Source organism: Furipterus horrens, unplaced genomic scaffold, assembly GCF_987537825.1.
Source record: "Furipterus horrens unplaced genomic scaffold, mFurHor1.1.pri manual_scaffold_3, whole genome shotgun sequence".
Lineage (NCBI taxonomy): Eukaryota > Metazoa > Chordata > Mammalia > Chiroptera > Furipteridae > Furipterus > Furipterus horrens.
Genome location: NW_028327173.1, coordinates 139,241,372 through 139,380,563, shown reverse-complemented (window position 1 = coordinate 139,380,563; position 139,192 = coordinate 139,241,372). Strand labels below are relative to the sequence as shown.

The window sequence follows — 139,192 nt, the reverse complement described above, 5'->3', positions numbered from 1 at the left end:
TTCGAGCCGAGCCATTCGCAGACTGTCTTCTCTTCCCTCATCTTGATATTCTCCCGAGACATTGCTTTCTGTGCATCTAGTTCCCAGAAAGGATACAGATATAAGAATTCCAGATATTTGGGTACATGGGAGACCCATCAGAGAAACAAGAAACGCATAATAGAGGGTGTCTGATGGACAAGGAGATTACGGTGCACTCCTTTCACTTAATACGGTGGTGCTTTTTGTGGTGGCAGGAAGATGCCACAAAGGCGCAGTAGGCGCTAAGGAAATAACACATGATCTTTGCCGTCTAAAGCTAAGTCTAGCGAGGCAGACAAATAAAGTCAATAGCTGTGTATGTACAGTGGGATAACGTTAATTTCTGTGATAGAAATATTTGTCGAGTGATTTGGGGCTATCTAAATCAGTTTAGAAGCGGCGCTCAGGGAAAACTTACAGGAAATTATACTTTGAATTGACTTTTTCTGCTTACTTACCGTTATAAAAATTTAATTAAACTGCAGAGCTTGTGATACGGTTTAACGGATTTTGATAAATGCATACATCCATGTAAATACCACCCCAATCAAGATGTAAATCTGTGCTCCTTTACACCAATACCCCACCCCCTCCCGCCACCTCAGAGGCAACCAGATGAATTGCCTTTGGTCTAGACATTTATAATAGGAGGAAGGGGAGGAAAGGCAATTTCATGGAGGGAAAAGTGTGCAAAGGAATGGACATTTGAGAAATCCTTTTTTTTTAAAATGCGGTGTTAAAATCCAGGAAAGAAAGTGAGAAGAGATATGCCACAGTTTTGTCCTTTCTTAATTTAGAGCCCCAAACCCTAAATTTGCTTTTTTGTAATTAATGCCTCTATCTTAAAAAATCCATGGATAGGTGGCAAGAAGGAAAAAGATGTGTTGGGGAGGAAACATTTAATCTTTAAGATATAGATTTACATATATTTTTGGTATGAAATACAATTTTTTAGAAAAAGAACTCTTGTTTTCACTTTTTATAAATCTTGTTCATATAACTAGTAAACAGGAACTAAAATTTTATTTAACTAGGAAAGGTCTTGTAACTGTTTCTTACTGCAAAATAGTCATAGATGAGAACATTGAGAAAAATTAGATTCATGCAACCCCAAGAAGTGAACAAATTCTGCTGAATAGGAGTTAGGCCCTCTGACCACGGCCTGCATTTTCATTTTTACAAGACCACAAAGTTTGTGAGAAATCTGTAAGCTTGTGTATAATTAATTGTGCCCTTTAAGTTTCATCATGTAAATGTAAAACATGACCACTGACCTTACACAATTTTAAGCAAGCTAAACCCTCTATTTAGATAGGCAAAGAAAGGCATTCATGGCAGATATGCTTGGTTCAGGGGTGAGTCATCGAGAAGCCTCACAATGTTATTCCAAGGAGAGGTGAACATGTATGATACAACTGCCCAGGGTGAAGAAGATAATAGGATTGTGGGAAAAAAACGGGTCACATATTAACCTGACAAGCTCAGGGGAGGCCTGCAAGGCAGCCTTACAAACTCAGAGACTTAAAGTTACCACAAAAGATGGTCTAAAATTAAAATTTATTAACTAAAAGCAGTTCGTGGTGGGTAGTCATGTTCTAAGCTAGTATCCAGTATTTTTCCCTAACAAAAGTCAATCTTTACCTTAACTAAGCCTGTCTATTGTCTTTTTGCATCTAGGATAAGATGCCTTTGGAATATCAGGATAACTTGTTCCCAAACCCCTTGGGTACAAGCTAAGGCCACAAACTCCCTCATTGTTAATGTTATCATGTTAATTGTTGACTATGTATCTATCATTTTACCTTTTATCCAATTCCAGAGGTTTCCCTGTTTTGCTTTCCCTGTGTCCCTAATCTATCACCAATGGACTTCATGTAACCCCCTTATGGCTCCTTCTTTGATTCTAATGTATGAAAGAAGATGCTAAAAAAATAAATAAATACATAAGATGCTAAACCGCCATTCTTCAGAGCATTTCTCAATCCATTGAAATATTGCTTTCTGGCAATTGTCAGTTTGGTTCAAATAAACTCACCAAAAATTCTCTCCAGGTTTGAATATTTCTTACCTTGACAGAATCTTCTCTGGCTTGACAAGAGCTGCCTCTCTCAGTACTTTCTTGGTGTTCAGTCCTCAGTCTCTGTACACCAGACAATACCCTTCATGCACCCCCAAAACTATAAGACTTTGTTTGAACTGACTGCTCTGCCTGCAAGAATTAAGAATTGGATCTCTGTACCCCATTTGTCTACCGAGGCATTTCCCTGGAGGAAATCTCCAAGGTGATGAGCATGGTAATCTCTTTAGACCTACAGACAGACACCATAATTCTTGAGGAAAGGTGAAGGTGTCTGATTGTTACTGTAGACAGGAAGGGAGTACCAGGGAATAACTGTATAAGAACCGCCCCCCCCCCCTACATCACCATTACCACCATCAAAACAAACCCCATCCTCCTTGCTTCTTTTCCCCTTGTCCATCCCTTCTCTTATTCCTCAGGACAGCCTCTGCTACTCCTTCTGTCACACTTTGCCTCTTCTGCCACATGTCCTCCCCCACTCTTCTCTGACACTCTTCCTGCCACCCCTCCCCTATGCACTTGTCACTCTCACTAATTTTTTGGTCATTCTACCACGCATACATACCTAAAATAATCCTAATGCAATCAATATATCTGTCAAATTCTACCTCCATTCTGATCACTCCTTTTCATTGCCCTTATTGTGCTTTCATATTGTTTTGTAAACGTTGACTAATAGAATCAATGCATCAGCATAGCATTATCTTTTTTGTTCTATCAATTAAACTGTGAATTACTAAGTGGCTGTTTATCCTTTAATTAATAGACCTTTTATAATCCTGGCTGGTTTGGCTCAGTGGATTGAGCGTCGGCCTGCGAGCCAAGTGTCGCTGGTTCGATCTTCCAGTCAGGGCACATCAGAGAAGGAAAACTCTGACTCCAAAAAACCTCCGCTGCCTTGCGGCATACCTCTTCAGGGGAAAGGCTAAGGGAGTAAACCCCGACAGAAAATCCGGAGCCGGAGTCCCGAAGGCGGTTTGACGTTGTAGTCAACACCGGCAACTCCTGCGGCGCACCTGAAGCCAAGCTGTATTGACTCCGTCTTTCCCTTGGACCCTTCAGCTGCGAAGAGAGGGGGGGTCTGCTGCATGGGCAACAGCAGACCCTCCATATCACCCTGCCCAGGCTCTGTAGCTTCAGCTTCACTGGAGAGGACACTCCAGCGTCATCGCAAGATGTCGATTCAACACGGGAGGAGACAGATACCGTGTCACTCCCGAGTCGGACTGCACAGCCATTCTCGGCGGTGCAGATAGACTCTTAAGAAGCTACACCATCGTCTCTCGAGACGGACGGCTGCCGAATAGACCTTTTATATTAGGGCAGTCCATTTTTATGTGATCCCCACCCCCACACTAATTCATATGTTGAAGCCTTAATCCCCAATGTGATAGTCTTTGGAGGTGGGGTCATTGAGAGGGTGGAATGTTCATGAATGGGATTACATCCCTTATAAGAAAAGATGTGAAATTTTCTCTTGGCCATGTGAGATACAAAAGGCTGCTGTCTATACCCCAGGAAGCAGGCTCTCATCAGACACTGAATCTGCTGGCACCTTGGATCTTCACCTTCCAGTTTCCAAAACTGTGAGAAATGAATGTTTGGTTTAAGCCACCAGGTCCCTGGTATTTTTATTATAGCAGCCTGAACTGACCAAGGCAAGCAGTTTTAGGTATACAGCAAAACTGAGTGGAAAGCACAGAGAGTTCCTGCATGTTCTCTCTCCTACCTCCCTTCCACACAGCCGCCCTACCATCAACATCTGCACTAGTCTCATATATTTGTTACAGTGAATGAACCAACATTGACAAATCATCATCGACTAAAGTCCAGAGTTTATATTATGGTTTATTCTTTGTGTTGTGCATTCCATGAGTTTTGACAAAATGTATAAAGATGTATATCCATTACTATAAGTCTCATACAGGATAGTTTCACTGCCTTAAAAATCCTCTGTGCTCTCCCAATACATTCCTTTCTCCCCTCTACCCTCACTCCCTACTAACACTGATCTTATTGTCTCTATAGTTTCGCTTTTTTCCAGAATGTCACATATTTGGAATCATATAGTATGTAGCCTTTACAAATTGGCTTCTTTTACTTAGTAATATGCATTTCAAGTTTTTTCATATCATTTTGTGACTTGACATCTTTTCTTACTCCTGAATAATATTCCATTGTATGGATGTTTCACAGTTTATTTATCTATTCACTTATTGAAGGACATCTTTATTGTTGTAGGTTTTGGCAATTATAAAGCTCCTATAAACATTAATGGGCAGGGTTTTGTGTGGACACAAGTTTTCAACTCATTTGGATAAGCACCTACGAAAGTAATTCTTGGATTGTATGGTAATATTATTTTTAGTTTTGAAAGAAACTACCAAAATGTCTTCCATAGTGGCACAGGTATTTCTAAACTTCATCTTGTATGGTTAAAACACCGTTGCTGTTTTATAATGTAATTTATACATGTGGCATATTTTTTAAAAGTACATAAAAATATGAAGAATACAAATCACCCACAGATAAACAGTTTTTGCCATATTTTATTTTTTCATACATAAATAATAAATTTCTAAAAATACAAATAGTTAAATACAATGTCTTTTTAAGGTATCTGATTTTTGATGCCTACCTTCCCTCCAGAAAGTAGTGACATGCTACAAGAATATCCTTCTCACTACAACCTTGTTAGCATTAAATATTAATTAATATTTTCTAATTCGGGGGTGAAACAATCTCTCCTTGTTTTAATGAGTATTTATTTCTTATTAATGAAGAAGCATTTTCACATCTAGCCTATTACATTGTTTATTCTCTGTATTGCTTGTTTACCTCCTTTCCAAGGGCAGGCCTTTCTATAGTGTTTCTCTTTAAACTCTTCATTCCCCAGTATGAATTATTCCCAATAATTAAAAAATGTGTGGATGGAGGAAGGGTTGAAGGGTGTTACTCAATATTCATCAACACTAGCTGATTTCTTAAAGATTAAGAGTCAACATTCAAACCTAAAATCAAAAGCCATTAATTAATATCTCCAAACCACATCTGTATGATCACAAAGAGGCCATGCAAAATTAAGTTTCATGGTCGGTAAAAAGCTGTTCACTTGTTGCCTGAGAATAGAATTACAATAAATATTTCATGGTCATTCAGTGAGAAGAATAAAGGCTTCTGGAAGTTGAGTAGAGGACTGCTGCAAAAACCCTCATGCAATCAAACCAGTGGCCTAAGAATATCAGCAGTCAACCATCTCTACAGTCCTTGCTCTACCAGCTGAGCTATTGAAGGGCATAAAAGCTAATACTTAGTGTATATATTTTGTATATAGTTACAGATAGTGAGAGGGCTGGTTTCTTTGTATTAGAGCCTTGAACTCAGATTGGAGCTCAAAAAACTTCCAGAATATATGCACTCCTATGTTAAGTGCATCATTATTTATAATAGCCAAGATCTAGAAAGAGCTCAAGTGCCCATCAGTAGATGAATAGATAAAAAAGTTATGGTACCTTATATGACGGAATACTATGCTGCTGTAAAAAAAGGGGGGTGGTGGTGGATTTTACCTTTTGCAACAGCATGGATGGACCTGAAGAGTATTATGCTAAGTGAAATAAGCCAGTCAGTGAAAGACATATACCATAAGATCTCACTTATATGTGAAATCTAATGAACAAAATAAACGGATGAAAATAGAAACAGAGGTATGGATACATGGAACAGACTGACAGTTTTCAGAGGGGAGGGGGGGACAGGAGACTGGGTGAAAGCAGGTGAAGGGATTAGCCAAAGAACATGTATGCATAACCCATAGACACAGACAATAGTGTGGTGACGGACAGAGGGAAGGGGGTTGAGGGCTGGGTGGAAGTGAGCAAAGTGGGGATGGGGAATGGGGACATCTGTTATAGTGTTAACAATGAAAATAAAGTTAAAAAATTAAATTTCCAGAGTAAAAACTATAGTAAATCAAATCCTGGAAGCAACCTGGGGCACAGGACATGCAGTCTGAGGAAGTAAGGATGGAAACAGAGCAGAAACCACCCAGCTTGGATCATCATATCTGTGTAGCTTCTGGACAAGGCTGCCCCAGAGTAATCTTTGAACCAGGTCTTGCTCCAGGAGCACAGGAAGAACTGGGATGCCAGGCTGCAAAGCAGGAAAGTGCTTAGGACTCCACGCTCCCGTGGCCACCCGGGGGTCATGGCTATCAGTTGGCCTAAGTTAATTTGATCTCTTTTGCAGAGTTGTAACTCCACCAAACCGCAGAGTCCTCTCACAGATATCTGAGTAATCTAGTTTCTTTCCTATTTACTGAAGGGCACAAACACCTCCCTTCTTTACCAAGATCAAAAGAGCCTCGGTTCTATGATCGTCCATCCTAAATCCCCAGGACCTGATTTCAATGGAAAGATCACACAGTGCTTCCTTTCTCCAAGACTGTTTGAACTCGTGGACCAGAACAGACACTATTCTCTTTGTAAATTTGGGGAGAAACAAGCAACCACCTAAGGTTCCAGCAAGATTTGAATTTGCGTTCCCTGACTTACAAGATCAATGCCCACCCCAGACAGAACTATTGAACACTCCACGAGTTGCTGCAGAAAATTGAATCCATTTATTTTTAAAACTTCATTCAAACAGCATCGATGTAAAAGTACAATTTAGCAAATTATTAAAAATTAAAAGAAATTTGTTTTGAAAGAAGTACTGCTTTATACATGAGAAAGAAATGTTCTTGACCAAGCCCATACTGCAATGTAAGTCACTGGAAGGGTAGCACCTGCAGAACAGTCTTCAGCCTCAGGCCTGATAAGTCGCTGAACTCAGGCAACACCAGCACTGGGAGCGAAGTCTTGGAGTAAACAGACAGAGAGCGGGTGACTTACAGATGAGGAGGATGCGGATACATGGTATCAGTGTCATTGTCACCAGTCAGCTTGAACTCATAAACATGCTCCAGCTGTAGAAGACTGAGATTGGGGTTGTTTTATGTTTTGTCTTGTTTTGTTTTGTTTTTATAGGTAGGCGGCTTTTTCCAAGCACAGGAGGTATTTCTCGGGCCCTCAGAATCTGGGGGCCAAGACAGTGAGCGCGTGAAGGCATCCAAGACCTCCCTTCGGCTTTTCAGCAGAGTCAGGGTCAGTCATAGCCAATCTGGGTTTGAGATTGCTCCACGTTTCCTGAAGCAGAAACTGACTAGAAGGGGACTGACCTTTCCTTGGTCTTTTAACGCACTTTGCTAACAACTCAGAGTCTGGGGTATAGCTTCCTCTCTCTGGGCCTCTGGGTTCTTCTAAATGCCCAACTTGAAGTCCAGAACAAACAGAGTGGGAACACATAGGTGACTTGGGAAGGGATCATTCCTCTTCCCCTTTTCTCTCCTTGGGTCTCAGTCCTCCCAGGAGTCTGGTGCCTAAGTCAGGGAGACTTAGCCATTCATTCAACAGCTCTTTACGGAGTTTATCTCCTGTGGCAGGGCAGACAATGTGACCAAGGCAAATAAGCCACAGCCCAAGAGTTTTGTTCCCCAAGCAGAAGGGACTGCAGGGTAAAGAAAATGCCCACGCTTCTCATTCCACCCCCCACCCACTGAGTGATAGAGAAGTGGGCCAGTGAAGGCTTCTAGAGAAGAGGGTGTTGGAAGCTGGCAGCTCTTCTTTGATGCTATCTTCTGGGGGCCTAGAAGGGTGCTCTATATCTAGACCTACAACACAAAGTTCACTCAATAAAGCTAGGGGGGAAAAAACAGCAAAAGCATTATGAGCTAGCAGAGCAAAATGGGCTAAGGCAGTGGTTCTAGGATCTGACTTCAGCAGGGACATAGTACAGTTATCTTCCCCTGTGGCTCTAGTGGATAACCTTTGCCTTTGATGAAGTCAATAGCTCTTATCTTCCCTTGGTGGTCTAACACCAAGCCGCCCATGATGGTTCTGGTCCTAACCCTGTAAGCACCCAGACGCTATCAGAAGGATCCAAAACAGACCTGCAACTCAGCCTGAATCCTTATTGAAGATTTCTAGCTCTGGAACGCTGTGCCTTAGGTTCCTTCAAATCCACATGTTGATGCTGTTGAGAACTGGAGAAAAATTATTGGGTTTAAGAGAAGAATAAAAAAATAGTCATTCCACACCATAATTAAAATGACAAAGGTTAAAGAGAATTTAGGACTTCCTGCCTAGATGGAGGCTTAGACAGACATGCTGCATCTCCCTCCATAGCTAGGAAGGAATGCAGCTGCCTCAAAACTGCAGACAATCAGAAGTTTCAGAAAACTGAGCTGCATGGAAGTCCAACAAGCAGAGATATAAAGAAGAGATGCTCATCCAGACAGGTGGGAGGGGCGGAGCCAGGGTGGAGAGGACACGGTGTGGTGGCAGCAGTGGCAGCAGCAACGGCTGCGGCAGGCTGGCCGGAAAGCCCAGTCACACATTTTGAAGGGTCTGGAGGGACACCTGGGGAGCGATCCCAGCACCAGACCAGACCAGACTGCGTAGCTCACGGTCCCAGCACTGGGGAAAATAGAGCCTCACTGCTTCTGACTGTGTGAACCAGTGGGGTTTGGGGTGGAGGAGGAAATTGCTGGCCTCTCAGTGAAGTCCCCTTGTTTAAAGGGCCCTCACGGTCCTAGAGCACCCGACGACCCACCCACTCTGGGAACAACAGCCAGAGCAGCATCTAGAGAGGCGCCAGTCCCACACAAAGTGGGAGAGGTGCCTGGAAGGGGGGCGACTGCTGCGCAAGAGGCATTGTTCCCCCTCAGACCCCTCCCCCACATAGAGCGCCACAACGTAGTGAAACACGTCGCCCCATATTGACGAATACCTAAGGCTCCGCCCCTTACAACGAATGTAACAGGAACGACAGCTCTACCTAAGACACAGAGGCAAACAAACACAGGAGCCTTCATAATGAGGAGACAAAGAGGTATGGAATACAAAGGGGGAATGGATAAAGGTTCCAGTGGGAGAACTAAGCAATGAGGAGATAGCCAACCTAACAGATGTAGAGTTCAAAACGCTTGTGATGAAGATGCTCACAGGCTTGACAGATATGCTTAAATATGGCAAACTCATAAGGGAAGAAGTTAAGGCTATGCTAAATGAAACAAAGAAAAGTTCACACAAAACCAATGGTGAAGGGAAGGAAACCAGGGTTCACATCAATGATTTGGAACATAAGGAAGAAAAAAATAGTCAACCAGTATAAAATGAGGAAACAAGAATTGAAAAAAAATGAGGAGAGGCTTACAAACCTCTGGGACAACTTTAAACATGTCAACATCCGAACTATAGGGGTGCCAGAAGGAGAAGAGGAAGAGAAAGAAACTGAAAACTTATGTGAGAAAATAATAAAGAAAAAATCCCCAAATTTGGTGAAGAAAATAGACATTCAAGTCCAGGAAGCACAGAGAGTTCTAAACAAGCTAGACCCAAAGAGGATCACACCAAGACACATCATCATTAAAATATCAAAGGTGAAAGATAAAGAAAGAATCTTAAAAGCAGCAAGAGAAAAGCAGTTACCTACAAAGGGGTGCCTATAAGACTATCAGGTGATTTCTCAAAGAAACTTTGCAGACAAGAAGAGGCTGGCAAGAAGTATTCAAGGTGATGAAAAGCAAGGACTTACAACCAAGATTACTCTATCCAGCAAAGCTATCATTTAGAATGGAAGGGCAGATAAAGTGCTTCCCAGACAAGATGAAGTTAAAGGAGCTCATCATCAACAAGCTATTATTATATGAAATGTCAAAGGGACTCACTTAAGAAAAAGAAGATCAACATTATGAACATTAAAATGACAACAAACTCACAACTGTAAACAACTGAAACTAAAATATAAAAAGAAAATCCATCTAAGCAAATCAGAATAGAAACAGAGTAATAAGTATGGGGATCATTTGGAGGGGTATCAGCTGGGAGGGGGAAGGGAGAGAAAGGGGGAAATGGTGCAGGGATTAAGAAGCATAATCGGTTGATACAAAATAGATAGGGGGAAGTTAAGAATAATATAGGAAAGGGTTAAGCCAAAGAACTTATATGCACAACCCATGGACATGGATTAAGGGGGGTGGGATTGCTGAAGAGAGGTGGGTACTGGGCAGAGGGGAGCAAATGGGGAAAAATTTGGACTACTGTAACAACATAATCAATAAAATATACTCTAAAAAGAGAGAGAATTTACTTCCCATAACATGGTGTTCAATAAATTTTTATTGAATTACATTGAGTCCAAAGTAATTTTTAACAATAAAGTAATTTTGAAACAATAGGTGGTTTAACAAGCTTTATTACCAAAATATGGGGGTGATTCTTTTGAGAAATGTTATGAACTGTTATGTAAATTATTCTCTTTGGCTAGTGCCTGGACTAACTTCAGTTTTTATGTTCTATGAAATTAGGTAGTTTTTAAAGCAATATGTCATTCACTCTCTGGGCAACTCTTCTAGAATACTGCAGGAAATTTTTGCTTCCCTCTCAAATCACTGGTCATTCCTTCCACTCAATTAGCTCCCACTCAGAAATCTTTTGTGATGGAAATATTTATCATGTGTTTGTCTGTGTTACTAATAGAATTAGTGCCCACTGAAGTTTTATGGCCATCTCTGCATGCTAATGCTCAGTTTGCCAATTTTGCAGCATTTTTTTGATGTTGATGTGCTGTCCATACCTTGGTCAATATTTTTAAAAACATTGTCTTTATGTATAGAAACACACTTCAACATGGAATTAATTCTTGTTTAATGAAATATTGCCTCTGAAAACTCTCACAAGAGAATGTTAAAAAGAATAAATCAATTTTCATATGCTCTCCAATGTCATTTGTAAACTACCTTATAATTCCCATTCCCGCTTGAGGTTAGGAACCATTTCCTGTTTATCTTAGCATATATTAGTATCTGCTTACAGACTTTTGTTAAAGAGATGAATGAATAAATGAATAAATATTTGTCCAACATTTCCAAAGGCACCAAAATAGGAATTCCCATTCCCTTTTTTTCTTTTTGTTTTTTGCTGTTGGAATTTTACTGTTTTTCTTTCATAAAAATATATTTTATTGATTATGCTATTACAGTTCTCCCAATTTTTACCCCTTTGCCCCACTCCACTCAGTACACCCCATTCCCTCTGGCAAAGACCCTTCCTTAGTTTATGTCCATGGTCATGCACATAAGTTCCTCATCTACTCCATTTCCTATACTGTTCTGAACATCCCCCTGTCTATTCAGTACCTACCAATTTGTACTTCTTAATCACTGCACATTTTCCCCCATTCTCCACCTTTCCCCTACCAGCTGATAACCCTCCAAATGATCTCCATACCTATCATTCTGTTTCTGTTCTACATTTTTGCTTAGTTTGTTTTTTAGATTCAATTGTTTATAGTTGTGAATGTATTGCCATTTTAATGTTCATAGTTTTGATCTTCTTTTTCTTAAATAAGTGCCTTTAACATTTTATATAATTATGGCTTGGTGAGGATGAACTCCTTTAGCTTTACCTTGTCTGGCAAGCACTTTGTCTGCCCTTCTGTTCTAAATGATAGCTTTGCTAGATAGAGTAATCTAGGTTGTAGATCCTTACTTTTCATCACTTTGAGTACTTCTTGCTAGTCCCTTCTTGCTTGCAAACTGTCTTTTGAGAAATCAGCTGACAGTCTTATGGGAACCCCTTTGTAGGTAACTCTGCTTTTCTCTTGCTGTTTTTAAGATTCTCTCTTTATCTTCAGCCTTTGGCATTTTAATTGTGGTGTATCTTGGTATGGTCCTCTTTGTGTCCATCTTGTTTGGGACTCTGTGCTTCCTGGACTTGTATGTCTATTTCCTTAACCAAATTAGGGAAGTTTTCTTTCATAATTTTTAAAATAAGTTTTCAATTTCTTGTTCTTTCTCTTCTCCTTCTGGCACCCCTTTGATTTGAATGTGGGTATGCTTGAAGTTGTTACAGAGGCTCCTTACCCTATCCTCTTTTTTTTTTAATTCTTTTTTCTTTTTGTTGTTCTGATTGAATAGTTTTTTTATTCCTTATGTTCCAAATCTTTGATTTGGTTCTCAGCTTCATCCATTCCACTGTTGAGTCCCTGGAAATTTTTCTTTATGTCATTTAATGTAACCTTCATTTTTGCCTGGGTCTTTTTCAATGAGTTCCTTGAGCATCCTAATAACCAGTGTTTTCAACTTTGCATCTGATAGATTGCTCACCTCCATTTTATTTAGTTCTTTTTCAGGAGTTTTGATCTGTTCTTTCATTTGGGCCATGTTTCTTTGTCTCCTCACTTTGTCAGCCTCCCTGTGTTTGTTTCTATGTACTAGGTAGAGCTACTTTGACTCCATCTTAGTAACATGGCATATTGTAAAGAAGCTCACCCATAACTTGGATGGGGCAGAGCCTTAGGTAATCACCAGGGAAGGGCAGAGCACCCCATGTGAACCAGGTTGATGGAGTCTCAGATATGGTGTCAAAGCTCTGTAGCTCTGTGTGGAGGAGGGCTCAGAAAAGGGCAATGGCTTCTGCCTGGTCTCTGGAATTTTGTCTGGGAGGAAGCTGTCCCTCAGCACTCGTCCTGATTCTAGATACTTCAGTTTCTCCCCATATGTCACCCTGCCCTTCCAGCTGCTGCCCCAGTGCTGGAGGCCAGAGGGAGTGAGTCTGTATAAATCCTAAGTCCATTGTGGTGCCTTTAAGAGGAAATGTTTGAGAATCCTGAAGTTTCTTCCACTGCCCCAACTCCCACCAGCTTTCATAGCCAAAATTTTTGGGGACTTATCTTCCTGGCACTGGAACCCTGAGCTGGATGATCTGGTGTGGGGCTGGGATCCCTCCCGGGCTGGGATCCCTCCCTCCTGAGATATCCCTCCCAATTTTTATCTACTACATGTGGATATGGGACTGCCCATTCCACACCTCTGCACCTTCACCCCTCTAACCTGTCTGGATGAATGTGACTTCTTTAATTCCTTGATTGTCAGATTTCCATGCAGCTCAATTTTCTGATGATTTTGGGTGATAGTTGTTTTGCAATTTAGTTGTAATTTTTGCTTTGGTTGTGCAAGAAGGCAAGCCATGTTTATCCACACCTCCATCCCAAACTCTCCCCCATTCCCTTTCAAATATCCAATGAGGTAGATAAAATGTACCACAAAGTCTGATTCTTGGTCGTTGGTTGCCACAGTTGGCATTCTTAACTCTTTGGTATTAAAGGTCCTCAATCCAATCTCAATTTTATTAAAAATAAAAGAAGATTGATGAAAACGGATATTAGAATGTAAAAAGGTTGATAAATTAAAGGAACACAATCCAGTAATAAAATGAGTGATGTTTTAAATCTATCTTTTAAATAAAGTGCTAATTAGAAAAACACCTTAAATGTTATTATTCATGAAATTTCTCTTTGAACTGCTTTTCCAAAGACATCTTAGATTACTGTGGAAAAGTGAATAAATCACTTATTAAATTTGTTTTGCTTCTTTCCCACCAGATAGTAAATGTAATTTTTTTTGGAAAATGAATACAAAAATATACAGATAATCTGTATATTTTATTATAAGGAATTCTTTTTTAACTTATTATTTTCTGAGAGAGAGAAACATTTATTTGTTGTTCTACTTATTTAGGCATTCTTTGGTTCATTCTGGTATGTGCCCTGCTTGGGGGATTGAACTTGCAATGTTGGCATATTGGGGCAATGCTCTAACAAACCGAGATACCCAGCCAGGGCTTAATTCTTGATTTTCATAAACAATTGGAGGACTCTACTGAGAATTTTAATCAGTTTTTAACTTTTGGTGAAAGTCACATATAGATAGATCCCTCAAATACATGTAAGTTCAACAGGTAAAATTTACATACCAGTGAGGCTTATAATTTTCAGAAGCCCATCCTTAGGTTAATATTTTGAACCAGATTTCCCAGCTTTGAATTTCATCATCTCACAGATTGGAGGGTCTTATATGTAATGGTGGTATTGATTGTGATATATCAATACTATGAAAGAGGATAGGCTTGATGACTCTGGAGTTTCATAATAGTCCCAGAACTCAGTCATTTGGTGATATCCATGATGTTACTAGGAAAGAGAATGACAACGGAGAAGACTTGGACATAAGCCTAGTTATTATATCCCTTCACTTTCACCTCATTATTTTTTTTTTGTATAAATTCTTGCCAAGTAAAAGATCCCCCCAAAAGCCTGCTACCACCTTCCTAAACATATCCTTCAAAGCTTCCTTGACTCGCTCATTGCGCAAGGCATAGATGAATGGATTCAGCAGTGGTGTCACAAATGTTGTTACCAATGTCACTGCCCAATTAGTATCTACAGAGCCACTCTGTGAGGGCCGTACATAGAGAAAAATGGCACTTCCATAGAAGAGGGTCACCACCATCAAGTGGGAGGTACAGGTAGAAAAGGCCTTCTGACGGCCTGAAGCAGAGGAAATGCGCAGGACAGCCAGGACTATGTGGCCATAGGACACAGCAGTAATCATCAGTGAGGACACAATAACAAGTGAGGCCAGGACAAAGTCTGTTTCTTCCAGCTTCTTGGTATTGGTGCATGCCAAACGGAGCAGTGGGCCACTATCACAGAAGAAGTGCTGCACCACAGCATCTTGTTCACAGAAAGGAAGCAAGGCCACAGCCACTGTGGGGCCAAGTACAGGGAGCAGTCCCCCCATCCAGCAGGCCAAGGCCACCCGCAAGCACACAGTACCATTCATGAACAAGGGGTAGTGCAGAGGGTGACATATGGCCAGGTAGCGATCCACAGACATGACGGCCAGCAGTAAGAATTCAGAGGCCCCAAGAAAGAAGTAGAAATAGAATTGGGTAATACATGCAGCAAAGGAAATAGTGTGTTGCCTTGAGAGAAAATTGCTCAACATCTTGGGAATGATGACTGAAGTGAGCAGGATCTCTATGCAGGACAGGTTACCCAGGAAGAAGTACATGGGAGTCTGCAGGCGAGTATCAGCTCCTACCACCCCAACAATCAACATATTGCCTGTTAGAGTCAGCAAGTAGACAAGAAGGAAGACAGAGAACAATTCTTCTTTTGTGCTGTTGAGATTTGGGACACCTGCCAGAATGAACTCTGTCACACCACTGCTCTGGTTCCCACCAGGAGCCATTATCTTTCCCACCTGTGCAACAACATGAACATAATCCTGGTGAGGACAAGTCTTCTCCAGAACAATCCTTGAAACTTATTTTATCATAATATGGCACACATATCCCTACTTTCTCCAATCACTGATCCTGTTAAGATTTGAAAGACCTGAGGTCCTCATTTAATTGATTTTAGGGCTGGTGAAGATTTTCCATAAAGGGTAGTTAAAACTTACATATGAAAGTACCAGAACATCCTTCTTCACATCTCCTATTCTCAGATTTTAAATAATTACATTTCATTATTATAATAACATAATTGAGCATCTGAATTGAGCAAAATAATCAGAAAAACTATTTTGTGAAGAATATGATTCCCATTCAACCAAGATCAGAGCTTGAACCAGATTGCCAAGTTTTGAATTCCAGCATCTCTTCTTACTAGCTGAGTAGCTTTGAAAAAGTTGTGAGGAGCAAGTGAAATAATAGTACAACGTGTTTAAAAGAGCTTCCAGAACTTAACTGACAAGTGATGTGATAGAGAAAACCCTGGACGTAAGTTAGGACACCAGGTTCTGTTTGGCTTGCCACTATCCTTGGAAGACTATGAGTGCATCCAGCTTGTTTGTCCTTCAATTGCTCAGCTATAGAATAGGTCATAGGAACCTAGGCTATTAGTACATCTTGTATGAAATTACTCTTTTCATGAAGAATGACCCTGGCAACCCAAGGGTCTAACTAAACTCAGCTTGTCATAAAGTGCTTGCCTATCTAAAGAAAGTTATGCCATTTTAAAAAGAAGTAAGAAGAATAAACTATATTGATTCAGTCAGGTATCCACACCTATATATTTAGTGTCAGTTTCAAGCTAAGTGTTCTGTGGAATGTTAAGATGAGTTTCTTAAGCTTTTCAATCCATAATACCAATCCAAGGCCCTTTCACATACTTGGCTCTATTAAATAAACTTTCCAGAAATAGAATTATGAATTTCTTACTATTTAATCAGAAATAAAGTCCTTACTATTCAATTTGAGCCCTTCCAGCTCTGGAGACCACCAGTTATAATGGTGGCACTGGCCCAGAGTGAGTCTGCCTTAGGCCAGCTGGTTGTGTGTGGATTCTTGTCTTTATGCAGGAAAGACGTCACAACACAAGTCCAGGTGATTTTGAGAATATGTTTATTAAAGCTGGAGACAGTGAAACAAAGGAAAGGCTTAGGATAGAAGAAGTAACAGAAGAAAGCCTAGGTGGTACTCTGCTTTGCCTCACATCAAAATGTTATAGGAAAGAAGTGAGCCATTATGGGCTGCATTGAGTCACAGAGAAGTAAAAGTCACAGTGACAGAACTGAGTCAAGGCACGGCTGCTGTCAGCTCACTGAAAAGTCAGAGAAAAGGGGGTCCTGGAAAGAGGTTCAGGGGATTAACCCAAGATGAGTTGCCGCTGCCCACTGTTTCCCTGGTTGCAAGTCTCACCAGGATCATTAGAGCTTAGGAGAAGGACAGCAGAGTCACATGCCTTGGAAAGAAAGAAGGAAGAAAGAGGTGAGCCTGCTCCAAAGGGAACCCTGTGCCAGCATCCTTTGTCTTAAGAGTTTTAATCCCTCTTTTGTGAGCAGGAACCTAGGGGAGGTCTCAGGGGAGGGTCTCAGCAGAATATTTATCAGTTTTCCAGGTGTGTTCTTTAACATGTTGATGTATCAAAATTAGCACAGAGAGGGACCGGGTCATTTTCTGATCAGCTTTACTTCTATCTTGGATTTGTTTGGCTCTAATTGGTTCCTTTGTTATTTATTCCCCTGACTTCAACCCCCTTAGGTTTGGCTGGCACTAATGTCACTGATTGGGTCTCTGTTCTATTTACTCTCTGGTTAGGGAGGAGAGGTGCACATCATTTGCTCTCAAGTGTCCTTGGTTAGGGAAGATAAGATCTTGCAATTTACTAGCTGGCTGTAAATTGCTCAAAGTGGCCCCATTTGTCTAACCATCTGCCTCAGTTTCCCTTTTCTTACTTGTCAAAAATCCTTCTCACATCTAACTATTTAGCCTCAATAACCAAATCAGTGAAATCTGAAACTTTATTTTAAAAATGCTCCAGTTATTAGGCAATACTGAACCCTTTAGCCATGCAGAGCATGAGAATTTACCTTAAGGCATTGGTTCTCTGTCAGCCTTATTGCTCTCTAGCACACCCCAGCAGTCTCTGTCTCAGCAAACATAAAAATTAACGTGTCACAGGTGGGATGTCACAGGTAAGCACAGGGTCTAAGGGGACATGTAAAGAAGGAAACAAAATGACACTTGGGGAAAGTATTCTGGAGAAAGGTGATGCCCAAACCAAATACTAGTGAGTATGGATGGTTTTCTTTGCTGAAAAGTTTTTGCACAGCAAAGGAAATCATCAACAAAATAAAAATACAGTCCGCTGAAGAGGAGAACATATATGCAAATGATGCATCTGATAAGCGGTTAATATCTAAATAAGAACTTACACAACTCAATACCAAAACAACAACAATAACAACAATCCAGTTAAAAAGTGGGCAAAGGACATGAATAGACACTTTTCCAAAGAGGGCATACAGTTGGCCCATAGACTTATGAAAAGATGCATCACTAGTCATCAGAGACATGCAAATTAAAACCACAATGAGATATTACCTCACACCTGTCAGAAGGGCTGTCATCAATAAATCAACAAGAAAGTGTTGGCAAGGTTGTGGAGAAGAGGGAACCCTTGTGCAGTGTTGGTAAAAATGCAGACTGGTGCAGCCACTGGGGAATGCAGTATGGAGTTACCTCAGAAAATTAAAAATGGAACTACCTTATGACCCATCAGTTCCACTTCTGGGAATATATCTGAAGAAACCTGAAACAGTAATTTGGAAGAATATACACATCTATGTTCAATGAAGCATTTTGTACAATAGCCAAGATCTGGAAGGAGCCTAAGTGCCCATCAGCAGATGAGTAGATAATAAAGCTGTGGTACATTCATACAATGACTCTTGGTAGTGAACACACAATAAAATATATAGAATTCTACACCTAAAACCTATGTAATTTTATTAACCAATGTCACCCTGATAAATTCAGTAAGAAAAAAAAAGGGGGAGAACAATTTAAATGAGCCCCAACAGAACAATAAACCCTATTTGCAGGGGAAAATTGTATCATGTTAGAAAATGGGTAAAGTTTTGAGACACTCTGTGTGAAAATCCTAAGGTTGCAGTACAGACCACCTAGTTTTAAAAACAGCCCAGAAAACAAGCTGCTATGTGCAGAAAAAAAGATAGTACAGCAATATTCTGCAGTTTGCATTACCAAAGTCCTAGCTCTTGAGAAAGCTGGAAAATTAATTAGAAAACAGATGATAGGAAAAGTTAGAAACAAAGAATACTCTTCTTACAAAGAGTAAGAAGCAACATGGCTCAAATACTAAGTTCAACTAGCTGTATGACCTGGGAAGATTTAACTTTTTGATATTCAGTGATTTCACTATAACTTTAATAAAATCACTTTATTACCTTAAAAATGAGTATGGATTTGAAAGAAGAGAAGGTTTTTAGTGGAAAAGGACAGCATGTGAACATAGTACATTTAAGCAGAAGCACAGAATATGAGGCAGAGAGAAATGAGAGGGAACTGGTCACTTCAAAGAGGACTCTTTCCTGCTCTCTGTGAAAATACTTTCATTGAACTGAACCTAACTATATATTAAGTGAAAGGAAAATGAGTCTCAACCCCAAATGCAGTAGGAATTTCTACTACTTGCTCCTGAATGATCTTGATGTCTCCATGAGGGTGGAGATCACCCTGCAAGAATCCTCTTTCCCTTTTTATGACTCAGTGTCTTGCTCCATCCTGGAGTCTTTCCCGTACCTTGTACTGTGAGGCCGACAATAGCCTGGAATCCTGGGAATTCCTGAGGATGGGCAAAACACTTGGGAAAACAGGCAGCAGTTGGATAATCTGCTTCTTCTCTTGTGCTTTCCTCCTGGGTATAATGCCTGAGATATTGTTCTTCTGCCTTGTAAACAGGGAATTTTTTAATCTAAGGAGGCTGTGTTATGCTGCCTCTTTTTCTGGCCAAGTTCTACTCAGCTATCATGGCCCACACTTCTCTGTAGAAAATTATGTCTTCTGCAATGTGATCATTGCTTTAGACTTGAACAGGCATGCTTCAGGTGCAGGACAATGATCTCACAATGCTCCAAGGCACTATAAGGGTAACAAGGGGCTGAAAGGGTACATATTGAGGGGTTAAACCATTCATCTATCTATGAAAAATCTTAATGCACTTACCTGTAGTTCCTTTTGTCTCTAATTGTTGAAAAAATGTTCTATTTAAAGCCAAGTCTTCACATTTTGTTGTTCTAGGTACAAATTGTTGGTTTTCCTGTTTTAATCCCCATATTCCCTGGATCCCGGAATTAGCCCAAGTGCAGAGAAGGAGAACACTGAAGAAGTCATTGGCTTCTAACTAATCTCTTTATTGAAGAGTATGATATATAACTTTATTTTCCAGTGAAGGTGCTCCAAAATGCGGATTGGTTGATCCAGACACCAGAAGCACAGCTAGCAGCAGAGACTGCTAGAGAAAATAGGGAGGAGATAAAACCCTAAGAGAGTAAGAAAGACAAAGAGAGAAAATAATACTTAAAAGACCCAGGAGAGCTTTTCAATTCAAAGGAAAATTTCCAGATTGCAGGCCAAATAAATTTGAAAAGGAGGCTAACCCTTCATTCAACAAGGAATGACTGGGAATGTTCCTGCCTTCATCTATCAACTACCCCAAGCAAGGCCCCTATAAAAGTACTGGGACAATAAAGTGGGAATGAGAGAAATATGGCATTTGGCCAGCTACAGAAGTTCCACAGTAATCATCCAACTTTCTACTGCATGGCACTCAGAGGAAATATTTATTTCCCAAGTAATATAGACATGGTGTCTTCTCCCTGAAGACTTAGAATGATATTGGGAATACAGTAGTCCCTCTCTATATCATGGTTCACTTACCACAGCCTCACTGTATCACGGGATTTTAAAAACTATTATATTTAATTCTTTATTGCAGATTTTTCACTTTATCGCAGGATTTTGTAATAATGTATATACATATGTTGTTAAAGTCACGTAGGTTTAAGAGTGTAGAATATGTTTAAGAACATAAGTAGTGTTTATAAAAGTGTGGAAAAGGTTAATAAGGGAGTGGGAAAGGTTAATAAGAGACTGGGAATGGTTTATAAGTCTGTGGGAATGGTTTATAAAGCCTTAAAATACATATAAATAATAAAATAAATGTAAGGTTCCTACTTCATAGATTTTCACCTTTCACAGGGGTGGAGGGGCAGTCTAGAACATAATACCTGCAATAAGTGAGGGAATACTGTATCTTCCCTGTCTTGTAGGTTGGGAAGTAATAACAGCCTCAGGAGTATAATAAGATAGGGGAAGATACCCAGCCTCAACTCTTGTTTTTTCTCCTTATCACAGCCTTGTACTATGTCCTCTAGTAATAGCATATACCATCCGGCACACCCAAAAGTTTATTTAGAATTATGAACCATTGTTTACATTTTTCCATTTGTGTTCACTGTATGCCCCTGACTAAAAACTTGACTAACTCTTATTCAAACTCAATTTACTCTGGTTCATACAAGTTCTTCTGACTGGCTTCCTCTGCCCACTCTATAACCTAACTGTGGCATGTTCTGCTGACCTCAGTCTCAACACTTAATTCATTGTATTAACTTTGTGTTTTCATCTGTATCCTTTGCCAGACTCTGAACTCCTAGAGCAGAAATTATGTTTTGATTTCTGTATTTACAGCACAAAGCACAGTGCCTGGCACACATTAGATGCTTCATAAATTACCGTATTTTTTGCTCCATAAGATGCACTTTTTCCCCCCAAAAAAGTCAGGGTGGGGGGGGTAGGTCTGTGCATCTTATGGAGCAAATATTGCGTCACAGACTGATGTGTATTACCTGACCTGTCAGTGATGGTGACAGCTGTTAGAAGAGGAAGCAGTGGGCCCATGTGAAATCCCTGTGGATGCTTAAATGTTCCACTTTACTGCTGAATCTCAGGACGTCTGGTCAGTATGAAGATAGCAAAGAAAGTGATATCAGTAATTGTGAGCAACTGGGTTTCATAAATTCTGACACTAGAAACGATGAGTTCCTGGGGCTCCCAGAAAACTAGAAGAGTACTTGGACCTTAAAATCTCTCCTCATTTGTTAATGACAGTGATGATGGTTCTTAATACTGCTGTTGACTGCTGTTCACTTTACATGGCTGAAATACTATTCTGTCATATTTTATTAAATATTTTAGTACACCATTTGGTTCAGAATATTTTTTTTCTTGTTTTCCTCCTCTAAACTTAGGCGCGTCTTATGGTCAGGCTTGTCTTATAGTGTGAAAAATATGGTATGTGCTCTAAAACGCTCTGAACCCTAGACACAAGGAACAGCTACTCTTGTGAAATGAACACCAGTTAAATCTTGAGCTGAGGGGAAGAGTACACAGGTTTCCCTGGAACTCAGGCTGAATTCCATCCTTTCAAGACATACTTTCTTTTTAGAGAAAAGAAAATGGTTAAATGGAAGCATGGGTGAGGCATGAGAAATGTCATTACTTCAGGTTATGAGGAAGAAGTGGAAGTGAAGACTGGTAGTATTAGCTGAGTTAAGATGAAAAAACTAAACCAGTGAAGACTGGTAGAATTAACTGAGCTAAGATGAAAAAACTAAACCAGAGCTGGCGGAAGAAGGGGCCTAAGCAAAAAAAAAAAAGAGCCATAGCCCTGGCTGCTGTGGCTCAGTGGATTGAGCATTGGCCTGTGAGCTAAGTGTCACTGGTTTGATTCTCAGTCAAGGCACATGACTAGGTTGCACATCAGGTCCCCAGTTGGGGGCGCGAATGAGAGGCAACCATACAGTGATGTTTCTCTCCCTCTCTTTCTCCTTTCCCCTCTCTCTAAAAATAAATAAACAAAAAATTATTTTTAAAAAGAGAGAGAAGCATGAGTTCTGTGAACTAGTAAATCACACTTAAGTCAAACATGATTTTGAACTTTAAAGCAACATGCACCAAAGCAGTTCTAAGAAGGCTGTTCATAGAAGTAAATGCCTACTTCAAGAAACAAAAACATCTCAAGAAAACAACCTAACTTTACACTTCAAGGGACTAGAAAAATAACAAATGAAACCCAAAGTTAATAAAAGAAAGCAAATGACAGAGAATAGAGCAGAAATAAATAGAATAGACAACAAAAAGACAAAATAATCAATGACACTAAGACCTGGTTCTTTGAAAAGATACACAAGATCGACAGACCTTTAATGATATTCACCAATGAAGAGGACTTAAACAAGTAAAATCAGAACTAAATGAGACATTACAACTGATACCACAGAAATACAAAAGATCATAAGAGGCTACTATGAACATTTACACTCCAAAAAATTGGAAAACCTAGAAAGCATAAAGAAATTTTGAGAAACATACAGCCTACCGCCTATCAAGAGTGAATCCTGATGATATAAAAAATCTGAACAGACCAATTACTAGTAAGGAGATCAAATCAGCAATCAAAAACTCCTAACCAACAAAATACCAGGACCCAGATGGCTTCATTGGCGAATTATACCAAATATTCTAAGAATAATTAATACCAACTCTTCACAAACTCTTCCAAAAAACTGAAAGGAAGGGAACTCTTTCAAGTTTGTTTACTAGGCTAGCATTACCCTGAGATCAAAACCAGACAAGGATATCACAAGAAAACAAAATTACAGGCCAATATCCCCATGAGCATAGATGTAAAAATCCTCAACAAAATATTAGTCAACCAAATTCAAGAATACACTTAAATTAGAATTTGTTTTAGGAATGCAGAAATGGTACAACATCCTTAAATCTGTCAATGTAACATACCACATTAATAACATAAAAGACAAAAATCATGAGATCATCTCAACAGATGAAAAGAAAAAAGCACTTGACAAAATTCAACATCCATTATGATAAAAACTCTCAACAATGAGGTATAGAGGGAATGCACTTCAAGATATCAAAGGCCATAATTGGAAGGCCAACATCTAATGTCATACTCACTGACAAAAGTTTTCATCTAATATCAGGAAAAGACAAGGCTGGCACTCTCATAACTTTTATTCAACATAGTATTAGAAGTCCTAGCCAGAGTGATTAGGCAAGAAAAATAAATAAAAAGCATCCAAATTGGAAAGGAAGAAGTAAGATTGTCACTATCTGCAGATGACATGATAATATATATAGAAGGCTCTAAAGGTTCAATTAAAAAAAAAACTGTTGGAGATAATAAGCAAATTCAATAAAGCCGCAGGATACAAAATTAATACACAAAAATCAGTTGTATTTTATACATTAATAACAAACTATCAGGAAAAAAATTAAGAAAACTATTCCATTTATAATTACAACAAAAATATAAAATACCCAGGAATAAATTTAACCAAGGAGATAAAAGACATGTATATTGAAAACGATAAGATATTTAATTTAAAAATTTGAAGGATGCATAAATAAATGAAAAGATATTTCATGCTCATAAATTGGAAGAAATAATATTGTTAAAATTCCATACTACTAGAGCAATATATAGATTCCATGCAATTTCTTTTAAAATTCCAATGACATTTTTTTACAGAAATAGATCAACAATCTTGAAATGAATATGAAGGCATAGAAGACCCTGAGTAGCCAAAGTAATCTTAAAAAATAGGAACAAAGCCAGAGACATCACAGTTTCTAATTTTAAACTACATTACAAAGCTACCGTAATTAAAATAGTATATTGGAATAAAAACAGACAGAAAGACCAAAGAGACAGAATTAAGAGCCCAGGAAATAACTCCAAAACATGCATGGGCAATTAATGACAGAGAAGCCAAAAATATACAATGGGGAAAAAATAGTCTCTTCAACAAACGGTGTTGTGAAAATTAGACAGCCACATACAAAAGAATAAAACTGGATTCCTGTCTTACATCATGCACAAAAATGAACTCAAAGTGGATTAGACACTTGAAGTAAAACCTGAAATCATAAAACTGATAGAAGAAAACAGGTGGTAAACTCTTTGACACAGGTCTTGGCAATAATTTTTAAAGCAACAAAAGCAAAAATTAATAAGTGAGACTATATCAAACTAAAAAGCTTCTGCACAGCAAAGAAAACCATCAACAAAATGAAAAGGCATAGCAACAAGAAAAATAAAGTACCTAGGAATAAACTTAACCAAGGAGGTAAAAGACTGTACTCAGAAAACTACATAACACTGAAGAAAGAAATTAAGGAAGATACAAATTAATGGAAGCATATACCATGCTCATGGATGGGAAAAATCAACATCATTAAAATGTCCATACTACCCAAAGCAATTTATAGATTCAATGCAATCCCTATTAAAATACCAAAGACATTTTCACAGACCTACAACAAATACTTCAAAAATTTATATGGAACCAAAAAAGAGCCTGAATAGCCACAGCAATTTTGAGGAAGAACACAGTAGGAGGAATCACAATACCTGATATCAAACTATACTACAAGGCCACAGTAATCAAAACAGTCTTGTACTGGCATAAGAACAGACATATAGATTAATGAAACAGAATAGAAAGCCCAGAAATAAACCCAGGTCTGTGTGGTCAACTAATATTTGACAAAGGGGGAAGGAACATCAAATGGAGTGAAAAGAGCCTCTTTGCAAATGGTGTTGGGAGAACTGGACAGGGATGTGCAAAAAAATGAAACTAGACCACCAACTTACACCATACACCAGAATAAACTCAAAACGGATCAAAGACTTAAATGTAAGCCATGACACCATAAAAGTCCTAGAGGAAAAAATAGGCAGGAAATTTTCAGATATCCCACTTGGCAACATTTTCACTGACATATCTCCTAAGGGAAGGGAAATAAAGGAAAGAATAAACAAACAGGACTACATCAAACTAAAGAGTTTCTGCTCAGCTAAAGAAAACATCAGCAAGATGAAAAGGAAACCAACCATATGGGAAAATATATTTGCCAATGATATCTCAGACAAGAAATTGATCTCCAAAATATATAAAGAACCCATACGACTCAACACCAAGAAGACAGACAGCCCAATTAAAAGATGGGCAAAGGACCTGAACAAACACTTCTCTAAAGAGGACATACAGAGGGTCCATAGACATATGAAAGAATGCTCAACATCACTAGCCATCAGAGAGATGCAAATAAAAACCACAATGAGATACCACCTCACACCAGTCAGAATGGCCATCATCAACAAATCAACAAACAACTTGTGCTGGCAAAGATGCGGAGAAATGGGAATCCTGGTGCATTGCTGGTGGGAATGCAGACTGGTGTAGCCACTATGGAAAACAGTATGGAATTTCCTCAAAAAACTAAAAATGGAACTGCCTTTTGAACCAGCAATCCCATTGCTAGGATTATATCTGAAAAATCCTGAAACACCAGTTTAAAAGAACCTATGCACCTCTATGTTCATAGCAGCACTATTTACAATAGCCAAGTGCTGGAAACAACCTAAGTGCCCATCTGTAGATGAGTGGATCAAAAAATTGTGGTACATTTTACACAATGGAGTACCATGTAGCAGAAAGAAAGAGGGAACTTCTACCATTTGCAACAACATGGATGGAACTAGAGAGAATTATGCTTAGCGAAATAAGCCAGGCAACAAAAGAAAAATACCTTATGCTGTCGCCTATTACAGGAAACTAATGAACAACACAAACAAATGAGCAAAATTGAACCAGAGGGCATAAGCCTATGATCTCAATACCTGAGTGATTGTACATATAGGCCTCACTTAATCCTGCTGCAGCGCTGCCTCCTGAGACTCAACGTTTTGGCTGAACTAAGTGGCTGAGTTGGTAAAGTATGGGGTGGTCTGTGGACTTCACTTTACAAAACCGGTTTCTCTTTTTTATCCTAATGGCTTAGACAGAAAGGGCCCAGAGGTTGAGAGGGGAGAAACCTAAAATATTTCCCTCAGCCCAAACTAAATATAATGGGCAAAGGGGTTTTGGACAGGTGAGATGTGCCTGGCACACCTTCCTCCAAAGAAGCCCTTTTTTTCCCTAATGTGGGACATTGAAAAATTAATCCCTGCCTTCTGTTATCTAGTGGTTATAGATTGAATGATGTCTTTTAAACCTGTTGCCAAATCTGTTGCCCCCAGAATACAACAAGAATGCCAGCCTGTTAAATCAAGCACGCTGTTGTCCAGGGACAGCCAACTGACTTGGAGTCTGCATGATCCTTCCCCATGTGGGAAGGCCACCCTCCCCTCCACACACCCCCACTTTTATTAGGGATTTCTGGACCCAAAGGTAGGTAGGACAACGACCATGTCTGGCTCGAAACAGCTAGAGGAGCTCGAGACCTTCGTCCATTGTCCTTTATAAGATTATAAAGGGTCTTAAGTCTGAGAGGGAGAGATTGTTATTTTTTATTGTTAAAATAATTAATTAATCATTTATTTACTAAAAAAGAAGAAGAAGAATATATGAAAGGGTGAAGCGGGAGAGCTTGTATGTACAACCCATAGGTATGGACTTTGGGGGGTATTGCTGGGGGAGGGGGTGTGCTGGGTGGAGGGGAGCAAAGGGGAAAAAATTGGAACTATTGTAAAAATATAATCAATAAAATATACTTAAAAAAATGAAAAGGCAACCTACTGAATGGGAGAAAATTTTTGCAAATTATATAGTTGATAAGAGGCTAATATTCAAAATGCAAAAAGAATTCATAAAACTCAATATCAAAAAGACAAACCATCTGCTTAAAAAGTGGGCAGCAGATCTGAGGAAACAAATTTCCGAAGAAGACATACAAACGGCAACAGGTACATGAAAAGATGCTCTATAGCCTTAATCATCTGGAGAATGCTAATCAAAACCAAAATGAGATATTACTTCATACCTGTTAGAATGACTGTTATCAAAAAGACTAGAAATAGCAAGTGTTCGCAAGGATGTGGAGAAAAGTGAACCCTTGTATACTGTTGGTAGGAGTGTAAATTGGTGCAGCCACTATTAAGAAAACAGTATTGGAAAGGTTCCTCAAAAAATTAAATATAGAACTACCATATGGTCCAGCAATTCCACTTTGGGGTATTTGCCTGAAGAAAACAAAAACCTAACTAAAAAAAAAAACATATGCACCCCATATTCATTGCAGCGTTATTTACAATAGCCAAGATATAGAAACAACCTAAGTGTCCATCTATATACATATATGAATATTATTTATATATAAATATATGAATATTATTTAGCCATAAAAACATAAAATCTTGCCATTTGCAACAATATGAATAGAACTTGAGGGAATTATGAATATTATTTATATATAAATATATGAATATTATTTAGCCATAAAAACATAAAATCTTGCCATTTGCAACAATATGAATAGAACTTGAGGGAATTATGTTAAGTGAAACAAGTCAGACAGAGAAAGACAATTATTATATAATCTCTCCTATAAAAAAATCTACTATACTAATAAATAAATGATATAGCTCATAGATACAGAAAACTGATTTGTGGTTATCAGATGCAGGGTTTGGGATGTGTGTGTGAAGAAATGGGTGAACTGATTTTGTTTATAGTTAAAACTTTTTTTAAATAAAGTTTTTTTTTAAATTTTGTTTGAACTATAAAGATTAAGGCTACAGAAGAAAGAGCTGAAATCAAAGTCAGGTGATTTTAAAAAATTACATAGCTACTTGTCAAGGTGAAAATTGTTTGGGTATTCAGCTTATTATACTTCGAAATAGGTCATAGGAATATCCTAGTTTTGCGTAAAATAAAGCATGTAAAAAGAAACATTTTATTTATTTTTTAAATATAAAACATACATGACTCAAAAATAAAAATATAACAAGTTAAGATTTAAAAGTCCTAGTCCCCCCATCACCATCCATACCACATCTTGCCTAATTAACCATTTCATTATTTTATTGTGCATCTTTCCAGCTATTTTTCGTATATATTAACAAATGTCAAATAAATGTTATTTACTTACCTGTAACTTTCTTATGCTGTTCTGCACCTTGTTTTAGGATACCTTAGAAAACTTTTCTTGTCTGTATCTGGAGAACAGAAAGAAAATATTTAAACTAAGGAGACTACTTGCTTGACAAATCTGTTGAATGAATGGATTGTAACATTCTCAAATTATACTTCAGCTTTAATCATTGTTGGATATCTCTTTACAGCTTTTCTCATTAGTAAAAATCTTATGTTGGTAGCAATGGCATCCAATATTTAATTATCAATTTGTAAGTAAAACAAGTTACAGCAAAAAAGGGTGATATTTAAAATTTGATTCTAAATTGAGTGGGGTTAGCTTGAATAGGAATTGGTAAATCATTGAACTATGCATTGATTATGCTGTGACTCATTATACTATTTTATGTTTAATACGTTTGAAATTTTCAATAATGGAAAAAGCCTCAAAAATATGTAGTGACAATCAGGTTTCTATTTATATCCTAAGTTCTTAGAAATATATCATTTCTTCAGTATAATTTAATGAATGTCTGAATAGTTCCTTAAAGATGGCCACTCTAATTACACAACATTAGCTATCCAGCCGCTGGAAAATGTCAAACACCATGTGGGCTGCATTGAGAGCCAGAAAATGTAAAACTATAATGAACTTCTGACTCCAAGAGGAATTCAACCCACTCAGCAACATCCCGCTTTCTGATCCTAAAAGAGTGGAGGCAATATAGAAACACATACAAACACACAGAATCACAGTTCAAAATAAGAAACAGGATTAAAACAATCAATTGAATGCAAAAGCCCATCTTTTTCATTATGCCAAATTCCTTAAAATGAAATTTTTAAAATCCTTTTTCCCTTTTTAGGTTCTGAAAGGGAAAACAACATAAAAAATGAGACGGAGTGCCATTACTAAATATTTACATAAAAGGATCTTCAGGGAAAAAAAAAAGCAAGTAGAATTGAATTAAGAAGAACAGAGAAATAACAGTGCAAATCTAAAATAGAAACAGGAGGTTTCTACTCCATAGCCTTTAATTCATACATTTTGGCTGACATGATTTTATACACTTAAAAAAATTTCTTACCGAATGACACAATCGGGTCCATATACAGTTCTAACAATCACAAAATTGCTATACATGTGTTAGTTTTTGCAACATGTGATTTTTGAAATTAAGAAGAAATGAAATTTACCCTTTTTAAAAGTATATCTTATCAATTATGTTGTTACAGTAGTCCCAGTTTTTTTCCCTTTTTTCCCCTCTGCCCAGTACCCCCCTTCCCTCCAGCAACCACCCCCCTCTTAGTCCATGTCCATGGGTTGTGCATATAAGTTCTTTGGCTTCACCCTTTCCTATATTATTCTTAACTTCCCCCTGTCTATTTTGTACCAACCAATTATGCTTCTTAATCACTGCACCATTTTCCAATTTCTCCCCTTTTCCTCTTCCAGCTGATAACCCTCCAAATGATCCCCATACCTATGATTCTGTTCCTATTCCAGTTTGCTTATTTGGATTTTGTTTTTAGTTTTTAGATTCCGTTGTTTACAGTTGTGAGTTTGTTGTCATTTTAATGTTCATAATGTTGATCTTCTTTTTCTTAAGTAAGTCCCTTTGACATTTCATATAATAATGGCTTGGTGATGATGAACTCTTTTAGCTTTACCTTGTCTGGGACGCACTTTATCTGCCCTTCCATTCTAAATGATAGCTTTGCTGGATAGAGTAATCTTGGTTGGAGGTCCTTGCTTTTCAACACTTTGAATACCTCTTGCCAGCCCTTTCTTGCCTGCAAAGTTTCTTTTGAGAAATCACCTGATAGTCTTATAGGCACCCCTTTGTAGGTAACTCTCTGCTTTTCTCTTGCTGCTTTTAAGATTCTTTCTTTATCTTTCACCTTTGACATTTTAATAATGATGTGTCTTGGTGTGGTCCTCTTTGGGTCTAGCTTGTTTGGAACTCTCTGTGCTTCCTGGACTTGTATGTCTATTTCCTTTGCCAAATTTGGGGAGTTTTCCTTCATTATTTTTTCACATAAGCTTTTACTTCCTTGCTCTTCCTCTATTCCTCTGGCACCCTCATAATTTGGATGTTGACATGTTTAAAGTTGTCCCAGAGGTTCCTAAGCCTCTCCTCATTTTTTTTTTTTCAGTTCTTGTTTCCTCGTTCTGTACTGGTTGACTGTTTATTTCTTCCTTATGTTCCAAATCATTGATTTGAACCACGGTTTCCTTCCCTTCACTACTGGTTTTGTGTGGATTTTTCTTCGTTTCATTTAGCATAGCCTTCACTTCTTCCCTTATTTGTTGCCATACTTAAGCATATCTGTCAAGTCTGTGAGCATCTTTATCGACAGTGTTTTGAACTCTCCATCTGTTAGGTTAGCTATCTCCTTATCTGTTAGGTTGGCTATCTCCTCGTCGCTTAGTTCTCCCACTGGAACCTTGATCCATCCCCTTTTGGGGCCCATACATCTCTGTCTCCTCATTTGGGCAGGCTCCTGTGCTTGTTTGTCTCTGTGTTGTAGGTAGAGCTATCACACCTGTTACGTTATAACGGGCAGAGCCTTAGGTATTCATCAGTACAGGGCGAACTGTTTCACCATGTTGTGGTGCTGTATATTGGGGAGGGGTCTGAGAGGGAACAGTACTTGCCCCTTTTCCAGGCACTTCTCCCACTTCCATATGGGACTGGTGCCTCTCTAGCTGTTGCCCTGGCCTTCATTCCCAGAGTGGGTGGGTCTGTGGATGTTCTAGGACCATTCTTGGACTCTGCTGAGAGCCTGACAGTTTCTTTTTCTGCCTCAACCCCCACTGGTTTGCACAGTCAGAAGCAATGAGGCTTGATTTTCCCAGTACTGAGACTGTGAGCTTCGCGGTCTGGTCTGGTGCTGGGAGCGCTCCCCAGGTGTCCTTCCTGACTTTTTAAAATGTGTGACTGTGCTTTCTGCCAGTCTGCTATTGCTGCCGCCACCACCACACCGCATCCTCTCTGCTCTGGTTCCACCCCTCCTACCTATCTGGATGAGTATTTCTTCTTTATATCTTTGTTTGTTGGACTTCCATGCAGCCTGATTTTCTGGAACTTCTGGTTGTCTCTGGTTCTGAGGTGTAGTTGTATTGCTTGTTAGCTGTGGAGGGAGATGCAGCACGTCTGTCTAGGCCTCCATCTTGGCCAGAAGACTGAAATTTACCTTTTAATGTAAAACCTGTACTTGACTTTGATGCAAACTCAATTATGAGTCAAGCTTGATATAAGCATATATAAATTTCATTTTCAATGGAAATTAGATGGTTTTTGTCCCTGCTATTTATCCTAGTTAAGCAGAATAAGTCTACTCACACATGTAAGATATTGATGTTACAAAAAATATTGTTGAGTTTCCTTTAAATGTGAAAAACTAGAACTTACTGAGGGGCAGATCAGTACATCCCATCTTGTATGTGGGATCAGACAGTGGCTCTAAGTCAAACTCAAACTCAGCAAAGAATTTAGAGAAAGGGTCCCTCATCCAAACACTTGTTTAGAAAGGGAAGAAAAATAGTTTGATTTTTTTCCACAGTTCATCCAGGTTGTTTTCAATAAATGATGATATTCTTAATTTCAAATCCAAGCAGCAGTGGGAACATTTCAAGATTTCCTTTACAACACGATTTCCCCAAAGATTTAGTTTTCTTTTAAATTTAAGAATCTTATTACATGAAATCAAAACATTTCTTTGGGGACTTTCAGAGTTGTTTCTGACCCATGGGATAAAAAGTATCTGCCAAGCAGGCTTCTTCTTCCTCTTCTCCTTCCTCTTCTTTTTCTTCTTTTCTGCAGTCATCTTTATTTTTGAATCATAAGCAGATTCTGACCTAGTAATTTCTGGAAATTGCTAGTTCAGTTCATCTTTTTGTTCAAACCCTACTAAGTTAAAATTCTACTAAGCTACAAGATTTAATTATGTAACAGGAGATTTACATGCTCTTTGTCCAGATTGTCACACATTTTTAAAAAAAATTCTCAAATGGACTGATATTTTGTTAATGAAGTTAACCATTTTTTAGCATTACCCAGAACTTTCTACATTTCTTCCTCAGAGCTTTGGACACTAGAACCCCTCTAGAAAAAAAAAAAAAAAAAAAAAAAAAAAAAAAAAAAACAGTATGTTCTGAAATGTCATATTTTAGTTATTTTTGACAAAAGGCCAAGCCTCATCTGGCAACACCATGGAAGGGACACCATTACAGATACCAAGGAACTGGCCCCAAGATATACCTTTTGATTGTAAATATGAAGGCAAAACATTACTTTTTAATGTATAAACTTTAATTTATTTTTTAAGGTCTGATTTTATTGCTGAAAGTAATTTTTAAAAATAATTTTATTTATATATAAGAGAAGAGAGAGAGAGAAATGTCTATGGGAGAGAGATGGGTTGCCTCCGTAGTCACCCCACCAAGTTTGGACCCTAACCTGCCATCCAGGTGTGTGCCCAGACCTGAATTGACCCTGAGACCTTTTGCTTTGCCAGGCCTCGACCAACTAACTGAGCAACACCTCTCAGGGCTCTTTTCTTTCTGTAGATACAATTTTTCTTCCTAATTAGTGAAGGAAATATGATGACAGAAGGCATCTTGGGTATAAAAAAAAAAAGCCCTCATGCATGCAGAATCCTATCCCTTTTATTTCTGTCGTTTTTCTCATTTAGATCATCTAGTAATTTCATAAGAATGTGTAGGAAGTAAATTTCTGAGACCTTGTTTTGGGTCAATCTCTTTCTTTTTTTTTTTTTTTTTTTTTTTTTTTCAGATTTAATGTGTTTTATTGATTAAATTATTACATTTGTGCCAATTTCCCTTCCCTCTGCTCCCCTCCACCCGGTGGCCCCCCTCCCTCCAGTTGTCCCCCCCTTTTAGATTATGTCCATTAGTTGTGCATACAGTTCCTCCCAACCTCTCTCCGTCTATTCCATTCCCTCCTACCTTGATCCCCAATTCCTATATCATCTCCCTCCCTTTCCCCATTCCCCCTCCCTGTTGACCTCCCCCCAATATGCTTCCCGTACCCACAGTTCCTCTTCCACTCTCGTTGCCTATTTAGTTTGCCTTTGTTTCATCTCCCTAGCTTCTGTTTTTTTTTTTAAACCAGTCCCTTTAACATCTCATATAACAGTGGTTTGGATCTAATGAACTCTTTCAGTTTTATTTTGTCCTGGAAACACTTTCTCTGTCCTTCTATTCTGAATGTCAATTTCGCTGGATAGAGTATTCGTGGTTGTAGGTTTTGGATTTTCATTACTTTGAATATTTCTTGCCAGTCTCTTCTTGCCTGTAGGGTTTCCCTTGAGAAGTCAGCTGATAGTCTAATTGGGACCCCTTTGTACATAATTCTTTTCTTCTCTCTTGCTGCTTTTAAGATTCTCTCTTTATCTTTAATTTTTGACATTTTGATTATAATGTGTCTTGGAGTGGTTCTCCCTGGGTCCAGTCTCTTGGGAACTCTCCTTGCTTCCTGGACCTGCAAGTCTATTCCCTTCCCCAAGTCTGGGAAGTTCTCCTCTATTATATTTTCACTCAATTTTTCAAGTTCTAGTTCATCTTCCTCATTCTCTGGCAAACCAATGATTCTTATGTTGGGCCTTTTATAGCTGTCCCAGAGGTTTCTGATCCTTTCCTTGTTGCTTCCCATTTCCTCTCGCTGCATTGGTTGACTGCTTGTTCCTTCTCCATATTCCAGTTTGTTGAAATGAACTCTGGATTTTATTTCCTTTCTTTCTGTCTCGTATGTGGTTTTGTTCCTTTCGTTATGAAAGTTTTTCGCTTCTTTCATATCTTTTTCCTGCTCTTTTGTGAATTCTGTAAGCCACCTGCTAACAATGGCCCAGAACTGAGCCTCTGACAGGTTTCTTATCTGTTCATCTGTCAGGTTCTCTATCTGCTGTCTGGTGAGCTGTGTCACCGGGATTTCTATAGTTGTCTGCCTCATTTTGACAGATGCTTTTTGTTTTCTTGGGCTGGCTGTCGGGGGCAGTGCCTGTGTACGCGTCACAAATCAGCGACCGCCGGCGCCTGCCTGTCCGCGACCTATTTCGCAGCCCTGTGGTGCTTTCTTTGGGGGCGGGGGTCCAAGATGGATTCACACAGTTATTCAGCTAGGAGACCGGGATCCGTCCTCCCGCCCCCCTGGGCCTCACTGTTCAAGGCGATGCGGCGGCCGCTCTCCCCAGCTCCGGAGTCACGCACCGCCAGGGGCTTGCGCAGCCCAGATTTCTCGCCGCCCGCCGCTCCGGGTGCAACCGCAAACAGCACTGTCCTCTTTAACTCTTACCTGCCCAAATGGCACCGCTGGTTTATAACTTCATATGTTGGACTTCCGTGTAGTTTTATTTTCTGGAATTTCTAGTTATCCTTTGTTTTGAAGTAGTTGTATTCCTCTATAGTTGTAGAGGGAGACCTAGCGTGTCCGTCTAAGCCTCCATCTTGGCCGGAAGAAAAAAGGGGTCAATCTCTTTCATAGTTTTTTTTTTTTTTTAACCAAAAAATGTAATTTTTGAAACCTTAAGTTTATCAGACCTTTTAGAAAGTCTGAAAATGTATTCTAAACTACTACTTAACTCATAGTTTGGTTATAGAATTCTATGTTAGACAATAGTTTCCTTTAATATTTGGAAGCATTTTCTTCCTTGTCTTCCAGTTTTTAGAGTTATTAAGAAGTCCTAAGCTTTTTGAAAAACTTGAAGTCAATGGAGTCCAAAGCCAGCCTCAGAATCACCTGGAGAATTAAAAATATCCGTATATCTTAGCACGCACACTTCAAACATCCTGATTAAACAGGTCCCATTCAACAGCCTATTTCAGGTGATCCAAACGTGCTTTGGGGGTACCGGATTAGGGCTTTCACGGTACCGATGTATGATCCTCTTCTCTTCCTTCAGCTGTTCCTGCTTCAAGGACGCGCACCTGACCTGGCCAGTCTCGGCACTGGCCCAGCAGTGAAAGGGCGTTGCCCGTCTCCGACCTGTTCTTGGAAGCCGGACCCCAACCCCTAACTCCTGCGTCACAGTCACCAAATTCTGTGTTACCTTGGACCCTGGCAACCCCACTGTGGAGAGCGGAGCCCAGTAGCGCAGCAGAGGGGCAGGGCCCGCGAGGGGCTCGCTTTCCTTCAGGGACAGTTGGGAGCTCCGGGAGGGCGTTGCTTTCCCACCTTTGAGACAGGCGCGGGCCTGACAAATCTGGTACCGCCCTGGGCGCACTTTCTTCTCCTCCGTTGACCTAAGTCAGCCTTCTTCTTTTCCTCCTAATTGTCCTCGTTTCCATTGTTGTGGCACTCCGGTGTCTCAGCTGTATCTGAAAAGCGCAGGAAGCCTTGGTTTTGACCGTCTTTCTGGCAGGAGCTAGACGCCACCCCCGCCGCAAATCAGGACTCCCATAGGTTTGGTAGCAGAGGCTCTGGGACGTGAGGGCGGTCAGGGTTAGTTGAAGAATGTGCGGACAGTGCCTCCTATGACCCTCTGAGTGTCGTTATTCTCTGCCAAGTTGGTGTTTGTGAAGCTGAGTGGGTGGTCGCGGCAGGAGGCCGGCAGTTGCAGCCGGTTCAGGTCTGGAGAGACAGTGTGACTCCAGCCACCCACTGATTGAGCACCTCGCAGAAAAGATGAGCTGCCGGACCAGTCAGCCCCAGTGGTAGGGCCTTGGGCACCTGTCAGGGCAGAGCTAGTGAGCATTTGCGTGATTCCCACAATTCTGTCCTTCCCCCCTGCCACAAACTACCTTTTTACCTGTAGTTGGTTTGGAGTGCAAGTTTCCCGCTCTTCCTTCGATGTAGTTGACTTCACCATACAATCTGTGTAAGATCTTGGGCTCCAGTTTACTGTCCTTTCTCCAGGTTGCTTTTTGTTTTGTTTTGTTTTTTCCCTTTTAGGATTCCCTCAGCAGCAGGAAGTCTTCTTCTATGTCTTGAGGACAAGTTTTCCTGCACCTTCCTCAGGCAGGCTTTGCTTCTCCTTTCCCAGAAGTGTCCTTGCCTGCGTTCTAGGGATGCAAGGACTTGCTGCCCCTCCCCCTAGTGACTTAAGGCTTTTTCTTGGTGGGAGAGAAGGGTCTGGGGGCTTTGAGTTTGCCCCCCAGCAGCATGTGTTTACCTGGTGCTCACCTGAACCTCCAAAGAATGCTCCAGGTTCCTACCATGGCCTCTATCTTTAGAAACACAGACAAGCCAGTGGAGGCCAATGGAAATGAGCTGCTGAGGGCAAACTGCCCTTGTACCTGGGCCTCCACCTATTCCAAATTGACATGCTAGCCTGCCCTTGGCCTTTAAGAATTCCCTAACTTTTAGCTGATTTCCTCTTACTGGCTTTTATACCAACCACCTCTTTTTTCTGAGCTCTGCCAAAGGTGAAACAGTTTGGGTGTTCATCTCTCTTTAGAGGAACCTGCCCCTCTCTTGATCGAGTTTATTTGGTTCTCTGAGACCTCACCTTTCTGACAGGCTGGTTATGATATATTAAATTAATTGATATTTCTTGTTCGTCTGGGGTGATGTTTTTGTCTCTTTATATTTCAGCCTCATAATTCATTTTTTAAAGTTATTTTTTAATTAAGTTTAGTCCATGACAGAAATCCCTCTCCATGTGTAGACGTGAAGCCATTTGAACCATTTTAAGTAAGACTCAGGATTCAGGAAATATTTGTGGGGGACCACTTCTTGTGGTTTCAGGAATTGTAGCCCAAGCCATGAGCCAGGCAGCATCCCCCCATCCCCTGCCAGGGAAACCTTGAAGTCTTATCGGAAAACCAAAAGGCTTTGCAGCAGACAGGACCAAAGGACACTCAGGGGTTTCCATGAGAATTGGATTTAAAGAATGTTTATTATGCTTTGGAGCTTGCTCTGCTTTCCTTATCTCTTAGTTAACTATAAACAATCTCTAGCACGGAATGTATGAAAGCTTGCACCTAATGCCAGTGTGGCGTCAAGATGTTTAATGGACCCTGACACAGCTTGGTCTCTGTGCCCTCTATATTGATATCTGTAATCTATAACTGTCAACTGTAATCAAGGAACCTAAAAGCTAATTGATGATTTATGAATTTTGATCTTATATCTTCTATGCATACCTTTCTCAATAAAAGGCATGAGGAACAGAGGTCTTGTGCTTTCTCCACTGGAGGGTATAGCCACCTCCTTTCCCCCCCCAGAAAAAATACAGTGTCCTGGATAAATTTGCTCTGCCATGGTCCAGATATCTCTGCTGGACAGAGAAGTTTCCAATCGAGCTGGGGTGTTGGAGGCAGGTCAGCCTCCAATACTACGTTGTGTAACAGCACCAGACAACTTCTCTATCGTGTTTGGGCACAGGACTCCAGTTTTCACTGTCAAGCATCATTAAAATCACTGCTCAGAAGACTAGTGGAGAGAGGAGAGGGGGGCATGTTTCATGGCTAGTGATGAATGAGGCATTTCCTTGTACACAACCAGAAGAGTCTAAAGTGTGAACTAGAGATTTCTCATGTCCACAATGAGAATCCCACCCCTCGCCAAACAATTTTTGGAGAAAAGAATCCACTTTCATTGATTCTCAAGTTAACTTTCCTTTCTCCTCCTTCCAATGTGGTTTCTCTCTCTTCTTGAGTCCAGCATCTTACTTGCTCACATGTTGCTAGGACCTCAGCTCCAACATTCTTACCAGGGCTTATACTGGGCTGCTTGTTTCTGCCAATTAGAATGAGCCCTGGTGCCATCCTAAGCTAGACAGGTCTCAGCAGACTAGAGAAATGAGACTCAAGCTTCAGTCTCCTGGATATGAAACCTGCCTTTGTCAGAACTCTGAAAAGTGGTGGAATTCTAAAAATGTGGGGATATCTTGTTGGGTGCCCTGAGATCTCTTCTTTATAGCCAAGCTCCTAGAAGGAGTTAGATACAGCCTCCCTCATGCTCTTTAAGCTGCCACCATCTGGTACCTGCAGTACAATCTCTGAGGAAAGTTCTGGTCACAGTCTTCAAGGACCCTCAATGGTCAGGGTTTCTTTTTTGGTCCTTGTAATATATGACTGTTGCGGCACTTCTCTAACTCTTCCACAGACTTCTGTGCCTCTCCCTCTTCTTTAAATATTGGTGATCTCTGGGGTTTTGTCTTTTTCACTTTCTCCATGTTCTCTCTGGAAAATCTCACCCTAACAGGTTAAAATACAACCGACCCTGCCTTAAGTCTGCAGATAAAATGCAAGATGCCCAGTTAAATTTCAGATCAACAATCAATAAATTTTCAACATTAAGTCCTGTGAAATATTGATCTGGAATTTTCATTTAACTGGGTGTCCTGTATCTTTATTTGCTAAATCTAGCAACTCAGACCCCATCCATGTCTTTTACCCCCACCAGTGCTGATGACTTTCAAACCACTATTTCCAGAGCCCCCCCAACCTGAATTCCAGGCCCACAGAATGAATCTCTGTGGACATCACCTGCTGCTTCCTCTGACACTGCAAACTCAACTTGTCCCAAGGTGAATATGCCACCCTTCCCACAAACCTGCTGCTCTTATGTGTTCCCCATCTTCATGAATGGGAGCAACAGTGGCTATACCAGGTCCTCTTCCCAGATTCTCCCCTCTTCCACTTCTCACCTGGTGGCGTACGTACTTTGTTGTACTAATCCAATCCTTTCCATCCCCAGCCCTAAAGGGCTCATCAATTCTCGCCTGGTCCATAGTTCTCTGTGCTTCCAGCCTGACCCTCAGCCCACTTTTTCACGCGGGGGGGGGGGGGGGGAGTAGAAAAACTTGTGAACAGGTGGATTGGATTTGGTTGCTTTCTGGTTCTAACTCAAAAACCCAACTTTGAAGTATCTCCATGTGCCAAGAAACAAATCTGTACAACACCTTGGGTGAGAATGAAACCAGCAACCTGAGGATTCTTATGGAAAACAAACTACACAGTCCCCTGCCCTACCAGCTGAACCTGCAAAGGGTGCCTTGCAGGTTTTATGAAAATTTTTGTTCACCACAGACAGGAACATTTTTGGAAAAGATGCTTGGAAAGGCCTTCACCTCGAACCCCTTAGAGAGGTATCGATACTAGTGTCCCTTCAATCACCAGCCACCCAAATTGGCAAGAAACAACATTGTTCAAAGAAAGTGGAGATTTGAAGAGCTCTGACAGTTGTGAGAAAAGGTCCAGGAGAGGCCAAACTCTGGAAGCTCATGGCTATAGTCACCACTGAGTAAACAGTATACTCATAAAGGGCCTTTCACTGCAACAATCATCCCTTGTCAAAAGTCTTCACCTAGTGCTGCTTCCTCTCTCTCTCTCTTGCTTATTGTTCTGACTTGGTGAAAATGACTGAAGAGACAATTTTTGTCTCTGAAGGAGTGGAAGAGCTATATGCCCAGGTCAGCCTGGTTAAGAGCCCAGCCAGCCCCACGGCACCCCGCCCCTATACCGCAAGGCTTCTGGGTCACTCAGCAGTCCGCTGGAGGTGTCTTTTTGCAGATGGTACAAGTTTAACGTGCCTCTAAGTAGTGATTGAGATGGCAACTTGGGCTTCTGCAGGAAGAGGGTAATGGTGGCGGGATTTGTCTATGTATTTGACCCAGAAGGCCTTTTGCAAACTTTCCAGGAGTTAAACCCCCAGATAATGGCTTCCTGAAGCAGAAAGTACCCACATTAACAATGACCTGACAGAGCTGCTGCATTAATTACTTTTAAGAGCATCCACTAGTCCTGCCAGTGGCAGTTTCTCTGGGGCCCTCAGTAATGTCTTCTCTACGGGCTCAAAAGGGGGAGAGGCGGGGAGCACGCAGAGGCACTCTACACCCTCCAAGACCCACACGCCAAAGCCCTCTGAGCTCTAAAGTTGCCTGGACATGTGTTCCTCCAATGCTGTGTTCTCTTCCTGTTTTTCTTCAGCCTTAAAATGCTATTCACCCAGGATTTGATCTTGTCCTTTTCACCTTCGACATGAGCATTATTGACCTTAACCCCCTGGGACAGAAATGGCTCACTTCTTGAAGGAGACAGCTCTGCCTGAGTGCTCCATACCCCACTCTCCGTTTTTTAGACTCTTTGGCCTTGCTCTTGCTTTTATTAGTTCTCAAATATACTTTGCTGGTCCATGAGGTCTCACATCCTGAGGACCATATCCGACCCACGGTCCCCACATATCATGCCTGACAGTATTGAAAGACCTTCAGAATTTGCATAGATCTTCAATGGAAATTTCTCAATTTCTACAACCAGCCAAATCTGAGGAAAAGGCAAACTCTTCATTGAGCATATAAGCTTTTTGTCTCTTGGCATCAACAATATTTCTGCCTTCATCTGTTCTGACCCAAACCAAGAAGCTGACAAAAGTATGTGCAAAGAAAATGACAGACGTAGTGGAAATGAATGGAGTGGAGGTGAATGTGGAAAAACACAATATTGCCAACTTTTTTTCTGCTCATCACTCTTGTAGAATAATATACATATTAAGTGATAAAGCCATGGTATAGTCTTTATGATGACTCACAAGGGTTCTCGAGAAATCTTCCCCTTGCTTCTGGGGTGCACAGCAATCACTACTGCAGAGATATGCTGAGATGGGAGAAAATTGCATGGACAAATCTGATCTTTGTTTCCTGCTAGTTCTGGACTTTGTATCCACTAGTGATGCCATATACAGTGACACACAAAATCAACACTCCTCTGGTTTCTGTTTATTTCTGTTCTGCTCACCTGATCACAGAGTACTACCCCTGTTATAAATCTCAACTGATTCCAGTGTATTGACTCTATTTGAAGACCTCCCATATTTTCTACACTGCCCTCTCCCCCAGACTGAATTAAAACATCCCAGGATTGCTTTTAGTTTTAGAGTTGCATGGAATGTTCTATTTATCTCTGTTGCTGTTTTCAGCACATTGGATTGTGTTTGTGTCCATCTCTGTGTCCCCTATAGACAAAAGAATACTTCACAGCAACCTATATTTAATATCTACATCCCTGGCAAAATACCAGTGATATATTAGGTGCTTATTATATAGTTTGTGCACAAAACATATTTGAATGTCAATCCTATAGAACAGAAGCTCTTTTGAGTCAACACCACCTTGGTTCATGAGCTGAGAAGAGGATGCAGAACTTACTAGGCCCTTTCCTACATCATAAGACATGACCTCCAATGGAAGGTGTTTTCATTCTGTAGTGGATAGAAGGAGTGTAGATAAGTGTCAGAGGCTTTTAAAGTTGGAGTATGAGAGGTGTCAGACTATACCTGCCTCTGTTCATAATTCTAAGAGCACATTTCTTAGTAGTTAAGAAAAAAGCTCTAAACATAGTGGTTGATGCCAGAGACCAGTTCATGCAGAGATAAAATTCTACAATGTCCAAAAAAAAAAAAAAAAAAAAAGACTAAGAGTCCATCACTGGTGGAGGAAAGCAGAGGATGCACAGAAGTGGAGAGGAGGCAGGGACTGGATGGTTGGGTCTGCGCACAAGGCAGGAGAGCACCTGGAATTGTTTTCCACTGAAGGTTGTGTGTGTGGCACGTGGGAAGAAGCATGTTCACTTGCAACAGCACACTCATAGGGTGACAGCACACAGGGTTTTCCTGGCTTTGTCCTGTGCTGCTGAGGATGTGCAAAAGTAGCGGGCACTTCCTTCAAGGGAAATTGAACTGCTTAGCAACCGGAGGATGTGGAGAACCTGTGGTGCTCTCAGATAAGCTATGGAAGGGCACATGGCAACTGCCCCAGGGCATGACTTTTTCTGGAAGGGAGGTAGACACACTGGAGTACCCTAGGCCCAACATGCCTGTGGTGGTTGGAGCCCACTTTAAAGAAAGTTGCACAAACACCAGGGTTTGGGACTGGCTCCACATCTGGCGGGGGGGCAATTTTCCAGATGCCAGGCCCAGGGCTGTCACCTGTTGTCTCATTTCCCGTCGCCGTACCCCTTTCACAGAAAGGGAAATGAAGGCCAATGCTCATGGCCAGAAAGGGAGTAAGAAGGTGAACAGAAGAAGGCATTGGTGAAAGGCTGCTTATATCAGTTCCAGGAGTGCTTGCAGAGCAAAAGCAAAGGGGAGGACCCATTTGAATGGGCACCAGGTGGGAGCTGCAATGTCAGTGGAGGCGCCTCAGAAAGCACTGCACCTAAGCACCTATTGATTATTTTCTTTTTTTATTTTTAGAGAGAGGGGAAGGGAAAGAGAAAGAGAGGGACAGAAACATCATATGGGAGAGGTACATTGATTGGTTGCCTCTCGTACGCCCCCAACTGGGGACCTGGTTCGCAACCCAGGCCTGTGCCCTGACTGGGGGGAATCAAACTGATGATCTTTTGGTTCACAGGCTGGTGCTCAATCCACTGAGCCACACCAGCCAGGGCTCTGGGGCCTTTCAGGTTACGTGGTGACCTTCAGAAAGCTGTCTGCTGTCTGGGTGAATGACTAGATGGGTGGATGTTGCCTGTCTGGATGTATGGATAGAACAATGGCTGGCTGACTGGATGAATGATGAATGACTAGATGGATAGATGGATGGATGATGAGTCAGTGAGCCCCGTAGAGCAGACCTGGCGGAGGAACCCTGAACCCTAGGGAGAACACCACCAGGATCTCAGTCCTGGCTGCATTTACTGACCACTGATTGTTTGCTAACAGCCCCCTCCCTTGTGCTGTGCTGAACTAACTGCATTCTTTCCTGGATTTATCCCAGGAATGAGGAAGCGCAGCAGCTCTCGGTATGAGAACCCAGCGACCTAAGCCCTTTGCTCAAGGACACAGAACTGGTTCAAACCAGGATCCCTCCTCGGGCAGTCTGAGACAGTGTCATCTAGCCCTCTCTTCCCCTGGTTCTAATGTTCCCCTCCTGCTTCCCACCACACCCTGCTGTCCATCATGACCTAGGCTCTCTCTCCAGGTACAGGGAGTCTTATTGGAAAGTGATGGAGAAGAAATATCAGGCCAAGTGGGCAGACGGCACCAAAAGGCACCCAGTCTTCCTGGCAGTCTGGGAACTTGCCTTCCCTCCTCTGTCCACCCACCTGATTCCTTTGGGCAGAGGCAGCCTTGGGCAGAGGCTGCTTATCCCTGAAGTAGCTCAAAGTTCTGTGCTTCTTGGAAAGACACTTGAGAAAAATGGAAAGGGGCAAGAACAGCGGTGTCTAACAACTACCACTTACCCTTGCTCCATGTTTTACAAAGCTCTTAGATCACACCTGGTGTATGCTGTTCACCCCAAGAGTACTCACCCACCAACAGAGGCAGGGCAAGCAACACCCAAGAGACCTACTTTTGAGTGAGCATGTCACCAACCCCAATAGGTTCCTCCTGAAAATCACCTGTTTCCCTGAGGCTCTGGAGTCTGCTTGGGTCCACAAGGACAGGCCACTGCTGTTGAAGGGGTTTGGAATAGGTATCCCCTCATGATGTGACACTTTGATTAATGAATTATTTTGAGCTGATGGCAATCCAAACCCTGCAAGTTCATAAGAAACTTTTACCTGTTTCTTAACCTAAATTAGAGGACTTGCTCATACCCTTAATCTAAATTAGAGGCTTTGTCCATAATAACAATTTCACCAGAACTTTTTATGACCCATCTATCTACAAGGCAAAACAAAGTTCTAATTACTGAAATGTGCTGAACTCATCCTGAGAATGACCTTCCTCCTCTCTGAAGTACCAGGGCGCCATATCAAATCCTTTGTTAAGAGTGCCAGATATACTTCATTTATTCTTCTGTCAAATATGCAGAGTCTCAAAGTCTATCATGCATGTGGAGTTCCCATACCTACATAATTAAATTTGGTTATTTTTTCTTGTTAATCTGTCTCATGTCAATTTGATTATGAGACAACCTGAAAGACCTTGGAGGGCAGAGAAGAGTTTCATTCTCCCCAACCCGGTGGGTCTGGTGACTTTCCAGAGACACCAATTGCACTGTAGCCATGGAGAATTCCAGCCTTGAATGTCAGCATTTGAGACCAGCTGACACAAACCAAAGACACAACCTTAGGCCTTCCTCGAATTCTCTGCCTGAATGGATATGGAAATCCAAATCCTTGGCAATCTAGCTTTTTGTTCTGTGGGAGAATGGCGTGACACACTCAAGCAAGGGAAGGTCTCTTGGTTGCCATGCCTCTGTGGGTGAGTGAGTCATCCTGGGGTGGCGAGCACACATAAGATGAGATCTGAAATGTTTGTAAAGGACCTGGAGCCACAGTAAGTGGTCCTGTTGAACACTGCTGTTTCTCTGCCTTCTCCATTTGTCTTGGTGCCTCTCCAGGAAGCCACAGAACCTTGGGCTACTTCAGGGAGCTATGGTCTCCGCCCAGTGAATGTAAAGTTGTCATCTTGCAGGTCTGGAATTCCCACGGATAATAACCTGATGACTCCAAGTGTCATGTGGGAGTCTTGGTGGCAGGCTTGGGCTTTGTTCACACCCAGCTGTTTCTCTGTGCTTTAAAATCTGGAGTTGCAATTGTTTGCACATAATGGGCAAGTCTCAAAGTTGGATCTGTTTTAATAACTTGTGAACCTCTCAATTTAGAACCTCTTTCAAATTGTGCTGCTAGTGAGGTTGTGTGCTCAAAAGTTTGTGCATGGTGAATCAGGTATTATGAGTTCAGATTTAAAGGAAATGAACTGTGCGTAAACTGCCCAGTGTTTTCACCTCCTTCATTAGATTCTCCTGCTGTGGATCCAAAAGCATGGAGTAAAGTCTTATTCAAAGAGATTTTTCAATTTAGTATTTGGGGTAGAAAAAAATCATTCTAGTGCTCTCTCCTTGATATACTGAGGAAGACTGATTTTGGTTGGTAATACTAGGTCACAATTATTTTTTAATGTTTATGGTACAGAAAGTCAGGGTCATCAGTGCAAATGTAAACAAAATCATTTTCTTATTTTAAGAGGAATATGTGAAATGGGGAGAAGAAACTAAATTACAATACTTAAAAGGTTACGTACACATAGCAAACTTGACCGCCTTAATTTGAAAGAACTCAGAAGAGTCAGGTCTTGCCACATTTAAAAGCTTGCTTAATACAGGTGAAGAATTAAAAGAAGCTAGAAGAGCATGTAATAAAAAAGCAATATGTTTGGGCACCTTATGTGCTTTCTAAAGCCTTTTGATTATCTGGGGCAATCAGTTATAGTCACTGTATTTTCTAGTTTATTAAAACTTAAGTGGAATATTTAAAGTGTTAAAAAAAAATCCCACCAGGCCATGACTTGTATGGCTCAGTTGGATGGAGTGTAAGATCCCTGGTGAACCAACTGATGTGTCTCTCTTCTCCTTCCTCTCTCTCTTCCCCCTTTCTCTCTCCCTTCCTCTCTCTCACTAAAAGCAATAAAAAACATATCCAAACAGCCTAGAATTCTGTATCCAGCAAAGTCATCTTCAAAAGTGGAAGAGAAATAAAGACATTCTCAGACAAACCCAAATTCAAGGAGTCCATAGTGCATAGAGCTGCCCTGCAATAAATGGTAAAAGGAGTTCTCCAGAGAGTTCCTTTTTCTTGTTTAGAAACTCAGATCTGCATAAAGAAAGAGTGTTAGAAAAAGAATAAAGATAACATTTATTTTTTTCCTCTTCTTGATTGCTATGACAGATAAGAGGTTGCTTACAATAGTAAGAGCAACAATAATTATAACTTATGGATAACAAAAATGAATGGCAATGTTGTAATAGACAGGAGGGAGTAACTGGGAATATCATGATATAAGCAGTATTCTGTTACAAAGTGGTTTAGAGACTTTGAAAAGCAGATATAGATTAGTTAGAAATGTAAATTGTAAACTCTAGGGCAACCATTAAATCTTTTATAAAGAAGTAGAATTTATATGCTGGTAAAGGAAATGGAATCATAGATCCCCCACCACCACCCATCACAGTCACAGTGTCTAGATGCCAAATGAGTGTTGAGAATCAAGGTGCTCCAGCTGAGAACCACTAATCTACAAAGCCATTCTATATTGGGTGTGAGGGAGACTAACAGATTAATATTTATGTAAATGGATTGGGGTGTGGAATATGTGTATTAATACTTAAACTGTACTTCGATTAATGCACTTTTTAAAACATGTGGATTTCTCAGATTTGAAATCTCAATACAGCATTATTATCCTTGAATGTTATGTAATAATAACAAAAAAGAGCCCTGGCTGGTTTGGCTCAGTGGATTGAGCGCTGGCCTGAGAACCAAAAGATCCATGGCTTCAATTCCCAGTCACGGTACATACCTGGGGTGCGGGCCAGGTCCCCAGTTGGGGGCATGTGAGAGGGAACCAATTGATTGATCGATGTATCTCTCCTACATCAATGTTTCTCTCCCTCTTTCTCCTTCCCTTTCCCTCTCTCTGAAAATAAAATCTTTTAAAAAAGAAAGAAAGAAAGAAAATGGAATCAGAGAAAAGGCTCAATTAAAATTAGAGGAAACAGAAAGAGTGAAAGACAAAAAGTTTAAAAAACAAGGGTAACAGATATAAAACAGTTACAAATATAGAATATATAAATGCAAACACGTCAACAACTGATTTAATTGTGAATGGTCTAAAACCTAATTTAAAAACAGAGGCTGTCAGAGTGATTTTAAAAATGCAATATCCAACCATTGATGTCTACGAAAAATTCATATTAAGTATAAAGACATAAAAAGGTGAAAAGCAAAGAAATGGAGAAATATATTCCATGCTAACACTAATCAAAAGAAAGATGGAGTAGCTATGTTAATTTGAGGCAAAGACAACTTCAGAGTAATGAAAATTATATAGTACCGTATTCTCCCCAGTTTGCAGCTTGGGTTTACATCATCTTGGAGGCACAGGGAATGTCTGGCCATAAATGTTTTTTAGGGTTCTTTTGGGTTGGTAGTGCTTCAGGTGTCAACCTCAAAAATTCACTGCATATAATTTTGCAAAGATATTGAGCAGTACACATTCAAAGAAGACCAATTACACAAGGAAACAAAGTAACATGATTAAGACTCAACTAAGACAACAGATAAAATAATATTGAGATTATCAGTTATAGATATTAAAACAACCATAATTACCATGTTTAAAGAAATAAAAGATAAGCTGGAAATTCTTTGCAAGAAATAGAAAATTACAAAATTTGGCCTGTTGATGAGACCACAAACTGGTATAGCCACTAAGGAAAACAGGGTGGAGGCTTCTTAAAATATTAAAAATAGAACTACCATATCATCCAGCAATTCTGCTTCTGGCATATACCCAAAGGAAATGAAAGCAGTAACTCAAAAAAATATCTGCACCCTCCGTGTTCACAAGCAGCATTACTTACAATAGCCAAAATATGGAAACAAAGTAAGTGTCCATCTATGAATAAATGGATAAAGAAGTTGTGGTATGTATACACAAAGGACTATGATTCAGCCATAAAAAAAAAAAAAGAGGAAATCTTGCTATTTTTGACAACATAGATAGGCCTTGAGGGCATTATTCTAAGTGGGATAAGTCAGAGGAAGACAAACACTGTACGATCCCATATGTGTGGAATTTAAGCAAAACCCAAACTCATAGAAAAGGAGATCAGATTTGTGGTTACTAAAGGTGAGAGGTTGGGGAGAGGGAATAGAAGAAAAGTGAGCAAAAGGTATAAACTTCCACTTAAAAAATAAAATAAGTTCTTACATACATGTAATATACAGCATGATGACTATGAAAATAGTTAACACTGCTGCATGACACATATGAAAAATAGTTATGTATGTCAATAATATCTCAATAAAACTGGGGAAAATGGCTGTGTAGTTTTGAAAAGGAATCAGATTGAACCTCTAAGTTAAAAACTACAATTTATAATTCTAATTGACGCAGTGGGTAAATTTAGTAGCTCATTAAACACAGCTGTAGAGAGAATTAGTGGATTACGAGTAAGAGTATGTGATTAAGAATGCAACATGGAAAGACAAAAAGAAAATACAGAAGAGAGGCTAAAATACAGAATACAAGTTGCAAAGGTCTAATATGTTTAATTTCAGTTTTATAAATGGAGAGGAGAAAAGGGCAAAAACAACAGTTGAAAACATAATGCCTGAGAATTTTCCAGAACTGAAGCAAGACAACAATCTACAGATTTAAGAAATCTCATACCTAAGATTATAACACCTTAACCACTGGAAAAACATGGTATTTCCCTATTGGATCATTTACTCCTTTTTGCACTTCTAAATTGAAATCTTAAATTTTCTAAGATAGACTTATTTATAATATGTGAAATTACCAAATGTAGGGAAAATGTTAAACACCCACTCATATAACAAATGTATGCAGTAAGCCTATTCAGAATGCTCCTTTTCATGCCTCTGCTCTTCTCTCTTTGTATGTTCTTCCTCCAAGAGCACATAATTCTTAGCTCTAACTCAATGGATGATCTTTGTCAGAGATTTCAACTGGTGTGCCACAAGAATTTTTAAAACATGCAATACCTGACTATGACTATGAAGTCTGGACACTGATCTCTTTCCCCTTCGACTGTAAAAAAAAAAAAAAAAGAAAAAGCCAACACAACAATAGCTGTTTGTGTGACTGAATCAAAATTATACCTAATATTTTTGTCAGATAGGAAAAGAATATATTTTTGGTGTGCCATCAAGCGATGAAAAAGGTTGAAAAGCTCTGCTCTATGTAATTTGAGCTAACCTTGAGTTATCAATCTATGGAACTCTGGACAAAAGAGTATTCTCGCTATTGTGCAGTTCCCATAAGCTCCTCCCTTCTCACCTTAAATTCAGCCCATCTAAATTCTAGCACACCTCTGCCCTCTCCACATCCCCATATCCCCTTTAGACTTTTTTTCTGCAACTATCATCTTGCTTCTTCAAGGTATATTTGAGAGTCATCCCTGATCCGCTCCTTTTTGTGTCTTATTTTCTCTTTATTCATATCTAACTTAGGCAGAATCTGTCTTCCCCATATCTCTTTCACTAACTTTTTCCCCCTTCTGAGTCTATAAATGTTACCCTCTTGAAGCTTTATGTTTGAGCATTGGCACCATGGCCAATCTCTGGTGTTCCCTTGACTCTAGTTTCTCTTCCCTTCAATTCATTCTGCATATCCATGCTTGTTCAGTTTCCATTTTTAGTTTTTCAAATGGCATAGCTTCCTTCCAGAAATATCTTTGTCTCCTATTAACCTGTCTTCTTACCTCCCCTCACTTCCAGAAAGGCAGTGCTCTTGCCTTGGCCCCTTAGTCACCCCCAGGAGTCTTCCTCTCAGGCTTTCCTCCTAACTTTTCTACCAAAGATCGCCCCGCCCCCAAACATGTGCCTTAATCTTCCTTCAAAGGGCAGCTTAAGCCAATCCCGTCCAGTGGGCCTGTATCTGTGATGGGTCACTGCAAGTTTTTGAACCTTGGCAGTCTCCACTGCCCCCTTACACTACACAGCTATTTTTATTATTCTCTTTCATGAAGACTAAAGTTCTTTTATCCACAAAACTATGACAGTGACTTCAAGGGAAAGACCATATCTGGATGACTTGTTCCTAGTGCAGAGCATAGCACAAAATAGGAATTCAGGGTTGAATGCCTGCTCTGGCGCTGAGATTCGAGCTGTGAGAAAGGTCCCTACAACTCAGGAACTTAAGGCAGGCTGTTGCAGGTCGGTGGATGTCGAGTCAAGTAGAGTAACCGAATGTGGATATCCAAGTTTCTCCTGAGAAACCCGTGGTAGGCAACTTTTCCTCTCAGTGGGGTTTCCCTTCTTAATTTTGACAATCTGCAGCTGGGAGGAGGGGGAAGTCTTTCACTGTGCAAGATTGTGTTGGGTTGGGCATATTTTTCTAGTCTTAAAATAGTGGCTGTCTCTGTCACTGACCCTCATATTGCGCTATCCCAGCAAGAGTCTGCAAATGGAATTCCAATAGTTGGGAAATAGATTGAAATAACATTTTGCTTGCTTCCAACACTCAGATAATCTAATAAATGTGCCCTGTAAAAGTGTTCCTTTACTACCAAGAACGAAATACGTAGAGTGTGGGGCCCTATAGCTCAGGGGTTAGAGCACTGGTCTTGTAAACCAGGGGTCGCGAGTTCAAATCTCGCTGGGGCCTGTTAAGTCTTTATTACTGTTTTTAATTCTTCTCACAACCACCTACTTCCTCCGACAATCTTTCCCCCTCGGAGATTCGCCCCTTTGCGTCCTCTCGCCACAATACGTATCCCGGAATAAACACCACTGAGCAGAACTGCCTCCTCCTAGGTTCCCATGCCGCTGTGCAAGTGCTGCTTTGCTCCCGGGGTTTCGGCGGAGTACATTATAAACTACGTAAAGACCTGTGCTGATCTGTACGTGGCGAGAGCCTGGAGGGTCGCCTAACCTGAACAGGGATGAGGGCGCTGGGGAAAGGGAATGGGATCTAACCTTCGGCCCCCCCACTGGGCAGGTTTTGTAACCCAGAACCAGGCCTCAGCCGTCCGGGTTTTGCAGTTCCGCGAGGCTTCATGTTTCAGTCAGTTTTCGACAACCTCCGTATCTCAATTGGGGGAGGGGGTGGGGTTGGGGGGCGGGGAGGGACGTCCAGACTTGGATGGCCAAATTTGTTATTGACTCAAAGAGATTGTGGCTACCTCTTTGGAAAACCCTGAAGTATTTTCACCAAAACTCATTTTACCTCTATATTCTGTATTTCACACCCTCTCCGTCCCCGAGTCTGCAAACGTGTAAGCGGAAAAGAACTGCAGCTGGCTCGCGCCCTCGCGCCTTGGTTCCCAGGAGGGCAGGACGTGAGAAAATGAGGCCCGCGCCCCTCTCCCTCGCTCGGAGTAGCGCGGAAAGAATTATGTCTCCCACCGTCCCAGTCCCTAGTTCCCTTATGCCCAACTTGCCGCTCCCACTCTAGACATATATCATGCCACGGAGACCCAGGGCCCGCGATCTATGAGAAAACAAGATCGCCACCCCCCACACCCGGGCGAGCAGGTTCTCCTCTCCCCGCCTCCCCATTCTCCGTGGAGGCCTCCGGATGCATGTGTTCTGGCAGCGCCTGTGAAGAGCCCGGTAGGCCCTGCTTGGAAGCCCCTCAGTGAAGCAGGAGAATCCAGCTCTAGGAGGATTGCTCCCAAAACTGTGAACGCAGGACGTTCTCACAAGACGGTTATTCCGAAGTGTTCACTTGCCAGTTACCAAAGGATCGTGTCACAGTCGCCTCTGTTTATCTCTGTCCTGAATAGGAAATTCTAGAAGACAAGTTTCTGTGCTCCCTTCGATAGCTCAGCTGGTAGAGCGGAGGACTGTAGTGAGTTCTTCTTCAGTCATCCTTAGGTCGCTGGTTCGATTCCGGCTCGAAGGAGTAGCAATTATTTTGGATTGGTCGCTACTCAGTTTCTTCCCTTCATTATCCTCTGGAGGAACCTTCTGTAGACCTGCCACAAGGAAAACAGCTCAATCACAGATCGTTGAGCTCCATGTATCACGTCTAGAAAAATAGATGTTGTCTGGGATAGTTGTAGAAGAGTAAGGAGTATAAATCATACTAACTCATAACTGACCAACTGGAAAGGTTCTGAGGTATCTTCCCTAAGATATGTTTTATTTTGGCTTCTGGTTGATTTAGGGTGCTACCTGAGGACCAGATATCGGGAACCCAAGACCACTTGATGGTACAGAATACTGTATAAATGTGTGTATGTGCTCTGCGACCTTCGGGACATTAATTTGTGGGAAAAAAAGAAACCTTAACTGTGACCTTCAGCCTGAATGTCTGGCCCCACTGTATACACACGTCCGTGGAGAAAGAGGGACTTTTACTTAGCCGTTTATATATTTTTATCCTTCCATGAAAAACTTGGAGCCGGATCAGGAAACAGTACTAGGATTTGACGTGATTAGGGATGAAGAGAATGGAAGAGAAAATTCCGAAGCGAGAAAAACCATCCAAGCGAAGGTGGGGAGAACTTCACTCTCATTCAGGGAAACCGCGATGGGTCTGGAATATCCCAGCGCGCGCCACACTGGTTCGCCCCCAAACCAGCTCTGGTTTCCGGTATTTTGATGCCCACCGGTCTTGTCCCCAGGATTTTATGCCCGAGCGAAGTGGTAGCAGCGCGATAGTTACACTTCCCACGCGTTTGTCACGGGGCTCAGGACCCTCCAGCCTTGCAACCGAGTTCCGCTCGGGCCCTGGAGCTCCAACCCGTTTCTCTACAGACTAGAGCTCGAGGCTCGATACGTTCCGAAGGGGCTCGGTGGAACTCAGAAATGTGGCCTGAAGTCTGAAAGGCTGCCCCTCCTCACCCCGTCTGGAGTCTGGAAAGGTCCTGGACATTGATCGGGGAGAATAAACAAGGACAGGGCCAGAGTCAGACGTGAGACCTCATGAAGATGAAAATTAAAATTAAGCAAGGCAAAAAATAACGCTCACGAGGAACAAAACTCCGGAGTATCTTGATGGGAAAATGAAATTCAGAAGATATAGAGGCAAAACTACTTTTACCGTGGCTCGTTGGTCTAGGGGTATGATTCTCGCTTTGGGTGCGAGAGGTCCCGGGTTCAAATCCCGGACGAGCCCTAACTTTTTGATTTTGTTTTTCCTCTAGAACTACCAAAAAAGTTCTGTTCCATACAGACTTTCTCGTGTTCCGAACTGTTCTGCAACGAGAGGCAGAGGCGGACTGATGACCTGTGAGAGACGAAGTTCCCTGGTTTCCTGGGCTCTTGAGGCCCCCTCGCTCCTGGTAGCAGTGGCCAATGTCCTAAGCTTCTGGGAGCTGGGGCGAGTGTCTGGTGTTCTGCAGTCGGAGCAGGCCGCGCCTTCGGTGGTGCTGTGTAGCGAATTCAGATCTCCACGGTCTCTCCTGGGCCTGGCAGGGACACTCCCTTTGCTCCTGGGGCGGGGGCTGCCACGGCCCCAGCTCTGGAGGCGGGTCCGGGCTATAAGGGACTTCTTCCAAGAAACAGGGCGCGGTCCCAACTACCCAAGGGCTCGCCTGCTGACTCTCCCCTCCTCGCTGCACCCCTCGCCCGTCCGTGTACACACACACACACACACACACACACACACACACGCAGATCCAAAGCAGGAGTCAAAACAACACCTTTGCATCTTCTACCACCTCCCCATCATCATACAAAGGAGGAAGAAGCGGGTGAGAAACAAAAACTTCTCTTTCCGTTATCCTGCACTTTTCTGCATCTTTGTTCCAAGGTCCAGATGGGTTCATACTTCTGTTGCCGCTCCTCCTCCGTGTCCGTAACTTTACCAGGGACGCTTTGGCCCGGGAGTCCCTTCTTAGCAGAGGCAGTGCGGGTCTCCTTCGGGAGGAGCTTGTGGAAAGGGACGGGAGGAACTGAGGACTGGAAAGGAAGGTAATAATGTAGTGGAGGTAGCTATTCTGCATCCCCACCGCGTGTTTACTTCCTGCAACTGGGCAGAGATGGCAGCATGAATGCCTATTGCCTAGAACGTAGCATTCGAGGGAACCACTGCGTTGGCGAGACTCACCGATGTCCAGGGAGGCCCACACTTGCTCAAACGAAAGATTCTTTGCTTGGTACTCAGGTTGATAGCCAGATTTATGAAGCAGGCCTTCTCAGTTTTTTCAAGTGGAAATGACATTTGGAAACTGTTGTTTTCGTTTTCTGTTCAATCTCCTTTGTCTCCTTATCCTTAACCCACCCACAGCCAGTGCTGTGAAGTTCTTGGAGACACTGTCAACAACTCCTTCTTTAAGCATTCTACTGAAACATTGTAATCCTCAGCTTTTTTATTCTGAGACAACACAAATGTTAACAGCATATGGGCATAACAGGACATCTTTGTTTTCGAAGGACAGTACAAACAGTTTCAGCATGATTGTTGGGACCAGGGAAATCTTAAAGAAGCCAAGACACTCCCTTTGTGTCTTTAAGAACTTTATAATCAAGTCATAAATGTAATCACTAGAAACCCTGGTGGTATAATTATCTGACTGGCAGCAAGAAGCCGACTTCCCAGAAGCAGCCTCAGGTATTCAAAGAGCTGATTAACTATACAGCTACTAACCAGTTAGTTAGTGCAGAATGATAATTATGTTACATTTCATATCAAGAAACTTTTTTTAACAGATAAAAGGGGAGAAAAATATTTTTAGAATTTATGGAAATATTAAAAGTAGGTTTCCTTTGAACAGCAACTTTCACAGGCATCTCTAAAATTAGCTTTGATTTTCTAGAAATTACTAGACCTGTGTCAAATATGAAGGCTGTGTGGTGCACTGGAAAGCTTCTCATTCTAGGACTGCTAGATGTTCCTTGGGCCATACATGCTCTCTTTCTCAGTTTCCTCATCTGTAAAATGAGGCATTAACAGATGATCTCTGAGTTCCTCTCCCTATTTTTTTGTTTGTTTGTTTGTTTTTTAATTCCCTTTGGGGATATACTCATTGATTTTTAGAGAGAGTGGAATGGAGAGAAACATCAGTTGGTTGCCTCTGGCTTGCACCTGGTGTCAGGACTCACAACCTAGGCCTGTGCTCCAACCAGGAATCAAACCTGCAACCTTCTGATTTTCAGGACCATGTTCCAACCAACTGACCCACACAGGACAGGGCTCTTTCTTATTCGATAACTGCATGGCGTGACCACTTATTGTAACAGGACTCATCAAAAAAGGAGGTACTACATAATAAGAAGAACTATCATTTGGCAAAGAGGATAGGAAAATCCATTCCAGGAAAAGAGGAATATTTGTAGCTTTTGTCAAAAGTGCAGGCAAAGGTAAGAGACTTGTCAAACTTATTGTTGGAAGCATTTACCAGTGTGATTCATAAAGCAGATGACTAAGAAAGTGGACTGAAGCCGTGTGAAGAAAATGGAGTCAGTCAGGCTCCCTCACCCGGATATCTGGGCATATATGACTCAGCAGTACTTATGTAACCATGGCAAAAACCCAACATGTACTGAAATAGTCTTATTATGTGATGAGTAATGTCATACCCTTGCACAAAGATGGCTTTTTGTATACTTAGTATATAAGGAAGTTGGAACTTTCCACCAGAGCGGGATTGCCCCATCCCAAAATAAAGGCATGTCAGATATCCTGAGAGCTCCACGTATTTTCTTTCATCTTCCCGAATCCCAAGTGGACCACCAGTTGCAGAACAAGCAGGCTGGCAAAAACACACTTTAAGAGTTTTTGTTATACTGTATTTGAGCAAAAAACAATCTCTCTAAACAGTTATTCTCTGAAGAACAGCTTGAAATATCTGGGAAAGAGAGAATGGGCACAAAGCCCAAAGTCTGTTGAAAAGTGAATGATTAATTTTTGTCTGTTTGGAAATAGAGCCATGTCAGCAGGTCTTTGTCCCCATTTTCCCTCTATAAATACTGTTTCCCCTTCCTGGAAGTGGAGGCATGGTCCTTCTTTTCACATGAGCTACATCCTCTTTTAACCATTACTTCGGTTACTAATAAGTTTCATGCTTATCAACCAAAACTATGTAAGAATTATAAAGAAATTAGAGATTAATCCCTTCCCTTCATCACCCAATTTTATAATTAGCCTTAAAGACAGAATTAAACATAGGCACTCTGTATAAAGGGGGAAAATACACCAACACTAAAGTCCTTAGAAGGGGAACCCAAGCATCCCACGTCTATGTGCAGGGAAGCTATTGGCTTGAAGAAAGGCATAGAAAAAGAGTTTAGAAAAAGGGAAATAACTTTCAAGTTCAAGTGGTCAGAACATTTTTAAAATATATGAGTATATTTTTCAATTGGCAATTGCTTCACGCCTATTAAAATTAAAATTACTGACAAATATAGTGTTCATTAATCATAGACTATGATTTCTTGCTGTATTTTGAAACACAAATGAGTAAGCACTGAGGTACATTTTAATAAAATTGTAAAACTTTTTCCTTCAAAACCTCATTTTCTGTTTCATCACAACCTCATTGTGCCAAGCTGAAAATAAAAACAATTAGATGAAAGCAGCCATTCACCATTCTGTTGACTCTTCGCACTGTCAACTTTGTAGGCAGGTTGTAAATTGTCCCAAGGTTGTTCAGTGAAACCGCAGAGGCAGAGAAGGGAGGTGGCTGTGTTCAGAGACTGGAGGCTGCTCCCCAGCATCACTGCATAATTGTAAAATCAGAGGCTGACCTGTTTGTGTGAGTTGGTGCTTGAACTGCTGCTTCAGGCCATGGGACTCTGTGTGTGTGTGTGTGTGTGTGTGTGTGTGTGTGTCTGTCTGTCTGTCTGTCTGTGAGTGATATTATCTCTGTTGTTAGGCAGTTTATCAGAAGAATATCATATTGATGAAGTCGTTTTGATTCCCAAAGGGTGTGGGAGTTGACTGCTGCCTCAGTCTTCCTGGACTGCTAAGGCAGCTGGGTGTTGCAATAGTCCTGGCAGCCATTTTCCCTAACAAATGACTGGTTGATAACATTTTAGAACTCACTTCTTCAGTATCTCTTTGAAACGTGCATGTGATTAATTTAAAATAGATACCACTCTCAAATAGCTTGTCTGCCCACAAAAGGAAAGTGAGCGTTGGGCACTCTGCTAGATGTCAGTACAGCCTCCACTCTATGGACCCCATGTCCTATTTCTTCTCTTCGCTCTTGAAAGACATTGAACTGTGGTGTTTGGAAGAACAAGGGTACTGGTCAGAGACATGCTGTCCCTTTCCTTTCCAGAGACTTCAGTAGCCCTGAGGCACCAGGTACTAAGGAAAAGCAGTTTGCTTGGTCCTCTTTCACTACCCACAACATTTTTCCTTTTAGCTCAGGATTTGGCTAGAGATACAGAGAAGATGGGAGAGAACTGGAGGAAAAAGTGAAGCTCAGGCAGAATTGTGTCCCACCACAACTGAAAAGTAGGTGAGGTTTATTTTGGAGGAGGTTCTCCATGTTGTCCGTGTCACCAGAAAGGGACTGGGACTGGGCAGAGGCAGGTCTGCCCTGTCACAGTCTGAGATGTGTGGGTTCTTGACTTCCTGTAGGAAAGAATTCAAGACATAAGTCCAGGTGATTTTGAGAGTATGTTTATTGAAGTTTGGAACAGTGAAACAAAGAAAGGCCTTAGGATAGAGGAAGCAAGATCACAGTAACAGAAGTGAGCTTAGGCTGGGTTGCCTAGATTCAGGAAAGGAGGTCACAATTACAGAAGTGAGCCAAGGCAGGGCTGCTTTTGGCTCACTGAACAGTTAGGCAAGAGGGGAGCCCTCAGAGCTCAGGAGAAAGAAAGTAAAATTACATGCTTGAGGAAAGGGAGGCTGAATGTGCTCAAAGAGGATTGTGCACTGGGTCCTTTGTTTTGAAGGTTTTATCTATTTTCTATAAGTGGAAAATTCAGGGAAATTTTAGAGGAGGTGTCAATCAGAATATTCATCAGCTTTTAGGTGTGTCTTTTGGCATGCTGATGTATCAAAATGAGCATAAAATGGGGTTTGGGATTATTCTCTGGCCAGCTTTATTTTGGAATTATCTGGTTGTATTTGGGATTTTTATTATTTATTCCCCTGACTTTATTTATTCTTGACCTTGGCTGACACTAACGGCATTAACTAGGTCTCTGTTATATATCTCCCTGACTAGGGTGATTGCTATTTATTGTCTGGTTGGGGAGGAGAAGTGTAAATCATCTGCTCCTGAGTGTTCTTGGTTAGGAAGGATAGGGTCTTGTGATTTATTAGCTGGCTATTTATTGCTCAGCCATTTGTTTAACTATTTTGTCTCTGTGTCTCTCATTCCACTTGCCAGTGAATTTTCCTAGTTTTTTACTAACCTGCCTCATTCAGTTTTCTTCCACTTTAAATCCTCAGAGCCTTCCAGTGACCAAAATACTGTTCTTAAGGTAGGCTCTAGAGCACATGCCCAAGCATGTGCAACTCATGGACAGCTCTTAAAGGAGTTAATCTCTCCTAGGAGAGATTGCATTGGAATTTACCTCATAAATGAAGGTAAATCAGTGGGTTTTAAGGATTTATGAGTAAGCTAGAAGCAGAACTTTCCTGGGACCCTGGGAAGACTTTCTACTCTTACTGCTTTTTTTGGTAACCACTACCAAACTCAATTGTGTTGGTGAGTCTAAAGAGAAGGCAGGAGAGTTTGCATGGCTAGGTCTCCAAAGTGAGATCAGAGAATGCACTCCTAGACCATGAAGGATAACAAAAAGCTTGGGGCCTAGGTGTCAGTCACTGTTTAAGAAACTAAGGCTGTAGAAATGAATAAGAAAACGAATCTTCTCTCAAGGGTTTTATCAAATAGACAACGTGATTAAAAAACCATCAAAGAAGTGATGGTTATTAATGTTCCAGTGATGGAGGAGATAATCAGTTTCACTACAAGGAACAGAAGATTGAATGCTCAGAGTCAGTCTTCTGTGAACAGCTGAGGATGAAAGGAAGGGAAGCCCAGGAAATATGGCAAAGATATTTCTGAAGCTTAGTAGCCGGGAGGTTGTGGTCAGGGGCAGTGGGTACTAATAGCTGTCACGTAACCTTCTTTAGAAGTGCTTTCCTGGTTCTGTGAAATCTATGAAATAACCTGTTGCAGGAACACAGATCTCTGGGTAGGGGCATTTCATGCCCCCCCCCCCCCATCCAGGTGTCCTGTGACTCAGGAGATAAGCCGATCTTGTCTCCGCCTGCGGCTTTAGGCTGTTCAGGCCACTGGATCATGGAATCTGGAGAACAAAGAGGTCTGTTGAGTACTCCATCTGCCTCCTTGTAAATAAAGTCTTAAGTTGGAGCTGACCTTGAGGATTAGTGGATCTGCTTTGTATCCCTGATAGGTGCTATCTAAACCATAAGTTACCCTGGCTGTATTTTACACATTAATGATACATTGTAAGAATTCTTTCACTTGTAAAAATTCATTTATTGTTGGCTGTAAAGCTCACACCCCCTGTTCTATTTTTAGTAACTTTTGAAATCCTAATAAAAGGATGGTGAGGATTCTCGCTCTTTGCTGATGGCCTGAGCGAGCCACAGACTTCTGTTCGTTGCTGGCCACTCATCTTGCTTGCTGGAATTATCTCAGCGTCCCAGACCGTATTGAACACTTCAGTAACCTACTTATTGGCATGGCATCCTTTCATGAAATCAAATTATGTGGGCAAATAGAAGGTACAAAGGAACAGCATCTGGCTGGGAGACCCCATTTACTCTGCAGGTTCCTTTCAAGGTAGTTCTTGGAGCTGGCCCATAGATCAGAAGTAGCATCTTCTGGATCCAGATCATTATATGTGTACAATGAAACCTCCGACCAATCATGGGCAAGAGGAAGAACCACAGATATTAGAAAAAGGATAGCTTTTAGACAAAAGGCTGTGTTTATCAATATCAAGCTTTGCCTCCTAGAGGGTTAATATTTGACACAGCCGTGCCCAGGGAAAAGGTGAATGACTTCCTTTTTTTGCTCAGAGGAGTGTCCTTGGTTTTCAAATCTCTGCCATGATTGGGGAATTTTTGGAAGTAGCCTCTCCACCCAGTTCATTTGATCACTATATAATCAGAACCGGAGGGGCCTCTGGGTTCACACAGCTGGAACCCGTCTCCAGGAACAAACAGCCAGAAGCCATCTTCAATTGGAGGGAAACTTCCAAATTTTGTAAGATTCTTACCCCCTGGGCAATCTGCTGTTCTATTTGTTTTAATATATAGGTATACTATTTCTAGCCATCTATCCATTTCAATGAAATCTTTTTCCCCCTTTAAAGCCTCTGGGTCCAAACTTATGAATTTAGAAAAAAATGAATCAGATTCTAAAGTTTGATATGAAAACAGATTTCTTTTGAAATAGCCTATATGTGGATGAAGGGAAATTAGTGAGACAGGGAACAAGTGGAGGTTTCGGAGGGATTCTTGAATTGTAATAAAATCCCCAAAGACCTGGGGAAGTCATTTGCTGAAGGGCGCCTGGATGCCCCCGGACACAGGAATTAAATGTGGTGGAGCAAGGAAAGAATAAAAAAGTATGCTTTACCTCTGTTTTCTTCTAACCTTCACTACTAATTTTCTTTTTCTTAAAAACAAGTTTAGGTGGCTCTTTAAGAGCCAAGTGGATTATATCCCAAGATCAAAAGAAGGTGCACTGCCAGGTTGAAGGGAAAAAAGAAAAAAAAAAAAAGAGAAAAAGGAAGAAATATGCATTGGGTTTTATGCTTCTGCTTTGGAGGTATTGCCCTAGAATATGTAAAAGTGTGAAGCTACATTTATGGAAATCATAACCATAGTTACTCATTACAGACTGTCAAGTTAACTCCCTGGTATGTAAAGTTTTGTGGATCTCTTAAACACAAAACATTGCTTGTGGAGAGAAGAGAATGTTAGTTTTTGTGAAGATGGAAGGATTGGTTTGAGACAGATATTAAGTTAGTCTAAAGATCAGTTGGGACAGATTTTACTGACAAAAAAGCTGACTGACAGCTATGTGCTTGAATATGGAAGAATATGTGTGAATGAGTATGACCACCCGATGTGATACTCTGAACCCTTGGGCTGGGCAGATTCACTCCCACACCACAGACTATCTGTCTCATACTTGTTTTCTCCCATATTCATTTTACCTCTTATTGGGAAATTTAGGATTGAATATATGAGTGATGAAGTTGTGAATCAGGGGGCAGATGTTAAATACCGGTGGCCATGGTGTACTGACTGGGATTTGATTTCTGGATGTCTTGGGGAGTCAAGATTACAATAAGCCTGAGCAAAATTTAGCTGAGTCTTTACAGAATGACTGTGCAAATTCTGAAAATTAGAAGCAAAAATTCTTTTTTACCTCTCCAGACTGGGATGTGAGGCCTTCAACCTCCAAGCGGCTTTGTAGGATGTGAAGCTTCTGTGTAACATCAGGGCAGTGCCTTCACTACAGCTGGTCTGTGGGCTTGGCTTATACACTGAGCCTTAAGAAATGATCCATCTCAGAGAGATTGGGTTACAGATCTTCTTATCATCTATTTCTTTCTCCTGGTGCCTTCTGCCAGAAACCAAACTTATACAAACTTGTCTCTGTAATTCCACTCAACTTTTGCAAGTAACACTAGAGAACATTCTCTTATGCATAATGAGAACCATGGAATTTCAGACTTCAGAGTCAGCAACTCTCTTGTTTTATAGATGAACAAACGTAAGCCTGGAGAGGAAAATAAAGTCAATCATTTAAAAAATATATTGAGGGTCTATTGCAGTGGTTCTCAACCTTCCTAATGCCATGACGCTTTAATACAGTTCCTCATATTGTGGTGACCCCCAACCATAAAATTATTTTTGTTGCTATTTCATAACTGTAATTTTGCTATTGTTATGAATCGTAATGTAAATATATTATATGCAGGATGTATTTTTATTGTTACAAATTGAACATAATTAAAGCATAGTGATTAATCACAAAAACAATATGTAATTATATATGGGGTCACAACCCACAGGTTGAGAACTGCTGATCTACTGTGAAGCAGGCACTGTGATTCTAAGTGAATAATATGGGCTCTGCCCTCCTCTAAGTTATACAACACAAGTAGGAATCACTGACAAGTGAACAGGTAATTCTTGGCCCAAGAGTACATGGATAAAGGCTTGGAAATGTCACCCATGAAAACCTACAACAAGTAGGTCCTTGTAGGAGGTGCAGCACTGGCACCTCCTACAAGGACCCAGGGTCTCCTCTACAGCGTTAAAGACATTGGCAACATTTCTATCCACCACTGCCACCTAATGATTCTTTTGGCTACTACCAGCTCCGGTTCTACTTCCTGATTTTGAACTCTGGGATTCTGGCCCCAGGCAGAGAGGTGTTGACTCTGAGCTCTCTAAGGTCCTGTTTGTTCCATCTTGGCAATCTTCGACTTTAGAATTGCTTTTGATGTTAGAGGGCAGTGTTTGTCCATCGCAGAGCAAGAGGTCGAACTGAATCCAAATCAATAAGGCTTTGATGAGGTCTTCCAAGGAACTAGAAAGAGAAAACACATCCAGAGGACTAAAAAGCGCAATGTAAATGTGAAGAACTTGGCAAATGGGGAGCATGGCAGGCCGGCAGCTCTGTTGAAGCAGGGCCACGTATGAACACTTATTCTTTTAGCAGTGGCTCTTCCCTCTGCAGTCACGTTCCATTTTCTTGCTAAACTCCCCAAAATATGCTTTCACTTGATTCTGTTGTAAATTAAAATCTGGATTCTTAATGGAAGTTTTTCAGCTGCTATTTATTTTCAGTATTGTGGAATGACCAAATTTCTTAGTGTATGATTTGGTATTCTTCGGCAGTGCGGCAAATTTGTCTATAGTTTTTATGAAACAGACAAGGTGGACTAGTGCCAAATGATGATGAGAAAAAGTGCTCACTGTACTCACTCCGTCACACATCTTCTCATGTAACCATTAGAACCTGGATTTCCTGTTCTTTCTACATTCAGTCATACTCCTGGGGCTGTTGAGTAACACTACAGGCTTAGTGCCGGAACCCTTGGCTTCTTTAAGTGCTATAAAAATATTGGACATAAAACTGTTTATTGACTTACACACAAGAAAAGCACAAAATAAAAGTAATTAATTTAAGGTTTATAATGTACACCATTTGTTTTTAAATTTAGTGTTTATATAAATTACATTACACTTAGGCATAACTTGAAGGTCCAATTTTCTCTCATTGTAAGAATTTTCAGTATGTGTGGTGATTGCCAAAAAATCATAGACAATCAAAAAGTAAATGAGTTACTCATAGACGAGCAATTTGAAAAACAAAAGTATAAAACTCAGTTTCAAATTTATAGTGAAAAGTCATTTTTATTATTGGGTGTGGGAACATTCCATTCACATATATTTGATATAATGTGGGGTAAAACTATGATGGTTTATATAAGCTCTGACTGTTCTTTAATATTTTCTCCAAAGAACTAATAGTATAGCCAGAAACTACCTGCTACAAATACCAAATATTTTTCAATTCTCAAATCTTCAAATTTCTTAAGACGTAAAATTTTTATACTTCATTAGAAATTTATTTTCTATTTTGTTATCATCTATACTTGATTAATTCAATAATATTTTTAATTACCTATCACTGGGTGTGTTTGAGTGTCTGTGACACACTGTCCCTGGAAAGTGTAAGGTCCACTCTTTAGACCGAATGTCCTTGAGAGATGATGGCGGCAATTCCCTTCTTCTCTTCCTTATTCTTCTTTTGAGGAAGATGTTAAGAAATCCTTACAGCAAATAGTAAGAACTTTGACTTAGTGAAAAGTTCTAAGGAGGTTTTTTTGTTGGTTTTTTAATCACACAGTAACATCATTTGCCTGTTATGTAACAATCTATGTATATTTGCAGGAGAAACTAGAAAATATTCTCTGAAAATAACCCATATTGTTCCCAATGTGAGAAGCTCCTAAGAATAAGCTTGAATTCCTCTTCCTCCAGTTCCCTGTAAAAGTTGACTCCATACCCACTTCCAAGCATTACATTGATTCTTCCATGCTCATCTCTGTTTCTGTTTTTGTTTTAAGTAGCATATAATAATTCCACCTTTGGCCACAAACTACCTAATTCTTGAGGAATTAGGTCTGTCTCTCTTCACCTCAGGGTAATAACTGCTCTCCTCATAGCCAGCAGACTTATTGACTTGAATACCTGGAATCCTGTCTTCAACAATCCTCAGCTTGACCCTTCCCTGGGCTCAGGGTTCCCTAATAGTCCCTCCTCTTCATAGCTCTCACCTCCTATCTTACTGTCTCATCTCAGTGACCTAGAGCACCTACCCCTTCCCTATGGAAGCTACATCTCCTTTTAGGGAGGCATTTAGTGTGTCTTACTAGTCTATGTGTTCCAGGATCTAACAGTGCCTGGTACCCAGTAGGGAGGGGCTTATGTAATGCTAGTTATTCCATTAATTGATAACTGGATTAAAGAGTATGAATGGATATTGTAATGCTATGACTGATAGGAAGGTAAGTACTCAGTTAGTCTTAAGGGATAGGACAGAATGGTTGGGGCTGGAAGTTCAGTTCTGGAAACTTAGATTGATTTTCCAAAAGAATGGATTGACAAGAAATATAAGAATTAATGAAGAAGGAAAAAAGTATAATTAAGTGACTGGGGATACCTGACTCATAGTATCCTATCAGAGAGAGAAATCCCTGTCCTATTAGCTTAATTTTCCCTACTACACCTCCTTTTGCCCTTGGCAGGAGCCTTTGTTGGAAGAGATGATGATGGGCCTGGGTCCCCTGTTGTTTGTCTTCATGCTGAGTCTGGGTCTGACCCTACCCACCCTGGCTCAGGATAACAAGAGGTACAACCACTTTCTGACCCAGCACTATGATGCCAAACCAAAGGGCCGGGATGACAAATACTGCAACACCATGATGGCAAAACGACACCTGACTTCACCCTGCAAAGACGTCAATACCTTTATTCATGGCACCAAGAATAACATCAAGGCTGTCTGTGGAGATAAGAATGGAGCACCTTACCAAAACAATCTCAGAATAAGCAAGTCTCCTTTCCAGGTCACCACTTGCAGGCATAAAGGAGGGTCCCCCCGGCCTCCCTGCCACTACAAAGCCACATCAGGATCCAGAGACATTGTTGTTGCCTGTGAAAATGGCTTGCCTGTCCATTTTGATGAGGCCTTTTACCGTCCATAATCGACAGGTCACTGGCCCAGAGCTGGCTCTGCTCTACATTCCTTGCATTTCTCCTACACACTCCAGAGAGTAGTGGCAACATTCATTGCCAGGGGCTCAGTAAATGAGCTGCCTGGATCTTTTGTTTTCTGTCTTACAATATGTTAATAAATAAAAACGTCTCTGAAATCAGTAAGAATTAAAGTTTTCTCACCAATTTATGGCCTATTGATTTTTCCCCATTTTCTCAGTAGCCCCCTGAGAGGACTGAATGGAACACAAATGCCTTTTTTCTGTTCTCAGTCAGTGGTGAGGTAAACTTTGCCTTTCTGTGAATGTTAAGGATGTTAAGTTCATGCTATGGGTAGAGCAGAGAAAATTTCAGGGCTCATGGCTGTTAAGCCAAATTTTCAGGAGGGGCAATTGTTTTTTGCTGTCAAATAAGCCAATATTACTTTTACAAATGTTAAACTTTGAGGAGTAGAGTTTAAGACAATACCAATTGATTAGTTAATATCATTCTGTCACACACACACACACACACACACACATAATCCTGCATGAACACCAAAATTCATTCCTGATAGCCACCTCTTGTTTTAGGCAGGAGGTAAATTTGAGTTATTTTGAATAGATTGTTCCCAGAGTATTCTTGTGGTTATTTTATATAAAGATAAAAATTGATCACATTATTTTCTCTTTAATCTTTTACTTTATCAACTGATGTCTGGCAACTGTGAGGTCTTTGAGAATTTATGGAAACCCTCAAGCTTATCCCTTATTCTTCTTCAACTAGATTTGTTTTCAAATAAATGCAAACTTCGGTAAACAGACACTCTCTTTATAAAATGTACTAATCAATTCACAGATTTAGTGGTTAACTTCCTATCACCTAATTTCTAGCAACAGGTGTCTGGATAGTTTATTTAGAAAGTAGTTATTAATAAATTACAGTTATAAGTCACTAGTTTTGCTGTGTGAATATATGACTATAGTGGTTACAGAATTCCCAATGGTGGCCCCTCCTGCTGCCTACATTGCCCTGAAATGGGCCAAAAGCCTTTCTTCCTCAAGATCCAGGTGTGGCTCAGATGGCTGGAGTGTCTTCCTATAACCAAAAGGTTGTAGGTTTGATTCCTGGTCAGGGCACATACCTAGGTTACAGGTTTGATCCCCAATCCAGGCACTTATGGGATGCTTCTCTCTTGCATCAATGTTTCTTTCTCTCTCTCCAAAAGCAATGGAAAGAAAAAAAATGTCCTCAGGTGAGAATAAAGAATAAAAATGAAAAAACACCCAGGTTATAGATCAGTGTTCAGGTGCCACCTGAGAGAGCCCAACCTCACTGAAAGTATTAAATTTATGGACAATGAGATGGAGAAGTAGGTTATTGATGCACACTCAGCAAATGAATTTTCCTACCTCAAGTAAATCAATTTCAAAATTGAAATCACTATCATTTCCTAAGAAAGCAGGGAAGAGAGCTTTCCAAACCTCTCTTACTAGAAAATCTGCCTTATTGTAAAGTCTCAAAAACCTCTTAGGAAGTGACACAGGTTCAATTTTTAGTAGAATATTTGGACCCTTTTCCCAGGGTTTCCTACCAGTACCATCTCCTTGATACGAGGCAAGGTGACTTCCTACAGATCAAGGTCTTGATGGGGAAGGCCAAAGGTATGGACCATTATTATATTGAGTTTGCCATAGCCATGAAAACACACATTCTTCTCCAAACATCTGCTTAGAGTATTATCATTGCATACTCTGCTCTGATGTTAGTGCAAATCACATGGCACTGGGATGGAGATAATGCTGGGTAGCCAATCCTAGTACTTCTTGCTCTGGGTTTCTTGTTCTCTCACAACTGAAAGAATGAAATGTCATATGACATGCAAGTCCGTCTTTATCTCAGGTTAATTATTTGAGGAATTGAAGTCCTGGTCAGATGTACTTTGTTGACTTTGCAAGAAAGAGAGAACAAAAACCTCAAAATGCCAAGTCCTTTGAATAATGATGACATGCAAGGAATAAAATTCCAGTCAAATGTGAAGAGGAAAATCTCCTGTAGGGACACAGCATACATTCTAGTAGCTGAGATATTTCAACTTAAAAACAGCCTCCTAATTTTGAAGGAATACAGGTACTCTACAAAATAAAGGGGAGGAGAGCAATAATATACTCAACTTGGTGTAGTCATTCATTATTTTATCCAGATTGAAGGAAGCAAAAGAAGCCAAGAAAAATAAAAATTGTAAAAACGATAACTGCCCACCTTTACGGAGCACTTACTATGTACTAGGCACTGTGATAAGCACTTAACATTCACTTTATTGTTTATTCTTCATAACATCCGTAAGAGATAGGTATTATTGAACTCACTTACTCATACGGAAATATGCTGAGACAGGTTAATTTCCCCAAGATCATATAGTGATGTGGCAGAGTTAGGTCTTTGGGATCCCAGTATCAAAGGAAGTTCTTATTGAGAATCAGTGTGGTACAGTGGAGAAAGCCTTTGGGGCAAGCTCTGACCAAAAAGTATGTGTTGGGAAGATTGGGGATCATTTCATTTTCTGTTGTAGCTACAGCCTTGAGACATACCTGTTGCTGTCTACACTGGACTTCTGTGCGAAATATTTGTTCATGTCTTGTTAAATCAGTTGGCTAGTGCGGCTGAGGCCATGGGTTTGCTCTTATATGAATAATTTAGGTCTTCTCTGTAGACAGTTATCTTTCTAAATCATATCTTGACACAGGGAGGCTGGATGAGAAGTAGACAAAACTGTGCAAAATTAGAGATACAAGAATAACTATGCAAAATTAGATTTGGGGGGAAAAAACCCAAAGCACAATGTTGTGGTGAAGCTATTGCCCAAATGCTAAGTGTGCCTTCAGAAGTTCTACCCATTAGTTTTGGGGTGAGGAGTAAATGAGGCATCATTTCTGCCGGCTACTCTCCTTCCCACACCATCCACTTCTCTCTCTTCCTAACTTTATATTTCACATCTACAGCTTCAGGCACTGGAATATGATATAGACCTTTCTAGATTTCTGTGTGCAAGAAAGAGTGGCTGTGAATATAGGGTGTAGCATTAAAATATAATAAAGTTATGTTTGATACTGGTATGCACGTCCCTCATCAGCCATTTCAGTCACTCAGATAGTGTGACCTGCTGTCATGAAGCAGCATCCTTGAAAACAAAGGGCAGTAGTCCTTATACATCAAACCAGGAGGTCAGCTGAGGCCAGCCCTTGGACTGCATATGTAGAAATGGGCCTGTATGCTCTCAAAAAATTGTTCATTCTATTTTGGGTTGCTCACTTCCTGTTGAATCAGAGATTGCCTTTCTTTGCTCTAGTGTAGCAATTTTCAACTAATATGCCACAGGAGACACACTGGTGTACCACACGAATTTTTAACACATGCTTTTTAATCAGGGGCACTGACCTATTTTCCCGTAGATTGTCAAATTTAAAAAATGACAACAGCCAACACAACAATAGCTGTCTGGTGTGAACGAATCAAAATTATACCTACTGTTTTTGTCAGATCAACAAAAGTAATTTTTTTCGTGTGTCACAGAATTTTAGTAATTTGTTTACTTGTGCCATGAGATGAAAAAGTTGACAATTGCTGCTCTAGTGAGTCAGCCCTACCTCATTGCCAGAGTCAAGTAGATTCAGTTCATGAGTTCATGACAGTCCCAGGAGTGACCGCCAGATGGCAGCATCTAGCTAGTTAGTGATTCCCACTTCCACTGCCAGAGAGAAGCAACTCTGAACATAAAAAATCTTTAATATCCTGGATATTTGCGGGAGTGAAATGAGAGAGGCAGTAGAAGATGTGAAAATAGCACAGATTTTAGAGTCGGAAAGGTCTGGATTTCTTTCTTTACTCTGTCAACAAAAACAATGTTTTCCAACTATAGGGCAATGCTTTCTTTGTTGTGGCTCTGGAGGTTTTTGTTTGTTTATTTTTTAACTCTGTAAAACATGTTTATTTTCCACTGCCTAAAGTTCCAACAACATGATTCTGCAACAAAAGAAGACAGACAACTACCAACAGCTATTGACCAGACAGACAGAGAAGCAAGGGTAGACGCATGACAATAGAATATATCACCAGGGCCTAGATTTTAGGTTGTTCATGGAAGTAGCAAGGAGAAAAAGACACAGTCCAAGTCCTCTTTTGCGGAGACTGTGCTGATGAGATTTATTTAAATAAAAATTTATTTTCAGTCAAGTCCACAAGCCTGGAAATTAGCGTGCTTATTTTATTTATTATTAGTTCAGTCAATCGATATTTACCATCTTCAAAGCTGTGGTTGGATACTCTCTTTTAGACTTTGTTTTTTATAGGATTAGCAAGATTTCCAAAAGGACTTGATTTTAATACCATTAAAAGAATAACCACATAGGTGAAAAAGGTGAAGGAATTAAGATGTACAAATTGCCAGATTTAAAAATAATCATGGGAACATCAAGTAAGCATAGGGAATACAGTAAGAAACATTGTAATAATTATGTATGGTGTCAGATGGGCACTAGACTTATTGGGGTGATCACTTCATAAGGTATATTATACATGTCTAATCACTACATTGTACACTGAAATTAATATATGTTAATGATAGTTGAAAAAAAAATTTTTTATTTAAAAAAAGAATAGACACATGAGAGGAAAGGTTAAACCTAAACATCACTCTATCCTTTTTTCTGCACCTTCTTCAGTTTCCAGATGTCAGGAAATAAAATCAGTTTATAAACTTTCATTGACACATCCTCAGTCTATCCAACATTTTGGGAATCAGAGTTTCCAGGGAACCAAACACTCCAAAGATCACCTGACTAGAGAACTCCCTCAAGAGGCAGACAACTCCAGTTTTATTGAGATCTGCCTTTTCTCCCTTTTCATACCCTGACCATACAGGACATATACACCTGGACACCCACCAGGTCAATCTCTGCCCTGAGTTTCTGTGCTGGCTACAGAAACTTCTCTCCATAAAAGAGAAAGTCTCCTCCTTTCAGAGATCATGCTTACAAACTTTTCACTGTTGGGGAAGCAGTGGTGAGAAAAGTTGTGAGAAAGAAGAGTGGGGAAGAAAGTGTAGAGCTTGCCATTCTCAACACCTCTCACTGGTGCTCATTTGTTACCTTCCTTTCTCCTTCCCCCTGGTTTCTCCCTAGACCTCTCCAAGGTAGTGATGGCTCTCCAGAAGACCCTTTCATTGCTTCTGCTCTTGCTGCTGACCCTGCTGGGGCTGGGGCTGGTGCAGCCCTCCTATGGCCAGGATCGCATGTACCAACGATTCCTGAGGCAACATGTGGACCCTGACGGGGCAGGTGGCAATGATGGCTACTGCAACATGATGATGCAAAGACGGAGGATGACTTCACGTCATTGCAAGCACTTCAACACCTTCATCCACGAAAGCATCTGGAACATTCGTAGTATCTGCAGCACCAACAATATCCAGTGCAAGAATGGCAGGATGAACTGCCATGAGGGTGTAGTGAATGTCACAGACTGCAAGGAGATAGGAAGTTCCAAGGCCCCCAACTGCAGATACAGGGCCACAACCAGCACTAGGCGGGTTGTCATTGCCTGTGAAGGTGACCCAGAGGTGCCTGTGCACTTTGACAGATAGATGCTACCCTGCAGGGGTTATTGCCTAGAGGCTGACCTTTAACTTGTCTCTGTCTCCTCTGCTTATGTCTACCTCTTTTTCTCTATGTAACCCATTCTGTTAAATGCATTAAAGAGAAATGGAGACATAAACCTAAAACGGGACTGGGCTTTTCTGTAATAAACTTTTCAGTAAACTCCTCTGCTTCCTTTTGTAATACTAGTCAGCTTAGCTCTCTCAGATCCTATCCTCTGGAATTTAGTCATTACATGTATTATATAGCATTTCGAGTATTTCAAGGTGCTTTCACCTCAGTTATCTCATTTTAATACCACATCACCGCTGTGATGCTGATGTTGTTGTGCATAGGAGCCCAAAGTTAAGGGATTTGCTGAAGACCGTGAAGTTAGTGGAAAAGCTAAAGCAAAAAATCCACTTTAGCTGGCTACTAATCCAGAACCTTTTCTACTTCATCACAAGGAATGTTTTGAAAGTATCTGCTTTTTGATAGTCCCAAAAGTCAGCTATTGGGGGAAGCATTAAAGTTTTGGAAATATGTACTGACAAAATGAGAGCTCTGTCTGTATAATTTGGCAACTTTGTTATGTTTGGGTCTAATAAGAGCAACTAATGATACAAGGAATTTTCTTTTTCTCTTCCCAAACTTTTGAATCACTGTGTACTAACAATGGACTAGATCATTAAGACTCATTCACTCTTCCTGAATGATTTTTCATGTTTTCCTTGTAATAAAGAACTCAGACTGCAGGCATCTTTGAAGACTGTGCCATGGTTCTTGTGTGGGATTTTTCCCCCCCTCCTCTTTTAATTCTTCTGTCATTTATAAACATGCACCACCACAATATCCGTAGAAACTCTGGTCCATGACTAAAGCCTATCTGTTAAATGAACACAACACAGAAATATTTGTGTCATTTATTAAAGACAATTCTCACACTCCTCCCTTTGAATACCTCAGTACTCATCAGCTTCAGAACTCATCAAACCCTGTACTCACCACATTTTGACAAGAGAAAAGTATTTCAGCACTTGGTGCTTGCCTGGGACCTGTCACAGTTGCTAGAACTTGTATGAGTCATGATGCTGCCCCCTAAGAGAAAATGTTTCATCACCCAGGGCTTGCTCAGTACTCATGGGTTTCAACAGTGGTCCCCAAACTTTTTTTGGCACCACAGGTCAGTTTCATGGAAGATCAAATAGAGGGTCAGGAGGTGGAACTCAAGTGAGCTTCACTCCCTCGCTGTGGATGGTGGGGGGAGCGGAAGGAGCTCAGGCCAGCAAAGCTCACCTGTGGATGGGGAGGGAGGTGTACAGGAGGCGGAGCTCAGGCAAGCTTTGCTTGTGGCCTGGTTACTAACAGGTCACGGCCCAGTAAGTTTCCACTCGCAGAGGGTTGGGGACCCTGGGTTTTAGCGCTCGTCTTCAGTTCCAGAATGAATTAACAACAAGTACCAAGGACAATGTAGTTTGAAACAAATTGTGTAACAGAGATGTATGAAGACACCAGCATCTAAAAAGGAAATTGTGTGTCTGGCGTGTAAGAGAGAGAGTATGTGTATGTGAAAGGATGAAACTGAAAACATTTGCATTACAGCAGATATACATTGTTTAAGATGTGCAACCTGATTCAGTACACATATGCAGTGTGAAATAATCACTACAATCAGGGTAATTAACATATCTATTACCTCAAATGGTTACCAAAAGTGAATCCATTTTCAACTGTTTTGGACTCTGTTCTTTTAATTAATATATTTATTTTTAATCCTCACCTGAGGATATGTTCATTGACTTTTTTTTTTAGTGAGAGAGAGGAAGGGAGAGAGAAAGAGAGAGATAGACATTGTTGTGAGAGAGAAATATCGATTGGTTCCTCCCATACATGCCCAGACCAGGGAGCCTGACAGCAAATCGAACCCACAACCTTTTGGTGCACAGGACAACATTCCAGCCAACTGAGCCACCCAGCCATGGCAAGGAGTTTGTTCTTTTCGACACTACTGAACATCACCCTGGCTGGTTTGGCTCAGTGGATTGAGCGTCGGCCTGCGAGCTAAGTGTCGCTGGTTCGATCTTCCAGTCAGGGCACATCAGAGAAGGAAAACTCTGATTCCAAAAAACCTCCGCTGCCTTGCGGCATACCTCTTCAGGGGAAAGGCTAAGGGAGTAAACCCTGACAGAAAATCCGGAGCCGGAGTCCCTAAGGCGGTTTGACGTTGTAGTCAACACCGGCAACTCCTGCGGCGCACCTGAAGCCAAGCTGTATTGACTCCGTCTTTCCCTTGGACCCTTCAGCTGCGAAGAGAGGGGGGGTCTGCTGCATGGGCAACAGCAGACCCTCCATATCACCCTGCCCAGGCTCTGTAGCTTCAGCTTCACTGGAGAGGACACTCCAGCGTCATCACAAGATGTCGATTCAACACGGGAGGAGACAGATACCGTGTCACTCCCGAGTCGGACTGCACAGCCATTCTTGGCGGTGCAGATAGACTCTTAAGAAGCTACACCATCGTCTCTCGAGACGGGCGGCTGCCGAACGAACTGAACATCATAGCTTAGCTTGGCCAATTTCGACTGAATACATACTATTTTTGCAACCTAGTAAGGTCAAAAAAATCATAAGCATGAAAAATCATAAGTAAAATTGTGAGTCACTTTTGCTAAGTCATGTCACCAAACTAAAACTTAATAACTAACCAAATTTCAATTTCAGCCTTTTTCAGAGGTAAAATTTTAAACCAATTCCTGATCAGCACTGGCGACGTAATCAGCCTGCTAAATTCCCCTGCCTTCCCCTAAATGAAGGTGAGCTTGCTTAAAATGATCCACTCTTTTAACTTTTAGACCCATCCTTTTTTTGTTTGTTTGTTTTTTGCCCATAAAAACCTTCCATTTTGTACAACTCATAAAAGCACCTTTCTAGTTGCTAGATGGGATGCTGCCTGATTGATGAATTGATTTAAAAGGCCAATTGGATCTTGGAATTTACTTGGTTGAATTTTGTTCTTTAACACCTGCCCCAGGGCTTTGCCATCCTTTGTACCCAGGAGACTGTCTTTTATGTATGACACCTTTGCTCCAGGCTATTCCCAGAGTGAACCCAAGTGTTCTGGATGAGAAGATAGAGAAACAGGTTCCCTAGTAAGGCTGCCTCTCTCCCACACCACCATGGCCAGTCAGTTGGAACGCTGCAACTCCCACATCTATTCCTTTCTCTACTGCTGCAGACTTCTTGGCTCTAAGAGAAAGGACACAGACTCTCTACCCTTTAGTTTCACATACTGATCCCCACTACAACCAGAGATGTAGGTGAGTACTGAATCTGAATAGGGCAAGTTAGAATCATAAGGGTTGGTACTAAGGATGGTTGAAGGAAAAGGCACAGGAACACAGGAAGGGACTTGACTGAACTTCTAGATGGTAGAGTGAATATGCAAAGTGATCCAACTAGTTCAACTCAGCATTAACATCAGTGATACACACACCCCTTCCTCCCCAATCTTTTCAAGCATAACACATCTAAGCAGCTTGAATTCTGGTCCTCATCCTGTTTAGGCCATTTGAGCTAGGGTTAGGGCACCCCAGATGAGCATGTGCCTATCCCTTGTTCTGTGCCTGATGTAGCCCTTGAGACACTCAAAAATGCTCTCACACAAATCTCATTAGACTCTCACAGGTTTGTGAGGGAGCTGTTATTAGTCTCATTTGAGGACAGCAATTCTGAGAGTTGAAAAGTGTGTTCAAGTTTCCGTAGGGCCAGGTAACTCTTTGTGGTAACTGAGGAGATAGATGATTTAAAGGGGAGACTTTTTCAAACATCTCAAGGCTCTGATTTTGACCAGAGTAGCTCCTGTGAGGGCAGTTTCAATCCTGGTACTTGGTTCCTTAGATTATTTCAAAACTGGAATTTCTTTATGATGAATTTCTTAATAGTAAATCAAGATTATTCATCATAATAATTAGGGAAATAACCTCTAAGAAGGGACATGGGTAGTCAGAAGTGATGTTTCACACACACTTTAGGGAAGTGTTATAGGGAAGTCAAGATTAGATAAACACCATCTGCAGAGTCCGTTTAATTGCAGCCTGTGATTTCAGGGCAATAAGCCTTCCTGCTTGGAAAATGTCTCCCAAGCCTTTACTTATCTTCTACGTTCCTTAAAAGGTGATAGCCCTTTCTACTTCACAGACATAAAACTTAAAATACAAATCGCTTTCTACCCCAGAACACAGCTAGCTAGAGCACTCCCTGGTCTGGGTGGGAGAGCAGGCAGAAAGGAGGTGTTTGGAATTCTCAAGATAAATTTCACCTGTTGTTTACACTTTTGTGCTTGTCTCACTTAGGCTCCAGCATATTTTCACTTCTTATACATTTTATTATCTAGTGAGACTTATCTTCTAGTCTGGAACCAAATGCTAAAATTGGGCCTAAGTGTCTACATTGGCAGGGAAAAGAATTTTAAGATGGAGCTCAGCTCTAGGGCGTTGTTGCAATAATGCTTTCCTCTTTCTTCCATGTGGATCCACAGGTGACCCTGGTCACTAAGATGTCGTCTTCTCTAAAGGTCCTAGGTCCTCTCTTGTTCCTGCTGTTCTCTGTATATGGGCTCCTGATACACAGACAGAAGCTTTCCTGGAGGGAATTCATGAAACAGCACCACCTGAGCACAAGCTGGGACTTCAGTGAGTACAGATGCAATGACCTCATGAGGGAAAGAGAAGCTCCAAAGGACAACTATCACATCTTCATCTATACCTTATGGCACCAAATTGATCGTGTATGCGTCAGGAACTGGAGAGATCGCTACAGGAATGTATACATATGGACCCAGTATCCCTTCAAAATACTCAAGTGCTACCCAGGAAATAATAAAAAGAGCTACAAAGAGCACAGGAGCTACAGCTACATTGAATTCCATTGTGGCGTGAATGGGTTTGTTGATAGCATAGAGGACATCCGGTTGTTAGATGTTATCAGCCACTAGAAAGTCTACCCACCCCTCCAGGTTTTAGAGTTAGTGCTTCTCAAGTGAAGGTGGGCCCTGCCTACATCAATAGCCCTTGCTAATCCCTATTTTGCATTTATGTGCCAATGTTTTCCAACTACTTAGAGTTATGTATCACATGGTTTCTTGATAACATAACTTCACCTCTGTTGGTAATCTGTCTGGAATACCCTTCTGTTCTCATTTACCTGCATTAGTCCTTCATTTTTTTCTTTTGTTTTTGTTAAAGATTCAGCTCACATGTCATCTCTTTTTGACTAACCCAGGAATTTTCCTGATATTGACTTTTTATACTTATCCAAGTTGAATGATCTTCCCTTCCCTAAGTAAATAATATTATTCCAAGGTGTGTGACTCATATATGTTATACGTGCAGAGTATGTGTTGTGATTGGTATAAGTGTTATAGGTGTGTGTGATATAGATTATGCTTGGATGTGATTTGTGCTGTGTATAGGTTTAAGATGAGTGTTATATGTTTCTAATATGGTTATGTGTATGATGAGAATGTAAATATTTATGTGCTAAGCTGGGGAAAAGTTGTGACCTAGGCATTGATTGTGTTGACATGCTGAATTTCACTCAGCTTGCGGGGTGTGGGCAGAGTTGATTGAGTATAACATGTAGTATCATCCTGGCTCATAGTATGCTCAACAACCTTGGTTTTCTTCCTTTTCCATCCTTTGGCTTGGTACTTTAATTTTGACTTTCAAAGTCTGAAAACATATTCTACACTACTACTTAACTGATAGTTTGACTGGTTATAGAATTCTGTTAGACAATAGTTTCCTTTAATATTTGGAAGCATTTTCTTCCTTGTCTTCTAGTTTCCAGAGTTCTTGAGAAGTCCTAAGCCGTTGTGAAAAGCCTGAGGTCAATGGAGTCCAAAGTCAGCCTTAGAATCACCTGGAGAATTTTAGAGATACCAGTACGAGTATATCTCAGCCCACACATTTCAGACATTCTGATTAAACAGGTCCCATTCAACAGCCTATTTCAGGTGATCCAAACGTGCTTTGGGGGTACCGGATTAGGGCTTTCACGGTACCGATGTATGATCCTCTTCTCTTCCTTCAGCTGTTCCTGCTTCAAGGACGCGCACCTGACCTGGCCAGTCTCGGCACTGGCCCAGCAGTGAAAGGGCGTTGCCCGTCTCCGACCTGTTCTTGGAAGCCGGACCCCAACCCCTAACTCCTGCGTCACAGTCACCAAATTCTGTGTTACCTTGGACCCTGGCAACCCCACTGTGGAGAGCGGAGCCCAGTAGCGCAGCAGAGGGGCAGGGCCCGCGAGGGGCTCGCTTTCCTTCAGGGACAGTTGGGAGCTCCGGGAGGGCGTTGCTTTCCCACCTTTGAGACAGGCGCGGGCCTGACAAATCTGGTACCGCCCTGGGCGCACTTTCTTCTCCTCCGTTGACCTAAGTCAGCCTTCTTCTTTTCCTCCTAATTGTCCTCGTTTCCATTGTTGTGGCACTCCGGTGTCTCAGCTGTATCTGAAAAGCGCAGGAAGCCTTGGTTTTGACCGTCTTTCTGGCAGGAGCTAGACGCCACCCCCGCCGCAAATCAGGACTCCCATAGGTTTGGTAGCAGAGGCTCTGGGACGTGAGGGCGGTCAGGGTTAGTTGAAGAATGTGCGGACAGTGCCTCCTATGACCCTCTGAGTGTCGTTATTCTCTGCCAAGTTGGTGTTTGTGAAGCTGAGTGGGTGGTCGCGGCAGGAGGCCGGCAGTTGCAGCCGGTTCAGGTCTGGAGAGACAGTGTGACTCCAGCCACCCACTGATTGAGCACCTCGCAGAAAAGATGAGCTGCCGGACCAGTCAGCCCCAGTGGTAGGGCCTTGGGCACCTGTCAGGGCAGAGCTAGTGAGCATTTGCGTGATTCCCACAATTCTGTCCTTCCCCCCTGCCACAAACTACCTTTTTACCTGTAGTTGGTTTGGAGTGCAAGTTTCCCGCTCTTCCTTCGATGTAGTTGACTTCACCATACAATCTGTGTAAGATCTTGGGCTCCAGTTTACTGTCCTTTCTCCAGGTTGCTTTTTGTTTTGTTTTGTTTTTTCCCTTTTAGGATTCCCTCAGCAGCAGGAAGTCTTCTTCTATGTCTTGAGGACAAGTTTTCCTGCACCTTCCTCAGGCAGGCTTTGCTTCTCCTTTCCCAGAAGTGTCCTTGCCTGCGTTCTAGGGATGCAAGGACTTGCTGCCCCTCCCCCTAGTGACTTAAGGCTTTTTCTTGGTGGGAGAGAAGGGTCTGGGGGCTTTGAGTTTGCCCCCCAGCAGCATGTGTTTACCTGGTGCTCACCTGAACCTCCAAAGAATGCTCCAGGTTCCTACCATGGCCTCTATCTTTAGAAACACAGACAAGCCAGTGGAGGCCAATGGAAATGAGCTGCTGAGGGCAAACTGCCCTTGTACCTGGGCCTCCACCTATTCCACATTGACATGCTAGCCTGCCCTTGGCCTTTAAGAATTCCCTAACTTTTAGCTGATTTCCTCTTACTGGCTTTTATACCAACCACCTCTTTTTTCTGAGCTCTGCCAAAGGTGAAACAGTTTGGGTGTTCATCTCTCTTTAGAGGAACCTGCCCCTCTCTTGATTGAGTTTATTTGGTTCTCTGAGACCTCACCTTTCCGACAGGCTGGTTATGATATATTAAATTAATTGATATTTCTTGTTCGTCTGGGGTGATGTTTTTGTCTCTTTATACTTCAGCCTCATAATTCATTTTTTAAAGTTATTTTTAAATTAAGTTTAGTCCATAACAGAAATCCCTATCCAAGTGTAGACATCAGGCCATTTGAACCATTTTAAATAAGACTCAGGATTCAGGAAATACTACTTTGGATAACAGCACCGAACGACTTCTCCATCCTGTTTGGGCACAGGACTCCAATTTCACTGTCAAGCATCATTAAAATCACTGCTCAGAAGACTCGTGGAGAGAGGAGAGGGGGGCATGTTTCATGGCCAGTGATGAATGAGGCATTTCCTTGTACACAACCAGAAGAGTCTAAAGTGTGAACTAGAGATTTCTCATGTCCACAATGAGAATCCCGCCCCTGGCCAAACAATTTTTGGAGAAAAAAATCCACTTTCATTGATTCTCAAGTTAACTTTCCTTTCTCCTCCTTCCAATGTGGTTTCTCTCTCTTTTCTTGAGTCCAGCATCTTACTTGCTCACATGTTGCTAGGACCTCAGCTCCAACATTCTTACCAGGGCTTATACTGGGCTGCTTGTTTCTGCCAATTAGAATGAGCCCTGGTGCCATCCTAAGCTAGACAGGTCTCAGCAGACTAGAGAAATGAGTGAGACTCAAGCTTCATTCTCCTGGATATGAAACCTCTCTTTGTCCCAGAACTCTGAAAAGTGGTTGAATTCTAAAAATGTGGGGATATCTGGTTGGGTGCCCTGAGATCTCTTCTTTATAGCCAAGCTCCTAGAAGGAGTTAGATACAGTCTCCTTCATGCTCTTTAAGCTGCCACCATCTGGTACCTGCAGTACTGATCACAGTCTTCAAGGACCCTCAATGGTCAGGGTTTCTTTTTTGGTCCTTGTAATATATGACTGTTGCGGCACTTCTCTAACTCTTCCACAGACTTCTGTGCCTCTCCCTCTTCTTTAAATATTGGTGATCTCTGGGGCTTTGTCTTTTTCACTTTCTCCATGTTCTCTCTGGAAAATCTCACCCCTACCAGGTTAAAGAACAACCAACTCTGCCTTAAGTTTGCAGATAAAATGCAAGATGTCCAGTTAAATTTCAGATCAACAATTAATACATTTTTAACATTAAGTCCTGTGAAATATTGATCTGAAACTTCCATTTAACTCGGTGTCCTGTATCTTTATTTGCTAAATCTAGCAACTCCAACCCCCTTTACCCACACCAGTGCTGATGACTTTCAAACCACTATTTCCAGAGCCCCCCCAACCTGAATTCCAGGCCCACAGAATGAATCTCTGTGGACATCACATGCTGCTTCCTCTGACACTGCAAACTCAACTTGTCCCAAGGTGAATATGTCACCCTTCCCACAAACCTGCTGCTCTTATGTGTTCCCCATCTTCATGAATGGGAGCAACAGTGGCTATACCAGGTCCTCTTCCCAGATTCTCCCCTCTTCCACTTCTCACATGGTGGTGTACATACTATATTTTACTAATCCAATCCTTTCTATTCCCAGCCCTAGAGGACTCATCAATTCTCACCTGGTCAATCATGCTCTTTCATTCCAGCCTGACCCACTTCTTCACACTGGGGGGAACTAGCAAAACTTGTGAACAGGCTGATTGGATTTGGTTGCTTTCTGGCTCTAACTCAAAATCCAACTTGGAAGTATCTCCATGTGCCAAGAAACAAATCTGTGCAACACCTTTGGGTGAGAATGAAACCAGACCTGAGGATTCTTATGGAAAACAAACTACACAGTCCCTTGCCCTACCAGCTGAGCTTTCAACGGGTGCCTTGCAGGTTTTAGGAAAATTTTTGTTCACCACAGACAGGAACATTTTTGGAAAAGATGCTTGGAAAAGCATTCATCTCACACCCCTTAGAGAGGTACCGATACTAGTGGCCCTTCTACCACCAGCCACCCAAATTGGCGAGAAACAACATTGTTCAAAGAAAGTGGAGATTTGAAGAGCTCTGACAGTGATGAGAAAAGGTCCATGAGAAGCCAAAGTCTGGAAGCTCATGGCTATGATCACCACTGAGTGGACAGTATCCTCATTAAAGGCCTTTCATTGCAACAATCATCCCTTGTCAATAGTCTTCACCTAGTGCTGTGTTCTCTCTCTCTCTTGCTTATTGTTCTGACTCGGTGAGAATGAATGACAAGACAATTTTCGGTTCTGAAGGAATGGAGGAGCTCTTTGCCCAGGCTGACTTGGATAAGAGCCCAGTGCTCAAGTGCAAGCCCCACTGCATCCTGTTCCTATACTGCAGGCTCCTGGATCTCTCAAATGTCTCCCAGAGATGTCTTCTTGCAGAGGGTACAAGTTTAATGTGCCCTAAGGAGTGATTGAAATGGCAACTTGGACTTCTGCAGGGAGAGGATAATAGTGGTGGGATTTGTTGATTTGACCCAGAAGGTCTTTTGCAAATTTTCCAGGAGTTAAACCCCTGGGTTTAATGGCATCCTGAACCAGAAACTACCCACATTAACAATGACTCAACAGAGCTGTTGCATTGATTACTTTTGAGGGCATCCACTAGTCCCGTCAGTGGCAGTTTCTCTGGGACCTCCAGTACTGCCTTCTCCAGGGGCTCAGTGGGTGTGGAGTAGCAGTGGGGCTCTCTAAACCCTCTAAGAGCCACACACCGAAGTGCCCTGAACTCTGAAGTTGCCTGGACACGCGTTCCTCCGGTGCTGTGTTCTCTTTCTGCTTTTCTTCAGCCTTAAACTGCTGCTCACCCAGGATTTGATCTTGTCCTTTTCACCTCCGACATGAGCATTATTGACCTTAACCCACTGGGACAGAAATCAGCTCACTTTGTGAAGGAGACAGCTCTGCCTGAGTGCTCCATACCACACTCTCTGTTGTTGTTGTTTTTTAAGTATATTTTATTGATTATATTGTAACAATAGTTCCAATTTTTCCCCTTTGCTCCCCTGCACCCAGCACCGCCCCTTCCCCAACAATCCCCCCCGAGTCCATGCCCATGGTTCGTACATACAAGCTCTCCTGCCTCACCCTTTTATATATTCTTCTTCCTCTTTTTAAAATAAATAATTAATTATTTTAACAATAAAAAATAACAATCCCTCCCTCTCAGACTTAAGACCCTTTATAATCTTATGAAGGACAATGGGCGAAGGTCTTGAGCTCCTCTAGCTGCTTCAGGCTGGACATGGTCATCGTCCTATGTACCCTTGGGTCCAGAAATCCCTAATAAGAGTGGGGGTGTGGAGCGGAGGGTGGCCTTCCCACATGGGGAAGGATCGTGCAGACTCCAGGTTTGTTGGCTGTCCCCGGACAATGTCATGCTTGATTTAACAGGCTGGCATCCTTGTTGTATTCTGGAGGCAACAGATTTGGCAACAGGGTTAAAGGACATCATTCAATCCATAACCACTAGATGACAAAAGACAGGTATTAATTTTTCAATGTCCCACATTAGGGAAAAGAAGGGCTTCTTTGGAGGAAGGTGTGCCAGGTACATCTCACCTGTCCAAAACCCTTTTGCCCATTACACTTAATTTTGACTGAGGGGAATATTTTAGGTTTCCCCCCTCTCAGGCCTCTGGGCTCTTTCTGTCCAAGACTTTAGGACAGAAAAGAGAAACCAGTTTTAAAGTGAAGCCCACAGACCACCCCATTCTTCACCAACCCAGCCACTTAGTTCAGTCATACCATTGAGTCTCAGGAGGCAGCGATGCAGACAGGATTAAGTGAGGCCTATACATACAGACAATCCCTCAGGCAATGAGATTGTAGGCTTATGCCCTTTGAAAACAGAAAACACATGTTAATTTATGTAACATAACTCACATAAAAGTCTCTAAATCTGTAGGACTGTCTTATCAGAAAGATATCCAGTTGCAACGCACTTGACATTCTTCTTGCCTGTAAATTAAACATCCTTGATAATGCCACAGACATAGTTTAACTTTCAAATAAAAACAAATTTTAAGTGAAAAGAAACCTTAAAGATGGTTAGCTGCAGTACTTTACAGTCCACCACTGAGCATTGTGATTTTCCTGGAATCACGATTTTTCTCCCTAGGATTACCCTCCTTGTCATTAAAGGGACTGCATTAAGTCCATTTTTAATTTATCCTGTTCATTTGCATAAACACAACAAGAGCAGAAAATGATCACTTATGATCTTTAGTTCCGCTTTGCTGGAACTTACGCAAGGAACATTTAGGGTGACCTTCAGTCTGCCCTTCAAGGCCCAGAAGCAGAACCACATACCTGGCATTCAGCCTTGCCTGTAAACACCTGTATTTTCCAAGCCCTTTTGGTTTTCCATTGTGCCTTAAGGTCCCATCTAGCCATCTTTCAGGAAAACAACTTTCATTTCTTCCCTGGAAAGATTGCCACGGACCTACCGCACATACATCCAAGGTACCAGGCCCTTTATCTCGTGGACTTTTATTACCTTTGAAAGTCAATCCCAGTTCCTCAGTGCTTTTTGGTAACAACCAAAGCCCAAGCATGTCTCCTTCAGGCATGACATTCCAGTCAAAGTCTTAGTTAAAAAAAACAAACCTCTATTAACAACTGGTCTTATAAGTTTTATGCAAAGAAACTTATGTCATTACTTACTTCTCTAGAATGACAAATTTTGGAGGGATCAGATAAGGAGAAAAATATACAGTGTGAAGGAAAATCCTTGTCCTTCTAATATTCACTGAACTGGCATTTCCATTCCTTATATTTTCATTTTTTCCCCCACTAAAAATTTTTTTGTTTGTTTTTCCATTACAGTTGTCCCACTCTTTTCCCCCTCTTGCTTCCCTGCACCTTGCCCCCGCTTCTCCCACATTCAGTCCCCACCCAGTTGTCCATGTCCATGGGTCATTTATACATGTTCTTTGACAAGACCCTTCCCCTCCTTACCCCCTTCTCTCCTTCCCATCTCTCCCTTTGTTACTGTTAGTTTATTCCTTGTTTACATACCTTTGGTTCAATTTTGCTCATTTGTTTGTGTTGTTCATTAGTTTCCCGTAATAGGTGATAGCATAAGGTATTTTTCTTTCATTGCCTGGCTTATTTCACTAAGCATAATTCTCTCTAGTTCCATCCATGTTGTTGCAAATGGTAGAAGTTCCTTCTTTCTTTCAGTACTTATTCATTGTCATTTTCCCCCCTTTGTACTCGTGTTCCTCTGTCTCTCTCTGTCTCTTCATCTTCTTAAAGCAGACCCTTTAGCATCCCTTGCAATGCTGGTTTGGTGGAGATGTATTCTTTTAGCCTTCTTTTGTCTTGGAAACTCCTTATTTCACCTTCCATTTTGAATGAAAGCCTTGCTGGGTAGAGTATTCTTGGTTGTAGGCCTTTGTTTTTCATTGTTTGGAATATTTTTTGCCATTCCCTTCTGGCTTGGAGTGTTTCTGCTGAGAAATCTGATGATAGCCTTATTGGAGCTCCCTTGTATGTTATTAGTTGTTTCTCTCTTGCTGCTTTTAGGATTCTCTCTTTGTCTTTGAAATTTGCCATTTTAATTATGATGTGTCTTGATGTGGGCCTGTTGGTGTTCATCTTCACTGGGACCCTCTGTGCTTCCTGGACTTGCGTGACTCTTTCTCTCCTCATGTTAGGGAAGTTTTCTGTCATTAGTTTTTCAAAGAGGTTTTCTATTTCTTGCTCTTCTTCTTCTCCTTCTGGAATTCCTATGATACGAATATAATTATGTTTCATGTTATCCTGCAGCTGTCTTAGAGCCTCTTCAGTCTTGTTCAGTCTTTTTTCATTTTGTTGCACTGTCTGGGAGTTTTTGTCTACGTTGTCCTCCAGCTCGCTGATCCAATCTTCTGCTTCCTCTAGCCTGCTTTTAATTCCTTCTACTGTGTTCTTCAATTCAGAGATCATATTCTTCATTTCCTCCTGGGTCTTATTGATAGCTCCCATGTCCTTTTTCATGCTGGTGTAATTCTCAATAAGTTCCTTGTAGTTTTTCTGGAGTTCTTTGTAGTTTCCGCTGAGCTCATCGAGCTTCTCCATAATCCATGTTTTGAATTCCATATCTGATAGTTTGCTCCCCTCTATTTCATTTAGCACTCTTTCTGGGGATTCTACCTTTCCTTTCGATGGGGGGTTGTTTCTCTGTCTCCCCATTTTTGTGACTCTTATTGTTTGTTGGTGCTTCTTAGAATGATCTACACTTCCTGGATCTGCCCCTGGTGGCATCAGATCCTGTACCAGTCTGGGCCTAGGCAGCCTGTTGGAGACTTCCAGGAATCTACTGCCTTTGTCTGGCTTCTTTAGTTGTTAATCTACTCAATCTATGATTAGCGGTCAGGCTTAAGGACCGTGGGTGTGGCAGCTTAATTCCTGTAGGCAGGGCCTTTGCTTCCCCTCAGGCTGACGCCACTTGGCCGGGAATGGTCTGCCTGCAGTGTGGGGATGAGTCAGCACTGGGACCCAGTCGGCTGCTCCCCCAGCTCTCCCCTGAAAGCCACCACACCAAACTCTCCCCAAGCGTCTCCAGTCCTCTCTGCCTTCCCTCCACTCGAGCCCAGAGTAAGTGGGGACCAAAATATTTTTGTATGTGATCCGCTTAAGAGCTCTTTTTCTCCAGCTGTTTCTCTCCGGCTAGCAAGAAACCCTGTGGCTTTTCGCTCTTCACAGCTGGATACTATTTTACTTTCCACTCTGTTGCTGTAGGCTGGGAAGCCCAGCTGGGGGTTTAGACCCTGCCCTTCTCAGGGGGAATCCCCAGCTGCTGAGCTGTTTCTCAGTCCCTTCAGCTGCCACCCCATGAGCCCAGCCAGCCCTTCCGTGTCTCTGCACTCCCTACCGGTCACGTTGTGATGTCGCAGCCTTTTCCTGTCTCTCCGTGGTTATAAGACTTCTCTCCAGCTAGTGTTCGGTTGGTTATTCCAGATGATTTCTCAAAAATTAAGTTGTAAATCCAGACTAGTTCTGGGAGGAAGTTAGTGTAGCTTCCACTTACTCCTCCGCCATCTTGTTTTTTTCCCACTCTCTGTTTTTTAGACTCTTTGGCCTTGCTCTTGCTTTCATTAGTTCTCGCATCCTGAGGACCTTATCCAACCCATGGTCTCCACATATCATGCCTGACAGTATTGAAAGACCTTCAGAATTTGCATAGATCTTCAATGGAAATTTCTCAGTTTCTACAACCTGCCAAATCTGAGGAAAAGGCAAACTCTTCATTGAGCATATAAGCTTTTTGTCTCTTGGCATCCACAGTATTTCTGCCTTCATCTGTTCTGACCCAAACCAAGAAGCTGACAAAAGTATGTGCAAAAGAAAATGCCAATCGTAGTGGAAATGAATGGAGTGGAGGTGAATGTGGAAGTATGCAATATTGTCAACTTTTTTCTGCTCGTCACTCTTGTAGAATAATATACATATTAAGTGATAAAGCCATGGTATAGTCTTTATGATGACTCACAAGGGTTCTAGAGAAATATTCCCCCTGCTTCTTCGGTTCACAGCAACTGCAGGGATATGTTGAGATGGGAGAAAATTGCATGGACAAATCTGATCTTTGTTTCCTGCTAGTTCTGGACTTTGTATGCACTAGTGATGCCATATACAGTGACACACAAAATCAACACTCCTCTGGTTTCTGTTTATTTCTGTTCTGCTCACCTGATCACAGAGTACTACCCCTGTTATAAATCTCAACTGATTCCAGTGTATTGACTCTATTTGAAGACCTCCCATATTTTCTACACTGCCCTCTCTCCCAGACTGAATTAAAACATCCCAAGATTGCTTTTAGTTTTAGAGTTGCTTGGAATGTTCTATTTATCTCTGTTGCTGTTTTCAGCACATTGAATTGTGTTTGCATCCATCTCTGTGTCTCCTATAGACAAAAAGTATTATAATTAAAGGCAAGGTCTATATTTTAATATCTACATCCCTGGCACAATACCAGTGATATATTAGGTGCTTACCATATTGTTTGTGCACAAAACATATTTGAATGCCAATGCTATAGGAAAGAAGTTATTTTGAGTCAACACTACCTTGGTTCATGAGCTGAGAAGAGGATGCAGAACTTACTAGGCCCTTTCCTACATCATAAGACATGACCTCCAATGGAAGGTGTTTTCATTCTGTAGTGGATAGGAGGAGTGTAGATAAGTGTCAGAGGCTTTTAAAGTTGGAGTATGAGAGGTGTCAGACTATACCTGCCTCTGTTCATAATTCTAAGAGCACATTTCTTAGTAGTTAAGGGAAAAATTCTAAACATAGTGGTTGATGCCAGAGACCAGTGCATGCAGATATAAAATTCTACAATGTCCAAAAAAAGACTTAAGATTCCATCATTGGTGGAGGAAAGCAGAGGATGCATAAAAGTGTAGAGGAGGCAGGGACTGGATGGTTGGGTCTGCGCACAAGGCAGGAGAGCACCTGGAATTGTTTTCCACTGAAGGTTGTGTGTGTGGCACGTGGGAAGAAGCATGTTCACTTACAACAGCACACTCATAGGGTGACAGCACACAGGGTTTTCCTGGCTTTGTCCTGTGCTGCTGAGTATGTGCAAAAGTAGCGGGCACTTCCTTCAAGGGAAATTGAACTGCTTAGCAACCGGAGGATGTGGAGAACCTGTGGTGCTCTCAGATAAGCTATGGAAGGGCACATGGCAACTGCCCCAGGGCATGAATTTTCTGGAAGTAAGGGAGGTGGACACACTGGAGTACCCTAGGCCCAACATGCCTGTGGTGGTTGGAGCCCACTTTAAAGAAAGTTGCACAAACACCAGGGTTTGGGACTGGCTCCACATCTGGCGGGGGGTCAATTTTCCAGATGCCAGGCCCAGGGATGTCACCTGTTGTCTCATTTCCCCTCATCATACTCCATTTCACAGAGAGAAAAATGAAGGCCAATGCTCGTGGCCAGAAAGGGAGTAAGAAGGTGAACAGAAGAAGGCATTGGTGAAAGGCTGCTTATATCAGTTCCAGGAGGGCTTGCAGAGCAAAAGCAAAGGGGAGGACCCACTTGAATGGGCACCAGGTGGAAGCTGCAATGTCAGTGGAGGCGCCTCAGAAAGCGCTGCACCTAAGCACCTACCCCCTCTCTTCCCCTGGTTCTAATGTTCCCCTCCTGCTTCCCACCACACCCTGCTGTCCATCATGACCTAGGCTCTCTCTCCAGGTACAGGGAGTCTTATTGGAAAGTGATGGAGAAGAAATATCAGGCCAAGTGGGCAGACAGCACCAAAAGGCACCCAGTCTTCCTGGCGGTCTGGGAACTTGCCTTCCCTCCTCTGTCCACCCACCTGATTCCTTTGGGCAGAGGCAGCCTTGGGCAGAGGCTGCTTATTATTGAAGTAGCTCCAGGTTCTGTGGCTTTCTGGAGAGGCACTTGAGGAAAATGGAGAGGGGCAAGAACAGCGGTGTCTAGCAACTACCACTTACCCTTGCTCCATGTTTTACAAAGGTCTTAGATCACACCTGGTGTATGCTGTTCACCCCAAGAGTACTCACCCACCAACAGAGGCAGGGCAAGCAACAACCAAGAGACCTACTTTTGAGTGAGCATGTCACCAACCCCAATAGTTTCCTCCTGAAAATCACCTGTTTTCCTGAGGCTCTGGAGTCTGCTTGGGCCCACAAGGACAGGCCATTGCTGTTGAATGGGTTCAGAACAAGTATCTCCCCATGATGTGACATTTTAATTAATGAATCATTTTGAGCTGATGGCAATCCAAACCCTGAAAGTTCACAAGAAATGTTTACCTGTCCCTTAATCTAAATTAGAGGTTTTGTCCATAATAACAATTTCACCAGAACTTTTTATGACCCATCTATCTACAAGGCAAAAAAAAGTTCTAATTACTGAAATGTGCTGAACTCATCCTGAAAATGACCTTCCTCCTCTCTGAAGTCCCAGGGTGCCTTATCAAATCCTTTGGTCAGAGTGCCAGATATACCTTGTTTATTCTTCTGTCAAATATGCAGAGTCTCTAAGTCTGTCATGCACATGGAGTTCCCATACCTACATAATTAAATTTGGTTATTTTTTCTTGTTAATCTCTCTCATGTCGATTTGATTATGGACCACCTAAAAGGACCTTGGAGGGCAGAGAAAAGTTTCATTCTCCCTAAAATGGTGGGTCTGGTGACTTTTCAGAGACACAAATTGCACTGTAGCCATGGAGAATTCCAGCCTTGAATGTCAGCATTTGAGACCAGATGACACAAACCAAAGACAGAACCTTAGGCCTTCCTTGGATTTTCTGCCTGAATGGATATGGAAATCCAAATCCTTGGCAATCTAGCTTTTTGTTCTGTGGGAGAATGGAGTGACACACTCAATCAAGGGTGGTTTCTTGGGTGTGGCTTTCCATGCCTCTGTGGGTAAGTGAGCCATCTTAGGGTGGTGAGCACACACCAGGTGAGATCTGAAATGTTTGTAAAGGACCTGGAGCCACAGTAAGTGGTCCTGTTTTAACGCCCGTGTTTCTCTGCCCTTCTCCATTTGTCTCAGTGCCTCTCCAGGAAGCCACAGAACCTTGGGGTACTTCAGGGAGCTGTGGCCTCCGCCCAGTGAATGTAAAGTTGTCATCTTGCAGGTCTGGAATTCCCAGGGGTAATAACCTGATGATTCCAAGTGTCATATGGGAGTCTCGGTGGCAGGCTTGGGCTTTTTTCAGACCCAGCTGTTTCTCTGTGGAGTTACAATTGTTTGCACATAATAGGCAAGTCTCAAAGTTGGATCTATTTTAATAATTTGTGAACCTCTCAATTTAGAACCTCTTTCAAATGGTGCTGCTACTGAGGTTGTGTGTGCAAAAATTCACGCATGGTAATTCAGGGATTATGAGTTCAGATTTAAAGGAAATGAGCTGTGCATAAACTGCCCAGTGCCTTCACCTCCTTCATTACATTCTCTTGCTGTGGATCCAAAAGCATGGGATAAACCTTTTATTCAAAGAGATTTTGCCATTTAAATTTTGGGTTTAAAATCATTCTAGTGCTCTCTCCTTGATATACTGAGGCAGATTGATTTTGGTTCGTAATACTTGGCTGACAATTATTTTTTTAATGTTTATGGCACAGAAAATCAGAATCATCAGTGCAAACGTAAACAAAATTATTTTCTTATTTTAAGAAGTATACATAAAATGGGGGAAAAAAACTGAATTATAATACTTAATTAAAAAGTTAAGTACAGAGAATCTTCTGAGACTTCCAGCCAAGATGGTGGTGTGGACAGACATGCTGTGTCTCCCTCCACAACTAAGAAGGGATACAACAACCTCAAAACTAGAAACAACCAGAAGTTCCAGAAAATCAAACTGCATGGAAGTCCAACAAACAAAGATAAAAAGAAGAAATACTCATCCAGACAAGTAGGAGGCATGGAGCTGGGGTAGAGAGTACGCGGTGTGGTGGTGGCAGCAGCAGCAGCAGTGACAGGCTGGCAGAGAGCACAGTTACACGTTTTTAAAAGTCAGGAGGGACACCTGGAGAGCGTTCCCAACTCCTCACAAGACTGCACAGCTCATGGTCCCAGCACCAGGGAAAAATCAAACGTCATTGCTTCTGACTGTGCGAACCAGTGGGGGTTGGGGTGGAGAAAGAAACTGCCAGTCCCTCAGCAAAGTCTGCTTGTTTAAAGGGCCCCCATGTCCCGGAATGTCCACAGATCCACCCAGTCTGGGAACTGTGGACAGGGCAACAGCTAGAGAGTCACCAGTCCTGTATGGGAAGTTGGAGAAGTGCCTGGAAAAGGGGTGAGTGCTGTGCAAGTGCTACTGTTCCCTCTCAGACCCCTCTCCCAAATACAGCGCGAGAGCATGGTGAAATGGGTCACCGGTACTGACAATACCTAAGGATCCGCCCCTTACAACCTCACAGGTACAACAGCTCTACTTAAGAAACAGAGGCAAACAAACACAGGAGCCTGTCAAGATGAGGAGACAGAGGAATATGGTCCAAAAGAGGGAATGGATCAAAGTTCCAGGGGAAGAATTAAGCAATGAGAAGGTCCCGGGTACAAATCCCAGATGAGCCCAAATTTTTTATTTTGTTTTTCCTTCTTTAGGAACTACCGAAAAAGTTCTGTTCCATACTGACTTTCTCATGTTCCGAACTGTTCTGCAACGAGAGGCAGAGGCGGACTGATGACCTGTGAGAGATGAAATTGCCTGGTTTCCTGGGCTCTAGAGGCCCCCTCGCTCCTGGTAGCAGTGGCCAATGTCCTAAGCTTCTGGGAGCTGGGGCGAGTGTCTGGTGTTCTGCAGTCGGAGCAGGCCGCGCCTTCGGTGGTGCTGTGTAGCGAATTCAGATCTCCACGGTCTCTCCTGGGCCTGGCAGGGACACTCCCTTTGCTCCTGGGGCGGGGGCTGCCACGGCCCCAGCTCTGGAGGCGGGTCCGGGCTATAAGGGACTTCTTCCAAGAAACAGGGCGCGGTCCCAACTACCCAAGGGCTCGCCTGCTGACTCTCCCCTCCTCGCTGCACCCCTCGCCCGTCCGTGTACACACACACACACACACACTCACACACACACACGCAGATCCAAAGCAGGAGTCAAAACAACACCTTTGCATCTTCTACCACCTCCTCATCATCGTACAAAGGAGGAAGAAGCGGGTGAGAAACAAAAACTTCTCTTCCCGTTATCCTGCACTTTTCTGCATCTTTGTTCCAAGGTCCAGATGGGTTCATACTTCTGTTGCCGCTCCTCCTCCGTGTCCGTAACTTTACCAGGGTCGCTTTGGCCCGGGAGTCCCTTCTTAGCAGAGGCAGTGCGGGTCTCCTTCGGGAGGAGCTTGTGGAAAGGGACGGGAGGAACTGAGGACTGGAAAGGAAGGTAATAATGTAGTGGAGGTAGCTATTCTGCATCCCCACCGCGTGTTTACTTCCTGCAACTGGGCAGAGATGGCAGCACGAATGCCTATTGCCTAGAACGTAGCATTCGAGGGGACCACTGCGTTGGCGAGACTCACCGATGTCCAGGGAGGCCCACACTTGCTCAAACGAAAGATTCTTTGCTTGGTACTCAGGTTGATAGCCAGATTTATGAAGCAGGCCTTCTCAGTTTTTTCAAGTAGAAATGACAATTGGAAACTGGTGTTTTCGTTTTCTGTTCATTCCCTTCTGTCTCCTTACTCTTAACCCACCCACAGCCAGTGCTGTGACATTCTTGGAGACACTGTCAACAACTCCTTCTTTAAGCTTTCTTACTGAAACATTGGTATCCTCGGCTTTCTTACTCTGAGACAACACATCAAATGTTAACAGCATATGGGCATAACAGGACATCTTTGTTTTCGAAGGACAGTACAAACAGTTTCAGCATGATTGTAGGGACCAGGGAAATCTTAAAGAGGCCAAGACACTCCCTTTGTGTCTTTAAGAACTTTATAATCAAGTCATAAATGTAATCACTAGAAACCCAAGTGGCATAATTATCTGAACGGCAGTAGGTGGCCAAGGTCCCAGATGCAGCCTCAGGTATTCAAAGAGCTATGTAACTACACAGCTATTAATGAGTGTTAGTGTAGAATGATAATTCTGTTACAGTTCATATCAAGCAACTTTTTTTTTAACATATAAAGAGGGAGTAAAATATTTTTGGAATTTATGGAAATATTAAAAGTAGGTTACCTTTAAAGAGCAACTTTCGCAAGAACCTTTAAAATTAGCTTTGATTTCCTAGAAATTACTAGAACTCTATCAAATATGAAAGCTGTGTGGTACATTGGAAAGCTTCTCGTCCTAGGACTGCTAGATGTTCCTTGGGCCATACATGTCCTCTTTTTCAGTTTCCTCATCTGTAAAATGAGGAGTTAACAGATGGTCTCTGAGATCCCTCTCCCTGTTTTGATTTCTTTTGTTTTGTTTTGTTTTTATTCCCTCCAGAGGACATGCTCACTGATTTTTAGAGAGAGTGGAATGGGGAGAAACATCAGTTGGTTGCCTCTAGCTTGCACCTGGTGTCAGGACTCACAACCTAAGCCTGTTCTCCAACCAGGAATCAAACCTGAAACCTTTTGATTTACAGGACCATGCTCCAACCAACTGACCCACACAGGACAGGGCTCTTTCTTATTCGATAACTGCATGGCGTGACCACTTATTGTAACAGGACTCATAAAAAAAAAAAAGGTATTCCAGTAATGAGAAGAGCTATCATTTGGTAAAGAGGATAGGAAAATCCATTCCAGGAAAAGAGGATTATTTGTAGCTTTTGTCAAAAGTGCAGGCATCAGGTTATAAGCAGGCAAAGGTAAGAGACTTGTCAAACTTATTGTTGGAAGCATTTACCAGTGTGATTCATAAAGCAGATGACTAAGAAAGGGGACTGAAGCAGTGTGAAGAAAATGGAGTCAGCCAGGCTCCCTCACCCAGATATCGGGGCATATATGACTCAGTAGTACTTATGTAACCATGGCAAAAAGCCAACTTGTATAGAAACACTCCTATTATGTAATGAATGTCATACTCTGGCACAAAGCTGGCTTTGTGTACACTTAGTATTTAAGGTGTAACTTTCCACCAGCACAGGATCACCCCATCCCAGAATAAAGGCATGTCAGATACCCTGATGGCTTTGTGTATTTTCTTTCATCTTCCCGAATCCCAAGTGGAACTGCCTGGTCTCCACCAGTTGCAGAACAAGCAGGCTGGCAAAAACCCTCATTAGGAGTTTTTTGTTACACTGTATTTGAGCAAAAAGCAATCTCTCTAAACAGTTATTCTCTGAAGAACAGCTTGAAATACCTGGAAAAGAGAGAATGGGCACAAAGCCCAAAGTCTGTTGAAAAGTGAATGATTAATTTTTGTCTGTTTGGAAATAGAGCCATGTCAGCAGGCCTTTGTCCCTATTTTCCCTCTATAAATACTGTTTCCCCTTCCTGGAAGTGGAGGCATGGTCCTTCTTTTCACATGAGCTACATCCTCTTTTAACCATTACTTCGGTTACTAAATAAGTTTCATGCTTATAAGCCAAACTATATAAGAGTTATAAAGAAATTAGAGATTAACCCCTTGCCTTCATCACCTAATTTTATAATTAGCCTTAAGGACAGAATTAAACATAGGCACTCTGTATAAAGGGGGAAAATACACCAACACTAAAGTCCTTAGAAGGAGAACCCAAGCATCCCACGTCTATGTGCAGGGAAGCTATTGGCTTGAAGAAAGGCATAGAAAAAGAGTTTAGAAAAAGGGAAATAACTTTCAAGTTCAAGTGGTCAGAACATTTTTTAAATACATGAGTATATTTTTCAATTGGCAATTGCCTCACACTTATTAAAATTACTGACAAATACAGTGTTCATTAGTCATAGACTATAATTTCTTGCTGTATTTTAAACACAAACGAGTAAGCTCTGAGATGCATTTATATAAATTGTAAAACTTTTTCCTCCAAAACCTCATTTTCTGTTTCATCATGACCTCATTGTTTCAAGCTGAAAATATAAGCAATTAGAATGAAAGCAACCATTCACCATTCTGCTGACTCTTTGCACTGTCAGCTTTGTAGGTAGGTTGTAAATTGTCCCAAGGTTGTTCAGTGAAACCGCAGAGGCAGAGAAGGGACGTGGCTGTGTTCAGAGACTGGAGGCTGCTGCTCCCCAGCATCACTGCATAATTGTAAAATCAGAGACTGACCTGTTTGTGTGAGTTGGTGCTTGAACTGCTGTTTCAGGCCATGGGACTCTGTGTGTGTGTGTGTGTGTGTGTGTGTGTATGTGTCTGTGTGTGCCTGTGAGTGATATTGGAGTCGAGTACCTTATCTCTGTTGTTAAGCAATTTATCAGAAGAATATCATATTGATCAAGTCGTTTTGATTCCCAAAGGGTGTGGGAGTTGACCGCTGCCTCAGTCTTCCTGGACTGCTAAGGCAGCTGGGTGTTGCAATAGTCCTGGCAGCCATTTTCCCTAACAAATGACTGGTTGATAACTTTTTAGAACTCACTTCTTCAGTATCTCTTTAAAACATGCATGTGATTAATTTAAAATAGATACCACTCTCAAATAGCTTGTCTGCCCACAGAAGGAAAGTGAGCGTTGGGCACTCTGCTAGATGTCAGTACAGCTTCCACTCTATCGACCCCATGTCCTACTTCTTCTCTTCGCTCTTGAAAGACATTGAACTGTGGTGTTTGGAAGAACAAGGGTACTGGTCAGAGACATGCTGTCCCTTTCCTTTCCAGAGACTTCAGTAGCCCTGAGGCACCAGGTACTAAGGAAAAGCAGTTTGCTTGGTCCTCTTTCACTACCCACAACATTTTTCCTTTTAGCTCAGAATTTGGCTAGAGATACAGAGAAGATGAGAGAGAACTGGAGGAAAAAGTGAAGCTCAGGCAGAACTGTGTCCCACCACAACTGAAAAGTAGGTGAGGTTTATTTTGGAGGAGGTTCTCCATGTTGTCCATGTCACCAGAAAGGGACTGGGACTGGGCAGAGGCAGGTCTGCCCTGTCACAGTCTGAGATGTGTGGGTTCTTGACTTCCTGTAGGAAAGAATTCAAGACATAAGTCCAGGTGACTTTGAGAGTATGTTTATTGAAGTTTGGAACAGTGAAACAAAGAAAGGCCTTAGGATAGAGGAAGCAAGATCACAGTAACAGAAGTAAGCTTAGGCTGGGTTGCCTAGATTCAGGAAAGGAGGTCACAATTACAGAAGTGAACCAAGGCAGGGCTGCTTTTGGCTCACTGAACAGTTAGGCAAGAGGGGAGCCCTCAGAGCTCAGGAGAAAGAAAGTAAAATTACATGCTTGAGGAAAGGGAGGCTGAATGTGCTCAAAGAAGATTGTGCACTGGGTCCTTTGTTTTGAAGGTTTTATCTGTTTTCTATAAGTGGGAAATTCAGGGGATTTTAGGGGAGGTACCAATCAGAATATTCATCAGCTTTTAGGTGTGTCTTTTGGCATGCTGATGTATCAAAATGAGCATAAAATGGAGTTTGGGATCATTCTCTGGTCAGCTTTATTTTGGAATTATCTGGTTGTATTTGGGATTTTTATTATTTATTCCCCTGACTTTATTTATTCTTGACCTTGGCTGACACTAACGGCATTAACTAGGTCTCTGTTATATATCTCCCTGACTAGGGTGATTGCTATTTACTGTCTGGTTGGGGAGGAGAAGTGTAAATCATCTGCTCCTGAGTGTTCTTGGTTAGGAAGGATAGGGTCTTGTGATTTATTAGCTGGCTGTTAATTGTGCAACCATTTTAAAAACTATTTTGTCTCTGTGTCCCTCATTCCACTTGCCAGTGAATTTTCCTAGCTTTTTACTAACCTGCCTCATTCATTTTCCTTCCACTTTAAATCCTCAGGCCCTTCCAGAGACCAAAAAACTGTTCTTAAGGTAGGTTCTAGAGCACATGTCCAAGCATGTGCAACTCACGGACAGCTCTTAAAGGAGTTAATCTCTCCTAGAAGTGATTGCATTGGAATGGGGGCCAATGCCTCATACATGAAGTAAAATCAGTGGGTTTTAAGGATTTATGAGTAAGCTAGAAGCAGAGCTTTCCTGGGACCCTCAGAAGCCTTTCTACTCTACCTGTTTTTTGGTAACCACTACCAAACCCAATTGTGTTGGTGAGTCTAAAGAGAAGGCAGGAGAGTTTGCATGGCTGGGTCTCCACAGTGAGATCAGAGAATGCACTCCTAGACCATGAGGGATAACAAAAAGCTTGGGGCCTAGGTGTCAGTCACTGTTTAAGAAACTAAGGCTGTAGAAATGAATAAGAAAACAAATCTTCTCTCAAGGGTTTTATCAAATAGACAACGTGATTAAAAAACCATCAAAGAAGTGATGGTTATTAATGTTCCAGTGATGGAGGAGATAATCAGTTTCACTACAAGGAACAGAAGATTGAATGCTCAGAGTCAGTCTTCTGTGAACAACTGAGGATTAAAGGAAGAGGAAGCCCAGGAAATATGGCAAAGATATTTCTGAAGCTTAGTAGCTGGGATGTTGTGGTCAGGGGCAGTGGGTACTAATAGCTGTCACGTAACCTTCTTTAGAAGTGCTTTCCTGGTTCTGTGAAATCTATGAAATAACCTACTTATTGGCATGGCATCCTTTCATGAAACAAAATTTTGTGGGTGAATAGAAGGCACAAAGCAACAGACCCCATTTACTCTGCAGGTTTCTTCCAAGGCAGTTCTTGTACCTGGCCCATAGATGAGAGATAGCATCCTCTGGATCCAGATCATTATATGTGAACAATGAAACCTCCGACGCATCATGGGCAAGAGTAAGCACCACGGATATAAGAAAAAGAGTAACTTTCGGAAAAAGGGCTGTGTTTATCAATATCAAGCTTTGCCTCCTAGAGGGTTGATATTTGACACAGTCTTGCCCAGGGAAAAGGTAAATGACTTCCTTTTTTTGCCCAGAGGAGTGTCCTTGGTTTCCAAATCTCTGCCATGATTGGGGATTTTTGGAAGTAGCTTCTCCACCCAGTAAATTTGATCACTACATGATCAGAACCAGAGGGACTTCTGGGTTCACTCAGCTGGAACCCGTCTCCAGGAACAAACAGCCAGAAGCCATCTTCAGTTGGAGGGAAATTTCCAAATTTTGTAAGATTCTTACCCCCTGGGCAATCTGCTGTTCTATTTGTTTTAATATATAGGTATACTATTTCTAGCCATCTATCCATTTCAATGAAATCTTTTTTTTCCCCCTTTAAAGCCTCTGGGTCCAAACTTATGAATTTAGAAAAAAATGAATCAGATTCTAAAGTTTGATATGAAAACAGATTTCTTTTGAAATAGCCATGTGTGGATAAGGGAAATTAGTGAGACTGGGAACAAGTGGAGGTTTCGGAGGGATTCTTGAATTGTAATAAAATCCCCAAAGACCTGGGGAAGTCATTTGCTGAAGGGCGCCTGGATGCCCCCGGGCACAGGAATTAAATGTGGTGGAGCAAGGAAAGAATAAAAAAGTATGCTTTACCTCTGTTTTCTTCTAACCTTCACTACTAATTTTCTTTTTCTTAAAAACAAGTTTAGGTGGCTCTTTAAGAGCCAAGTGGATTATATCCCAAGATCAAAAGAAGGTGCACTGCCAGGTTGAAGGGAAAAAAGAAAAAAAAAAAAGAGAGAAAGGAAGAAATATGCACTGGGTTTTATGCTTCTGCTTTGGAGGTATTTTCCTAGAATATGTAAAAGTGTGAAGCTACATTTATGGAAATCATAACCATAGTTACTCATTACAGACTGTCAAGTTAACTCCCTGGTATGTAAAGTTTTGTGGATCTCTTAAACACAAAACATTGCTTGTGGAGAGAAGAGAATGTTAGTTTTTGTGAAGATGGAAGGATTGGTTTGAGACAGATATTAAGTTAGTCTAAAGATCAGTTGGGACAGATTTTACTGACAAAAAAGCTGACTGACAGCTATGTGCTTGAATATGGAAGAATATGTGTGAATGAGTATGACCACCCGATGTGATACTCTGAACCCTTGGGCTGGGCAGATTCACTCCCACACCACAGACTATCTGTCTCATACTTGTTTTCTCCCATATTCATTTTACCTCTTATTGGGAAATTTAGGATTGAATATATGAGTGATGAAGTTGTGAATCAGGGGGCAGATGTTAAATACCGGTGGCCATGGTGTACTGACTGGGATTTGATTTCTGGATGTCTTGGGGAGTCAAGATTACAATAAGCCTGAGCAAAATTTAGCTGAGTCTTTACAGAATGACTGTGCAAATTCTGAAAATTAGAAGCAAAAATTCTTTTTTACCTCTCCAGACTGGGATGTGAGGCCTTCAACCTCCAAGCGGCTTTGTAGGATGTGAAGCTTCTGTGTAGCATCAGGGCAGTGCCTTCTCTACAGCTGGTCTGTGAGCTTGGCTTATACACTGAGCCTTAAGAACTGATCCATCCCAGAGAGATTGGGTTCAGATCTTCTTATCATCTATTTCTTTCTCCTGGCGCCTTCTGCCAGAAACTGAACTTATACAAACTTGTCTCTGTAATTCCACTAGACTTTTGCTAGTAACACTAGAGAACATTCTCTTATGCTTAATGAGAACCATGGAATTTCAGACTTTAGAATTAGCAACTCTCTCGTTTTATAGATGAGCAAACTTAAGCCTGGAGAGGAAAATAAAGTCAATCATTTAAAAAAATATATTGAGGGTCTACTGTGAGGCAGGCATTGTGATTCAAAGTGAATAATATGGGCTATGCCCTCCTCCGAGTTATACAACACGAGTAGGAACCACTGACAAGTGAACAGGTAATTCTTGGCCCAAGAGTACATGGATAAAGGCTTGGAGATGTCACCCATGAAAACCTACAAGTATGTCTTTGTTTTTGAGATATCTTTGTGGACAGATCCTAAGCTTTGTGACATTTGCTTTGACATTTCTATCTAGCGGTTTGTCCTTGGCGTTAATATCTAAGGCAAAGAGTATTTGGACAGAAACTCTAGACAGGCCTGCCAGCTCAGACTCCCTTCCGTGAACAGTATTCCCACAAACTGTGCAGTACTGGCACCTCCTACAAGGACCCAGGGTCTCCTCTACAGCGTTAAAGACATTGGCAACATTTCTATCCACCACTGCCACCTAATGATTCTTTTGGCTACTACCAGCTCCGGTTCTACTTCCTGATTTTGAACTCTGGGATTCTGGCCCCAGGCAGAGAGGTGTTGACTCTGAGCTCTCTAAGGTCCTGTTTGTTCCATCTTGGCAATCTTCGACTTTAGAATTGCTTTTGATGTTAGAGGGCAGTGTTTGTCCATCGCAGAGCAAGAGGTCGAACTGAATCCAAATCAATAAGGCTTTGATGAGGTCTTCCAAGGAACTAGAAAGAGAAAACACATCCAGAGGACTAAAAAGCGCAATGTAAATGTGAAGAACTTGGCAAATGGGGAGCATGGCAGGCCGGCAGCTCTGTTGAAGCAGGGCCACGTATGAACACTTATTCTTTTAGCAGTGGCTCTTCCCTCCGCAGTCATGTCCCATTTTCTTGCTAAACTCCCCAAAATATGCTTTCATTTGATTCTGTTGTAAATTAAAATCTGGATTCTTAATGGAAGTTTTTCAGCTGCTATTTATTTTCAGTATTGTGGAATGACCAAATTTCTTAGTGTATGATTTGGTATTCTTCGGCAGTGCGGCAAATTTGTCTATAGTTTTTATGAAACAGACAAGGTGGACTAGTGCCAAATGATGATGAGAAAAAGTGCTCACTGTACTCACTCCGTCACATATCTTCTCATGTAACCATTAGAACCTGGATTTCCTGTTCTTTCTACATTCAGTCATACTCCCGGGGCTGTTGAGTAACACTACAGGCTTAGTGCCGGAACCCTTGGCTTCTTTAAGTGCTATAAAAATATTGGACATAAAACTGTTTATTGACTTACACACAAGAAAAGCACAAAATAAAAGTAATTAATTTAATATTTATAAAATGCATCATTTGTTTCTAAATTTAGTGTTTATATGAATTACATTACACTTAGGCATAACTAGAAGTTCTAAATTTTCTCTCATTGTAAGAATTTCTCAGTATGTGTGGTGATTGCGAAAAAATCATAGACAATGAAAAAGTAAATGAGTTACTTATAGACAAGCAAAAATATAAAACTCAGTTTCAAATTTATAGTGAAAAATCATTTTTATTTTTGGCTGTGGGAACATTCACATATATTTGATATAATATGGGGTAAAACTATGATGATATTTAAAGGCTCTGACTGCTCTTTAACTATTTTCTCCGAAGAACTAAAAGTATAGTCAGAAACTACCTGCTACAAATACCAAATATTTTTCAATTCTCAAATCTTCAAATTTCTTAAGACATAAAATTTTTATACTTCATTAGAAATTTATTTTCTATTTTGTTATCATCTATACTTGATTAATTCGATAATATTTTTAATTACCTATCACTGGGTGTGTTTGAGTGTCTGTGACACACTGTCCCTGGGAAGTGTAAGGTCCACGGTTCAGACCGAAATTCCTTGAGAGATGATGACAGCAATTCCCTTCTTCTCTTCCTTATTCTTCTTTTGAGGAAGATGTTAAGAAATTCTTACAGCAAATTGTAAGAACTTTGACTTAATGAAGAGTTGTAAGGAGGTTTTCTGTTGTTTGTTTTTTATCACTTATAACATTACTTGCCTGTTGTGTAACAATCTATGTATATTTGCAGGAGAAACTAGAAAATATTCTCTGAAAATAATCCATATTGTTCCCAATGTGAGAAGCTTGAATTCCTCTTCCTCCAGTTCCCTGTAAAAGTTGACCCCATACCCACTTACAAGCATTACATTGATTCTTCCATGCTCATTTCTGTTTCTGTTTTTGTTTTAAGTAGCATATAATAATTCCACCTTTGGCCACAAACTACCTAATTCTTGAGGAATTAGGTCTGTCTCTCTTCACCTCAGGGTAATAACTGCTCTCCTCATAGCCAGCAAACTTATTGACTTGAATACCTGGAATCCTGTCTTCAACAATCCTCAGCTTGACCCTTCCCTGGGCTCAGGGTTCCCTAATAGTCCCTCCTCTTCATAGCTCTCACCTCCTATCTTACTGTCTCATCTCAGTGAACTAGAGCACCTACCCCTTCCCTATGGAAGCTACATCTCCTTTTAGGGAGGCATTTGGTGTGTCTTAATGGCCTATGTGTTCCAGGATCTAACAGTGCCTGGTACCCAGTAGGGAGGGGCTTATGTAATGCTAGTTATTCCATTAATTGATAACTGGATTAAAGAGTATGAATGGATATTGTAATGCTATGACTGATAGGAAGGTAAGTACTCAGTTAGTCTTAAGGGATAGGACAGAATGGTTGAGGCTGGAAGTTTGGTTCTAGAAACTTAGATTAATTTTCCAAAAGAATGGATTGACAAGAAATATAAGATTTAATGAAGAAGGAAAAAAGTATAATTAAGTGACTGGGGATACCTGACTCATAGTATCCTATGAGAGAGAGAAATTGCTGTGCTTTTAGCTTAATTTTCCCTACCACACCCTCTTTTGCCCTTGGCAGGAGCCTTTGTTGGAAGAGATGATGATGGGCCTGGGTCTCCTGTTGTTGGTCTTCATGCTGAGTCTGGGTCTTACCCCACCCACCCTGGCTCAGGATAACAAGAGGTACAACCACTTTCTGACCCAGCACTATGATGCCAAACCAAAGGGCCGGGATGACAAATACTGCAACACCATGATGGCAAAACGACAACTGACTTCACCCTGCAAAGACGTCAATACCTTTATTCATGGCACTGCGACAAACATCAAGGCTGTCTGTGGAGACAGAAATGGAGAGCCTTATGGAGAAAATTTCAGAATAAGCAAGTCTCCTTTCCAGGTCACCACTTGCAGGCATATAGGAGGTCACCCCCGGCCTCCCTGCCACTACAAAGCCACATCAGGATCCAGAGACATTGTTGTTGCCTGTGAAAAAGGCTTTCCTGTCCACTTTGATGAGTCCTTTTACCGTCCATAACCAACAGGTCGCTTGCCCAGCACTGGCTCTGCTCTCCATTTTTTTCATTTCTCTTACACACTCCAGGAGAGTGGTAGCAACATTCATTGCCAGGGGTAAAGGAATGAGCTGCCTGGATCTTTCATTTCCTATTTTACAATATGTTAATAAATAAAAATGTTTCTGAAATCAGTAAGAATTAAAGTCTTCTTACCAGTTTTTGGCCTATTGATTTTTTTCCCATTTTCTCAGTGGACCCCTGAGAGGATTGAATGGAATACAAATGCCTTTTTTCCCTTCTCAGTCAGTAGGGAAGTAGACTTTGCCTTTCTGTGAATGTAAAGATGTTTAAGTTCATCTTACAGAGAGAGCTGGGAAAATTCCAGGGCTTATGGCTGTTAAGCCGAATTTTCAGGAGGGGCAATTGTTTTTTGCTGTCAAATAAGCCAATATTACTTTTACAAATGTTAAACTTTGAGGAGTAGAGTTTAAGACAATACCACAGATTAATTATATCTTTCTGTCATACACACACACACACACACATCCTGCATGAATAACAGAATTCATTCCTGATAGCTACCTCTTGTCTTAGGCAGGAGGTAATTTTGAGGTGCTTTGAATAGACTGCTCCAAGGGTATTCTTGTAGTTATTTTATATAAAGATAAAAATTGATCACATTATTTTCTCTTTAATCTTTTACTTTATCAACTGATGTCTGGCAACTGTGAGGTCTTTGAGAATTTATGGAAACCCTCAAGCTTATCCCTTATTCTTCTTCAACTAGATTTGTTTTCAAATAAATGCAAACTTAGGTAAACAGACACTCTCTTTATAAAATGTACTAATCTATTCACAGATTTAGTGGTTAACTTCCTATCACCTAATTTCTAGCAACAGGTGTATGGATAGTTTGTTTAGAAAGTAGTTGTTAATAAATTACAGTTATAAGTCACTAGTTTTGCTGTCATGTGAATATATGACTATAGTGGTCACAGTGTTCCCTATGGTGGCCCCTCCTGCTGCCTACATTGCCCTGAAATGGGCCAAAAGCCTTTCTTCCTCAAGATCCAGGTGTGGCTCAGATGGCTGGAGTGTCTTCCTGTAACCAAAAGGTTGTGGGTTTGATTCCTGGTCAAGGCATGTACCTAGGTTGCAGGTTTAATCCCCAATCCAGGCGCTTATGGGATGTTTCTCTCTTGCATTAATGTTTTTTTCTATCCAAAAACAATGTAAAAAAATGTCCTCAGGTGAAAATAAAAAGTAAAAAAGCCACCTAGGTTATAGATCAGTGTTCAGGTGCCACCTGAGAGCCCAGCCTCACTGAAAGTATTTAAATTGATGGAAGATGAGATGGAGAAGTAGGTTACTGATGCACATCCAGCATATGAATTTTCCTACCTCGAGTAAATCTATTTCAAAATTGAAATCACTATCATTTTCTAAAAAAGTGGGAAGAGAGCTTTCCAAACCTCTCTTACTAGAAAATCTGCCTTATTGTAAAGGCTCAAAAACCTCTTAGGAAGTGAGAAAGGTCCAGTTTTTGGTAGAATATTTGGACCCGTTTCCCAGGTTTTCCAACCTGTAGCATCTCCTTGGTATGAGGCAAGGTGACTTCCTACAGATCATTGACTCACTCAAGGTCTTGATGGGGAAGGCCAAAAGTATGGACCATTATTATAGAGTATACCATAGCTGTGAAAACACACATTCTTCTCCTAACATCTGCTAAGAGTATTATCATTGCATACTCTGCTCTGATGTTAGGGCGAATCACAAGGCACTGGCATGGGGCTTCTCCCTGACCTGCTGATGGAGCTAGCAGCTGGGTAGCCAATCCCAGTACTTCTTGCTCTGGGTCTCTTGTTCTCTTGCAACTGAAAGAATGAAATGTCATATGACAGGCAAGTCTGTCTTTATCTCAAGTGAATTATTTGAGGAATTGAGGTCCTAATCAGCTGTGCTTGTTGATTTTGCAAGAAAAAGAGAACAAAAACATCAAAATGCTAAGTCCTTTGAATAATGACGACATGCAAGGAATAAAATTCCAGTCAAATGTGAAGAGGAAAATCTCCTGTAGGGACACAGCATACATTCTAGTAGCTGAGATATTTCAACTTAAAAACAGCCTCCTAATTTTGAAGGAATACAGGTACTCTACAAAATAAAGGGGAGGAGAGCAATAATATACTCAACTTGGTGTAGTCATTCATTATTTTATCCAGATTGAAGGAAGCAAAAGAAGCCAAGAAAAATGGAAATTGTAAAAATGATAACTGCCCACCTTTACTGAGCACTTACTATGTACTAGGCACTGTGATAAGCACTTAACATTCACTTTATCCTTTATTCTTCATAACATCCCTAAGAGATAGGTATTATTGAACTCACTTACTCATAAGGAAATATGCTGAGACAGATTAATTTCCCCAAGATTATATAGTAATGTGGCAGAGTTAAGTCTTTGGGTCCTAGTATCAAAGGAAGTTCTTAATGAGAATCAGTGTGGTACAGTGGAGAAAGCCTTTGGGGCAAGCTCTGACCAAAAAGTATGTGTTGGGAAGATTGGGGATCATTTCATTTTCTGTTGTAGCTACAGCCTTGAGACATACCTGTTGCTGTCTACACTGGACTTCTGTGCGAAATATTTGTTCATGTCTTGTTAAATCAGTTGGCTAGTGCAGCTGAGGCCATGGGTTTGCTCTTATTTGAATAATTTAGGTCTTCTCTGTAGCCAGTTATCTTTCTAAATCATATCTTGACACAGGGAGGCTGGATGAGAAGTAGACAAAACTGTGCAAAATTAGAGATACAAGAATAACCATGCAAAATTAGATTTGGGGGAAAAAACCCAAAGCACAATGTTGTGGTGAAGCTATTGCCCAAATGCTAAGTGTGCCTTCAGAAGTTCTACCCAGTAGTCTTGGGGTGAGGAGTAAATGAGGCATCATTTCTGCCGGCTACTCTCCTTCCCACACCATCCGCTTCTCTCTCTTCCTAACTTCATATCTCACATCTACAGCTTCAGGCACTGGAATATGATATAGACCTTTCTAGATTTCTGTGTGCAAGAAAGGGTGGCTGTGAATATAGGGTGTAGCATTAAAATATAATAAAGTTATGTTTGATACTGGTATGCACGTCCCTCATCAGCCATTTCAGTCACTCAGATAGTGTGACCTGCCGTCATGAAGCAGCATCCTTGAAAACAAAGGACAGTAGTCCTTATACATCAAACCAGGAGGTCAGCTGAGGCCAGCCCTTGGACTGCATATGTAGAAATGGGCCTGTATGCTCTCAAAAAATTGTTCATTCTATTTTGGGTTGCTCACTTCCTGTTGAATCAGAGATTATCTTTCTTTGCTCTAGTGCAGCAATTTTTAACTGATGTGCCACAGGAGACACGCTGGTGTACCACAAGAATTTTTAACACATGCTTTCTAATCAGGGGCACTGACGTTTTTTCCCGTAGATTGTCAAATTTAAAAAATGACAACAGCCAACACAACAATAGCTGTCTGGTGTGAACGAATCAAAATTATACCTACTGTTTTTGTCAGATCAACAAAAGTAATTTTTTTCGTGTGTCACAGAATTTTAGTAATTTGTTTACTTGTGCCATGAGATGAAAAAGTTGACAATTGCTGCTCTAGTGAGTCAGCCCTACCTCATTGCCAGAGTCAAGTAGATTCAGTTCATGAGTTCATGGCAGTCCCAGGAGTGACCGCCAGATGGCAGCATCTAGCTAGTTAGTGATTCCCACTTCCACTGCCACCCTGTTCCACCCTGATTAACTACTGTTGATAGAGAGAAGCAACTCTAAACATAAGAAATCTTTAATATCCTGAATATTTGGGGGAGTGAAATGAGAGAGGCAGTAGAAGATGTGGGAAAAGCACAGATTTTAGAGTCAGGTAGGTCTGGATTCCTTTCTTTACTCTGTCAAAAAAAGCATTGTTTTCAAACTATAGGGCGATGCTTTCTTTGCTGTGCCTTGGGAGATTTTGTTTGTTTATTTTTTAATTCTGTAAAACATGTTTATTTTCCACTGCCAAACGTTCCAACAATATGATTCTGCAACAAGAGCAGACAACTACCAATATCCACTGACAAGACAGAGTATCAAGGATAGATGCATGACAATAGCATATATCACCAGGGCCTAATTTTTAGGATGTTCATGGAAGTAGAAAGAAGAAAAAGACACAGTCAAAGTCCTCTTTTGTGGCAATTGTGCTGATGAGATTTATTTTTAAACCTTTTTTTTCAGTCAAGTCCACAAGCCTGGAAACACCTTCATTCTCTATATCCATTTTATTTCATTTGTTCATTAGCTTGCTTATTTTGTTTATTATTAGTTCAGTCAACCGATATTTACCATCTTCTAAGCTATGGTTGGAGACTCTGTTTTAGACTGTTTTTTTTTTTTATAGGATTAGCAAGATTTCCAAAAGGACTTGATTTTAACACCATTAAAAGAATAACCAAATAAAATATCAAAGATAGAAATTTTTTTAAAAATCCCATTTACTGTAGCTCAAGAAAAATAAAGTACCTAGGGATAAACTTAACCAAAGAGATAAAAGACCTGTACTTGGAAACTACATTACATTGAAGAAAGAAATTAAGGAAGATACAAATAAATGGAAGCAAATACCTGTTCATGGATGGGAAGAATCAACATCATCAAAATGGCCATACTACCCAAAGCAATTTACAGATTCAACGCAATCCCTATTGAAATACCAATTACATATTTCACAGACCTAGAAAAAATACTTCAAAAATTTATATAGAACCAAAAAATACCCTGAATAGCCAAAGCAATCTTGAGACAGAACACAGCAGGAGGAATCACAATGCCAGACATCATACTATACTACAGAGCCACTGTGATCAAAACAGTCTGGTACTGGCACAAGAACAGACATATAGATCAATGGAAAATAATAGAGAGCCCAGAAATAAACCCAGGTCTATATGGTCAACTAATATTTGACAAAGGGGGAAGGAGGATAAAATAGAGTGAGAAGAGCCTCTTCAACAAATGATGCTGGGAGAACTGGACAGGGATGTGCAAAAGAATGAAACTAGACCACCAACTTACACCACGCACCAGAATAAACTCAAGATGGATCAAAGACTTAAATGTAAACCGTGACATCATAAAAGTCCTAGAGGAAAACGTAGTCAGGAAAATTTCAGATATCCCATGTAGCAATATTTTCACCAATACATCTCCTAAGGCAAGGGAAATAAAGGAAACAATAAATAAATGGTACTACATCAAACTAAAGAGTTTCTGCTCAGCAAAAGAAAACATTAGCAAGATGAAAAGGAAACCAACTGTATGGGAAAACATACTTGCCAATGATACCTCAGACAAGGGATTGAGCTCCAAAATATATAAAGAAATTACACATCTCAACACCAAGAAGACAGACAGCCCAATTAAAAAATGGGCAAAAGACCTGAACAAACACTTCTCCAAGGAGGATACGCAGAAGGTCCATAGACACATAAAAGAATGCTCAACATCACTAACCATCTGAGAGATGCAAATAAAAACCACAATGAGATACCACTTTACACCTGTCAGAATGACCATCATCAACAAATCAACAAACAAGTGCTGGTGAGGTTGTGGAGAAATGGGAACTCTAGTGCACTGATGGTGGGAATGCAGACTGGTGCATCCACTATGGAAAACAGTATAAAATTACCTCAAAAAATTAAAAATGAAACTGCCTTTTGAACCAGCAATTCCACTGCTAGGACTATTCCCGAAGAATCCTGAAACACCAATTCAAAAGAACTTCTGCACCCCTATGTTCATAGCAGCGCTGTTTACAATAGCTAAGTACTGGAAACAGCCTAAGTGGCCATCTGTAGATGAGTGGATTAAAAAACTGTGGTACATTTACACAATGGAGTACTATGTAGCAGAAAGAAAGAAGGAAGTCCTGCCATGTGCGACAACATGGATGGAACTAGAGAGAATTTTGCTTAGTGAAATAAGCCAGGCAATGACAGAAAAATACCATATGATATCATCTAATACAGGAGACTAAGGAACGACACAAACAAATGAACTAAACTGAACAAGAAACAGAATAACAGTTAACGGGGGGGGGGGGAGAGAAAGGGGATAAGTAAGGGAAGGGTTTAGTCGGGGAACATGTATGGATGACTCACGGATATGAACGAGGGCGGGGATATGACTGTGGGAGAAGGGGTGGGCTGGTTGGGAGGGAGCAATGGGGGGAAAATGGGACATCGGTAATTGAAAAACAATACAACTGTGAAAACTGTAAAATAAATAAATAAATAAAAAGAATATCCACAAAGGTGAAAAAGGTGAAGGAATTAAGAAGTACAAATTGCCAGTTTCAAAAATAATCATGGGAACATCACGTAAGCATAGGGAATACAGTAAAAAATATTGTAATAATTATGTATGGTGTCAAATGGGTACTAGATTTATTGGGGTGGTCACTTCATAAGGTATATATATATATGTAATCAGTATGTTGTATGCCAAAACCAATATATGTCAACGGTAGTTAAAAAATATTTTTTTATTTAAAAAAGAATAGACACATGGGAGGAAAGGCTAAACCTAAAAATCACTCTATCTTCTATTTCTGTAAGTATATTTTATTGATTATGTTGTTATACTTGTCTTAATTTCTTTTCCCTTTGTTCACCTCTGTCCAGTACCCCCCTTCCCTCCAGCAATCCCACCCCCCTTTAGCTTCACTCTTTCCAATATTATTCTTAACTTCCTCTTGTCTATTTTGTACCAACCATTTATGCTTCTTAATCTCCGCACCATTTCCCCATATCTGCCCCTTCCCCCTCCCAGCTGATAACCCTCCAAATGATCCCCATACCTATGATTCTGTTCCTATTCTGGTTTGCTTAGTTGGATTTCGTTTTTAGTTTTTAGATTCAGTTGTTGATAGTTGGGAGTTTGTTTTCATTTTAATGTTCACAGTTTTGATCTTCTTTTTCTTAACTAAGTTCCCTTTGACATTTCATATAATAATGGCTTGGTGATGATGAACTCCTTTAGCTTTACCTTGTCTGAGAAGCACTTTATCTGCCCTTCCATTCTAAATGATAGCTTTGCTGGGTACAGTAATCTTGGTTGTAGGTCCTTGCTTTTCATCACATTGGACACTTCTTATGAGTCCCTTCTTGCCTGCCAAGTTTCTTTTGAGAAATCAGCTGAGAGTCTATTATAGGCACTCCTTTGTAGATAACTCTCTGTTTTTCACTTGCTGCTTTTAAGATTTCTCTTTATCTTGAATCTTTGGCATTTTAATGATGATGTGTCTTGGTGTGGTCCTCTTTGGGTCTAGCTTGTTTGGGACTCTCTGTGCTTCTTGAACTTGTATGTCTATTCCCTTCACCAAGTTAGGGAAATTTTCCATCATCATTTTTTCACATAAGCTTTCAATTTCTTGCTCTTCTTCTTCTTCTGGTGCCCCTATAATTTGGATGTTCGCATGTTTAAAGTTGTCCAAGAGAATCCTAAGCCTCTCATTTTTTTCAATTCTTGTTTCCTCATTCTGTACTGGTTGATTGTTTTTTTGTTTTTTTTTTTCTTCTTCTTCCTTATATTCCAAATTGCTGATTTGAACCTGTTTCCTTCCCTTCATCATTGGTTTTGTGTGAATTTTCCCTCATTTCATTTAGCATAGCCTTCACTTCTTCCTCTATGGGGTTGCTGTACTTAAGCATATCTGTCAAGTTTGTGAGCATCTTTAACACCGGTGTTTTGAACTCTATATCTGTTAGGTTGGCTATATCATTATCACTTAGTTCTCCCACTGGAACCTTGATCCACTACCTCTTTTGGGCCATACTTCTCTGTCTCCTCATCTTGACAGGCTCCTGTGTTTGTTTGCCTCTATGTCTTATAGAGCTGTCGCACCTGCTACATTGTAAGGGGTAGAGCCTCAGATGTTCGTCAGTGCAGGGCGACCAGTTTTGCTACATTGTGGTGTTGTCAGGGGGAGAGGGCTCTGAGAGGGAACAATGGCACTTGCTCAGCACTTGCCCCTTTTCCAGGCACTTCTCCCACTTCCCATATATAATTGGTGCCCCTCTAGCTGTTGCCCTTCCATTGTTCCCAGGGTGAGTGCATCTGTGGATGTTCTAGGACTGTGGGGACTCTTTAAACAAGTGGACTCTGCTGAGAGACTGGCAGTTTCTCCCCCTGTCCCAACCACCACTGGTTTTCACAGTCAGAAGCAATGAGGCTTTATGTTCTTAAGCGCAGGAACCATGAGCTGCACAGTCTGGTCTGCTGCTAAGAATGCTCCCCCGGTGTCCCTTCCTACTTTTTAAAATGTGTGACTGCGCTTTCCACTGGCCTGCTGCTGCGACTGCTACAGACTCACTGCTTCCTCTCTACCTCTCTTACCTGTCTAGATGAGTATTTCTTCTTTATATCTTTATTTGTTGGACTTCCATGCAGCTCAGTTTTCTGGAACTTCTGGTTGTCTCTAGTTTTGAGGTAGTTGTATTCCATCCATCTTAGTTGTGGAGGGAGACGCAGCGTGTCTATCTAGGCTTCCATCTTGGCCAGAAGTTCTCTATCCTTTTTTTGTACTTTCTTCAGTTCCCAGATATCAGGAATTAATATTAGTTTATAAACTTTCATTGACACATCCTCAGTCTATCCAACATTTTGGGAATCAGAGTTTCCAGGAAACCAAACACTCCAAAGATCACATGACTAGAGAACTCCCTCAAGAGGCAGACAACTCCAGTTTTATTGAGATCTGCCTTTTCTCCCTTTTCATACCCTGACCATATAGGACATATACACCTGAACATCCACCACATCAATCTCTGCCCTAAGTTTCTGTGCTGGCTACAGAAACTTCTCTCCATAAAAGAGAAAGTCTCCTCCTTTCAGAGATCATGTTTACAAACTTTTCACTGTTGGGGAAGCAGTGGTGAGAAAAGTTGTGAGAAAGAAGAGTGGGGAAGAAAGTGTAGAGCTTGCCATTCTCAACACCTCTCACTGGTGCTCATTTGTTACCTTCCTTTCTCCTTCCCCCTGGTTTCTCCCTAGACCTCTCCAAGGTAGTGATGGCTCTCCAGAAGACCCTTTCATTGTTTCTGCTCTTGCTACTGACCCTGCTGGGGCTGGGGCTGGTGCAGCCCTCCTATGGCCAGGATCGCATGTACTGATTCCTGAGGTAACATGTGGACTCTAATGGGGCAGGTCAATGAAGGCTACTGCAACATGATGATGCAAAGACAGAAAATGACTTCACAGCATTGCAAGAACTTCAGCATCTTTATCCATGAAAGCACCCAGAACATTCATAGTGTCTGCAGCACCAACAATATCCAGTGCAAGAATGGCAGGATGAACTGCCATGAGGGTGTAGTGAATGTCACAGACTGCAAGGAGATGGGAAGTTCCAAGGCCCCCAACTGCAGATACAAGGCCATGACCAGCACTAGGTGGGTTGTCATTGCCTGTGAGGATGACCCAGAGGTGCCTGTGCACTTTGACAGATAGATGCTACCCTGCAGGGGTTATTGCCTAGAGGCTGACCTTAACTTACTCCTTGAATATCGATGAGTAATGTACCTGAGCTTTCCCTGTCTCTGTCTCCTCTGCTTATGTCTACCTCTTTTCCTCTATGTAACCCATTCTGTTAAATGCATTAAAGAGAAATGGAGACATAAACCTAAAACGGGACTGGGCTTTTCTGTAATAAACTTTTCAGTAAACTCCTCTGCTTCCTTTTGTAATACTAGTCAGCTTAGCTCTCTCAGATCCTATCCTCTGGAATTTAGTCATTACCTGTATTATATAGCATTTCGAGTATTTCAAGGTGCTTTCACCTCAGCTGTCTCATTTTAATACCACATCACCGCTGTGATGCTGATGTTGTTGTGCATAGGAGCCCAAAGTTAAGGGATTTGCTGAAGACCGTGAAGTTAGTGGAAAAGCTAAAGCAAAAAATCCACTTTAGCTGGCTACTAATCCAGAACCTTTTCTACTTCATCACAAGGAATGTTTTGAAAGTATCTGCTTTTTGATAGTCCCAAAAGTCAGCTATTGGGGGAAGCATTAAAGTTTTGGAAATATGTACTGACAAAATGAGAGCTCTGTCTGTATAATTTGGCAACTTTGTTATGTTTGGGTCTAATAAGAGCAACTAATGATACAAGGAATTTTCTTTTTCTCTTCCCAAACTTTTGAATCACTGTGTACTAACAATGGACTAGATCATTAAGACTCATTCACTCTTCCTGAATGATTTTTCATGTTTTCCTTGTAGTAATAAAGAACTCAGACTGCAGGTATGGTTCTGTGTGGGAAATTATTTTCCCCTATCCTCTTTTAGTTCTGTTGTTTATAAACGTGCACCACCACAATATCCATAGAAACTCTGGTCAATGACTAAAGCCTATCTGTTAAATGAACACAACACAGAAACATTTGTGTCATTTATTAAAGACAATTCTCACACTCCTCCCTTTGAATACCTCAGTACTCATCAGCTTCGGAATTCATCAAACCCTGTACTCATCGCATTCTGATGAGAAAAAAATGTTTCAGCCTCTGTGCTTGCCTCCATTCATCACATTTGCTAGAACTTGTGAGTCACGATGCTGCCCCGCCAGAGAAAATGCTTCACCACCCAGGGCTTGCTCAGTACTCATGGATTTCAACAGTGGTCCCCAAACTTTTTTGGCACCATGGATTAGTTTCATGGAATACCAAATGGAGGGTCAGGAGGCGGAACTCAGGTGAGCTTCACTCCCTTGCTGTGGATGGTGGGGGGAGTGGAAGGGGAGCCCAGGCCAGCGAAGCTCACCTGTGGATGGGGAGGGAAGTGTACAGGAGGCGGAGCTCAGGCAAGCTTTGCTTGTGGCCTGGTTACTAACACGCCACGACCCAGTAAGGTTCCACTCGCAGAGGGTTGGGGACCCTGGGTTTTAGCGCTCGTCATCAGTTCCAGAATGAATTAACAACAAGTACCAAGGACAATGTATTTTGAAACAAATTGTGTAACAGAGATGTATGATGACACCAGCATCTAAAAAGGAAATTGTGTGTCTGGTGTGTAAGAGAGAGAGTATGTGTATGTGAAAGGATGAAACTGAAAACATTTGCATTACAGCAGATATACATTGTTTAAGATGTGCAACCTGATTCAGTACGCATATGCAGTGTGAAATAATCACTACGATCAAGGTAATTAACATATTTATTACCTCAAATGGTTACCAAAAGTGAACCCATTTTCAACTGTTTTGGACTCTGTTCTTTTAATTAATTTATTTTTAATTCTCACCTGAGGATATGTTCATTGATTTTTTTTTTTTTTAATGAGAGAGAGGAAAGGAGAGAGAGAGAGAGATAGACATTGTTGTGAGAGAGAAATATCAATTGGTTCCTCCCATACACGCCCAGACCAGGGAGCCTGACAGCAAATCGAACCCACAACATTTTGGTGCACAGGACGATGTTCCAATCAATTGACTCACCCAGCTGTGAGATACAGATTTTAAAAATGACACTCAAACCAGTAAGAAATGATTAGCAGCAAAAAAGAATGTGGTAAACAGGTTAAGAAAACTTTCAAGAGAAGCTAAAGACACAGGTTGTCAAAGCTAAGGAATATTTATAACCTGGGAAATTGTGGCTGGAGATATGAGACTGGAGACATAAACAGTCAAAGATAAACCAGAGTATGAGGGGCACCCATCATGGAATATTTATCACCTGGGAATTATGCATGGTCAGCAAGTTAAGCAAATTTATTCATGAGCTAATTGCTACCCTTAGTTGATTTAATCAATCAGTTAGATTGTAACTCCAGAGTATCCAGCAGGGAAAAACAGAGAGGAAGTGGGGGGCGGGGGTTCCTTGCGTTAGGATAAAAAGCAGTCTTCTTTAAGCCCTGGATCGCGCCGTTTGTTAGGCTGAGCCCCGACTTGCAAATCCGTGAATAAAGAACTGCCTCATTTACTGCTTAAGTCCTGTGTCCTGGTGTTTTATTGTGGGAATTTCTCACACAGTTATGGCAAGGAGTCTGTTCTTTTCAACACTACTGAACATCATAGCTTAGCTTGGCCAATTTCTACTGAATACATACTGCTTTTGCATCCTTGTAAGGTCAAAAAAATCATAAGCATGAAAAATCATAAGTAAAATTGTGAGTCACTTTTGCTAAGTCGTGTCACCAACCGAGTAACTAACCAAATTTCAATTTCAGCCTTTTTCAGAGGTAAAATTTTAAACCAATTCCTGATCAGCACTGGCGACGTAATCAGCCTGCTAAATTCCCCTGCCTTCCCCTAAATGAAGGTGAGCTTGCTTAAAATGATCCACTCTTTTAACTTTTAGACCCATCCTTTTTTTGTTTGTTTGTTTTTTGCCCATAAAAACCTTCCATTTTGTACAACTCATAAAAGCACCTTTCTAGTTGCTAGATGGGATGCTGCCTGATTGATGAATTGATTTAAAAGGCCAATTGGATCTTCAAATTTACTTGGTTGAATTTTGTTCTTTAACACCTGCCCCAGGGCTTTGCCATCCTTTGTACCCAGGAGACTGTCTTTTATGTATGACACCTTTGCTCCAGGCTATTCCCAGAGTGAACCCAAGTGTTCTGGATGAGAAGATAGAGAAACAGGTTTCCTAGTAAGGCTGCCTCTCTCCCACACCACCATGGCCAGTCAGTTGGAACACTGCAACTCCCACATCTATTCCTTTCTCTACTGCTGCAGACTTCTTGGCTCTAAGAGAAAGGACACAGACTCTCTACCCTTTAGATTCACATATTGATCCCCACTACAACCAGCAATGTAGGTGAGTACCGAATCTGAATAGGGCAAGTTAGAGTCATAAGTGTTGGTACTAAGGATGGTTGGGGGAAAAGGCACAGGAACACAGGAAGGGGCTTGACTGAACTTCTGAATGGTAGAATTGAAAATGCAAAGAGATCCAACTAGTTCAACTCAGCATTAACATCAGTGATACACACACCCCTTCCTTCCCAATCTTTTCAAGCATAACACATCGGAGCAGCTTGAATTCTGCTCTTCTCATCCTCTTTAGGCCATTTGAGCTAGGGTTAGGGCGCCCCAGATGAGCATGTGTCTATCCCTTGTTCTGTGCCTGATGTAGCCCTTGAGACACTCAAAAATGCTCTCACACAAATCTCATTAGACTCTCACAGGTTTGTGAGGGAGCTGTTATTAGTCTCATTTGAGGACAGCAATTCTGAGAGTTGAAAAGTGTGTTCAAGTTTCCGTAGGGCCAGGTAACTCTTTGTGGTAACTGAGGACAGATAGATGATTTAAAGGGGAGACTTTTTCAAACATCTCAAGGCTCTGATTTTGACCAGAGTAGCTCCTATGAAGTAGTTTTTCAATCTTGGTACTTGGTTCCTTAGATTATTTCAAAACTAGCATTTCTTTTTGATGAATTTCTTAATGGCAAATCAAGAACATTTGTCATAATAATTAGGGAAATAACCTCTGAGAAGGGAAATGGGTAGTCAGAAGTGATGTTTCACACACACTTTAGGGAAGTGTTATAGGGAAGTCAAGATTAGATAAACACCATCTGCAGAGTCCGTTTAATTGCAGCCTGTGATTTCAGGGCAATAAGCCTTCCTGCTTGGAAAATGTCTCCCAAGCCTTTACTTATCTTCTACGTTCCTTAAAAGGTGATAGCCCTTTCTACTTCACAGACCTAAAACTTAAAATGCAAATCGCTTTCTACCCCAGAACACAGCTAGCTAGAGCACTCCTTGGTCTGGGTGGGAGAGCAGGCAGAAAGGAGGTGTTTGGAATTCCCAAGATAAACTTCACCTGTTGTTTACACTTTTGTGCTTGTCTCACTTAGGCTCCAGCATATTTTCACTTCTTATACATTTTATTATCTAGTGAGACTTATCTTCTAGTCTGGAACCAAATGCTAAAATTGGGCCTAAGTGTCTACATTGGCAGGGAAAGGAATTTTAAGATGGAGCTCAGCTCTAGGGCATTGTTGCAATAATGCTTTCCTCTTTCTTCCATGTGGATCCACAGGTGACCCTGGTCACTAAGATGTCGTCTTCTCTAAAGGTCCTAGGTCCTCTCTTGTTCCTGCTGTTCTCTGTATGTGGGCTCCTGATACACAGACAGAAGCTTTCCTGGAGGGAATTCATGAAACAGCACCACCTGAGCACAAGCTGGGACTTCAGTGAGTACAGATGCAATGACCTCATGAGGGAAAGAGAAGCTCCAAAGGACAACTATCACATCTTCATCTATACCTTATGGCACCAAATTGATCGTGTATGCGTCAGGAACTGGAGAGATCGCTACAGGAATGTATACATATGGACCCAGTATCCCTTCAAAATACTCAAATGCTACCCAGGAAATAACAAAAAGAGCTACAAAGAGCACAGGAGCTACAGCTACATTGAATTCCATTGTGGCGTGAATGGGTTTGTTGATAGCATAGAGGACATCCGGTTGTTAGATGTTATCAGCCACTAGAAAGTCTACCCACCCCTCCAGGTTTTAGAGTTAGTGCTTCTCAAGTGAAGGTGGGCCCTGCCTACATCAATAGCCCTTGCTAATCCCTATTTTGCATTTATGTGCCAATGTTTTCCAACTACTTAGAGTTATGTATCACATGGTTTCTTGATAACATAACTTCACCTCTGTTGGTAATCTGTCTGGAATACCCTTCTGTTCTCATTTACCTGCATTAGTCCTTCATTTTTTTCTTTTGTTTTTGTTAAAGATTCAGCTCACATGTCATCTCTTTTTGACTAACCCAGGAATTTTCCTGATATTGACTTTTTATACTTATCCAAGTTGAATGATCTTCCCTTCCCTAAGTAAATAATATTATTCCAAGGTGTGTGACTCATATATGTTATACGTGCAGAGTATGTGTTGTGATTGGTATAAGTGTTATAGGTGTGTGTGATATAGATTATGCTTGGATGTGATTTGTGCTGTGTATAGGTTTAAGATGAGTGTTATATGTTTCTAATATGGTTATGTGTATGATGAGAATGTAAATATTTATGTGCTAAGCTGGGGAAAAGTTGTGACCTATGCATTGATTGTGTTGACATGCTGAATTTCACTCAGCTTGCGGGGCGTGGACAGAGCTGATTGAGTATAACATGTAGTACAATCCTGGCTCATAGTATGTGTTCAGTCTACCTTGGTTTTCTTCCTTTTCCATCCTTTGGCTTGGTACTTTAATTTTGACTTTGATAAAACCAAAATAACAAGAGCCCATTAATCATTGACTCTCCCTGGCTTCAGAAGATAGAGATTTCTAATGTAAAAATACAGTAGGCTGTCATCTGAATGAAGGGTAAAAGTTCCCAGAATTATAATGAACCTTCTTCATCAGCTATAGAATGATCGAGGTTCCCTCTGGACTTGTTTGTTAAGAATATCTCTAAGGAAGCTAATGCATTTTAGTTGGACTAAGGCATTATATTTCCTGAGAAACAATACATCATATAGAAGGTATCAACACAATTAAGTTTATCTGATAATAAACATTTTCACTTTGCAGATAAATAGGGTGTGGCTGGAGAATATTAAAATGCAACTTTTCTCAAGAATGAGGCTCAAGACCTAAATTTTGTTGGAACGAAGAGAAAGTAAATTGGAGGTGGAAATGTTGAGGACACAAGTAAGTAGAATTCACTAGAATTCTGTTTGCTAAATGAGGATGAAAGATACAGAGTAAGAAACATATTAACTTCAGATAATTTTGCCTAAGGCAGGTATAGGGAGAAGAAATACCAAACATTAAAGTACAGTACCTTGTGTTCTTCAGCCTCCTGCATTGTTAAATGACTCCAGCCTTGAAACAATTAGAGAAAAGTCCATGGTACTGAAACCAGAAAAGTTAGCATTCATGCTGCATGTCACTACCAGAACCAATAAGTAGAGAAAAAGATTGAATCTTTATGGATACTTTATTCAGATGCCAGCAATCTGCGAAGATAGGGGTTATGTACCCTAAAATTCATCTTAACATCTCATCTCAAGCTGACCTGTTTATAGGAAGAAGAAAAGGAGAGGTAAGGAGTTTGAGAAAAGGTTAATCAGATAAGAGTTGCAGTCCCACAGAGATTTTTCTAATATTTCTTTATCCGCTGATCAACAATTCTTTATCCTCCCTGGAATACAGTGGCTCAGATAGACCCCCTGGGGCACAAAGGTTGAATTGCATGTCAACCTCCTGGAGTCTTGAAGTCATGAAGTCTAGTAGGTCATTCCAGTTCTGGGAATAACAGCTTCCCACATGCATTAATTACTTAAGCCTATTGACATAACTGAAGCTAAAATCCTTAACTTTTGAGTTTCCCTATTATTACCAACAAATTCAATTAGGTGACTGCACACCTTCCTACAACTCAGACCTCAATGAATAGCCAATGAATGTAGCATGGTTATCATGTTCCAAGGGCAGCTCCTCAGCTTTGCAGTTTTCAGTACACCTGAGGATAAGCAAACACTTCGATAATGGCCTATATCAACCATACTTGCAGGAGATTAGTGTTAACAGGGCAGTTCTTCATCAATGATCAATTTAAATACAAAGAATACTGATTGTTCTCATAGCTTGATAAGTGCTGCTTCAAAATGTAGTAGCATACTTAGAGAATAAATGGTAATGGAAAAACTACATTAAAAAAAGAAAATAAAAATTGTAGTGGCTTATTTTAAGGAACATATTTTTGTCTCCTACAGTGGTCTGTTCTGGTCTACTGCAGTAAATTTACACAAATTCCTCATTTTAAAAATTCTTTATTTTTATTTATTTATTTTAAGAATATCTTATTAATTATGTTGTTGCAGTAGTCCCAATTTTTTCCCCTTTGCACCCCCCACCCACTACCTCCTTCCCTCCAGCAATCCCACCCTACTTAGTTCATGTTAATGGGTCATGCATATAAGTTCTTTGGCTCCACCCTGTCCTATATTATTCTTAACTTCCCCCTGTCTATTTTGTACCAACCAATTATGCTTCTTAATCTCTGCACCATTTCCCCATTTATCCCCCTTCCTTCTCCCAGCTAATAACCCTCCAAATGATCCCCATACCTATGATTCTGTTCCTATTCTGGTTTGCTTAGTCAGATTTTGTTTTTAGCTTTTAGATTCTGTTGTTGATAGTTGGGAGTTTGTTGTCTTTTTAATGTTCATAGTTTTAATCTTCTTTTTCTTAACTAAGTCCCTTTAACATTTCATATAATAATGGCTTGGTGATGATGAACTCCTTTAGCTTTACCTTGTCTGAGAAGCACTTCATCTGCCCTTCCATTCTAAATGATAGCTTTGCTGGGTACAGTAATCTTGGTTGTAGGTCCTTGCTTTTCATCACCTTGAATACTTCTTGCCAGTTGCTTCTTGCCTGCAAAGTTTCTTTTGAGAAATCAGCTGAGAGTCTTATAGGCACCCCTTTGTAAGTAACTGTCTGCTTTTCTCTTGCTGCTTTTAAGATTCTCTCTTTATCTTGAATCTTTAGCATTTTAATGATGATGTGTCTTGGTGTGGTCCTCTTTGGGTCTAGCTTGTTTGGAACTCTCTGTGCTTCCTGGATTTGTATGTCTATTTTCTTTGCCAAATTTGGGAGGTTTTCTTTCATTATTTTCTCACATAAGCTTTCAATTTCTTGCTCTTCTTCTTCTGGCATCCTTATGTGTTGGATGTTGGCATGTTTAAAGTTGTCCTAGAGATTCCTAAGTCTCTCCTCATTTTTTTCAATTTTTGTTTCCTCATTTTGTACTAATTGACTGTTTTTTTTTTTTCCTTACGTTCCAAATCATTGATTTGAACCCTGGTTTCCTTCCCTTCACCATTGGTTTTGTGTGGATTTTCCTTCATTTCATTTAGCATAGCTTTCACCTCTTTCCTCATGTGTTTGCCATACTTAAGCATATCTGTCAAACCTGTGAGCATCTTTATCACCAGTGTTTTGAACTCTACATCTGTTAGGTTGGCTATATCTTAGTCTGTTAGATTGGCTATTTTCTCATCACTTAGTTCTCCCATTTGAACTTTGATCCATTCCCTCTTTTGGGCCATACTTCTCTGTCTCCCCCTCTTGACAGGCTCCTGTGTTTGCCTCTGTGTCTTAGATAGAGCTGTCACATCTCTTATGTTGTAAGGGGTGGAGCCTTAGGTATTCGTCAGTATGACTGACCCATTTCACCATGTTGTGGTGCTGCATTTGGGGGAGGAGTCTGAGAGGGAACAATGCTGCTTTCTCAGCACTCACCCCTTTTCCAGGCTCTTCTCCTACTTCCAAATCGGACTGGCACCTCTCCTGCTATTGCTCTGGCCATCATTCCCAGAGTGGGTGGGTCTTCAGATGTCCTAGGACCATGGAGGCCCTTTAAACAAGTGAACTCTACTGAGAGACTGGCAGTTTCTTCCTCAGCCCCAACACTCAGTGGTTCTCAGAGTCAGAAGCAATGAGGCTTTATTTTCCCCAGCATTGGAACCATGAGCTGAGCTGTGTGCGAGTAACTATGCTTTCTGCCCACCTGCTGCTGCCACCGCTGCTGCTGCCAACACACCACATACTCTCCGTCCCATCTCCACCCCTCCTACCTGTCTGGATGAGTATTTCTTCTTCATATCTTTTGGGGGGGGGGGACTTCTATACAGCTCGGTTTTCTAGAACTTCTGGTTGTCTCTAGTTTTGAGGTAGTTGTATACCTTCTTAGTTGTGGAAGGAGAACATCATGTCTGTCTAGGCCTCCATCTTGGCCAGAAGTCTGAAAAACTCTTTAAAAGTTGCCTTTATTAAAGGGTTAAAAATGGTGGTTCAAAATAATGTTAGAGAAAAATAGACTTAAGGAGATATTTAGTATAAATATCCTGTGTTGTTTTTCAAGATTTCTTATATCCACTTAGCCCCTTTGGATAGCTGTATATTCACTTCCTTTAGGGAACCATCTCTTCCCTTTCCATATGCTGTTTGGTGAGGCTGTCCATCAAGGTCCCCAGTCTCCTCTATAGAGCCAAACGATGGTCATGAGAGTCAAGCTAAGCTAAATGGACACTCTTGTAGGAAACCAGAATAGACTACACTAAAGTATACCTCTTTGACTTAAGAATTATTTTGAGAAAAAACAGACAAAAAAGAAGCTCTGAAAGCAGAGTATAAACAACCCTTTTGTGGATGAAGAAATGGGGTTCTAAGGAAAGTAACCTCATAGAGTTAAGTAATCATAAATTCCTAACTGGGCAGGTCAAGGTGGATAGTCAGCCCTAGGCATTAGTTTTTTAGTAAAAAGTCACTTAAGTAAGCCCTGTCATTTTGTGTGTGAGTGTGTGCATCTACCTTTGAAATAAGAATTAACCACCATTAGGAGGACAGAAATTTTGTTACCTATCATGTAATCCAATCCCCACCACGTCTTCTCCCAAGTCTTCCTTACTTTTCATCCTTAATTTCAAGTGCATAAATGAAGCTGTTATTCTCCAGAGTATTTGAGATCCTGCCCCACCCCCCATCCCCAGCATATGTTGTCAGTTTGGCTCAAATAAACTCATAAAAATATTCCACACTTTTGTAGTGTAAATTTAGTTAGAAAGAAAATTTCTACTCATAAGGTTGTTTTCCTCTCTGTACCAGGAAGAAAAAGATAACTTAAAGTCACAAGAAACTCTTATTAATGGAGAGTTACATCTACATAACAAAACTTGCCCTAATTTACTGGCTTTTCCTGGTCATCTTTTCATAATACGCCTCTCCCATACTATTCTTCCTTTGTTTTAGCTTAAGATGGTCTGTAAGCCCAAGTTCTAGCCATCTCTTTGAGTTACTCATCTCTGAGTTTTTCTCATGTATAGTATGAAATATTCATGCTAATAACTTCTGTTTGTTTTTCTCTTGTTAATCTGCCTTTGTTACAGAGGCTTTAGTGGAGAACCTAGAAGGATAGAAGAAAAGAATTCCTTTTCTCCTCTACACTGTATTCAGAGTCCAAATATCAACTAGTGATGCAAGATTAAAATATAAATTTGAAGTGGATTTATGCCCATTAGGCCCTGATCTCGAGCTGACCATTTTTGGATTCCAGCTACTTCCAAAGACCAATCCTTCTGCTATATTTTTCATATGTAATCTCTCCCAGATTCTTCCAATTAACCCCCACCCAACTCCCAATACCATTCCATTTCCCCCCCTTAACTTATCTCAGAATGGTTTGTGTTGCTTGCAACCAAAAACTCTAATGAAGAGACTATCTGCAACATTCGTGATCTTCATTATTATAAGTATGGTAATACCACCCAAATTTTGGAATTTTCCATGTATACTAGGTGTATACCCTTCAAGAAACATCAACTTTCTTTAGTAAAACACATAACTTCTTCCATAATCTGATTTATGGCCACTTCTCTAGGCTCATCTCCTGTCAGTCACCTCGCTTTTCTCTTAACAGTAGTCATATGTAGCCAGTTACAGTCCCAGGAATATGCTATACACATTTCAACCACTGAAACTTCTTTCTTACTTGTCGCCACTGCTCTGTTTGTATCCCAGTTTAGTCCTATGACCATTGAGAAGCCTGTAGGCTCCAATTCATGGTAATCCTTCTCATCCGTTAAATTCAAGGGAGTAAATTTGAAGACCTAATTGGCATTATTGAATGATTCATGACTCAGGCAGCATCCCATTTAGCAACTACGAGGGTACTCTAAGGGGTTGTACAAAATGCAAGGTTTTACAGGAAACAGGGTGGGCCAAGAAAGGTAATAATGGAAGAAAATAAAGGATTATTTGGGGGCTGGAACATCTTTTCTTAGGGGGAAGAAAAGGGAAAGGGCTTTATTATTGTTGCTTCTTCTTTCTGTGTAGGATGGAGAGACCCTCTGGACAGATTACCTTACTGGGGCTTGACCAGAAAATTCCATACTGGTTGAATAAAATTATTTATGGAACAAGTTGAAACTTCAATTAGATCAGGTATTAAACCTACATTTGGTATTGTAAAGAAGAAGAAGAAGAAGAGGAAGAAGAAGGAGAAGGAGAAGGAGAAGGAGAAGGAGAAGTAGGAGGAGAAGGAGAAGGAGAAGGAGAAGAAGACCACAGACCCAAAATAGCATAACTTATACTAAGTCTATGATACCAAACCTAGATTCTTCCTATGAATTACAGGGGAAGAAAAAGGTTTCTTTGACTTTCTTTGACTTTCTTTTGGTCCCTGGCTGGTTCTGAAAATTAAACTGACAAAGACATATCAATAGAGAAAAAGTCAATAAATTTTATTAAATTTTTACATGTACATGGGAGCCTTCATGAGAAAATGAAGGCCCAAAGAAATGACCAGAGCAGAAACTTTTTATACCTTTTAGGAATAAAAACATTCTGAAGAATTGAAAAAGCAAAGGGGTTTGGTCTATGGGTAGTGAATGGTAAAGATGACAGTTAGTTTGCAGATTCCTCTGGTGCCCTCTCTGGGCTGATTAAGAGTCTATTTTTAAACTTCCGGCCAAGATGGAGAGGTAGAAAGACATGCTATGTCTCCCTCCACAACTAAGAAGAAATAAAACTACCTCAAAACTAGAAACAACCAGAAGTTCCAGAAAATTAAACTGCATGGAAGTCCAGCAAATAAAGATATAAAGAAGAAATACTCATCCAGACAGGTAGAAGGGGCGGAGCCAATGCGGTGTGGTGGCAGCAGCAGCGGCAGCAGCAGGCTGGCAGAAAGCACAGTCACATGTTTTAAAAAGTCAGGAGGGACACCTGGGGAGCATTCCCAGCTCTTCACCAGACCTAGCAGCTCACAGTTCCAGCACCAGGGAAAATCAAGCCACATTGCTTCTGACTGTGCAGACCAGTTGGATTTGGGGTGGAGGCAGAAACTGTTGGTCTCAGCAGAGTCCACTTGTTTAAAGGGCCCCCATGGTCCTAGAATGTCCGCAGACCCACCCACTCTGGGACCGATGGCCAGGGCAGCAGCTAGAGGAGTGCCAGTCCAGTGCAGAAGTGGGAGAGGTGCTTGGAAAAGGGGCGAGTGTTGGGCAGATGGCACTGTTCCCTCTCGGACCCCTCCCCCACATACAGCACCACAATGTGGTGAAACAGGTCTTCCTGTACTGACAAATCCCTAAGGCTCTGCCCCTTACAATGTAACAGGAGTGACAGTTCTACCTGGGACATGGAGGCAAACAAACACAGGAGCCTGTCAGAATGAGGAGACAGAGAAGTATGGCCCAAGAGGAGAAAAGTATCAAGGTTCCAGTGGGAGAACTAAGCGACGATGAAATAGCCAACCTAACAGATGAGGAGATAGACAACCTAACAGATGAAGAATTCAAAACGCTGGTGATAAAGACGCTCACAGGCTTGACAGATATGCTTGAGTATGGCAAACGCATAAGAGAAGAAGTGAAGGCTATTCTAAGTGAAATGAAGGAAAATCCACACAAAACCAATGGTGAAGAGAAGGAAATCAGAGTTCAAATCAATTATTTGGAACATAAGGAAGAAAAAAAACAGTCAACCAGTGCAGAATGAGGAGCAAGAACTGAAAAAGAATGAGGAAAACTTCCTAAATTTTGCGAAGATGATGGACATACAGGTCTGGAAACCACGGAGGGTCCCAGGTGAACTGGACCCAGAGGCAACCACATCAGGACTCATCATGACTGAGATGCCAAAGGTGAAAGATAAAGACAGAGTTCTGGGGGCAGCAAGAGAGAGGCGGAGAGTTGCCTACAGGGGGGATGCCTATAGGACTCTCAGCTAATTTCTCAGAGGACATTCTGCAGGCAGGACGGGACTGGCAAGCAGTATTCAACGTGAGGAAAAGCAACCTATAACCAAGATTACTCTATGCAGCAAAGCTATCATTTGAAATAGAAGGGCAGATGAATTGCTTCCCAGACAAGGTGATGCTAAAGGAGTTCATTATCACCAAGCCATTATTATATGAAATGTCAAAGGGACTTACTTAAGAAAAAGAAGATCAAAACTATGAACACTAAAATGACAACAAACTCACAACTATCAACAACTCAAATTAAAAAATAAAAACAAAATCCAACTAAGCAAACCAGAATAGGAACAGAATTATAGGTATGAGGATCATTTGGAGTGTTATCAGCTGGGACGGGGAAGGGAGAGAAATGGGAAATGGTGCAGGGATTAGGAAGCATAATTGGTTGGTACAAAATAGACAGGGGGAAGTTAAGAATATAGAAAAGGATGGAGCCAAAGAACTTATATGCACGACCCATGGACATGAACCAAGGGGGGTGGGATTGCTGGAGGGAAGTGGGGTACTGGGCAGAGGAGAACAAAGGGGAAAAAAATTGGAACTACTGTAACAACATAATCAATAAAATATACTTAAAGAAAGAGTCTATTTTCAATAAAATAATTTATTTTTTGCCTTTAGACTGAAAAGAGGGGGGCATTTTTTCTGCATTTTCTGATTCTTAATTGCCTTCAACACAAAATGATTTTTATGTCTTTTTATATCAAAGAGCCATATTTTGGGGTGACATATTCTGGTTTCCTTCACCATAAACCTAAAATATCCCTCCATTTACTTGAACCTATTTTTTCTTTCAGAGTTTTATACCTTTCCTTATAGCAATCTTATATACCTTTTATTAAACTCTATATTAAATATTTTATTTTTCTTTGGTGCTAACGTAAATGTTTGTCATTTTTTTTGTAATTTCAAATTCGAATTATTCATTATTGATACATAAGAAAGCAATTGATTTTGGTACATTAACTTTGTCTCCTGTAATTTTGTTATAAACATACACCATTTTTTATCCTGTAGATAATCAGAGCCATTAAAAGTATTAGACAGGAGCGTTCCACTATAATACTTATGCTCAAGGGATACTAATCTGCAAGTACGATGTAGAACAAGTTGGAAGGAAAAGAAGCTAGAGGTAGAGAGTCCATGTAGGAGGCTTTCCTGTGAGCTCTCCATGAGGCAATAAGGTTCCGAATAAGGGAATTATAGTACCAATGGAAAGGTAAGAACAGATTCAGTAGGCAAATACCCTGAATTTTCCCTTCTTCATGTGTGTGGGTCTCTTCACACAGCGTTTCCTTTTGGGGCTGCCCTTACCATTCTGTTCACCTAACTTCTAATTAATACTCAAAACTCATTTCAGGTGTTGTGCCCGCCAGTGATCCCTCCTCTCCACTATCTCCTCTTACTCCCCTGTCATTTCCTCCATCAGAGATGTAATTGCTATTTATGTTTATTAACGTATAATGTATTTGGCTCTTTACCTGTCTCTTCCATAAGCTCCTGAACCTGAGTAGCCCAGTATCTGATCTAATAAATGTACACATACATGAACAATTCACTTAAATCTGTTGTTGGAACTCACAACATTACCAAGTAGTTGGCAGCTATTATATCAGATTTACTTAGTCTATTTTCTCTTAAGAAACTGAAATCGTGGAACTTTAAAGAAACTGACACTTCAGATCAAGAAGGAAGCACTCAACCCACATCAGGAAGTGATCAGTTCCTCAAAGCTGTGTTTTGAGTCACACTGTTTCTTTAAGTAAGCTTATTCTTCCTGTGTCTACAGTGATAGCGATATCATTTTAAACAGAAAGTTTGAAGATCTAAGCATCTCATCCACACTACCCATAAAAAATTTATCTTCCAAGCTCTACATTCCTCTTCCTTTGCCGCAGATGGGTAGCTGTGACTTGCAGGAGGAAAAATCAGCCTACAAAAGCCTCTGAGCCTGCGACTAACTACTGCCTCTGTTCTCAGCGGAAGCCCAAGTGTGGAGGCCTGGTAAGAGAAGCCTCTGGGCTGGGGACACTAGGACAGTGAAGATGGCTGGGAGGTCCAGGTCTAATAGGTGGAGGGTAAATATTTCAGGATGGAAGAGGGGAGAGAAAAGATTTCTGACATGGGGCCATTAAACACAGTTGTAAAGGACAAAGAGAAGAATTAGATCTACCAATCAGAGGAAAGGTCTTCTTCATATTCCCCCTCACTGGGCTTCAGGTTCATCATAGAATTGTAAGACTTGGTGAGAAAAATGATTGGAAAAAAAAAAAAGCTATGAAATCTTAAAAGGCACAATAAAAATCTAAATGGTTATAAATAATGATTTTGCTTTTATTGCTTTAATACTACCATTATCTTCCCTCTTCCTACACAGAAAAGATGGTGATAGATCTGGAACACTTTCCTCTTCTCCTACTGCTGCTGGGACTATGGGGGCCAGTGTGCCCACTTTATGCTTTGCCTAAGAATCTCACCAAAGCTCACTGGTTTGAAATTCAGCATATACAGCCAAGCTCTCTCCAATGCAACCAGGCAATGCATGGTGTCAATAATTACACTCAGCACTGTAAGCCTCAAAACACCTTTCTGCACGACTCCTTCCAGAATGTGGCTGCTGTCTGTAAGTCGCCCAGCACTGTCTGCAAGAATGGTTGGAAAAATTGTCACCGGAGCCCAAATCCTGTTAATATGACTAACTGTGATCTTACTGCAGGAAAGTATCCTAACTGCCGCTACAAAGATGCTGCCCAATACAAGTTATTTATTATTGCCTGTGACCCTCCTCAGAAGAGTGACCCTCCCTATCACTTGGTTCCTGTACACTTAGATAAGACTGTTTAAAGTTTTCATCACTTTTCCTCTCATTTGGCACAGGTTCTCTTATGATCTCTTCCACCTTTTGTTGATTTCCGTGGTTCTCATAGAAGAAATAAAAAGGTATTGGTTGAACTAGAGTGCCAAGGGCACCAGATCAGAGTTGGGACAAAAAGAAATAAGATTCTTTTCTGCTTTGAAGCTCTGTGTTTCAAAGGAAGGCAATAAGGAAAAAAGCAAAGGAGGACCCAGACCTTCATATTTTTTACCTTGGGACTTTTGCCAACCTTTGTTGCATTGTATTAACAGCAATAAAACCCTTTCTGCCGAATTCTAATGAGTGATTAGGAATGTTTGTGAATCCTTTTGTTATCAGAGGAAGACCGAGGCTGAGACAGGTCTGCCCTGGGATGGTCTGGAAATAGGCTGTGGTGTCACAGGAGAAGAATTTCAGGGATACTTGCATAGCAGGGAGGAGTTTAGTGATAGTGGCAAGATTTATTAGAGCAGAAACTGAAAAGTGACAGCACATGCACAGAGAGGCAGCAAGAGTGGGCAGGCTATAGGGTAGTGACTGCATGGACCCAGGAAAAGAAGTTACAGAGGCCAAAGGAAAGTCCTCTGCTGCTGCTCACTGCTCCCCTAATTGCAAGTCCTGTGGAGGTCCTTAGAATTTAGTAGAAAAGAAGTGAAAAAAAAAAAAAAAAAAAAAAAAAAAAAAAAACAAGAAAAACATGCCCAAGAGAAAGGAGATGAGCGCACTGGATTCTTCATTTAGTTTACATACATTTACTTGGTTTCTGGAAAAAGCAGGCTTCCTTTCAGACTACCCAGCCCCTTTCCTGGATTCTCCAGGACCTGTGCCCTTCCCCAATCCAATTCCTTTCCCTGACTTTCCCAGGCTAATGCCTTCCCCCTTGCATGGTCACCATTTTGGTTCCTAATGAGCACACCTCACAGTTTTGCTTCATCCTTGGCTTCTACCATGCATGCACTTAGTACAAGAAATTCTCTGCAAAATAGAGACAGACTCATAGACAGAGAGCAAGATGACAACTAAGGGGGAGGGGAGAGAGGGAAGAGATTGTGCAAATAAGATAAAGGACTCATGGACGTGGACAACAATGGCAATTGTGGTGGGGAGGTGGATGTAAGGGGATTAAATGGTAATAAAAAGTACAATAAAAGAAATTCCCCTGAACCATCATAGCTTCTGCTGTGCATGCACATGCTCTCCCCCTCTGTTAATTCATCTGAACAATTCCAGTTACCCTCTAGGGTGGCTGTAAAGCTGTCTTTCCTGCCTAGCCAACTAGACAGGACGTTTTGCACCATTTGGCAAAATGCCAGTTACCTCCCGGTATAACTATTCTGTTTGTTATATCCTCTTTCGTTAATTAGCTAACTAACTGCTTACTCTAACACTTTCACATCATTGCCAGCCTAGAGGAATCTAAGCTTGCATTTGCCAGTTTTCCAAGGAGAACTATTTTGGCCCTGGGTGTAGGGGAGAAAAATCTTTTTTTCTCTATTCTGCTAGGTTGTTGATTAAGAGTCCTCTGTAATAAAAAGAGAGACAAATACAAGAAAACAATTTTAATTATGTATGTACATACGGGAACCTCACAAAACTATGGGACTCAAAAGGTAGTGTTATCAAACCAAAGTGTGTTCAGCTGCCTGCCAACAAAAAAAGGCAAATTCTAGAGTCAGAGGCTGGAGAAAAAGGAAAGAGGTTTTTATTCAAAGGCTCAGTGATCTGGAAGGATGGGGGTCTTGCCGTCTCCAAGCTCATCAGGCGCATCTCTTCTACAAAACACAGTCAGAACCCAGATGTACCCAGTAAGACTAAAACCAAAGGCAGTGCCCAGAATTCCTACTCCATTTTAAAGCGCTGTCCTTTGAAGCCCAAGGCAACTAAGTCAGCTGCTGTCCAGGTTTGGGGTCCCTCCTGGAGGCTGCATGTGGTGCCGGTGTCACCTTGGTCATGTGGCTTCTAGCAGTAAGGTCCCATGCTCCTGGGCAGTGGAGCTGGATAGGCACCAGTGAATGTTCTGCTAGGTCAGCAAGAGAAAGAGGAAACCTCCTGGAGGCCGTGTAGCCATGCAGCCCATGGAGAGGACAAGCCAGTACACTGTCCAAGTGCTGGTCCCAAGCAGCAGCCACAGGCTTCCTGAGCTTTCTTTGTTTTCCTGGGTTTATATAAGTTTGCCCTGTGGGATGGACCAGATTCTTTCTCCTAAAGCCCAAATGACTTCCCAAACTTCCACGTGCTCCAGGAGGGTCCACCCCTGACCAATCTCTTCTTTCCCCCAGGCTAGACTGACAGGTTTTCTCCAGTTCAGCACCTCCCCATGCCACCATTTTGACCTCTGTGGCACATGTGCCTTCCTTCCCCTGTTCCCACACCTGAGAGGGGGTAGGAGGGTTTTCCCCCTATCCAATGATCTTGTTAGCCTTGCACACACTTACTGCAATACTTCCTCTTGCAGCAGTCTTGAGCAGGGGTGGGGGATCTGCTGCTAGGAGCAGGAAGCTCCATACAGGAGTGGGGCAGGGCATGTGTAAGGCACTAGCTTGGTTACCTGAACACTGCAGCCCCACCCACTGCCTTAGGTGGTCCACAGTCTCCTGTGGCAACGTCTCCTGTTCTTTGTCTTCTGCCTGCTCCCAGCAGTCTGGCTAGGCTATGGGTATCAATTCCCCACTTCAAAACTCTGGACCTTTGTTTTCTTACAAGGGCAAATGGATGACGGTCTAGTTCTTCTGAAATTACTTTCTGCTGGCAAAGGCCATAGTCTTACTTATTCCCAGGTCCAGAGATTTTTTTACTAGCCAGCAGGTGAAGTTAGGGTCAGTAATGGAGGGAAGCCTTTATGTGAGGGAGAGGGATCTTGCAAAGTCCAAGTCGGTTGGCCATCCCTAGGGAGTAGCGTATGTGATGTCCAATGGATAGCATTGCTGGACAAGATGGCATCCTTGTTGTATTCTAGAGGTGACAAGTTTGGCAAGAAGGTTAAAAGGCATAGTCCAAAAATGAGGAGAACCATAGCAATTAAAGGTCTAGTGAGGGGTAAGAACTAGGTGACAAAGGTAGGGTCTAATTCTACAGTGTCCCCAATTAAGTTGAAAGAGTGGCTTCCTTGGAGGAAGGTGTGTAAAGTGTGTCACACCTGTCTGAAGCTCTTTGGTCTACTATACTTAACTCAAATAAGGCTGAGAAGAATATTCTAAGATTTTCCCCCTTTGAAGAATAGTGAGCCTTTCCTGTCTGAATGATTAGGGAAGAAAAGGAAAGCAGTTTTAAGCAAAGCCGATAGACTGCCCTATACTTCACCAACTCTACAATCTAGTTCTGATAGGTTACACATATATCACAAACAGATTATACACATAAACCAAAGTACTAATAATTGTGCAGGAGACACAAGATTTTTTACTTGCCCTTGAAAACTTTTAGGGAAGCTGGAGGTGGTGGGGGAGAGGGATGGGGCCACTTGTATTTTTTGGGAGGGTTGTTTTTTTAAGATTTGTTTTTAGAGAAGGGGAAGGGAGGGAGAAAGGGATAGAAACACTGATGTGAGAGAGGAACATTGATTGGTTGCCTCTTGTACACACCCTAACTGGTGACTAAACCTGCAAGTCAGGCATGTACCCTGACCTGGAATTGAACCTGCAACCTTTCAGTTTGTGGCATGACACCCAACAAACTGAACCACTGGTCAGGGCTAGGCACCTGTTTTTAAAGTGTCAGTTTTTTTCTTTAGTTACCTCAGCCTCAGGCTGTAGAGAGCTGTGTTTACATTTCTGAGTACCCAGGAGGAAGACCTGTTGGGACTTGCAAAATAATCCTATCAGACTGAAATGTTAGCTTTTAATTTGCTAAGTTTATGATCATTTATTAAATCTTTTAAAATCTGTTCAAATATACCTATTCTTATAATCTTTTATCCCAATAACCTTTAACATTTTTTACTTTATTGGAAAATTTCTAACTTTTTCTTCCGCATTAAAAAAATTCTCTTGTTAATTAACCTAATCAGCACCTGTAATACTCCCAAAAGCTAAATAGCTAATTCAAAGTCTCAAGTTATATTTCTGTGTATCTATTTTTTTCTTATTAAGTGCTGGGCAATTGTGCTTCTGCACAAAATGTGAAAATAAATAAAAAGGGATCTGAGTGGAATTTGATTTCTGTTCTAATTTCTGTCCTTCCATCTTATTAAGGATATTTTAATGGCTAGTTATTATACCAATAAGAGAACTCTCTAAAATTTTTAATTTAAAAGGTTTTTCAATTCAAAACATCAACAGTCTGGTGACAGTAGGATTTTCATAGCAGCTCTAACAATAAACCTTTCACAGCTTAACCAAAGAAGCAGATGGGCTTATACAAAGAGAGTGCAGAAGATGCGGCGCTCGTAGACACAACAGTTCACTCTCAAAGCTGGTCAGAGAAAGCAGAGACCTTCATTACACAGGTGGTCACGATGGTGGGCGTCTCCCACAAAGGTGAGATGCCTTCAGCCAAAATCTGCTTATTTGTGGCACCAGAATGATTCTATTGGAGTGAAATTTTACAGCACTAACAAGTAATGAAGGTTGAGACAACAAATACCCACTTATAGCTGGGACCCCTTCTGACAAACTCCCCTGAGAGCTGACATAGACAGACAGATAGACATTTGTCAGTCTATTTGACTGTCACCAAGTGCACTCCGGTAAGTGCATCATTCAGGTGGTGGAGACCAGAGAAAATATTTTTGCTGATCACAAGCCAAGCTCTTAGGACACAGAATAAGATAGACGAAAAAAACTTCATTTGATTTTTATATAAAGACTCACGGCAACATTTGTCTGGAAAGATGATGGTCTAGAGAGAACCACTTAACTCCCAGTCTGGGAGACCAGCTCAAACAACAGGCTTATTGAAAGCCTATGCCTGTGTTCTATCCCTATGGGATTTCCTTTCCATGACAAAATGACATTAAAAAAATCATAGCCATAAAAAAATAAAATAACTATCTCTGGAATAAAATTTACTTTAATTAAATAACCCCAAGAGTCATTAGGCCCAAGAAACTAATTTCACAAATATTTTCTCCTGTCAGTCTCAATTTAGCAGAGAGAAAAAGATTCACCACTTTCAACTTCCACAGACAAGAAATCAGAGAGGCTGACAAGCAAAAGTGCTAACCACCTCTGCCAGCTATGGTCAGATGTCCATGGTCTCTCAGTTACAGCAGTTTAGGGAACCAGCAGAGTTCCATCCAGGAAGTCTCCTGGCTGGCTCACCAAACTGTGGGGGCTAAAAATAGTATGTAGTGCTTTTCCTCTCACTTTTTAAGTTCTTTTGGCTGGGCTAATAACCAAATTAACAAAGATAAAGAACAGGAGAAAATCAAAGTTTAATGCATGCACATGGGGAATTCACATGGTTATAATAATTCCAAAGACAGTGAGGCAACATTGGGTATACAAAACATTTTTTTGGAAAAAGGAGAAATGGGGTAACAGGATATTTGATTTCAGAAGTGAGAATGGGTGATTTACCCAACTAAACCACCCAGCCAAAGTGCAACAGTAATATTTAACACAAATCTACTCAATCACTGTGGCAAGTCATTGTCCCAAGGTGAAAGACAGGAAGTTGGGAGCTGGGCTAGGTGAGCTATTTAGAATGTCTTGTTTTAGAAGAAATAAAACAACTTGCCTTTAAGTTTGTAATAATTTGAGGGGACAAGGAACTAATTTTATGATGTACCAGGAATTTCATTAAGCTCATTTAATATCTATATTAGTTCATTTAGGTCTTGCAACTGCCTCAATCACTTTCTGAGGGATTGAGCTACTTTGCCTTTATAAAAACTGCTGTGGTAACTGAGGGTGTTTATTAAGTTCCTTCTAAAAAATATTTTTCTTGATTTTCTTTTATTCATTATCAGTCCTAGTATTGCATTCTGGGTAACTATGAAAAGTCTTTATACACACAGAGGAAACTTCTTTTTCCCTCGGAAAGAGAGGGAACAGGGCAGAGGCATCTGGAGAGCACATTTTAAAAATAGTCTTAATGAGGTATAATTGGTATATTTTACAACATACATATTTAAAGTGTGCAACCCGATAATTTTTAACATATCTATACATTTACAAAAACAATTACCACAATAAAAATATTGAACAATAATCCACCCAGCTGCAAGGTCAGGGAATGCAGAAAAGGAAGAAAACTAACCTTCAGAGTCATTCTACCCAGACATGTAGCAAGAAGAAACTAGAGAATGACATATAGTGGTAATAAGCTTGAAGTACAGTCACCACACTCACTTATAAAACATGCCCAGTGATGAGACAGTATAGGCATAACATCCAGGCTCCATCTTGACTGAAAAGAACACCGTCTTTGATGCCTGACTATGATTTCCTGCTTTCAGTAAAATTCCATAGTTGAAATCAACTTAACCACATCCATAAAGTGTAGCAGAATGAAATGCTTCCTTTCTCTGATGGTCTGCAGGCTAATAGCTCCTGCTATATATATCCTAATTAACTACAGGAATTCTGCTTGAAGTTGAGCAACCCCTTTGCCAGCAAAGAAATGAAAAAATATGCACAAAGTAATGACTGTATTTCAAAGATTCACAGGAGTCTCCATAACTGGACTCAGATCGGTGGCGGTCAATGGACCAACTGGGAGAAAAGGGATTGAGAAATTTCACACTCTTCCTAGAACCACTTTTGATGTCTAGCTGTCCAAGGCCAGCACCCACCACTTGTCTTACCCTCCCTCCCTTTCCTTAGTAAAAGATGCCTGGATTCCAGACTCTTTTAAGATGGATTTGAGACTTAGTTCTCTAGATAGGCCTTTTATTAAAATCAACTAATCTTTCCTTGCTCCAAAGTCTGATCTGTTGAATATCGGCCTTTCTTTTGGAGCATCGGGCATATGAACCTTGGGTCTGTAACAAAAAAGTAGAATGTAGAACAATAATAACATCCTTTTTTAACATCATATTATGCAAAATAGTTGTTTTTGTCAAATGGTAATGAGTAGGGTATGTGGCAAAACAGCTATAACTGATGAAAGCTACAAGAACTGTCAAGAAGATAATAAGACAACCTCCCACCAGATTTATGGCTTAAAACTGACAGAGACCACCTCAGCCCAACATGGCAACAACTCTACCCCTAGCCTCATTATACGCTCATTGTAAAACATTAGCACGCTAAATGACACACTGAAAGCCACCATAATGGCTAATGGAAAGCCCGTAGAAGACCAAATGGCTGATGGAGCTCCTCTGAGAAACCTCCACTCCTTTTCTGGGAATGAGGCAGGTTAGTAAGAAGTTAAGAAAACGCCTTGGCAAGTGGAATGGGAAACTGAGACAGCTGAACAAACTGAGCAATGTACAGCAAGCTACAGAAAGTCACCAGGATAGAAAGCCCAGGGTGCCAATCAATAGGCAAAACTGGTACTGGACCTCACCCTGAAGGAGGTCTTTCCTCCCCTGGCATATTGCTGGTCATATGGTTTAGACTCCCTGCCCTGGCACTGACCAATCAGTGGAGACCACACCCTGAAAGGGACACCCGGAAAAGCTGATGAATAGTTTATTGAGATCCTTCCCAAAGACCACCCCACTAAACTCTCAGCCTTTCAAACCCTCCCAGGAGCCAGTACCTTCCCTTTTCCCCTCTTCTTCCCCCATAAGCATGCATCTCCTAAACTCTAAGGGACCCCATGAAACTTGCAACCAGGAAAGCAATGAGCAGCAGCAGCTCATTCTGGGCTAACCCCTTGAACCTGTCCCCAAGACCCCCTTTTTTCTGTCTCTCCAATGAGCTGAGAGCAGCCCTGACTTGGCTCACTTCTTTCCCATAATGTTTCTAGAGACGCAAAGCAGCCCTGACTAGTTTCTTTCCTTTTGCTTCTTCTATCCTAGCCCTTCTTTGTTTCACTGTCCCCAGCTTTAATAAACATACTCTCAAAATCACCTGGACCTGTGTTGTGAAATCTCTCCTACAAGAAGTCAAGAACCTACACGCTGGCCTTAGGCCTGATTCCTTCCAATAGCAGGAAGATCCTGAATATCCCCCCGCCCCCTTGTTGACTATCCTATCCCCTGATTAAATGAACCTCAATAAAAAAAGTAAATTTCTCTAAAGGAGGGCTGTTCTGTTTGTGGAGAAGCCCATCCTCCATCTTACGGTTTCACTGATAAAGTCATTTTCACTTTAAACTCTATTCTAGTTTAACTCTATTGTCTCAAGCATTGTTTAACAGGACCTTTGAGTGGTTCACTGACTATGGAAAAGATCTTCTGTCTTCCCAGGATCAACTGCTGCTAGCTGATGATCAGTTGTGAGGCAACTGACCTCATCCACATTTCCAAGCCCTACACCCACACGAAGGCCCCTATACATAAGATATTCACAAGAACCCCTCAGAAAGTTCCACTTCTCTTTTCTGATCAACTCCCTTGTGAACAAGCTCTTTGCAATAAAATCTGTGTGCTTGATCTTGTACTGAGTTCAGTGTTTATTTCTATGACATTGAGACTCAAGAACCTGGCATTTAAGGTCACCTAACAATAAGACTCTGTCCATTCTGATGAATGATGCTTTCTTTATTGTTAATTGTTAATTAGGAAGACAATAAGGGAGTGAGAGGGGGATAAGCATAGAGGGAGAAAGATAAGAAAACACCTTCTCACCTACTACTGCAAGACACAAAGAAACCCAAAGTACATGTGAATTCATTTAATGATTTGCAAAGGTACTGTAGGATTTGTGTCCTAGAAAGTGGCTCCTGTGAAAGTGTTGAGATGCTTCCAGATGTACCGCTGTCTAGTCTTCAGGAGGTACACTTTTATTCTGTACCTATAACAGGGTGAAATGCTGTTCTCTCTACCTTAATTTTAGCTTGCTTTTCTCCCACAGCCTTTAGGGCTAGTAGCTTCTGCTATAGATGTGCTAACTAGAGGAATTCTGCTTAAGGCTTGAGTTTTTGCAAGAGCAGTCTTTGTCAATAGGAGATTTTCCTAAAATGGTGGGGAAATATGTACAAAGCAATAGCAGTGTTAAAAGTTTTACAGGAGTCTCCAGACTGGACTCAGTCAGGCAGGGCTCAGTGGACTGGTGGAAACAAAGGGATTTAGAAACTTCTTGCTCTAGCTTGGATCCCTGTCATGCCTAATTGTCTAAGATTCTCACCTGCCTCTTGCCTCATCCCTCCTCCCTTCCCTTGACATAATGACACTTGAATTCTGTGTTCTCTTGAGATGGATTTGCAGAAGCTATAAGGCAACCACCCCCCCCACCCTAACTTTTTGAGTTGGATCTTCTTGGTCATGAACTTTTCTTACTTCAAACTCTAATGTTTTGAATATTGGTCTTTTTTTTATTTTTTATTTTTTAAGCATTGGGCACACAAACTTTGTACCAGTAACATAACTTTTAGGTAGAACCTCCATCATAAGTTAAGAATAAAGCATGTGAAGAGTTGTTTAATATTGTGGATTTATGATCATTCACAAAAGCAATACTAAAGTGCTTTCTGCCATGAGTAAATAGATTCAGGGCCCCTAGTGACTCCACTTGCTCTGTGAGATCTGAAACAGTCTAAGAAGGCACAAGTGGAGATTGGGAGCAGGCTTTCATCTAACATACAGAAAGCTCAACATGCATATACTGATGAGGTAGCTCTTAGAAAGAAGAAACTTACTATAGTTATCATTTACTCTGTTAATTGAAGGGCTTATTTTAGTTGTAGATGTGGTACTTCATTGGGGGACTATTGGCTGCTGAAACTGAACAAAGAATTTACCATAGAGAGAGGCAAAAGAGGATTGGCAGGCCAGAAGAAGCAGAAGACACTATGATTTTGTCAATATGTGGATGGTGAACACCAGATGTTAGACCTTGGTCCTTGAGTTCAGCTAAGAAATGAATTCAGAGCTAAGGAACTGAAATACAAGTGAAAGTTTTGTTTGGAAGTCACAGGGGTAGAAGTGAGCCATAGAAGAAGTGAGCCAGCTGGGCAGCATGGACTCAAGAAGCAAGTTATAGAGGCAAAAGAAGGGCCCTCGGAGCTTAGGAGAAAGAAAGCAAAGATAATGTGCCTGAGGGAAAAGGGGGAAGAAAAGGTGTGGGGGAGGTGGGGGAGACAGACAGAGAGAAAGAGAGAGAAAGAGAGAGAGAGAGAGAGAGAGAGAGAGAGAGAGCGAGAGAGAGAGAGCGACAGAGAGAGTGACTGCGCAGAGTTTTTCATCTTGAGGGCTTTTAACTGTTTTCCAAAGGTTGAGATTTTCAGGGGACATCTCAATAGAATATTCATCAGTTTTCCATATGTGTCCTTTCAGAGTCATAATTTCTACTGATTGGTCGGTCCTAGGATAAGGAGTTATTAGTCATTGCATTTGATCCTGATGTCAGCTGTGGTGTCGCTTTGTCTGGTTTTGCTGCTTTTCTGGGCCTGGAGCTGAAACACAACTGAGGTCTAAATGTTACGTCTACTTTGATCAGAACTCTGTGTCTGTGGTCAACAGACCTGAGACTTTGTTCTCAAGATTAGATGCTGATCAGAACCTCATTGTCCTAGGGCCTTAATGCTTAAGGGAGTGGTCTTAGAAGGGCTTGTATGGAAGTCAGATGAGGCTATTCATCCACCTCATTTCTCCTCTAAGGGGGCCTACCATATATCTAAGGACATGTGAGGGGAGAAAAGATCAGAGGAAGGTCCAAACCACTTGACCAGCAATATGAAAGTTCAGGGGGTCTAAACCACGTAACTAGTAATATGCTAGGAGAGGACAGGTCACCCCACAATACTTGTTTTCCCAGTTTTTTCCCATTGCTAAGCCCCCTGGGCTTTATGCTCCGGTGACCTTCTGTACTTGGCCTATAATTCCTACTCTGCTCATGTCTGTCTAACTGCTGACTATATCAGACATACCTAAAGCTGCAGGGGTAAGGAAGAGCTCAGACCTTAAGATGTTTATCTGTCCACTAAAAGTGTGGAATTCTTGGAGTTTGGTTTAAGAAGCTTCTGAAAGTTAATATTATTATTTAAGCAGATACCCATCTTAACATGTTAGTACCTCCATTTTAAGATTAACCTGCCTGGGTTAGTCTCCAGTGATAGAGGAAGCATTTAGACTGGCATGAACAAGGCAGGAAGTATAGTCTAGATATGGAATGTCACTGGGGTGGAAAGTCTTGGGTGTCTAGCATGGAGCAAAATTAGAGAAAACATGTGTATAGACTAGGAACCTCAGCCCCAGGGTACCCTTTCCTCCCCTAGCATGTTGCTAGTCATGTGCTTTATATCCCCTGACATTTAATATCACTAGTCATGTGATTTAAACTTCCTTAGAGGAGGAACAAGAGGGCTGGAGAATAGCCTCATATGATTCCCATACAAGTTTTGCAAAAACTACACTTGATGCATTAAGCCTCTAGGACAGTGAAGTTCTGATCAGCATCAAATAACCTTGAGAACAAAGCCTCAGGTCTATTGACCTCGGAGACAGAGTTTTGGTCAAAGTAGAGATAACATCTAGGTCTCAGTTGTGTTTCACCTCCAGGCCCAGAAAAGCAGCAAAACCAAAGTGTCACCAGGACTGACACCAGGACCAGATGCATTGACTAATGACCCCCTACCCTAGCACTGACCAGTGAGTAGAAACCATGACCTTGAAAGGACACATCTGGAAAGCTGATGACTATTCTATTGAGATCTTCCCCTGAACCCCCTAAAATACCCACCTTTAGAAAACAAATGAAAATCCTTAAGATGAGGGACCCAGTGGTGCTCTCCCTCTCTGAGCACACCTGTGCCTCTCCCCATCTTCTTCCCTCGGGCGTGTTGTCTTTGCTTTCTTTCTCCTAAGGTACTTGGAACTTCCTTTTGCCTCTGTAACTTGTTTCCTGAGTCACACAGCCCAACTGGCTCACTTCTACCTCTGTGACTTTCTAAATAAACTTTCACTTGTATT

General features: G+C 41.3%; 7 protein-coding genes, 3 non-coding genes and 1 pseudogene across 19 annotated transcripts; 10 read left to right on the top strand and 1 right to left on the bottom strand.

Moving 5' to 3' along the window:
- Nucleotides 1-14,237: 14,237 nt before the first annotated feature.
- Nucleotides 14,238-15,236, bottom strand: OR6S1 (olfactory receptor family 6 subfamily S member 1). The gene has a single exon (XM_090271912.1). It carries the CDS (start codon nucleotides 15,234-15,236, stop codon nucleotides 14,238-14,240), a length of 999 nt encoding a protein of 332 aa, XP_090128038.1.
- A 35,038-nt stretch (nucleotides 15,237-50,274) lies between these two features.
- Nucleotides 50,275-50,347, top strand: TRNAT-UGU (transfer RNA threonine (anticodon UGU)). Its single transcript has one exon. It is a non-coding gene; the product is annotated as a tRNA-Thr (tRNA).
- A 1,149-nt stretch (nucleotides 50,348-51,496) lies between these two features.
- TRNAY-GUA (transfer RNA tyrosine (anticodon GUA)) lies at nucleotides 51,497-51,586 on the top strand. The gene is given in 2 exon segments: nucleotides 51,497-51,533; nucleotides 51,551-51,586. It is a non-coding gene; the product is annotated as a tRNA-Tyr (tRNA).
- Nucleotides 51,587-52,732: 1,146 nt separating this feature from the next.
- TRNAP-UGG (transfer RNA proline (anticodon UGG)) lies at nucleotides 52,733-52,804 on the top strand. Its single transcript has one exon. It is a non-coding gene; the product is annotated as a tRNA-Pro (tRNA).
- Nucleotides 52,805-53,321: 517 nt separating this feature from the next.
- Nucleotides 53,322-71,246, top strand: RNASE4 (ribonuclease A family member 4). 3 transcript variants are annotated; one of them, XM_090270358.1, is made up of 2 exons: nucleotides 53,322-53,381; nucleotides 70,027-71,246. In XM_090270358.1, exon 2 carries the CDS (start codon nucleotides 70,044-70,046, stop codon nucleotides 70,485-70,487), a length of 444 nt encoding a protein of 147 aa, XP_090126484.1. In that variant the 5' UTR covers nucleotides 53,322-53,381; nucleotides 70,027-70,043; the 3' UTR covers nucleotides 70,488-71,246. The 3 variants fall into 3 exon arrangements, with proteins under 3 accessions (XP_090126484.1, XP_090126483.1, XP_090126485.1); XM_090270357.1 differs by lacking the exon at nucleotides 53,322-53,381 and adding an exon at nucleotides 59,769-59,828; XM_090270359.1 differs by lacking the exon at nucleotides 53,322-53,381 and adding an exon at nucleotides 59,863-59,881.
- ANG (angiogenin) lies at nucleotides 53,324-65,053 on the top strand. 4 transcript variants are annotated; one of them, XM_090270355.1, is made up of 3 exons: nucleotides 59,764-59,828; nucleotides 60,260-60,395; nucleotides 64,399-65,053. In XM_090270355.1, the coding sequence occupies exon 3, from the start codon at nucleotides 64,417-64,419 to the stop codon at nucleotides 64,855-64,857; it is 441 nt and encodes a 146-aa protein (XP_090126481.1). In that variant the 5' UTR covers nucleotides 59,764-59,828; nucleotides 60,260-60,395; nucleotides 64,399-64,416; the 3' UTR covers nucleotides 64,858-65,053. The 4 variants fall into 4 exon arrangements, with proteins under 4 accessions (XP_090126479.1, XP_090126481.1, XP_090126480.1 ...); XM_090270353.1 differs by lacking the exons at nucleotides 59,764-59,828; nucleotides 60,260-60,395 and adding an exon at nucleotides 53,324-53,381; XM_090270354.1 differs by lacking the exon at nucleotides 60,260-60,395 and having other exon boundaries at nucleotides 59,770-59,828.
- A 3,363-nt stretch (nucleotides 71,247-74,609) lies between the features above and the next one.
- LOC150016152 (epididymal secretory protein E3-beta-like) lies at nucleotides 74,610-75,686 on the top strand. Its single transcript, XM_090271911.1, has 2 exons — nucleotides 74,610-74,652; nucleotides 75,017-75,686. The coding sequence occupies exon 2, from the start codon at nucleotides 75,035-75,037 to the stop codon at nucleotides 75,470-75,472; it is 438 nt and encodes a 145-aa protein (XP_090128037.1). The 5' UTR covers nucleotides 74,610-74,652; nucleotides 75,017-75,034; the 3' UTR covers nucleotides 75,473-75,686.
- An 8,934-nt stretch (nucleotides 75,687-84,620) lies between these two features.
- Nucleotides 84,621-101,776, top strand: LOC150016151 (angiogenin-like). Of its 4 annotated transcripts, none has more exons than XM_090271907.1 (2): nucleotides 84,621-84,676; nucleotides 101,121-101,776. In XM_090271907.1, exon 2 carries the CDS (start codon nucleotides 101,139-101,141, stop codon nucleotides 101,577-101,579), a length of 441 nt encoding a protein of 146 aa, XP_090128033.1. In that variant the 5' UTR covers nucleotides 84,621-84,676; nucleotides 101,121-101,138; the 3' UTR covers nucleotides 101,580-101,776. The 4 variants fall into 4 exon arrangements, with proteins under 4 accessions (XP_090128033.1, XP_090128036.1, XP_090128034.1 ...); XM_090271910.1 differs by lacking the exon at nucleotides 84,621-84,676 and adding an exon at nucleotides 90,682-90,728; XM_090271908.1 differs by lacking the exon at nucleotides 84,621-84,676 and adding an exon at nucleotides 94,446-94,479.
- LOC150016150 (ribonuclease 4-like) lies at nucleotides 90,670-111,136 on the top strand (annotated as a pseudogene). The gene is made up of 2 exons (XR_016510037.1): nucleotides 90,670-90,728; nucleotides 110,648-111,136. The product of XR_016510037.1 is annotated as a ribonuclease 4-like (transcript).
- Nucleotides 111,137-115,231: 4,095 nt separating this feature from the next.
- On the top strand, nucleotides 115,232-116,308 carry LOC150016149 (epididymal secretory protein E3-beta-like). Its single transcript, XM_090271905.1, has 2 exons — nucleotides 115,232-115,274; nucleotides 115,639-116,308. The coding sequence occupies exon 2, from the start codon at nucleotides 115,657-115,659 to the stop codon at nucleotides 116,092-116,094; it is 438 nt and encodes a 145-aa protein (XP_090128031.1). The 5' UTR covers nucleotides 115,232-115,274; nucleotides 115,639-115,656; the 3' UTR covers nucleotides 116,095-116,308.
- Nucleotides 116,309-126,139: 9,831 nt separating this feature from the next.
- On the top strand, nucleotides 126,140-127,530 carry RNASE6 (ribonuclease A family member 6). The gene is made up of 2 exons (XM_090271904.1): nucleotides 126,140-126,380; nucleotides 126,754-127,530. Exon 2 carries the CDS (start codon nucleotides 126,759-126,761, stop codon nucleotides 127,218-127,220), a length of 462 nt encoding a protein of 153 aa, XP_090128030.1. The 5' UTR covers nucleotides 126,140-126,380; nucleotides 126,754-126,758; the 3' UTR covers nucleotides 127,221-127,530.
- The last annotated feature ends 11,662 nt before the right edge of the window (nucleotides 127,531-139,192 follow it).

Bases quoted from the DNA above. Each gene is read 5' to 3' on its own strand.
- ANG (XM_090270353.1), top strand. From the start codon at position 64,417: ATGATGATGGGCCTGGGTCCCCTGTTGTTTGTCTTCATGCTGAGTCTG.
- RNASE4 (XM_090270358.1), top strand. From the start codon at position 70,044: ATGGCTCTCCAGAAGACCCTTTCATTGCTTCTGCTCTTGCTGCTGACC.
- OR6S1 (XM_090271912.1), bottom strand. From the start codon at position 15,236: ATGGCTCCTGGTGGGAACCAGAGCAGTGGTGTGACAGAGTTCATTCTG.
- RNASE6 (XM_090271904.1), top strand. From the start codon at position 126,759: ATGGTGATAGATCTGGAACACTTTCCTCTTCTCCTACTGCTGCTGGGA.
- LOC150016149 (XM_090271905.1), top strand. From the start codon at position 115,657: ATGTCGTCTTCTCTAAAGGTCCTAGGTCCTCTCTTGTTCCTGCTGTTC.
- LOC150016152 (XM_090271911.1), top strand. From the start codon at position 75,035: ATGTCGTCTTCTCTAAAGGTCCTAGGTCCTCTCTTGTTCCTGCTGTTC.
- LOC150016151 (XM_090271907.1), top strand. From the start codon at position 101,139: ATGATGATGGGCCTGGGTCTCCTGTTGTTGGTCTTCATGCTGAGTCTG.